Source organism: Lactuca serriola, chromosome 2 (assembly GCF_051521515.1).
Source record: "Lactuca serriola cultivar US96UC23 chromosome 2, Lser_US96UC23_V15, whole genome shotgun sequence".
Lineage (NCBI taxonomy): Eukaryota > Viridiplantae > Streptophyta > Magnoliopsida > Asterales > Asteraceae > Lactuca > Lactuca serriola.
In genome coordinates this window covers 137,813,333-137,942,500 of record NC_136409.1, presented here as the reverse complement: position 1 = coordinate 137,942,500, position 129,168 = coordinate 137,813,333, and the positions used below count along the sequence as shown (strand labels likewise).

General features: G+C 39.4%; 1 protein-coding gene across 2 annotated transcripts; it reads right to left on the bottom strand.

Annotated features, from left to right (window-relative positions):
• Positions 1–26,393: 26,393 nt before the first annotated feature.
• On the bottom strand, positions 26,394–124,858 carry LOC145086849 (uncharacterized). Of its 2 annotated transcripts, XM_079024686.1 has the most exons (8): positions 124,728–124,858; positions 124,306–124,410; positions 124,083–124,211; positions 28,742–28,846; positions 28,584–28,640; positions 27,366–27,450; positions 26,707–26,832; positions 26,394–26,621 (listed from the first exon to the last, which is right to left on the bottom strand). In XM_079024686.1, exons 1-7 carry the CDS (start codon positions 124,740–124,742, stop codon positions 26,756–26,758), a joined length of 573 nt encoding a protein of 190 aa, XP_078880812.1. In that variant the 5' UTR covers positions 124,743–124,858; the 3' UTR covers positions 26,394–26,621; positions 26,707–26,755. The 2 variants fall into 2 exon arrangements, with proteins under 2 accessions (XP_078880812.1, XP_078880813.1); XM_079024687.1 differs by lacking the exons at positions 26,394–26,621; positions 26,707–26,832; positions 27,366–27,450; positions 28,584–28,640; positions 28,742–28,846 and adding exons at positions 121,888–122,112; positions 122,199–122,316; positions 122,722–122,806.
• Positions 124,859–129,168: the final 4,310 nt, after the last annotated feature.

Sequence of the window (129,168 nt, the reverse complement as noted above, 5' to 3'; positions counted from 1 at the left end):
TAACAATTTCTCAAACCCCAAATTATCTTTCTTGTTTTGGATACAAAAAACCTTTAAGGGATTAGACCTTTGTTGAACTTTTTGCCAAAAAACAAACAAAGAAAGTTCATGAAAGTATTGATATTTAGGTCAAATACGAAAAACATGATGAAAAAGCTAACCAAATAGACATACATGAAAAAGGACTCGAGAAACATGTAAACGAGTAGGCAATAGAGGTATAACCTATTTACCCTGCATGGTGAAACCCAAAAAAACATATTTGTAGAAAAAAAATTAAAAAATCCTAATTCGGGTATACCAACATTGAAGGAAAATCTACTTATATAAGAAATGCAACAAACACTAAAAAACAAAACTGATTGAAAACATAATACATCAAAAACTAAAGATAAGAGATGAAGAACAAATTACCATGAGGAGCGTTCGAGACTTAAATGCGAGTGTAGTACAACAAAAAGCAATCCTTATAGAAGAACTTGGCGTTAACCTGATTAGAAATAAACATATAAAAATAAAACCCTATCTGTTATTACCTTGCAATCATCGATGGACAAAAGAACCCATTGATCAGATAATCGAAGAACCCATCCACATGCTGTTACAAGAATCAAAATGAATTACATGGAATATTCTTCTCCATGTAGTGTGAGAATTATGGCATAAAAAAGCATAGTTTGTCGAATTGTTTGTGATAATAAGGTGCGATACGCATATAAGAGTGAAAATAGAAAGATTGTTTTCCAGATTTTCTAAGATAAGAATCCCTCCATGATGTGAAATTGATTGCGTAAAAAAAGGAAACTGAATGGAGAAAAATCAGGGATTTGGTAATTGATTACCAAATGAATTCATTTAACACTTAATAGCATAAAATCAGATATCTTAAAGCTTAGCATTTGAGCGGGAAAATCATGATATATGTTAACCAGAAGATGCCACGTGGCAAGTAGATGTGTATAAAAGGGACATATGGCAGCTATATGAGTCTTTTATTAGGAATATATATATATATATATATATATATATATATATATATATATATGTGTGTGTGTGTGTGTGTGTGTATGTATGTGCCTATACATATGTGTGTATGTGTATTTGTGTATATATGTGTATATGTTGTGTGTATGTATATAGATGTGTATGTATATATGTGAATGTGTATGTATGTATGTGTATCAGAAATCACAAATATTAATAGACATCATGATGCTAAAACATGAAATGAGTAATAGATCCCGAAGGTATACATAGCTTTATGAATTATATTAATAGTTACAAGTTGGTGAAAACATAAATAATCATGTATAATGGAGGTGTGAAAAAAACGAAGAAAAAAGTACAATGTTCAGTGCCCGAAAAATAAAAATAAAAAACAAAAAAATTTGGAGGTAATCTGTCGGTAATCACTGACCGATTAGTGACGGAATGTGCTTTCCGTCGGTATTTACAGACTAAATATCGACGAAAAACATATTCCTTCAGAAATTACTAACGGACTACTACAAATTGTTTCGCTTTTTCAACTTTTTGGGCACCAAACGTCGTTTTTTCCGCTTCATTTTTTTCACAACTCTGTCATACATAATTATCTATACTTTCACCAACTTATAGAAATTAATATCATTCATAAGTCCTGTACACATTTGGGATTCATTACTCATATTAGGGTTTAACGTTTTAATGCTTATTAATACTTGTGATTGTTGATACTCACACATACACACATATTCACATATATACTATACATACATACAGACACATATATTCACATTCAAATATATATATATATATATATATATATATATATATATATATATATATATATATATATATATATATTTACATACACCTACATACATACACATCCATACATATACACATATACATACATACATATACATATATAAACACTCACATACACATACATATACACATATTCATATATATATATATATATATATATATATATATATATATATATATATATATATATAGAGAGAGAGAGAGAGAGAGGCTTAGGTTATTCTATTTAAACAAATTATTGTGTTATTGTATGCATCAATGTAGGCCAATCATTTTACTTATTTTAAGAAAACGATTTACCTATATTATTAAATAAAAGAAAAATAGAATAATGCCATTTAATTAAAAGAAGGGTAATATTGTACATTTGCATTGCATTAAAATTAGGAAACTAAAATTAAAAAAAAAATTATAGGTTTTAATGGATCTTTGATTATCTTAATTTTTGAATTTTGATTTTTTTAAAATTAATTTAGTTTAAATAATTCTAATATAATTTTTAATCATATCCGATTTTATTCTGACAGAATAACATTCTTTTTATAATGATATTCTATGAAAATGCAAGCCATAAACTAATAAAGAGTCTTATTTCTCGCAGAATAAACAAATTTTTAGATACAAGTTAAATTTTTTCTATTACATCCTTGAAAAAATAAAAAAACTTTATATTTTATTCCATAATAATGAAACACTCCCTAATAACAAACAAATATAATATGTAGATTATTCTATTGGAATATACTATTACATATATATTCTTATCATTCTATTATGGATTAATCTAACAGAATATGACAATGAGTAGTGCATTTTTGTGGAAGATCGGTGACCATTGAGGATTGTTCATGTCTATCCCACACACATTAGTCCAACCTTCGGGCCATTGATCATCATGTATTTCATTCATTCTATGAGAATATCTGTCATGAAATTGAATTATGTAAGAATAAAACTATGTGAGAATGCTTTTATACACCAAAAATAAAACAAATTTTAGTAATTCTAAGAGAACTCATACTACATGTTAAAATCAAGTAACACAAATAACGAACTCATAAATTATTTTCGTGTTCTTCAAGAATTTGAAAATCAAGTTCTCTTTCAGGCATTTATACAAACACCTGGTGTGCAATATTCTCATAGAATTATTTTTGTGTTCTTCCATATGTTACCTTTGCTACTGGTAGTAAGGTCAACTGCTTCAGTCTAAAATCCTAATAAGAATTTTTGGCTCACTTCCTAGAGCATAATTTCAAGCTTCTATTCTTCCCAACTATTTTTAGACCATTCAAAGACTCAAACAACATCTTCAATAGACTAATGATAACTATCATTCCTTGTAGAACAATAGCAGGGAACTAAGAACACAGTGACTTTCCAGCTCCGGATGGGAAAATCACCATACTTGATTTCCCAGAAAGCATAAATGTAATCACTTCCAAATTTCAATTGCCCATCCAAAAAAAAATCAAACACATGAGTAAGCTTGAATAACCTGATTAGATTCACATTCATCTTCCTCCAATGGAAAACCTTCTTGTTCACATAAACATTGCTCCTCTTCTAAATCTGCAAGCCATTCAAAGACTCCTAGGAAACGAAACAAAAAAAGAAAGACCAATTAGATTTTCATCAGAGTACAACCAAAAAAACAAAAACTTTGTAAAGTAAAGAACATAGTAGGCCTGGATGCGCAAGATTACGTCTAATACCTTAACCATCGCGTTAATGGGTTCCACTGGAAACCCTAAACACCAACAAATTCAAATAAAAATGAATAAATTTGAAGCAATGAATCAATACATCTGTACCAGCATACAAAGAACGATACAGGGGTGTGTAATCGATTGGTCCGATTGAACCCTAAACGACGCCCTAATCAAATTAATCGGTTCTTATTGAAAAAATGCAGAATTTGAGAGAGAGCCGGAGTTTACCTGTATAGGCGCTTGGGCATGGTACCGCTGGTCGACCGCCATCTTCTACCACCAGCGTCAATGACCGGAACGTCATAAAAAATATCAGTAGAACCGTAGGTGATGGGGGAAGAAATCGACATTCGAAGTAAGGAAGAAGGACGTGATGATTAGTAAGGAAGAAAGGGAGAAGAAGAAGAAGAAGAAACTTAGGTTTCTTGATGGGTGGACATCAGAAGTAATAATGGCGGTGGGTAGAGACCGATATGGAATCTTGTGTAACGCCCCGATTCTCAGTATTGCTTAAATAAGATTTTTTTGGGTTCAGATCTACTCGACGAGTTGGTTGACCTACTTGTTGAGTAGCAGCGGGGTGGGATCGCGTTTTAAGTGACCTACTCGACGAGTCCATGTTGGGACTCGACAAGTAGGAACTGGCAGTGGAAAACCTAAATCCCGGGGTTTGCCCCTTTATTTAAAGGAGCCTTAGCCTCCTTTGGCCTCTTTACAGTCTTTGAGAGCCCCTTTAAAACCCTAATTCGTGTGTGTGCCTTGGTGTGGTGTTGAAGCTTGGAAAAGAGGATCTTGGAGGAAGAAAGCTAAGAGTGCAAAGGAAATTGAAGCAAGGAAGGAGTGGGAAGCCGGATTTACCTTAGCTAGCATCCTTTGGAGGTATCAAAGTGCCATTTCTACTTCGTTTTTCCCTTTTGTTGAGTTTCTAGGGCTTTTTATGGATTTTCAAGTTGTTATGATGAGCTATGGGCTAGATCTGAAGTTGTAACTTCAGATCTGGACCCTCCTTGGATTCTAGAAACATAAAGTCACAGTCTTGGTTGTGATTATGGTCCCTCTTGAGCATGGAGGACCATTAAGAACTTAGAATAGACATTTAGAGCCTTTATGGTCATGCATGCATGTAAAGTTTGCAACTTTACGTGATAAGCATGCCCTAGAAGCTTGGATCTATGAGTTAGAGCCGTTGCATGGCTCAAAACAAGTATGTATGGAAAAAGGACTAAATGGACTCGGCGAGTCGCAAGGTTAACTCGGCGAGTCACATGAAGATGGTTGTGAGCTCGCCGAGTTGATGAACAACTCGGCGGGTCCAATGAAGATCGCCAAAAGACTCGACGAGTTGAAGAACAACTCGGCGAGTCGGATGAGTCTTCTCTGGGATATGTATGTGTGTGTATCCGTCGAGTTGCAAGGAGGGAACTCGACGGGTGACCTTAAGTTTGATCGAGAATCAAAGGTACTCGACGAGTCACTCCGATGACTCGGCGAGTTGGAATGTACTTCAGAGAACTCGAAGAGTAGCCAAGGGTACTCGGCGAGTTAAGGTCAACATGGACTGTTGACCTTGACTGAGGATTTTGACTTTGACCAGGGGTTGACTAGTGGGTTATGGAGCACCTTATAAGGTTAAGGACTTATGAGTATATTGTGCTATGACGATAGGTGGTGGGGCCTGTGTCAAGAGAACCGAGAGTTGGAGTTTGCCTTTCGAGTCGACATCTGCAAGGTGAGTTATCCTCACTATATCGATAGGGTCTACGGCACCAAGGTCATCCCCTTTAGTTGTTATTGTTATGGTATGTTGCATGTGGTTATGATCTGTTAGATCAGAATCGAGGTAGACAGTATGTTATGCTCTTATGATCCATAGGGATTGATGTGTTAGTGACCTGCTAGGTCGCTACTCTAGTTATAGGAGAATTCTATGATTGATGTTTGTATATGCGTGTATATGAAAGTATGCGCACATGGTTAATTGCTTGTGGCTGGGTTGAGGCGGTCATGCTTTGTGCTGAAGGCCAATATACCCTATGAGCAGTCCGGGGAGACTGTAGGCCCACATGGCGGACGAGTCATACCGAAGGCTCGGGATGGATTCAGTCAGACTGTAGGCCCGGTAGGGCGGTCTGGTCAGGTCGATGACCCAGTATGCATGTTGATTGAGTTGATTATTACTGTTGTGGTATTGTCAGTGTGGTATCGGTATTTTGGGGGTAGCTCACTAAGCCCTCGGGCTTACAGTTTTCAGTTTATTGTTTTAGGTACTTCAGGAGATCGTTGAAAGGCGAAGGCGTGACCGTATCGCTCCTCATCCTTATGTTATGACTTTTGGGACACTCTGATGGAAAATGATTTGAAAACATTTTGTAAATGTAACGCTCTAAAAATTCCAACAAATTTAAACTTTTCAAAAACAACCCAGTTTCATTAAGTTATGACAAAAAGGTTTTCAATACAATTATTATCAGAGTCTTCCCAGAACCATATCATAAAACATAAACATGAGGAGCGGTACGATCACGCCTTTGCCTTGCCACGGTCTCCTGAAGTACCTGAAACATTTAAACCACAATTGTAAGCCCGAAAGCTTAGTGAGATACCCCAAAATACCAACCACATATACCATACACATAACATGTCATATCATAACAGAACACAGAACAACCATGCACTTCGGGTCTACTGTGTGACTGGTCTGCCGTACCGTGCCTTCATTCCACCTAGTCCACCCTCCGAGTCTAGCCATATACATCGAGTCTACAATGTGATTGGTCCGCCCGCACCGGGCCTTCAATCCACCTGGTCCACTCTCTGAGTCTACAATATGACTGGTCCGCTCACACCGGGCCTTCAGTCGGCCTTGTCCACTCCCTGAGCCTCGGCACGTCAGGTCCGCCATCTTGGGGCCTACAGCCTATCCGGACCGCTCGTTGGGCCTTTGGGATAACCGGTCCGCCCTGGGTATGTTGGCCTACAGCACAAAGCGGGACCTGCCTCAACCCAACCCTAGTCCAACAACCATGTGCACATAAACATACAATCATATAACAATTCACATCCAATCAAACCGATCTAGCAGATCACATAACATAACATCATCATAACCAGGATATCGACCTAACCGGTCACTAGCATAGCATGATCCTATATACCAGGATACCGACCTTAACCAAGTCTCTAACATATACCATCCTAACTACCAGGATGCAAACATAGCAAAGCAATAACATAACAACGATACCTAGATTACAATCCCATAAAGGGCCAGCCTTGGTGCCGTAGACCCTGTTGATATAGTGAGGATAACTCACCTCGCCACTGATGACTGAAAAAATAAGATCACGCTGCTCCAACCTCCGACACGAACTCCACCACTGATCAATACCAAAAGCCTGAGCTCAATAAGTACCAATATTTACCGAAATACCCCCGGAGGTCAACTGGTCAACTCTTGGTCAAAGTCAAAGTCCTTAGTCAAAGTCAACCTTCCAGACTGACTCTACTCGCCGAGTCAACCCGCTGACTCGTCGAGTCCCTATACTCAGAACTCCCAGCCCACGACTCAACTCGTCGAGTCGCCCCAAGACTCGCCGAGTCCAACAAACTCTGAGTCCTTTCTCCCTCAACTCACCGAGTCGTCCCTCGACTCACCGATTCACAGCTCAACCAAAAAGGTTAGGACTCCGCGACCAGATTCGCCAAGTCCAAGAACAGACTCACCGAGTCCAAGGCAACATTCAACATACTCGCCGAGTTGTTCTTCCAACTCGTCGAGTTCCTGTCTATCTTCATCCAACTCGCCGTGTTCACCCATGTGACTCGCCGAGTACCTCTAGTTCTTAATCCATACAATGGCTTTCCAAGCCATGCAGGGGCTCCAAACCATAGATCCACTCCCCTACAACCCATCCATCACGTAAATTGGCAAACTTTACGTGAATCCAAAGAGATCTAAGCATAATACACTCTTGGGCTAAGGTTTTGGACAAAAGAACTTCACCTACATCTCTTGAACATAGACTTTATGGCTCCTTGGATCATTACAAGCCTAGATCTGAGGTAGCAACCTCAGATCTTACACCAAACTCGAGATGGACCTCATTTATGCCCCCAAAACCCCACAATTGATAGATCTAGATGCACAAAAGCTCAAGAACAGATCTATTACCTCCAATGCAAGATCCCACTGAAGTAGACCTCGAATCTATACCACTCCCTTGCTGCAATCCCTTAGTCTTCAGGTTCCCTTTTCAAGATTTCCTTTCCCAAAGCTCCAATTTTACTAACAATAGAGTTCCACTCGATTTCTAGGGTTTTCAGGCTCTCAAGGGTGGTAAGGAGGCTGAAAAAGGGATGATATGTTCTTTATATAGGGCACAACCCCCGGGATTAGGGTTTTCTTCTTTCAGCATCAACTCGTCGAGTCGCAGCTACTGACTCGGCGAGTTGGTCACTTAACCCGTGACCAAATCCCGCTCCGACTCGGCGAGTCGGAATACCTACTCGTCGAGTCCCTGCCTTAATTTACACTTTAGCCCTTGAACAATACTTCTGAATTTTCAAGATGTTACAACTCTCCCCCACTTAAATTAGGCTTCATCCTCGAAGCCTTCTGCTTTATACACTTCAGAACAAACTCTCGCATTGCGGACTCCGATTTCTCAATCAACTTAGGTTCTTTCAAACACTGCCATCAAACCCCTATAAAGACCAACTCTTTCTCACAGAGTCACGACAACTGCTTCAAGACGGCCACCGACTTCTTTCTCTGCTAACAACCCTTATTAGCCGATGATCACCCGATGGTACTTCCATCGTTCTAAATCACATAATCACTTGCTAAACCTGCTCTAACATCCTCGGGCTGGAAAAACCCGACACGCTGACGATACCTCCAAACATCCCCAGGATGAATTACCGCTACATACATAACCTCCTGATCACAACCATACTGAAAATCCAAGGCTCCATCCTTGCCTCCCTTCCGAACTCCTCTGGTTCTATACCACCGGAAATTCATCCGCAACCTCAACAGACACCTAATCCGGATGTGCTTCCATACCAATGGTATTATCACAGTGCCCAACAACCATAATTGAAATACTCTCAATCATCAATTCTCACTACTGCTTCTACTTCCGTGAACCAACACTCCCTCCCGGAGTTACATATCTTTCCCTTTCCTTATCCAAGGAAATCTACTTGCTAACCTTGCCACTTCAGACAAGTGCCATGGTGTACACACCCCACTCTACACTATCCCTTGTAGAGTAACCGCTACTCCGTGCATCGCACATGCTCTGAATCTGCTCGCAAGGACTCTCGAGTCCATACACTGTTTTCCACTAACTTGATCAACACTTGGGGCAGACCATATCAATCATCATTCCCTGGCAATGCATTTCCTCATTCTCCTCATACCGATCCTCTAACACGTACAGAGTCTTCAGCATGGCTGGACCGCCCCTCCAGACCTTCATCCTATCTGGACCACTCTCGGAAACTTCAGCATGTCTGGACCGCCCTCCTGGGCCTTCATCCTGTCTGGACCGTTCTCAGAACCTTCAGCATGTCTGGACCGCCTCTCTAGGCCTTCAGCCTGTCTGGACCGTTCTCCCGAGCCTTCGACCTGACTGGTACGCCTTCCGGCCTTCAGTCTTTCCAGTCTGCTGAACTATCATACATCATTCCAACTACCCTTCTAGGGAATCCTTCCCGTTCATACTGTTCTAGCCCCTTAGGGGTTCCGAACTCTTGTTCCGATCCCGGAATCCTTTCCATGGCCTAACCCAGGCCTAACATCAAACACTATCTACCCTGAATCCATGGTCTGCTCCCTGCCCTCACTAGTCTGCCACTTATTCTTACCAGCCCACACTCTTGGCTGACTGAAACACCGCTGACTTCCAAACAGCTAATCAACCTCAAATACTTGTCGATCCTCCTGAGATTTTTTTTCCAATTCTCCCCACTTAGAGCACTGACTACCAACCACTGGTGACCCAACCGGCATCACTTAAACATTCTTACTCAACAAATTCTCTTTTATTTGAACTGAATTAAAACGAGCAACCTCCACAAAATCACTCTTTCGACATCGCACATCTCGAACTCTAAAGGGAGTTCGAATCTTCGCTAAACACTTCTCAAATCGCAATTGTTATACCCGACAACAAGACCAATCAACCAAAATCTGACCATCAATCCCTTGGATGCTAACTGATTTCAACCCATAAATACCGACCCCTCCATAATACCATAAACCCGAAAGATCGAACGGATACAATACCATAAATTATGCGAACAAGACTAGCAGATATAATACTCCATAACAACCATAAGATAACAAGATAACAAGAAGGAAACATACCCGCAGCTGCATCCGACTCTACCCTGACCTCCTCTGATATAAGCTGAAAAGCACGCCCCTGAGCCCTCGGGGGATCTGCTCCACCCTGACCTCCACCCGTAATCCTCAAAGTGGCCGGTGCTGGAGCCTGCACCGGTCCTGCAGCAAGCTGTGGATAGTTGGCCCTCATGTGACCAACCTGATGACACTGATAACAAATCCTTATATCCTGAACTAGGGCTGACTGACGGCAATCCCTCGCATAATGCCCCTCTCTCCCGTACTTGCGGCACGCACCACCGGACCTATAAACTCTAGTTTGACCCTTCCCGTACTTCCCACAAGTGCGGCTGCTCTGATCTCCCAACCTAGTATCAACGGTCTTGGACCGTTTCGGCACCGACTGTGACTGTGCCGGGGCCTGCCTCTGCTCTCTCAACTATAACTTAATCTCCAACTTACGCCGCCGAGCGACCTCCTGCAACTCCAGCAAGGTCTCGCACCTCTGCGTAGACACAATCTGCCTGATATCCCTCTTGAGCATACTCAGATATCGGGACATCTGAGCCTGCTCCAAAGCAAACTCCAGGCAAAACATCTCCCTCTCAGTGAACATCCTGGTGATCTCCGTCACCGACTCTGAATCCTGCTTCAGTTCCAAGAACTCCTGAGCCAACCTCTCCCTCTTAACCCGTGGAACATAACGGGTACTGAACATCTCCCGGAACTGATCCCATGAAACCGCAACCCGCTGCGCGTCCGAATATGACCCCGTGGTCAATCTCCACCAATCCTTCACCCCGAGTCTCAACAGGTTCAGAGCACACCTAACTCTCTAATCAGCAGGGCATGAACACGTGAAGAAACACCCCTCCACGTCTGGCAACCATCTCATAGCAACAATTGGGTCCTGAACTCCATCAAAGGTAGGGGGCTTCGTATTATCGAAGTCCCGATACTGAAAACCTCTACCGGCTCCTCCCCCTGCCGCTGCTACAGCCGCTGTAGCCGCCACGACAGCCCTCTCTGTAAGAGCTGCATAGCGCTCATCAAAATACTCGACCATGGTGGTCTTGATCGACCCAAACAGTTCCGGAAACTCTGCTCGGAACAACGCAGCAACCTCATCACGCAGGATCTCACGAATCCTAGCATCCAACTCATCTGTGCTCATCTGACCAATAACCTCGGGCGGTACTGGCCCACCCTGGCCGCCCTCTCCTGCTCCCGATCCTGATCCGGATCCACTCCCAGCATGCCTCATAACCGCCATACTAAAATTACCACAAAACATCAGACGCTTCTCACTAACCTGAGAACCGACTCTCAACCCAGCCCTAGGGGTTGTGACTTCCTTGATACGCGTATGGGTCCTGTGCTTTCAGTAGTACGGGCCCATACTACCTTCCACACCTACCCATATTTATATCAAGTATCACCACAACACCCTAGTGATGAATAGGCATAACAAGCACTCAACCCTCACTCCTAGAGGAACACTGGAAATCTCATACAGAAAGAAACCCTAGGCTAGCAGGCATCATAAATCAGGAAACTCTATCATGCAATTCCTAAAGATCCCTAGCCTAGTACTAGCATGCTGTTCTATCATATCTCATAAACAAATAACTTGTATGGTATTTTGGGGTTACTTACTGGCTCCGGCTGATCGTACCTCCGCGTCCTCCTTTACTCATTTTGAAAACCATTTTAAATTCTCTTTTTGAAAACTCTCCTTGATTTGAGACTGGATTCACACGAATGTTCCTCCAATTCACTCAAACCAAGGCTCTGATACCAACTTGTAACACTCTAAATTCCAACCAATTTAAACTTTTCAAAAACAACCCAGTTTCGTTAAGTTATTACAAAAAGGTTTTCAATACAATTATTATCAGAGTCTTCCCAGAACCATATCATAAAACATAAACATGAGGAGCGGTACGATCACGCCTTTGCCTTGACACAGTCACCTGAAGTTGCTGAAACATTTAAACCACAACTGTAAGCCCGAAAGCTTAGCGAGATACCCCCAAAATACCAACCACATATACCATACACATAACATGTCATATCATAACAAAACAAGAACGGCCATGCACTTCGGGTCTACTGTGTGACTGGTCCGTCGTACCATGCCTTCAGTCCACCTGGTCCACCCTCCGAGTCTAGCCATATACATCGAGTCTACAATGTGATTGGTACGCCCCCACCGGGCCTTCAATCCACCTGGTCCACTCTCTGAGTCTACAGTATGACTGGTCCACCCACACCGGGCCTTCAGTCGGCCTGGTCCACTCCCCGAGCCTCGGCACGTCTGGTCCGCCCTCTTAGGGCCTACGGCCTATCCGGACCGCTCGCTGGGCCTTCGGGATAACCGGTCCACCCTAGGTATGTTGGCGTACAGCACAAAGCAGGACCCGCCTCAACCCAACCCTAGTCCAACAACCATGTGCACATAAACATACAATCATATAACAATTCACATCCAATCAAACCGATCTAGCAGATCACATAACATAACATCATCATAACCAGGATATCGACCTAACCGGTCACTAGCATAGCATCATCCTATATACCAGGATACCGACCTTAACCAGGTCTCTAACATATACCATCCTAACTACCAGGATGCAAACATAGCAAAGCAATAACATAACAACGATACCCGGATTACAATCCGATAAAGGGCCGGCCTTGGTGCCGTAGACCCTGTTGATATAGTGAGGATAACTCACCTCGCCACTGATGACTGAAAAAATAAGATCACGCTGCTCCAACCTCCGACACGAACTCCACCACTGATCAATACCAAAAGCCTGAGCTCAATAAGTACCAATATTTACCGAAATACCCCCGGAGGTCAACTGGTCAACTCTTGGTCAAAGTCAAAGTCCTTAGTCAAAGTCAACCTTCCAGACTGACTCTACTCGCCGAGTCAACCCGCTGACTCGTCGAGTCCCTATACTCAGAACTCCCAGCCCACGACTCAACTCGTCGAGTCGCCCCAAGACTCGCCGAGTCCAACAAACTCTGAGTCCTTTCTCCCTCAACTCACCGAGTCGTCCCTCGACTCACCGATTCACAGCTCAACCAAAAAGGTTAGGACTCCGCGACCAGAGTCGCCGAGTCCAAGAACAGAGTCGCCGAGTCCAAGGCAACATTCAACATACTCGCCGAGTTGTTCTTCCAACTCGTTGAGTTCTTGTCTATCTTCATCCAACTCGCCGAGTTCACCCATGTGACTCGCCGAGTACCTCTAGTTCTTAATCCATACAGTGGCTTTCCAAGAGATGCAGGGGCTCCAAACCATAGATCCACTCCCCTACAACCCATCCATCACGTAAAGTGGCAAACTTTACGTGAATCAAAAGAGATCTAAGCATAATACACTCTTGGGCTAAGGTTTGGGACAAAAGAACTTCACCTACATCTCTTGAACATAGACTTTATGGCTCCTTAGATCATTACAAGCCTAGATCTGAGGTAGCAACCTCAGATCTTACACCAAACTCGAGATGGACCTCATTTATGCCCCAAAAACCCCACAATTGATAGATCTAGATGCACAAAAGCTCAAGAACAGATCTATTACCTCCAATGCAAGATCCCACTGAAGTAGACCTCGAATCTATACCACTCCCTTGCTGCAATCCCATAGTCTTCAGGTTCCCTTTTCAAGATTTCCTTTCCCAAAGCTCCATTTTACTAGCAATAGAGTTCCACTCGATTTCTAGGGTTTTCAGGCTCTCAAGGGTGGTAAGGAGGCTGAAAAAGGGATGATATGTTCTTTATATAGGGCACAACCCCTAGGATTAGGGTTTTCTTCTTTCAGCATCAACTCGAGTCGCAGCTACTGACTTGGCGAGTTGGTCACTTAACCCGCGACCAAATCCCGCTCCGACTCGGCGAGTCGGAATACCTACTCGTCAAGTCCCCGCCTTAATTTACACTTTAGCCCTTGAACAATACTTCTGAATTTTCGGGATGTTACAGTAAACAATGCTATGTGGTTTTTATTAATGATTGAAAAAGTTTAAATTTGGCGTAAAATTTATGGTTGTTACAAGTTGGTATCAGAGCCTTGGTTTGAGTGAATTGGGGGAACACTCGTGTGAATCCAGTCTCAAATCAAGGAGATTTTCGGAAATAAGTTTTAAAATGGTTTTCAAAATAAAGGATGGAGGATGCAGAGGGTATGATCAGCCGAAGCCTGTAAGTAAACCCCAAAATACCATGCAGTTATTTGATATTCTGATATGTTAGAACAACATATTAGTGCTACGATAGGGATCTTCAGGAATCACATGATAGATTTTCCTGATTGCATGATGCCTATTACCCTAGGGTTTCTTGTATGTGGAATTGACATCATAATTGTAGATGTTTAGTGTATGCATCAGGACTGTGCATAATAAAGACCTTATAGCCTGAGAATGTTGATTCGGCCTTCGGGTAGGATCGGATATTCGAAAGTCTATTGGGTCCAACGTTATGTGCAGCTAGCATGCATTAGCGCTGCAGGGGATGATGGAAGTTTCATGGATGTGTGAGTCGTGATTAGAGATGGCAACGGGGGCGGGTTTTACAGGGGACCCCAATCCCCATCCCCATCCCCGAATACTCATTCCAATCCCCATCCCCATCCCCATCCCCACCGGGGAATATAAATAAACCCCCATCCCCACCCCCAACGGGGATCGGGGATCCCCAATGGGGAATCGAGGATTTCTTTTTCTCTTTTAATATGAAAAAATTTATGTAAAGAAAACATCTAAATTTCAATTTTACCAGCATAAGTTTAAAGATTTTACAAAATATAAAAAAATATATAGATTGCATAAAAAATATAAATAAATTTTCTACCATATTTAAATATATACATGAGAAATCAAGTAGAAAAAATTATCAGAGTGATATTTGAGGTAAAATAAATGAACAAAATACAAAACAAAAATCATACATGAGTTTAAACAAGATAAAAAGAAAAACAAAGTATAATTTCAACCAAAAATTACTAATGAGTTACTTGGATAAAATTCTATGTATTGTAAATTGTACTATAAATATATGTTTGTATTACTTTTATATATTAATATATATCGGGGGCGGGTCCAGGGTCGGGGATTAGGGGTGTCCCCATCCCCATCCCCTTCCCCACTTTTTTATTCGGGGATTCCCCATCCCCGGTCAACTTGGGGATTCCCCGGTCAAAACGGGTGCGGGTTTCGGGTTCCCCATCGGGTATGGGGCTTTTTGCCATCTCTGGTCGTGATAAGTGGTGAGTCTAGATGTGAGGTATTTGGTATTCCCCTAGAATGAGGGTTGAGGGCATTTCCTGTGTTGATGATATTGTTAGGGAGTTGTGGTAATACTTGAGACAAATATGGGTAGGTGTGGAAGGTAGTATGGGCCCGTACTACTGAAAGCACAGGACCCATACATGTAGAAAGGAAATCACAACCCCTAGGGTTTTTGGGTTTTGGTCTCCCGAAATTATGTTATTTATCTGATGACTTGTATATATTTCAGTATGGTGGTGACGAGACGTGTTGCTTCGGGATCCGGATCAGGATCAGGATCGGGGTCAAGAGACGGAGGGTTGGAGGTGCCGGTAGCACCTGAGCCCGTGGTTCAGATAGGGACAGAGGAGTTGGATGCCAGGATCTAGGAGATCATGCACGATGAGATTGCTGCTATGTTCCGAGCGCAACTGCCAGAGATGTTTGGGTTGATTAAGACCGCGATGGTTGAGTATTTTGATGAGCGATATGCAGCTCTAGCAGAGACAGCTGCCGCTGCAGCCACTTCGGCTGTAACTGCGGCAGGGGTTGGAGGAGGAGCCGGCAGGGCTTTCCAGTACTGGGACTTTGATAATATGAAGCCCCTGACGTTTGATGGTACACAGGATGCGATTCAGGCTATGAGGTGGTTATTTAACGTGGAGGGTTGTTTCTTCACATGCTCATGTCCTGCTAACCAAAAGGTCAGGTGTGCTCTAAACCTGCTGAGGCTTGGGGCAAAGGACTGGTGGAGGTTGACTACTGGGTCGTATACTGATGATCAGCGGGCTGCTGTTACTTGGGAGCAGTTAAGAGATATGTTCCGCACCCCCTACGTTCCACGCGTTGAGCGTGAGCGGCTTGCGCAGGAGTTTCTGACCTTGAGACAGGATGGGGAGTTTGTGATGGAGATTACCCGTATGTTCACGGAGAGGGCTATGTTTTGCCTGGAGTTGGCTTCAGAGCAGTCTCAGATGACTCGTTATCTGAGTATGCTCAAGACTGGTATTCGACAGTTCGTGTCTACACAACGATGTGATACCCTCCTGGACCTTTAGGAAGCCACGAGGCGGCGTGAGTTGGAGATAGAGTTGCAGCTGAAGAAGCAGCGTCAGGCACCGACACAGTCTTAGCTGGTGCCTAAGCGGTCTAAGACCGCTAATACACGGTCTGGGAGTCAGCAGAGCCACACTTGTGGAAAGTGTTGCAGGGTTCATTCGGGAGTTTGTAGAGCAGGAGGTGGGTGCCACAAATGTGGCAAGGAGGGGCACTATGCCAGGGACTGCCGTCAGTCCGCCCCTCCCGCAAATATGAGGATTTGTTACCATTGTCATAAGGTTGGTCATGTGAAGACCAACTATCCGCAGCTCACCGCCAAGCCAGCGCAGGGTTCTGCGCCAGCTGCTGCGAGGATTGGAGATGGGAGGCCAGTCAAGGTGGAGCCTCCGAAGGCTCAGGGTTGCGCCTTCCAGCTCATGGCTGAGGAGGCAAGTCAGCACCAGATGTGGTTGCTGGTATGTTTCTATTCTCTGTCTCAGTTATTGTATTTGTGTTATGCTTATTGATTGTACCTGTGATTAGGTACATTTTTAGTAAATTCTTTGCCCGCTTTGGTATTATTTGACGGGGGGCCGAGTCGATCGTTTGTATCTCAGTCCTTCTCTAGAGGGTTCAGTGTGCCGATAGATGATCTTGAGTGTCCGTTGCGAGTTTCGATCGCCAACGAGCATGGGGTTTCTGCTTTTTCGGTCTACCGGGGATGCGAGTTAGAGATTTTCGGGGTGTCCTTCCCGATAGATTTGATTCCTATCCCCATGGGGGATGTATGCATGATTGTAGGGATGGATTGGCTTAGCCATTTTGGCGCCATGATCGACTGTGAGGGACAACGGGTGGTGGTTCGAACCCCAAGTGGGGGAGAACTTGTAGTATATGGTGAGGGCACCAGGTTGGGATCAGGGTTTTGTTCGGCATCCAGGTCTCGACAGTATATTCAGCACGGGTGTGCCAGTTATTTGGCATACGTGGTAGATACACGGGTTAGAGAGTAGCTCTCAGTTTCTGAGGTCCCGGTGGTGAGGGAATTTGCTGATGTGTTTCTGGAGGAGTTACCCGAAGTGCCTCCGGAGAGGCAGGTTGAGTTCAGGATCGACTTAGTGCCAGGTGCGGCCCCTATCGCCAAGGCGTCGTACCGACTGACCGCCTGAGATGAAGGAGCTATCATCTCGGTTGCAGGAGTTGCTGGGCAAGCAGTTTATTCGTCCGATTAGTTCACCCTGGGGAGCACCGATCCTTCGTCAGGAAGAAGGACGGCTCGCACAAGATGTGCATTGACTATAGGGAGCTGAGCAAGTTAACGGTGAAGAACCGTTATCCACTCCCGAGGATAGATGATCTTTTTGATCAGCTGCAGGGTGCGTCTTGGTTTTCCAAGATTGATTTGAGATCAGGATATCACCAGGTCAGGGTGAGGGAGGAGGACGTGGAGAAGACCGCGTTTCGGACTCGTTATGGTCATTATGAGTTCGTGGTGATGCCATTTGGGCTCACCAACGCGCCAGCAGTGTTCATGGATCTGATGAACCGAGTCTGCAGACCGATGCTCGATCGCTCGGTCATCGTGTTCATAGATGATATCTTGGTGTATTCCAAGACTCGAGAGCAGCATGAGGAGCATCTTAGGGAGCTGCTGGGGGTTCTAAGGCGAGAACGGTTGTATGCCAAGTTCTCAAAATGCGAGTTTTGGTTACGAGGGGTCCAGTTCCTCGGACATCTCGTTAACCGGGAGGGGATTTTGGTCGATCCAGCCAAGGTGGAGGCGGTAATGCAGTGGGAGACTCTGAAATCTCCCTCAGACATCGGGAGTTTCTTGGGTTTAACAGGGTATTATCGGAGATTCATTTGTGATTTCTCCAAGATTGTCGTACCCTCACTCGTCTAACGAGGAAGGGGGTGGATTTTAGGTGGGGCCCTGAGCAGTAGAGGGGGTTTGAGACCCTCCGGCAGTGTTTATGCGAGGCGCCGGTGTTGACACTCCCCCAGGGAGTAGTGGATTTTGTGGTATTTTGTGATGCATCCATCACCGGCTTGGGGGCAGTCCACATGCAGAGAGGACGGGTGGTAGCCTACGCATCGCGGCAGCTGAAGCCGCATGAGACGAGGTACGCCATGCACGATCTTGAGTTAGGAGCAGTGTTTTTCGCTCTCAAGATTTGGAGGCACTGTCTGTACGGGGTCCGTTGCACTATATACACGGATCACAAGAGTTTGAGACACATCATGGATCAGCCAAACCTGAACATGAGGCAGCGCAGGTGGTTGGATGTGGTCAAGGACTATGATTGCGAGATCCTTTACCACCCTGGTAAAGCGAATGTGGTTGCGGATGCTCTGAGCCGCAAGTCAGTTGGGTCCTCGACCCCAGCCAGGTGTATGAGGATAACGGTGGATTCCCCACTGGTGGGTTTGATCAGGGATGCTCAGATTAGGGGCATGAGGCCAAAGAACTGGAAGTTAGAGAGGATTAAGGGCGAAAGCGCCCAGTTTGTTCAGGATAGCCGCGGATTGTTGACCCGTTACGGTCGGGTTTGGGTTCTGATGTCCGGTGGGGTCCGGCAGACAGTGATGAAGGAGGCTCATAAGTCTCGTTTTTCGATTCACCCGGGAGCCACCAAGATGTACTGTGATTTGAGTTCGAGTTATTGGTGGCCTGGTATGAAGCGAGATATCGCTTGGATTGTTGAGAGGTGCTTGACCTATAGGATGGTTAAGGCCGAGCATCAGAGGCAGCATGGTAAGTTACAGCCTCTGGAGATTCCCATGTGGAAATGGGAATGGATCGCGATGGATTTCATCACGAAATTGCCGAAGATGGCAAGGGGGTTCGATGCTATATGGGTTATCGTGGATCGATTGACCAAGAGAGCCCATTTCCTAGCCATACGGGAGAGTTCGTCGGTAGAGAAGTTGGCTGACCTGGACGTCAGAGAGGTTGTCACTCGTCATGGGGTTCCAGTTTCTATCGTTTCTGATCGAGATGTCAGGTTCACTTCCCGTTTTTGGCAGAAGTTCCATGAGGAACTGGGTACACGACTGCATTTTAGTATGGTGTTCCGTCCGCAGACTGATGGGCAGAGTGAGCGGACCATTCAGACCCTCGAGGATATGTTGAGGGCGTGCGTTATTGATTTCGGTGGGAGTTGGGATTCCCACCTACCGCTTGCAGAGTTCGTCTACAACAACAGCTACTATTCCAGTATTGGCGCCCCGCCTTTCGAGCTGTTGTATGGGCGGAAGTGTAGGACCCCAGTCTGCTGGGGTGAGGTTGGGCACAAAGTGATGGGTCGGACGGAGGTAGTTCTACAAACTACCGAGATGATACAGCAAATTAGATAGTGACTACAAACCGCTCAGAGTCGGCAGAAAAGTTATGCCGACCGACGCCCATCTGAGCTGGAATTTCAAGTGGGTGATATGGTCCTCCTGAAGGTCTCACCCTGGAAGGGTGTGATCCGCTTCAGGAAGAGGGGAAAATTGGGTCCCCGTTATATTGGACCATTCAGGATTATTGCAAGGGTTGGCAGGGTGGCTTATAGGCTAGAGCTTCCGGAGGAGCTTAGCCGGATCCACAACACATTTCATGTTTCGCAATTGCGAAAATGCATTATGGATCAGGAGGCAGTGGTATCGTTGGATGACATTCAGGTCGATGAGCGCCTGAACTATGTGGAGAGATCTGTGGCTATTTTGGAGAGGAAGAAAAAGATTCTGCGGAACAAGGAAATACCTTTAGTAAGGGTACAGTGGGAACATCGGAAAGGATCCGAGTGGACATGGCAGCTGGAGGCAGAGATGCGCGAGCATTACCATGCATTGTTTACTCTAGCGGACTTCGAGGACGAAGTCTAGTTCAAGTGGGAGAGAGTTGTAACGCCCCGATTCTCAGGTATTGCTTAAATAAAAATTTTTTGGGTTCAGATCTACTCGACGAGTTGGTTAACCTACTCGTCGAGTAGCAGCAGGGTGGGATCGCGTTTTAAGTGACCTACTCGACGAGTCCATGTTAGGACTCGACGAGTAGGAGCTGACAGTGGAAACCCTAAATCCTGGGGTTTGCCCCTCTATTTAAAGGAGCCTTAACCTCCTTTGGCCTCTTTACAGTCTTTGAGAGCCCCCTTAAAACCCTAATTCGAGTGTGTGCCTTGGTGTAGTGTTGAAGCTTGGAAAAGAGGATATTGGAGGAAGAAAGCTAAGAGTGCAAAGGAAGTTGAAGCAAGGAAGGAGTGGGAAGTCGGATTTACCTCAGCTAGCATCCTTTGGAGGTATCAAAGTGTTTCTACTTCCTTTTTCCCTTTTGTTGAGTTTCTAGGGCTTTTTATGGATTTTCAAGTTGTTATGATGAGCTATGGGCTAGATCTGAAGTTGTAACTTCAGATTTGGACCCTCCTTGGATTCTAGAAGCACAAAGTCACAGTCTTGGTTGTGATTAAGGTCCCTCTTGAGCATGAAGTTCCATTAAGAACTTAGAATAGACATTTAGAGCCTTTATGGTCACGCATGCACGTAAAGTTTGCAACTTTACGTGATAAGCATGCCCTAGAAGCTTGGATCTATGAGTTAGAGCCGTTGCATGGCTCAAAACAAGTCTGTGTGGAAAAAGGACTGAATGGACTCGGCGAGTCGCAAGGTTAACTCGGCGAGTCACATGAAGATGGACGTGAGCTCGCCGAGTTGATGAACTTGGCGGGTCCAATGAAGATCGCCAAAAGACTCGACGAGTTGAAGTACAAATCAGCGAGTCGGATGAGTCTTCTCTGGGATATGTATGAGTGTGTATCCGTCGAGTTGCGAGGAGGGAACTTGACGGGTGACCTTAAGTTTGATCGAGAATCAAAGGAACTCGACGAGTCACTCCGATGACTCAGCGAGTTGGAATGTACTTCAGAGAACTCGACGAGTAGCCAAGGGTACTCGGCAAGTTAAGGTCAACATGGACTGTTGACCTTGACTGAGGACTTTGACTTTGACCAGGGGTTGACTAGTGGGTTATGGAGCACCTTATAAGGTTAAGGACTTATGAGTATGTTGTGCTATGATGATAGGTGGTGGGGCCTGTGTCAAGAGAACCGAGAGTTGGAGTTTGCCTTTCGAGTCGACATCTGCAAGGTGAGTTATCCTCACTATATCGATAGGGTCTAAGGCACCAAGGTCGTCCCCTTTAGTTGTTATTGTTATGGTATGTTGCATGTGGTTATGATCTGTTAGATCAGAATCGAGGTAGATAGTATGTTATGCTTTATGATTCATAGGGATTAGTGTGTTAGTGACCTGCTAGGTCGGTACTCTAGTTAGAGGAAAATTCTATGATTGATGATCAGTGTGAAAGATATGTTTGATGTTTGTATATGCATGTATATGATAGTATGCACACATGGTTAATTGCTTGTGGCTGGGTTGAGGCGGTCCTGCTTTGTGCTGAAGACCAATATACCCTATGAGCAGTCCGGGGAGACTGTAGGCCCACATGGCGGACGAGTCATACCGAAGGCTCGGGATGGATTCAGTCAGACTGTAGGCCCGGTAGGGCGGTCCAGGCCGATGGCCTAGTACGCATGTTAATTGAATTGATTATTATTGTTGTGGTATTGTCAGTGTGGTATCGATATTTTGGGGGTAGCTCACTAAGCCCTCGGGCTTACAGTTTTCAGTTTATTGTTTCAGGTACTTCAGGAGATCGTGGAAAGGCGAAGGGGTGACCGTATCGCTCCTCATCCTTATGTTATGACTTTAGGGACACTCTGATGGAAAATGATTTGAAAACATTTTGTAAACAATGCTATGTGGTTTTTATTTATGATTGAAAAAATTTAAATTTGGCGTAAAATTTATGGTTGTTACATCTTGAAGAAAAAAACGATGATTATCGATGGAGGAGATTGTGGTGAAGTAATCGATGATCTAATGCCATGTACAGATGAGACGGAAGAAGTTAGGTTTTAATTAAAACTGATATTCCTAAATTAAAGGGATATATTTACCATTTTGAAATGATTGGCCTATATTGATGCATACAATAACACAATAATTACTTTGAATTCATGAACCTACATCTCTCTCTCTCTCTCTCTCTCTCTATATATATATATATATATATATATATATATATATATATATATATATATATATATATATATATATAATTCAACCATGTATTTCACATCTTCCGTTCTAACCCTCCTGCTTACCGGCACGGCAGGCCTGATATAATCAAAAACAGTGTCACCCGTTCCTTTCTCCTCCACCACCATCCCCACCACCGTCACCACCACTACCACCACCTCTGACATTAGTCTACCCCACCACAGTCACCTCCATTAGTTATACCACCACCACCTCTCTCACCAGCACCTCTTCTGCCACCAACTGTAATAATCATTTATGATTACTTAATCTATGAACAGACATATATGTATAATCATTTATGATTAGGTATATACGTATAAATATATAATCCTATATGATTATACCTCTATGCCATATAATCATTTATGATTAGGCATCTGTTTTTGTTGCCAATACGCTGGAGCATTAGAGTGCCAAATTAGAAATATGTGGCTGATGTTGAATCTCAAGATCTCTGCTTTTTTTTTTATTCTCAAGTGAACCCTCACACACACACACACACACACACACACACACACACACATATATATATATATATATATATATATATATATATATATATAACCAACGAACCAATCGTTACTGTCGAAATTTAAAGCGATCGACGACCAAGAGAATGGATGTACATTTGTACAGTGGACCCACATACACAGGATTATACTATAAAATCCACATCTTCACCAAAAAACTCATCTCTTTTTTTTTTGTTTAAATTTTCTTAAGCCACATTTTTTATCGAAAAAAAAACAAAAATATATTGTTGTTGACGATTTTTCATCCTCTTTCCATAAAGATCTATGTTAATATATAAAATAACAAACTTTTTGTTCCGAAAAAAATTCACTTCATTTTGTTGGTTTTTTCAACATTTACGTTTATTTTTATATAAAAAACCAATTATATCAAAAATCTCAATTTTGTGTCCTCTATTAATAAACATCCTCAATGAGGAAAAAAAACTTGATTAGTTTAGATTTACATTGTGAATCTAAACTGTAAATATTTTAATTTTAATATTCACAATGTGAATCTAAGCAGATTTACAATATAAATCTATACTAAAATTTCGTTTTTTTTTACACATCAATATGAATCTATGTTTAAAGAGTACAAAAAATTATGAATTTTGATATATTTATTAAATTTTTGCAGTAAAAAATAGGGCTTTAACTTTTTAAAAAACAAATAAATAAAGTAGGTAATCCCTGTAAATGAACCTAAGAAGGTGTTCGGGATAACTTTTAAAATGAGTTTTTGGACTTTTGGCTTTTTCAAAAAGTTTAAAGTTTAGAAAGTTGTTTGGCAATTATAAAAGTCCTTTTAGAATGACTTTTCGGGAAGAGGAAAAAGTTATGATTTTTAGAATTACTTTTCGGAAAGGGGAAAAATTTATGGTGTTAAAAGATTTTTGATGACTTTTGGCATTTTAGCCTTTCTTCCTTCAAAAGCTAATCCGCTCGATCTCCCCATATCGATGTAATTGCTTCACCATTGCTCTCCGCCTTGCTTGTAATCCTCATCGGTCCAACTCGCTGCTACTGCCGCCATCATTTGTGGAAGTCATCTCCATCACTACTTCACCACCGTAGGTAGGCTAGAAATCTCCATCGTTCCTAGATTTTCCACTGATTTCTCTCGATTACCGCTATCACCTTCGCTTCCTCTTCCCCGTCTCTCATGTCGCCCCTCTTTCTTCTAGCTCACGTCGCCCCTCTTTCTTCTATGACTTTCTCATCTACCACCTCCATCATCGGTTTAGCCTCCACCACAGGTAACACGTACAACGAACATTAGCAAAGCCCATAGCAAAATCCGACGACACCCATTATAGACTTCGGTGTCGCACACAGAAGACACCAGTAAGAACTCTTGAATCCGCCTCTTTTTAACATTTTTTGATTTCGTATTTTTAGTTAGGATTTATGGATTCTTCAAATTCTATTGTATATCTTCTCATGTACTATTGGATTTTGATTTATACGGTATTACCTTGTCATTCTTTTGGTAATGCTCCCTGTATCTTGATTAACCAATATAGAGCTTCAGTCACTTTAATCCACTAGTTTTGTTTGATTTTAATGCTTCTTTCTTCTCTTTCTCTTTAACCTGCATTATTTTACTTTTTTCCCTTCTTATTTTCATTTTTGTTGGTTTTTTATTTGATTTCATGTTTTTTTTCTTTATTAAGAAAAGAACAATAATGTCCATATTTTGATTCTACCATCATGTTAAAAGATCAATCTTCAACAAGAATCACAATAAGGTAATTGTGGTTGAAAAACTGTTTTTTTAAGTTTAATTCTTCAATTATGGAAGTACACCCTTCTTATTCCTCCAAGCACTAACTACACTAACTATTTCATTATGGTGGTAGGTTCTAAGTTCATCATGAACTGATCTTACTGGGGTATCTAGTTATATGGTATTTCTTAAGTGGTGAAGAGGTTGAAATCTTAAGAAAGAAGATTGAACAGGTTCTTCTTTGTTTTGATTGCTCTTCGATCCTATGCCTTAAACGTCTGCATTGTACTTTTAATTGAAAGTTTTTTATTTTTGGTAAACTGCAGAAAATAACAATACACTTTCTCTTTTTTACCAATACGCACAATGTGTTTTGATTTTAGTATCCTATAGCGGATTAAAAATAACATGCATTGCTATTATTGTCCAAATGTAAAGTACGTTGCTATTATCGTTTAAAAGTAGACTACAATTACTAATTATAAATGTTTGTCTTACCATTTTTCTAGGTGTGGGAGTTGCAAGCACAAGTTTAAAGGAATTGCAAGTAAAATGCAACGAAGATAAGCACAACTTAAAAAACAATTTGTGGCTTTTATGTGAGAATTCCTTAACTACCCGATAATCCACCAAATGATTCTCAGTTTTTATGTTTTAAAAACTTAATATTTGACACCTTGAATGTATAGATGATGTTTATTGTAGTTTTTATTTTTGGAAAATGATGTTTTTTGTAATATGTTAAACAATTAGTAATGTATTTGACATTTATAGTTTAACTTAATGAATTTTTACTTCTTTTTGGCCAGAATTAACTGATTTTTTTGTTAATTTATACCGTTTGAAAAAAATTAGTGACGGTATACCTACGGAAAATCCTATGTAGTGTGGGCCGTCCGAAATCCGTGTGTGATCAAGTCAATGTCGGTTAAAGCGAGTCTCGTCGGTAATCCGTAGGAAATCCATAGCTATTATGTCGATAATTTACGGACAGATAATCTCGTTGGTATTTCGTAGTTATTCCGTTTGAAATATATTTACATACGAATGTTTATGTTACTACCCATTTTCCATCACAATTTTGTAGGTATCACCATAGTTCTAAAAGGCGCGACATGACGCGCATCAATGCGTGGCATGGTGTAGCTGTTAAGTAAACGTCCACAGTGGGTTGTTAAGCGTGACGGCCAAATAACGTGTCAAGGCGTGCCTTATCACGTTATGGCACGGGATATTTTGTTTTATGTTTTTGTTTTTGTTTTTTTTATCGGGCCTAAAATAATTGAGTTTCTGTTAACTTTTTAATATTAAATGATAATATAACACTTCTAAAATCTTGATATATTTGATATAATTATATGATTTATTTTTTTTATTGTATGTAAAATTGTCACTCCTTAAAAAACATCATGGCTCGTCAAGGCTCGTCATGGCTGAGGCTTAACCTTGCCGCCAAGTCATGCCTCACACCATTTAGAACTTTGGATTATACCTACAACAGAATACTTACGAATTATACTGTAGGTATTATCAAATTTTCTAGTAGTGCATTCATAAACTTTCAGTGTATTATATCTACCCAGATATTTCTTTTTTAGTATTTTATTATCATTTAAATTTCTTATTGTTAAAAACTAACTATTATCACCTTTTATAAATCTAAGTTTATATCTTTCATAAACTTTCAAGATACCATCTTTACCAAAATTATTATTTTAATAAGTTAAAAACTATAAATAACTAAATAGTTAATTTCTATTGAAGCAACTTCGCACTCTTGTTGCTTCTATTTTTATTGTTAGAACTTGAAAATGGTAAAGCTCAAAATCTTTATTTAAGAAACAATCAAACCAAAGTTCTCATAATCATCGATAAGGAAAAACCATACAAAACACATTCAATTGACTTTTGTATATTTCGAAAAAAAATACTATAATGAACAAAAAACATATAAAAAGGACCAATTATTTTGCATGAGCTTTATTCACGTAACCTTATACCGCCAAGCTACCATGGGATTTTTTATTCTTTCCACGTCTCCTAAAATACATAATATTATTAGCATTGTATAAGCACACATATCTGTTTATGAAGTAAAACAAAGGAAATTAAAAAATTGGGTAACCTTTTAGAGGCGGATGTTTTACTTGGATCCGAGCCTTGTGGTGCGAGATTCATGCATGTTTTTTCATGTTGTTTGTACTTACCACATTGCCTTGAGGTGCGATACTTTGCCTTCTTCTAGACTTATCTGTTGGTTTAATTGTATTAAAGAAAGATTTTGATCTTTACCTCTTTCAAGCTTCAATTAATGATGAAAATAGAAGCGACGAGAGTGCATAATTACTTGAATAGGAATTAATTATTTAGATAACTATAGTAATCAATTGTTAAAAATAATCAATTGTAAAAGATGTTAAAAAAAGCTTCAATTACGAAAGGTATAAATTATATTTTATACCTAGATTTATAAGAGATGTATAACAATCAATTGTCAAAAATAAGAATGTAAAAAAAATTTAAAATATAAAAGAAAAACTAATTAAATCTGACATTTTAAAGTTTATAAAAAATAAATATGATATTTAAAAATTAAACGGGATAAACATCATGTTTGATCTTTAATAAACAAACATACATGAAATTCTCTCTTATTTTAATGTGGCTTCTTAAATTTGTTGGATATCGACTGGTTTCTTTTGTTAGATTAAAAAAAAGTTGTAAATCGTTTAATCAAAATGTATCATTGACAATGACAAGAAAAAAGGTGAAAAACCAACATACATCTCGCACGAGGCATCGGCATAGCAGAATCCACTTCAGTAGTGGTGTCGTTAGAAGCCAAAAGTTGTGGTTCCACATTGATTATCTGCAAGAGTCATATGTAGGGAAGTTAATCCGGATTTGAATTACAACATCATACTTTCATAAAACTATCAATTAAAATAAGAAATAGCAATATTCTATCATTTGTTTGTAATTTATGTCATCATACTTTCAAGTTTGTGAAATCAGGAAATTGGATTTAAGCAATTGGTGTAAACGTACATATCTGAGCATTTGTGGCGAAGGTGATGTTACAACTGATTTTTTTGTTGCATATTCATTTTGTTCGCTTAATACCCCTACATGGAAAAGTCAGGTTTTTGTACCCAGAAAGAAAGAAGTAAGGTATACAATATTAAACTTATTTAACAAATTCTCATCTCTCCGATCCATGTATTTTACTCTTCATTTTTTTTTTCAAAAATGTTATTGACATTCATTGACCTTATATCGGTAATACGAGAGCTTAGTGGGATGATTTTCACAAGTGGCCCCGAACTTTGCAATTTTGCTAAGTTTGGAGGACTTAAAGTCCTTTATACAAGGTATCACCTAAAATTAATACGACGTTCCCATTTTAAAGAATCTTTATTGGTTGGTTTTGGTAACATTTTATTTACTTATTAGTTATTAGATATGCCAAAAGGCAAGAAATGGCAACATATTTTTATTGGTTTGTTTATTATAGGATCATATATACTCTCAACATTTTACTATCACAACATCGTAACTTTTCATAAAACTATCAACTTCAGCAACAAATAGCAAAGTACTTTCCTTGGTTGTTAGCTATATACAACATCATACTTTCAAGTTTGCGAAATCAGATTTTTGGTTTTATGCAATTGGTGTAAATTTATAAATATGGGCATTTGTGGCATTAATGATATGTTATAATCAATTTTTTGTTACAGATTCATTATGTTCCCTTATTAAGCCTACAAGGAAAATTTTCGGGTTTTAATTAGTTTTGGTTGTTGCTGTGTAGTTCTTCTACGTTTGGTTTTTGAAGGTAATGTAGAATGATCATTTTACTACTTTTAGAGAAATTTTGTTTTTCTTTTTTGATTATGCTTTTTGAAATTAATCTGGATTTATCACGTTTGACTGCTAAGAATATGATGCCTTATTATCTAAAAAGGGAAAAATGTACTTGGTTTAACGATTTACACTTACAGGTGTCATGGGTGTGTTGTTGTAACCCTCCACAAAGTGCTGTTTCACATTGATTATCTGTAAAGATTCACAGGTTTTTAAAATGTTGTTTTCTTCTCCTAATTGTAGAAAATGAAGGAGATCAAGATTGTATTCAGATATTGTTCATTTACACTTACATTCCCCTCAGCCGTCATAATGGAAAACAAAGGTAGTAGAAAAAGTCCGACTTCCCCCTCGTGATTTCCTCCTGTCACTCTAACTTTATCGAATTTATTGAATCTCTGCAGAACCATCAGAAAGAAGTTAGCCCCAGGGAAAAGTACACTGTTATTGTGAAGGTATTCATATGTTAGCAAAGTGAAGAATATATAAAACTAAAGGTTTCAAGCTGCCATGGATACTATTTTACAAGAGGAAGAAACACAATCCGCCATGGCTGTTAATCGGGAATTTGCTCTGGCTATTTTAAAAAAGACTAAATGGAATCAAGCAGGATTAGGGTTTTAACTAAGAACTGAAAAGCAACACAGAATCAGAGAGAATAAATACAGTATACAAATCCATGGAGAGAATCTTTGATGATCTTGTGCTCTGAAATCGAGAAAGCAAGGAATGAGAGATCGCAACCCTTAGGGCCAAAACCCTAAAAACTGATATTTTATAGTTACCTTTTTTTTTCCACGAGTGAATATATGCGCTATTTCTGGCCTTTTTTTCTCAATAAAAACAAATGACAAAAGATAAAGTTTTGATGCATGTGGCCCGGTCAAATCATGGAAAAGTTGATATATTACTAGCTTATAAATTTATAATAAAATTAATTAAATGTTTATAATAAAAACTCAATTATTAAAAGATATTTTTTATTTACATAAAATTATAATCGTTAATTTAAATAAATACGTGAAATTATATCACTTTATAATCTGTATTAATTTTATTTTATTTTTTATTCTAATATTATTAATTTAATTTAATTAAATTGAAAATTTTGAAATTTAAAATTTGAAATGAAGAATTAACAGATTGACAAGTAGTATGACATTAATTAAAAGACATAATAGAGTGACACCTGATAAAATAACAATTTTTTATTAGCATAGAGAGATTAGGTTATAACACTACTAGAAAATTGAGCAATTTCTGACAGCCATATCCATCGGAAATCTGTCACTAATCCCGATTTCCGAAGGAATTCGGTCTGTCCTAAAAAGGCTCTTGGGTAAATATTATCGACGGAATTTGTGATGGATTATCGACGAAATAGCGACGACAATATTATCGACGGAATAGTAACGAAGTACCAATGGACAAATTTACTGATGGATTACCGATGGACACTTCTAGTGACGGATCCCCAACGGGCATTTTTAGTGACGAATTACCGACGTATTCACTTTACTTTTCGTGACAAATGTTTCCGTCACTATTCCGTTGGTATAATTCTTTCAGAGCTCTTACGGTGTTGTCACTGCACCTTCACTAACTGTATAACCTTGTTCCTCAAGGTTTTTGTCTTCCGATCTAGAATCGCAACGGGTCTCTCAATGTAATTCAGACGGTCGTCCACCTGAATATCCTCCAAAGGCACAACTGCGGCATCATCCACTAAACACTTCCGCAGCTGAGAGACATGAAAAGTATTGTGGATCTGACTGAGCTCAGCTGGAAGATCCAGTCGGTATGCAACCCGGTCCACCAAAGCCAAAACCCTGAACGAACCAATGTACCTAAGGCCCAACTTGCCCCGTTTCCTGAATTGGATGACACCTTTCCAAGGTGACACCTTTTGGAAAACCATAACCCCCACCTGGAACTCCAGGTTTGACCGACACTTATCGGCATAGCTTTTCTGCCGACTCTAAGCAGTCTGGCACCTGCTCCGGACCTGCTAGATCATCTCAGTGGTATTGAGCACCACCTCGGTACTCCCCATGACTCTCTGACAGACCTCGCCCCAACAAATTGGGGTCCTACATGTCCTCCCGTAGAGCATCTCGAAGGGAGGTCGATCTATGTTGGCGTGCTAACTGTTGTTATACGAAAATTCCGCTAATGGAAGATACGTATCCCAACTCCCACCGAAATCCAATACACATGCACGTAGCATATCCTCCAGAATCTGAATCGTCCTTTCACTCTGCCCATCCGTCTGAGGGTGAAAAGTTGTACTTAAGTGAAGACGATTACCCATCTCATCATGAAACCACTTTCAAAACCTAGAAGTAAAGCGAACATCTCGGTCTGACACAACCAAAACCGGCACTCCATGACTTGCCACCACCTCACGTACGTAGATCTTGGCTAGCTTCTCTGACGATATACTCTCATGGATCGGGATGAAATATGCACTCTTGGTTAACTGATCCACGATGACCCAAATCGAATATACTCCACGTGCGGTCCTGGGAAGCTTTGTAATGAAATCCATGGTGATGTCTTCCCATTTCCACACGGGAATCTCCAACGGCTGCATCTTGACGTGAGGTCGCTGGTGCTCGGCCTTAACTTTCCTGCAAGTCAAGCACCGCTCCACAAACCAAGCTATGTGTCGTTTCATGCAACAACACCAATAATCAGGGCGAAGATCTTGATATATCTTCGTCGCCCCGGGATGAATGGAAAACCTAGACTTGTGGGCCTCCTCCATCAGAACCTGGCGCACACCACCCAGTAAGGAACCCAGACCCTCCGATGCAGGGTCAACAACCCGCGGATGTCATAATCGAATGAGGCCACATGGCTTATGATCCGCTCACACTTCCGACGCTCTTCCTTCATACCCTCGACATGTGCCTCCCGAATTGGTTACTTTATAATTTCATTATACTTTTAATGAAAATTAGGAATTATTAAAGTGTAGTTACTTTATAATTTCATTATACTTTTAATGAAGATTAAAGTCCTTGTCCTACCCGTTCGGCTAACGACCCTCCACCAGTCAAGGAAGCGGTGGGTGAGAGTGGACACCCATTAAGCTGCCATTTTATAGCCAAAAACCTTATACCCCCCTTATAGACCGGCTTTGTGAATGAGGCCTACTAACGGTAAGACTGACTTATTCTTATACATATCTATATATTTAAACTTTTAATATAATAATAGTATAAGGGTTGAATTTTAAACTTTTAAAATTCTAAGGTTCAATTTGGAAAATAAAGTATTAGGATGTAAGACTTTAAAAATTCCAAAACTTGAGGGCAAGTATTGAAACTATTCAAGACCTTTGATTTCATAACTTATGAGCTTAATGGTTCCTTAAAATGAAGATTCTTCATTTTATGTAACCTCTTATTCTTTAATGACACTTTTAAAGAAGTGGCTTTTACTAATCCATAACTCGAGGACAAGTTATGAACTCCATGATTATCCATTAAGATCAAGAATCATACTTACAAGCAAGTTACAAATAATTCCTATGATCTTCTAAAACTCATAAGAACATGAACATTCATGTCAAAATTTCAAGAATCATATTAACACATATAAAACATGGAATTTTGATGTTAGCCATTGTAAATGGATTAGCATAAGCATTACAACATCTAAAACAAGTTTTATCACCAAAACAGTTTAAGGTAATGTTTCTAGTCCATTTCCAGCAACAAAAGTCGAAAATCTGCACTCTGCATGGCCAACTCGTCGAGTGCAAGAACTGACTCGCCGAGTTGGTTGAAGATATGTTTGGACTCGTTGAGTTCCTCTACGACTCGGCGAGTCACCTGTGCAGACAGCAAGAATTTCGATTTTTAAAGCTATTTTGCATCAAGTATCACACAAACAAGCCTAGCTCTGATACCACTGTTGGGTTTTGAGGATTATAACACTCCTATGGTGTACATCCAACCCTAGAAACCTTGGATCTATGTTTGACTAAGATAGATATAAAATGTTTTTTCCAAGGTTCATAATAACTTGTAATACAAAAACAAGTAGAATAACATACCTCTTAGAAGCTTGGATTCCTTGATGACTTTGTGAGCCTAGCACCCCAAATGTGATGCCACAAATGCTTCACACAACACCATAATTCTTGGAATAACCTTGAGAGAATTACACTAAAGTCAAAATTGTCTATCCCTCTAACTTGCTTGTAGTAGTACCAATTTTGCTTGACAAGGAGCCTTTATATAGTTGTTACACAATTAGGGTTACACCATGTAAACCCTAATTGTCATGGTTTTCCAAATTCCATGATCCATGGGTTTGTAACCCCCATAGACTATCCATGGAGCACCTTATGGGTTTTAACCCAATCCATACAAACCATGGATCATTAGCCCACTATACAAGAATAGATTATTTACATAATCAACCCCATATATTTAATTAGTCTCTTTTTGATCACTTAATTAATTCAAGATTAATTCTTTGATCAATACCAATTAAATAATATTATTAATATATTAGTACTTATAATATATTAATACACCTTAAGTGTCCTTTCTCTCATTTTGGTCTATCCAATTATTGCAATCCCATGCAACCCAAATGAACCATGTCGGGTCAGGTCAAGTACATACCAAATATAGTTATGGACTTAGACACTATATCCAACAAATATGACAATTATGATTTTTGAAATATAATAATGAGAATTATGTGATTTTGAAAATGAGAATTTTGTTTGAAAATTTACAATGTTACAAGTTGGTATCAGAGCCTTGGTTTGAGGGATTCAGATGTAGCCTCGGGTATGTCTGACTCAAACTGAGGATTTGTGAAAAAATTTCAAAAAGAAATGATTTTCTAAAACGAGTAAGGGTTTTTAAGAGAAAAACGAGATGGAGCGGTGTGTACAATCAGCCAGGGCCCAAATGGTGGTTTCCCAAAATACCCTTATTTGTTTATATTATGAGATACTTATGAGATATTAGGGATGCATCCTAGAGGATAGACTAGGTAATTAATAATTTAGGGCTAGAGTTGCCTGATTTGTGATGCCTTAGCCTAGGAGATGCTATTGATTGATGTTATATGTTATTTGCCCTGAGTATACACTGAGTAGGAGTACCTAGCAAGAGTCTCTTAGAAAAAGTTTTGAGCTGAGGAATAATCTAGGAGAGATACCTAGATGAGCATATGAGAAGTCTACTGAGAGACTAGTCTGATATTCATGAGAGATAGAGTAGTTGTGAATTAGGATCCTAGGAGGAGGACCTGAGGCGACTATAGGTTGGTGTGGAAGGTAGTATTGGGCCCGAACTACTAAAAGCACCGAATCTATATGCGACCCAAGTAAGAATCCTTAGGATGCTAAGGAGCATGTAAGGACGGTTAATCGAGTGTGTGTATGCTCGAGCTAGTCTCTGATAATTTTCTTGTTGTGTTTTAGAGACATTATGGCATGTACATGCCACAACCCCAGGAGCAGTGGGACCAATGATGAGGAGATCCGCAAGATCATTCATGAGGAGGTGGCCGCAACTATTAGAGAGGCCATACCAGAGATGTTCGGGTCTATTAAGACCACGTTGATTGAGACATTCGATGAGCGATACGTTGTTGTTACAGAGGTTGCTGCTGCTGCAGCCAGGCTACAGGGAGGTGACTCGTTGTTGTTCTGTGAGTTCAACAACACGAAGCCACCAGAGTTTGATGAGACACAAGTTCTGATCACTGCCATGGATCTCCGAAATTGAGGGGTGTTTCTATACGTGTCCATGTCTAGAGCATCTGCGAGTCCTGTTCGCGTTGAACCAGCTTCGCTTGGGAGCGAAGGACTGGTAGAAGTTTGTGATGACTGATTTTACCCCTGCAGATCATGCTGTAGTAACTTGGGAGAGGTTCACCAAGTTATTATGAGATGAGTATGTTCCCGAGGTGGAGAGGGAACGTTTGGGATAGTTTCTGTCTCTCACGCAGAAGACAGAGTCAGTGACAGAGATTACGAGGATGTTTCACGAGAGGGCGTTGTTCTACCCTGAGCACGTGTCCACTGAGCATGCACGTGTGAGTTGGTATTTGAGCATCTTGAGGAGAGATATTTGGGAGTTCGTGGCGAACTCGTCTTAGAGGAAATTGGCTGAGTTGTAGACCAATGCCAGGAGGAGAGAGATTGAGCTGGAGATTCAGACCAGGAAGGAAGGAGAGCGGCATAGGAGAGATAGGTGTAACATCCAAATTCCCAGGTATATTATTACTATTTTGTTTAAGGAATATTAGCCTACTCGACGAGTTGGCGCTATGACTCGCCGAGTAGAAGCGGGTAGGACACGTGAGTTTAATGATCTACTCGACGAGTCCAGAGTAGACTCGCCGAGTAGGCGCTGGAATGAGAAACCCTAAATCCCTGAGTTTGAGACCTATTTAAAGGCACTTATGGCCTCCTATTGCGGCCATACCTTCTAGAGAGCAACCCTAAAGAGCCTTGAGTGTGTAGAGACAGAGAAAGAGAGAGAGAGAGGGCTAACTTGGAGAAATTTGTGTATCTTTGCAAGGAAGGAGAAGGTTTTCAAGCAAGGAGCAAGGGAAGGGTGTTGGATATGTTAATATTCATCCTAGAGTTTTTGATAGAGGTATCAAGTTCGAACCTTTTCCCTTTTTTTGAATAGATCTCATATTTTGAAGATTAGGGCTCCTTTTATGTATATTTTGGGACTTTGAGGATTTGGGGTTCATGAGGAAGTTTGAACTACAAATTTGGACCTTAGGAGGTCTTTAGCATCTAAAGGTTCAAGCTTTATCCCGATTTGGTGAAGCCTTTGTGAGAAAAACCTTTTTTAAGGCATGCTCTTGGCTTTTCTTGCCCAAAATGCCATGCATGGACGTAAAGTCTATGACTTTATGTGATATTTGAGCCTTGAGTGTGTGGATCTGGAGTTTGAGGAAGTATTCCGCCTTAAAATCGTCTGATTGCAAGCCGAGTCTTAATAGACTTATCGAGTTAATGAGCCGACTCGGCGAGTACTTAGGGTTTGTCCTGATGAGTTGAATCATGTGATAGCTCGACGAGTAAGGGGTTAACTCGATGAGCTGGGTCTTCCTGTGTTCATTGAGAATCGATGGGACTCGACGAGTCTGGTCAATTTTGGACTGTTGACTAGAGTTTGACTTTCGTTGACTGCAAGGTATGGTCAATTAAGTAGTAAATGTCAGGGTACCCATTTAAGGGACTAAGAGTGTAAGAGAGATCAATGAATAGTGTAATTGCGTGTGAAGGGAGTATTGATTAGAAATATTATCCATGTGTTAGGCGGAGGCTAGATCAGGGATTTCGAGCACGAGATTTTACTAGCTAGCTTACGAGGTGAGTCTTCTCACTATACTTTACCTTGAGTGGTATTTATGTGTGACCATAGGGTCTTATGTGCATACTAGATTTGTGCTTGTTTATGTGCCATATATTATTATATTATGTAAGGCTGAGACCGGACCTGAGGGTCCAACGAGCCATGGGACTGGAGGATCCCAACCAGACTGGACTGGAGGGTCCAACGAACCGTGGGACTAGAGGGTCCCACTGACACATATAGACCGGAGGGTCTTACAGGGTTATAGCCTCGAGTGGCTAATATGTCGTATGTGGTATTTGGGGAAACTCACTAAGCTTTATGCTTAACGTGTTATGTGATATGTGTTTCAGGTAGTTCTGAGGATCACGGGAAGGCACCGACATGATTGTACACACTGGAGAGAGATTGTTATATGATTCTGGGATTTGATTTTTATATGTGTGGAATTGTTGACATTAAGATACTTATGATTTTGAGATTATAAAACTGAGTTTTATTGTGTTTGAAAATGAAAAATTTGGTTGAAAATTTACGTCGTTACAAGTTGGTATCAAAGCCTTGGTTTGAGGGATTCGGATGCACCTTCGGGCATATCTGAACTCAAACTGAGGATTTGAGAAAAGTTTTCAAAAAGAAGCGATTTTATAAAACGAGTAAGAGATTTCAAGAGAAAGCAGAAAAGGGCAGTGTGTACAATCAGCCAACGCCTGAACGGTGATTTCCCAAAATACCCTTACTATATGTGTTATGATATATATATATATATATATATATATATATATATCGTGCATGCTAGAGAGTATGCTAGGTATATCACGTTTTAGGACTAGAGTGGCATGATGTGTGATGCCTTAGCCTAGGAGTTACTGCTGCTGTGAGTTGCTCTGAGTGTGAGTAGGTAGCAGTGAGGAGCTTATAAGAGGCATAGAGTAGTTGTGATCTGGGATTCTAGGAGGAGGACTTGGGATGAATACGGATGCGGTGTGGAAGGTAGTATTGGGCCTGTACTACTGGAAATACTGGATTAGTAAGCAGCCCATGTAAGAATCCTTAGGATGCTAAGGGGCGAGTAGGAATGAGTGATTGAGTGTGAATAATCTCGGTCGAGTCACTAATTATTTGTGTTGTGTTTCAGAGACATCATGGTGGTTATGCGCCACAATGCTGGAGGCAGTGGTACTAGTGACGAGGAGATTCGTAGGATGATCCACGAGGAGGTTCCCACGACCATTTGAGCAGAGATATCAGATATGTTTGAGTCTATTAAGACCACCCTGATTGAGACATTTGATGAGAGATATGCTGCTCTTACCGAGGCGGATGCTGCTGCAGCCGTCACTGCTGCCAGGCCACAAGGAGGTGACTCGTTGCTGTACCGGGAGTTCAGCAACACGAAGCCACCAGAGTTTGATGGGACTTAGGATCCAATTGTTGTGATGAGATGGATTTCTGATATCGAGGGATGTTTCTACACTTGTTCCTGTCCGAAACATTTGAGGGTACGGTTCGCGTTGAACCAGCTTCGCTTGGGGGCGAAGGACTGGTGGAAGTTTGTGACAACCAGTTTCACTCCTGCAGAGCACACTGCAGTGACATGGGAGATATTTACCACAATGTTTCGAGAGGAGTATGTTCCCCCGGTAGAGAGGGAACGGTTAAACCAGGAGTTTTTGTCCCTCAAACAGAGGACAGAGTCAGTGACTGTGATTACGAGGATGTTCCATGAGAGGGAGTTGTTCTGCCCTGATCACGTGTGTACCAAGCAGGCATGTATGAGATGATATTTGAGCATATTGAGGAGGGACATTCGTGAGTTCGTGGAGAACTCGACTTATCGGTCATTTGCTGAGCTCCAAGCAAATGCCCGAAAGAGGGAGATTGAGCTGGAGACTCAGGGGAGGGATCGACGACCGACACAGTTTCAGCCGGCAGCCAAGCAGGCAAAGCCCGCTGATTCGAGATCTGGAGGCCAGAAGGGCCGCACTTGTGGGAAGTGCGGCAAGAGCCACTAGGGGGTGTGTCGATCGGGTGTTTGCTACAAGTGTGGCAAGGAGGGGCATATCGCGAGGTATTGCCCCAAGGGATTTGCAGTCTGCTTTCACTGCAACCAGACCGGCCATCGGAAGGCTGAGTGTCCCCAGCTGCTTCAGGGATCAGCGCAGGGATCTGTACCTGCTGCTCTTCGAGCTACAGAGAGTCGGCCAGCGAAGGCCGAGGAAACGAAGGCTCGCGGGAGAGCCTTTCAGCTGACAGTGGAGGAGGTGCGAGCAGCACCTGATGTCGTGCCGGTATGAATCCTTTTACTTATTTATTTTGATTTATTGCATGCTTATATGGTGTTATGCATAAATTCTTTTCTTGTGACTTCTGTACCTGCCTTGGTGTTATTTAACTCGGGTGCTAGTCGATCTTTTGTATCATTAGCATTTAGTCGTCACATCAGTATCCGACGAAAGGTGTTGAGTCGACCTCTGAGAGTTTCCATAGCCGATGAGCATGCGGTGCTTGCAACTGATGTTTTCTAAGGATGCACGATAGAAATTTTTGGAATCAAATTTCCGATAGACCTGGTACCGATCGCGATGGGGGGGTGTCTGTGTCATTGTGTGCATGGATTGGTTAAGTTGATTCGGAGCTATGATCGACTGTGAGCGTCAGCTGGTGACCATACGAGACCCTAGTGTGGAGTGCTTACAATGTATGGTGAGGGTACCCGGTCTGGGTCAGCATTTTGCTCGGCCACCAAAGCAAGACAGAGTCTGCAACAGGGTTGTAGGGGTTTTGTGTCATATGTGATGGATACGTGAATTGCTGCCAAGAGATCGAGTTCTATCGCTGAGGTTCCGATAGTGAGGGAGTTTCCAGATGCTTTCCTCGAGGAATTACCAGGAGTGCCTCCCGAGAGGCAGGTGGAGTTCCGGATTGATTTAGTTCCGGGAGAGGCACCTATTGCCAAGGCCCCTTATCGCCTTGCGCCGCCAGAGATGCAGGAGTTATCCTCGCAACTTCAGGAGCTGTTGGGGAAGGGATTTATCTGACCGAGTAGCTCGCCTTGGGGAGCGCTGATCCTTTTTGTCAAGAAAAAGGATGGTTCACATCGGATGTGCATTGATTATCGGGAGTTGAATAAGTTGACGGTCAAGAACCGTTACCCACTTCCGAGGATCGACGATCTGTGCGATCAGTTCCAGGGGGCATCTTGGTTTTCCAAGATCGATTTGAGATCCGGATATCATCAGATGAGAGTTCGGGAGGAATATATTCAGAGGACAACATTTAGGAATCGTTATGGGCATTACGAGTTCATGGTGATGCCTTTTGGGTTCACCAATGCACCAACAGCGTTCATGGATCTCATGAACCGGGTATGCAGGCCTATGTTGGACCGATCGGTAATCGTGTTCATCGATGATATCTTGGTGTATTCGAGATTCAGAGAACACCAAGAGGAGCATTTGAGAGAGATCCTTGGAGTATTGAGATCGGAGAGGCTTTACGCCAAATTCTCCAAGTGTGATTTCTGGTTATGAGAGGTCCAGTTCTTGGGACACCTCGTTAACCAGAATGGGATATTGGTCGACCCGGACAAGATTGAGGTAGTTATGAGGTGGGAGGTACCGAGATCCCCTAGCGAGATCAGGAGTTTTCTGGGTTTGGCCGACTACTATCGGAGATTTATCAGATATTTCTCCAAGATTGTTGTTCCTCTCACCAGATTGACCCGGAAGGGCGTTACTTTTACTTGGGGTCCCGAGCAGCAGACCTCATTCGAGACTCTTCGCCAGAGATTGTGCGAAGCCCCGGTGTTAGCCCTACCTGAGGGGATGGAGGACTTTGTGGTTTACTACGATGCGTCTATATCTAGGTTGGTTGCGGTGCTTATATAGAGAAGGCACGTGATAGAATACGCTTCGAGGCAGTTGAAGCCTCGTGAGACGAGGTATCCTACCCACGATCTAGAGTTGGGGGCGGTGGTGTTCACCCTCAAGATCTGGCGCCACTATTTGTACGAGGTTCGGTGTATCATATATGCAGACCACAAGAGCCTGAAGTATCTTATGGATCAGCCCAACCTGAATATGCGTCAGAGGAGGTAGCTGGATGTAGTGAAAGAATATGATTGTGAGATATTATATAACCCGGGTAAGGCTAATGTGGTAGCCGATGCCCTGAGCCGCAGATCAGAGAGTGCCCCGATCCGAGATGTGTGTATGAGGAAGATAGTGATGACTCTAGTTTTGGATACTATACGAAAGGCCCAGGCGGAGGCCGTGAGACCGGAGAACCGCAAGAGGGAGCAGGTGATTGGACAGGTATCTGAGTTTGTGATGGATAGCCGACTTATGACCTTCCGAGGGCGGATTTGGGTGCCTTATAGGGGCGGGGTCGGCGTATACTGATGGAGGAGGTGCATAGATCGAGATTCTCGATCCATCTCGGGGCCACTAAGATGTATTTGGACCTGAAGAGAGATTATCGGTGGCCTTGTATGAAGAGGAATGTTGCTTGGATAGTTGAGAGGTGCTTGACTTGCCGTCAGGTCAAGGTAGAGCACCAGCATCCGCATGGTCCATTACAGCCCCTGGAGATTCCATAGTGGAAGTGGGAACAGATTTCAATGGACTTTATCACCAAATTAACGAGGACTGTACGTGGAGTCGATACGATTTGGGTGATTGTGGACCGACTGACGAAGGTGCTCACTTCCTTGCTATTAGTGAGGGCTCTTCTGCGGAGAGATTGGCGGAGATATATGTGAGAGAGGTGGTAGCACGACATGGGGTGCCGATCTCTATCGTTTCGGATCGTGACGTGTGTTTCACTTCCAGGTTTTGGAAGAAATTTCATGAGGAGTTGGGCACGCGCTTTCATTTCAGTACCGCGTATCACCCACAGACAGACGGGCAGAGCGAACAGACGATCCAGACACTCGAGGACATGTTGTGTGCATGTGTCATGGACTTTGGATGAAGTTGGGACACCTACATACCATTACCTGAATTCTCTTACAATAATAGCCACCATTCGAGTATTGGTATGCCTCCCTTTGAGCTTTTTTATGGGAGGAGGTGTCAGACTCCCATTATCTGAGGAGAAGTGGGTCAGAGGGTGATGGGCAGCAAGGAGATAGTGTTGAAGACGACTGAGTAGATTCAGCTAGTCAGGCAGAGATTGATTACGGCCCAGAGCCGCCAAAAGAGTTATGCAGACAGACGACGATCCGAGCCAAAGTTTCAGGTCGAAGATTTTGTGCTCCTAAAGGTATCCCCATGGAAGGGGGTGATCCGATTCAGGAAGGGGGGAAAGTTGGGCCCCCGATATATCAGTCCGTTCAGAGTGACCACTAGAGTGGGTAAGGTAGCATACCAGTTGGAGCTACCCGCGGAATTGAGTCAAATTCATAACACCTTTCGCGTGTCCCAGCCGAGGAAGTGTGTGGCCGACGAGACAGCAGTGGTACTGCTAGAGGACATTCAGGTGGATGCGAGCCTGAATTATATTGAAAGGCCGATCGCGATTTTGGATCGAAAGGTGAAAGTTCTAAGGAACAAGGAAGTGCCCCTAGTTCAGGTCCAATGGCAGCATCGAAGGGGATCCGAGTTGTCTTGGGAACCGGAGTCAGAAATGCGAGAGCTGTATCCAGACTTTTTTGTGGAGCAAGACTTTGAGGGCGAAGTCTGATTCTAGTGGGGGAGAATTGTAACATCCAGATTCCCAGGTATATTATTACTATTTTGTTTAGGAATATTAAACTACTCGATGAGTTGGCACTATGACTCGCCGAGTAGAAGCTGGTAGGACACATGAGTTTAATGATCTACTCGACGAGTTCAGAGTAGACTCGCCGAGTAGGCGATGGAATGAGAAACCCTAAATCCTCGAGTTTGGGACCTATTTAAAGGAACTTATGGCCTCCTATTGCGGCCACACCTTCCAGAGAGAAACCCTAAAGAGCCTTGAGCGTGTAGAGAGAGAGAGAGAGAGAGAGAGAGAGAGAGAGGGCTAACTTGGAGAAATTTGTGTATCTTTGAAAGGAAGGAGAAGGTTTTCAAGTAAGGAGCAAGGGAAGGGTGTTGGATCTGTTAATATTCATCCTAGAGCTTCTGATAGAGGTATCAAGTTCGAACCTTTTCCTTTTTTTTTTGAATAGATCTCATATTTTGAAGATTAGGGATCCTTTTATGTATATTTTGGGACTTTGAGGATTTGGGGTTCACGAGGAAGCTTGAACTCTTGATCTGGACTTTGAGGATTTGTGAGAAAAACCTTTGTTAAGGCAGGACGTAAAGTCTATGACTTTACGTGATATTTGAGCCCTGAGTGTGTGGATCTGGAGTTTGACGAAGTATTCCGCCTAAAAATCGTCTGAATGCAAGCTGGGTCTTAATAGACTCGCCAAGTTGATGAGCCGACCCGGCGAGTAGCTTAGGGTTTGTCCCGATGAGTTGAATCACGCGATAGCTCGATGAGGTAGGGGTTAAATCGATGAGTTGGGTCTTCCTGAGTTCACTGAGAATTGATGGGACTCGACGAGTCACATGAGTGCACTCGGCGAGTCTGGTCAATTTTGGATTGTTGACTAGAGTTTGACTTCTGTTGACTGCAAGGTATGGTTAATTGAGTAGTAAAAGTCAGGGAGGGGTAAAATGGTCTTTTATCCATTTAAGGGACTAAGAGTGTAAGAGAGATCAATGAATAGTGTAATTGTGTGTGAAGGGAGTATTGATTAGAAATATTATCCATGTGTTAGGCGGAGGCTAGATCAGGGATTTCAAGCACGAGATTTTACTAGCTAGCTTACGAGGTGAGTCTTCTTACAATACTTTACCTTGAATGGTATTTATGTGTGACCAGAGGGTCTTATGTGCTTACTAGAGTTGTGCTTGTTTATGTGATATATATTATTATATTTTGGGAGGCTAAGACCGGACCAGAGGGTCCAACGAACCATGGGACTGGAGGGTCCCAACCAGACTGGAGGGTCTAACGAACCGTGGGACTGGAGGGTCCCACTGAGATACATAGATCGGAGGGTCTTATAGGGTTATAGCCTCGAGTGGATAATATGTCTTATGTGGTATTTGCTGAAACTCACTAAGCTTTATGCTTACCGTGTTATGTGATATGTGTTTCAGGTAGTTCCGAGGATCGTGGGAAGGCACCGACATGATTGTACACACTGGTGAGAGATTATTATATTATTCTGGGATTTGATTTTTATATGTGTGGAATTGTTGACATTGAGATACTTATTATTTTGAGATTATAAAACTGAGTTTTATTGTGTTTGAAAATGAAAATTTTGGTTGAAAATTTACGTCGTTACAATAGGAGACCGGTACAGTCGTAGCCGGTGACAAAGCGGGCTAAACCCGCTGATAAAAGAGTTGGAGGAAAGAAGGGCCGCACTTGTAGCAAGTGCGGCAAGATCCACGAGGGGTCTTACCAAGCAGGAATTTGCTACAAATGTGGCAAGGAGGGGCATATGGCGAGGGACTGCCCTAAGGGATTTTCGGTTTGCTTTCACTGCAACCAGACGGGCCATCGGAAGGCCGAGTGTCCCCATCTCACTCAGGGATCTACCTAGGGTTTTGCTCCTGCTACTTTACGTGCTCCTGATAGTCGGCCAACGAAGGCCGAGACCCCGAGAGCTCGTGGGAGAGCTTTTCAGCTGACAACAGAGGAGGTCCGCGCAGCACCTGATGTCGTGGCTGGTACATATTTCCTTATTCCTGTTATTTTGAGATTTGTTTATGCTTATATTGTGCTTGATATAGGTACCTTTCTTGTGAGTTATGTGCCTGCTTTGGTGTTTTTTGACTCGGGTGCGATTCGATCCTTTGTGTCTATATCTTTTAGTTGTCACATTAGTATCAGACGTGAGGCGTTGAGTCGAGCTCTGAGGGTTTCTATAGCCGACGAGCATGCGGTGTTTGCCACTGATGTATTACAGGGATGTGTATTAGAGATTTTTGGTGTTGAGTTCCCGATAGATCTGGTGTTGATAGCGATGGGTGATGTTTGTGTCATAGCGGGCATGGATTGGTTGAGTCGGTTTGGAGCTATAATCGACTGTGAGTGTCAGATGGTGACCATACGAGACCCTAGTGGGGGAGTACTTACTGTGTACGGCGAGGGTACCAGATCTGGATCAGCTTTCTGCTCTGCTTCTAGGGCGAGACAGAGTCTACAGTAGGGATGTATGGTGTTTTTAGCGTACATGATGGACGTGCGAGTCGCCACTGAGAGGCCGAGTTCTATCTCCGAGGTTCCAATAGTGTGTGAGTTCCCGGACATCTTCCCCGAGGAATTTCCGGGTGTGCCTCCCGAGAGGCAGGTGGAGTTCCAGATCGATTTGATTCCGAGTGCGGCGCCTATTGCCAAGGTATGTTATCGCCTTGCGTCGCCTGATATGTAGGAGTTATCCTCGCAGCTCCAGGAGCTGCCTAGGAAGGGATTGATTAGACCGAGTAGCTCACCGTGGGGAGCACCGATCCTTTTTGTCAAGAAAAAGGATGGTTCACACTGGATGTGCATCGACTACCGAGAGTTGACCAAGATGACGGTCAAGATCCATTATCCACTATCAAGGATCGAAGATTTATTCGATCAGTTGCAGGGGGTGTCTTGGTTCTCCAAGATTGATTTGAGATATGGATATCATGATATGAGAGTTTGCGAAGAGGATATCCAGAAGACGGCCTTTAGAAATCGTTATGGGCACTACAAGTTTGTGGTGATGCCTTTGGGACTCACCAACGCACTGGCAGTGTTCACGGATCTCATGAACCGAGTGTGCAGGCCGATGTTGGACAGGTCAGTGATCGTGTTCATCGACGACATTTTGGTACACTCGAGGTCCAGAGAGAAACACGAGGAGAATCTTCGGGAGATTTTTGGGGTGTTGAGGACGGAGAGGCTTTATGCCAAATTCTCCAAGTGTGATTTCTAGTTACGAGAGGTCCAATTCCTGGGACACCTCGTTAACTAGAATGAGATATTGGTCGACCAGGCCAAGATTGAGGCAGTTATGAGATAGGAGGTGTCGAGATCCCTATTCGAGATCAGGAGTTCTCTGGGTTTGGTCGGTTACTATCCGAGGTTTATTAGATATTTCTCCAAGATTGTTGTTCCTCTCACCAGATTGACCAGGAAGGGTGTTACTTTTGTTTGGGGGCCTAAGCAGCAGGCATCATTCGAGACTCTTCGCTAGAAATTATGCGAACCTCCAGTGTTAGCCCTTCCGGAGGGAGTGGAGGACTTCGTAGTCTACTGTGATGCATCTATATCAGGGATGGGTTCTGTATTGTTGCAGAGGGGACACGTGATAGTATATGCGTTGAGGCAGTTGAAGCCTCACGAGACAAGGTATCCCACCCATGATTTGGAGTTGGGGGCGGTGGTTTTCTCCCTCAAGATTTGGCGTCACTATCCTTATGGTTTCTGGTATACCATATACACAGACCATAAGAGCCTGAAGTACCTCATGGATCAGCCCAACATAAATATGAGACAGAGGAGGTGGTTGGATGTAGTGAAAGACTATGACTGCAAGATATTGCATCACCCGGGCAAGGCTAATGTGGTAGCTAATGCCTTGAGCCGTAGAGCAGCGAGTGCTCTGATCTGAGACATGTGTATGAGGATGACGGTGATGACTCCAGTCTTAGATACCATTCGAGAGTCCCAAGTGAAGGCCATGAGACCAGAGAACCGCAAGAGGGAGCAGGTGATCGGACATGTTTTTTGAGTTTGAGATGGATAGTTGAGGGCTTATGACTTTCCGTGGGCAGATATGGGTTCCATATATGGGTGGAGCTCAACGTATCCTAATGGAAGAGGCCCATACATCGAGGTTCTTGATCCATTCGGGGGCCACTAAGATGTATCTGGATCTAAAGATGGGTTATTGGTGGCCCTGTATGAAGAGAGATGTGGCATGGGTTGTCGAGAGATGCTTGACCTGTCGTCCAGTCAAGGCAGAGCACCAAGATCCCCATGGCTAGTTGCAGCCTTTGGAGGTTCCCCTGTGGAAGTGGGAGAAGATCACCATGGATTTTATCACCAAGTTATCGAGGACTGCACATGGGGTTGATGCGATATGGGTGATTGTTGACCGGTTGACGAAGAGTGCTCACTTCCTGGCTAGAAGTGAGAGCTCTTATACTGAGAAATTGGCCGAGATATATGTTCGAGAGGTGGTGGCACGAAACTGGGTGCCAATATCGATAGTGTTGGATCAGGACGTGGAATTTACTTCCAGGTTCTAGAAGAAATATCATGAGGAGTTGGGTACTCGGTTGCATTTCAGTACAACCTACCACCCACAGATAGACGGGCAAAGTGAACGGACGATTCAGACGCTCGAGGACATGCTGCGTGCATGTGTTATGGACTTCGGTGGAAGTTGGTACACTGATTTTCCCTTGGCTGATTTTTCATACAGCAACAACCATCATTTCAATATCGGTATGCCTCCCTTCGAGCTTTTATACGGGAGGAGATTCCGGACTCCCATTTGTTGGGGAGAGGTAGGGCAGAGAGTGATGGGGAGCACTGAGATAGTGCTTAAGATGACTGAGCAAATTCAGCAAGTCAGACAGAGGTTACTGACAACCCAGAGTTGTCAGAAGAGTTACACAGACCGACGATGATCTGAGTTAGAGTTCCAGGTCGGAGATTTTGTCCTCCTAAAGGTATCCCCATGGAAAGGGGTGATCTGATTCAGGAAGTGGGGAAAGTTGATTGCTACATATATTGGTCCTTTCAGAGTGATCGCTCGAGAGGGAAAGGTAACTTATCAGTTAGAGTTGCCTGCAGAGTTGAACCAGATTCATAACACTTTCCATGTGTCCCAGTTAAGGAAGTGTGTGGCCGATGAGATGGCAGTAGTCCCTTTGGAGGACATTCACATTGATGATTGCTTGAACTATATTGAGAGGCCGATAGAAATCTTGGATAGGAAAGTGAAGGTCATGAGGAATAAATAGGTCCCCTTTGTTCAGGTTTAGTGGCAACATCGGAAGGGATCCGAGTGGACTTGGGAGTCAAAGTCCGAGATGCGAGTGCAGTACCCCAAGTTGTTTCAGGAGATGACTTCGAGGGTGAAGTTTGAATCTAGTGGGGGAGAATTGTAACATCCCGACTCCCAAGTATGATATTTAATATATTTTATTCATTTTGACAAGGCAACTCGACGATTTGGAAGCACCAACTCGCCAAGTAAACAGTGTTATGGACGCGGGATTTTTAGAGTCTACTCGACGAGTCGGAGGACCCTGACTCGACGAGTAGGAGCTAAGTGAGAAAACCCTAATTTTATGGGTTTGTGTCCTATTTAAAGGAACTTAAGCCCTCATTTCCGCCTCCCTTTTCACCCTACTACCCTGTGAGAAACCCTAATCATGTGCATTCATTTGTGTGTGTGTGTGCGCGCACGCGCGCGCGCGAGAGAGAGAGAGAGAGAGAGAGAGAGAGAGAGAGAGAGAGAGAGAGAAGCTAACTTTAGGCATTTTAGTGCACATTTGGAAGAGGAGTGAAGAGCGTCAAGCCTTGGGACGAGAAGAGGCTTTTGGATCAAGTGTTCTACTATGCTAGCTTCAGTTTGGAGGTAAAAGGTACCACCTTGAGCATTGCATTTGATAGATCTCCTTCTAGGGAGTTTTAGGGCCTGTTTCCCCTTAATCTTGTGGTTATTGATTTGCTGGAGCTTGTCATGGAGTTGAGACTCTAGATCTGGACAAAAGGAGGCCCCATGATCCCAAAGATCCAAGCTTTATCAAGCTTTGGGCAAGTCTCCATGCATGAAACCCTTTATGGAGATTGTTTTGGCATTTTGAGCCCTAGATGCCATGCATGAATGTAAAGCTTGCAACTTTATGTGATAATTGAGCCTTAGAAGGTTAGATCCAGAGTATGATACATCATTTCTTCCTAAAATCGTCTGAATGAGAAAATGGACTGAAGGGACTCGAAGAGTTGATGAGTCAACTCGACGAGCCGGTTAGGGTTTTCCCCGATGAGTCTCGACACGTTGTAACTTGGCGAGTTGATGAGACAACTCGACGAGTTGAGTTGGACTTTCATGATATTTCTGAGAAAATGAAGGAACTCGACGAGTCGCATAAATACACTCGACGAGTTGGGTCAACTTGGACTGTTGACTCGAGTGTTGACTTCTGTTGACTTTAGGGTTTGGTCAAGACATGAATTATGGAGACCATGGAGGGGTAAATGGTCTTTAACCCATTACAAGAGTTAGAAAGAGGGGTTAGCTAAATGTATTTAGAGTTGTGGTTATAAGTGTTAATTAGAGATGATTATAACATGTAGGCGAGGACTAGACTGTTTGAGGGGTACGAGGTTTACTTATGTACTTACGAGGCGAGTCTTACCATGAGTGGTAACATTGTGTGACTGAAGGGTCTTATATGCTTATATTGAGTTATGTGATATCCTGCATTATGTCTTTATGATTTATATTATGTATTATTCTGAGCTTTACTGAGTTAGGAGCGGAGGGTCCAACCCGAGTTGTGAGACCGGAGGGTCTTCACTGACACACATGACCGGAGGGTCCACACCGAGCCGTGAGACCGGAGGGTCCTCACTGAGACGCATGACCGGAGGGTCCATGCCGAGTTATAGCCATGAGAGGCTTATTATTTGTATATGTGGTATTTTGGGGAACTTACTAAGCTTCGTGCTTACCGTGTATGTGATATATGTTTCAGGTACTTCTCAAGATCGCGGGATGGCACCGAGTTGATTGTACACATCAGATGGAGTTATGTTTTTTAGGATCTTGGATTTTTATTTAAACAATTATGGATTTGTGTTTTTAACAATGTGACAATTGTGGTTTTTGAAATGTGATAATGAGAATTATGTGATTTTGAAAATGAAAATTTTGTTTGAAAATTTGCTGTGTTACAAACCCGATCGCAGATCAATCTTGGAGAACCAAGATGCACTCTGAAGCTGGTCAAATAAATTGTAAATCCTCGGTAGGGGATAACATGTGTTTATTGTTACATTATTCAACTCCCGGTAGTTTATACACATCCGATGTGACCCGTCCTTCTTCTTCACAAACAGGATCGGGCTCCCCATGGTGAACTACTCGGCTTGATAAATCCTTTGTCTAACAGCTCTTGCAGCTGTGTAGACAACTCATGCATCTCGGGAGGAGCCAACCGATACGGTGCCTTGGCTATCGGAGCCGCACTAGGAACTAGGTCAATCCTGAACTCTACTTGCCTCTCCGAAGGTATCCCATGCAAACCCTCCGGGAACACGTCCGGATAATCCCGTACGATCGGTACATCATGCACTGTGGCCTTACCCTTATCCCGGGTATCCCTAACATAGGCGATGATGCGACTTCAGCTCCGACCACCTGCTCTGAGAAAGTGCTTCTACGCTGGAGACAGATCTACGAGGTCACAACAAACAAGGTCGTTAGAGCCGCCCCAGAGGCTATGCCCCGGGAGCGGACTCTGACGATCAAGTTAGATCATCTGATAGATCTATGATGGTCCTCCATAGCTGGAGAGAACCATCTTGGTGCTGGTGGTGGTGTACGGTGGATGACGGCGGCGGGTGGCGGCTGAGCCACCCGGCCGTATTGTAGTGTGGCGGCTGAGCCCAAAGGGAAGAGTCCTCCTCCATGGAGGAGGCACTATTCTATTTATAGTGGACAATTAGGTCATGGGGAATTAGGTCAGGCCTTTCGCCAACCCAATTTAGGCCTAGCTAGCAAGGAGTTGGGCAAGGCCGCCCGGAGGCGCCGGGCGGTGCTGGTGAGTGCACCCCAGGCAAGGCTTACGGGCACGCACCAGGAAAGACAGGCAAGGGGGTGACAGGAAAGGGAGCGCTAGGCTGGGCCGGCAGGAGAGTCCCCAGCAGAACTGGCAAGGGAACGCCAGGTAGGGCTGGCAGGAGCATGCCAAGCCAAGCTGGCGCGCTAGAGCAGTCTTGGCCATGCTAATGGACCATATATCATCAAGCCCCCCCCCCCATTCTGGATGTTATTGGTATGTGGCCAATGACATCAGACTAGACTTATTCATATAAACCATGTGTCATCAGGTTGGCAAGGCAGCGCCAAGTCGGGCCAGCAGCAGAGTCCCCAGCAAGGCTGGCAAGAGATCGCCAGGCGAGGCTAGCATGCTTGAACTATTTAGGCCATGCTAATGGACCATATATCTTCAAGTCCCCCATTCTGATGTTATTGGTACACGGCCAATGACATCGGACTGGACTTAGTTATATATATTCTATGCGTCGTCAAGTCCCCTTAGTCTGATGCGATTGGGCTGCTGACAATCGGATCATACTAGATAAAGCACCAATACATTAAATAATAGAGAACGACCGACCCTCGCCCACAAGATCCATGGGGTTGTGCGATGAGCCAGACATTGCTTATGTGGCTTGAGTTGACTTGATACTCCTTTATTGAGAGGAGTGTGATTCGGGCGATGCGATGCAGCGTAACTGCTGCTGGCAATGTTATGCAGAGCAAAGGTGCAAATAATATTATTGCGTAGCGGGGCTGTTGTATGAAATGGATGTCATGGCGTTTCTATCGTCTTGGAGGAATGTCATCCATAATTATCTTCACAGTTTGTTTTACAGGAGCATTGATAACCATTCTAAAGGAGTTTATTTCTTGAGCAATTCCTAGCTGGATTCCCCCAGTCTGATGTAGGTAGCGTAGGTAGCCAGATCAGACTATGACGAATAGGGCAAGGTTGCTATATCAATACATGACAAATTTGTTGGCATAAAAGGTAGCATAAACTCTTTGTCTGAGATGGATGTTGTCAAACTGATGATCCGTATGATTGTTGACCGAAATATAAGTAGCAAGGGTTGTAGGTAGGGGACGCGTATCGAGACTATTGCCAAGAGCGAGGCAACAGAGATGCCAAGGGATACATGGCTACGCTACAGGTAGGGGTTGCGCAGCGAGACCATTTCTGAGAGCCATGAAACAGAGATGCTGAGGGATACGTGGTGGGGACGCTGTCGGGATAACCTTCTTGCTAGAGAGTAACCTCACTATGGCAGGATGTACTGTAGAAAACGCTTCATCAGTCGTCCGGGCACAAGACAACCATGACAACTGTGAGAGAGGAAACACCGAGATCATGGTGAAAGGCGTAGAATAAGCTTGTGATGCGCGACTTATAGTGCGCAACGATGTGCGACTTATGTTGTGCGACGTAGAAGAATAGCTTGGGCTTAACAGTTAGCGACCAAAGGTACTGGACTTTGCACACAAAGCTTGCCGCTAGAATAGAGTTGGACTGAGAAGCCAAGTGACTTAAGGCAAGGGTACTGAACCTTGCAGGCGGAGCTTGCCGCTATAATGGAGTCGGGCTAAGAAGCCTGGCAACTCAAGGCAAGGGTGTTGAACCTTGCTTGCGGAGCTAGCCACTAGGATGGATTCGGGCTGAGAAGCCAGGCGACTCAAGGCAAAGGTATTGAACTTTGCCAGCGGAACTTGCCGCTATAATGGAGTCAGGCTGAGGAGCCAGGCGACTCGAGGCAAGGGTACTGAACCTTGCAGGTGGAGCTTGCCGCTATAATGGAGTCGGGTTAAGAAGCCTGACGACTCAAGGAAAGGGTGCTGAACCTTGCTTGTGGAGCTAGCCACTAGGATGGAGTCGGGCTAAGAAGCCAGACGACTCGAGGAAAAGGTACTTAACTTTGCCAGTGGAACTTGCCGCTATAATGGAGTCAGGCTGAGGTGCCAGGCGACTCGAGGCAAGGATATTGGACCTTGAAAGCGGGGCTTGGCGCTATAATGAAGTCGGGCTAAGAAACCAGGAAACTCAAGGCAAGGGTGTTGAACCATGCATGCAGAGCTTGCTGCTAGGATGGAGTCGGGATGAGAAGCCATGCGACTCAAAGCAAGGGTGCTGAACCTTGTCAGATTGGGCGCAGCAGCCGAAAATCTATCTGTCCGGCCCGAGATATCAATAGTAGCTGAAGTGTAATGGCATCTGATGTTCTACCACATTAGCCGATGAGAGTTAGGGAGCATGGATGCTGAAAGCTGAGCTGCGAGACTTCCTGGGGCCGGCCAACACGGTTGCTAATAATCAGGCAACATGGTGGATGTTTGGTGTTGGGCTGTGAACCTATCGCTAATCTCTTCTTAGAGATGCACAATCCTATATAACGTCATCTTGTTGTGTAGTTCAGCTCTTTACTCGAAAAAGAAACAACACTTTTACATAGTGTTGTGTTAACCCCTCTACTCCCCCCCCCCTTTTTGGAAACGGTAAGGAGTAAGAATGAAGGGATATACGATATTGCCCTTGAGGCTTTCTATCGCGGTCGTATTCTAAAATGCTTCATGGAGTTGTAGTAGCATACTACTCTTCTCCCTCCCTTTTTTATATATATAGAAAACACTATATATATTGAAAACTTCAAGTGATCCAGGTTACAACTCATCTTCTGAAGTCAGATTTTGTTGGACAGGATCTCAACACACGGTTACAGAACAGCTGATTAGTAAAATTTGCCTATCAAGAAATTATTATTATTATTATTATTATTATTATTATTATTATATTATTATTATTATTATTATTATTATTATTATTATTATTATTTGAAAATGTTGAGTTGGACCGGGTCACAACACATCTTCTGAAATTGGATTTTGTTGGATAAAATCGTGACCTTCTAGCATCTAGTGACTGATTTTATTTTCTGTAGCTGACTTGTTTTACTTGTTGATGTAAACCAATAATCTGAGAAGTTTAAAAAAGAGCCCAACATGTCATAGTTTCGTCGCAAGATGTTGAAGTTGCTATTGTTGGATTAGTGTCTAAGTCCATAACTATTTTGGTATGTACTTGATCCAATTATGAGCATGGTCCTTTAGGGTTGCCTTCACCATAGCAATATGTAGGATGAATTAAGGAGAGAAAGGTTTAATTATGATTTATTAATATATTATAGGAATAATATATTAAAGGAGAAATCATAATGTTTAATTGATATTAGTCAAGAATTAATTAAGAATTAATTTTGTGGCTAAAAGAGATTAATTAAATTAAGGGGACTGATATTGTAATTATAAGATAGTTACAAAGTTTGGCTTAGGATCCATTAGATGGCAATGGACGAATTCTATATGGAGGTCCACAAAGAAATCGTCCAAGGGCCTTCTGGATTGGTCCATTGGACTGCTTAAGGCCTAAGCTGTCAGATTAGGGTTTCCTAGTTGAAAACCCTAATAGCCTACATGTATATAAAGGACCCCTATGCCCCAAAAAAAGTGAACACTTCCTTTAGGGTTTCTAGCCGTTTTTGGTGCCTCCTCTCTCCTCCCTCTTCATCCAAGTTGCTTAGTGGTGTTTGTGACTTCATTAGAGGTGCAGCACTTGAGGCACTAAGCTTTCTGAAGCCAAGGATTGATTGTTATTGCTATATAACAATCAAAGGTAAGATCTAAACCCTAATTTCAGTTATAGTTTATTAGATCTAGGGTTTATGGCTTTGGATTATCAATTGCATGTTCATTAGACAAACTAGATCCAAAAGCTATTAGGGTTTGCATGTACACCATAGGAATGATGTATTGCTCGAAACCCATCAGTGGTATCAGAGCCTAGGGCTGTTTGTTAATGAATTTGATGCTTGCTTAATCGAAAATTGGCTGATTTTTTTTTGAATTTTGGGGTTGGACTCGCCGAGTCCACTAGGTACTCGACGAGTCCAGTGCTGACTCGACGAGTCAGCGAGTCTGGCAGCGTTTTTTGGCGAGTTTCCTGCTGTTTTGGCTTGGGATACTTACCATAAATGTTTTTAATTCATAAAATCCAATTTTTATTGATATTGGGTGATTATCCTTGCCAAAATAGAAGATAATTGTTAAAATTTAGATAATCTTTTGTTTTATTAGATAAAGATTGATTATTTGTAATTTAGATTTGAATTATCTTGTGAAAAAGTTTCAATTTTCCCCTTTAGGTTTTATAGTTTAAATTTGAACTTAAAAGTTTTGTTCTTTGAAATTTGAATAGTTAAACTCTAATGTTTTGAAAAGTTTCAAAACTTGTCCTCAAGTTTTGGAATTTAAATTTTTGATTAAAATTTAATTTTGAAATATTTAGATTCAAATCCCAAATGTTTTGAAAAGTTTCAAAACTTTCCCTCAAGTTTTGGAATTTAAAATTTGATTAAAAGTTTGATTTTGAAATGTTAAATTCTAAAACCCTCGCATTTTGAAAAGTTCAAATTACACCCTTATGGTTTTGTTAATTAATTAAAATGTATAATTAAAAGAGAGTTAATAAATGGGAAATCTTCAAAAAAGTCCCAAACTTTTGGGAAAAGTTACACTTTTGTCCCAACATTTTTTTTTGAAAAAAAAACCCAGGAAACCGGGTAAATTGAACATTTCGGCCCTATTTTACCGGTGACCTTCATTTAGCCGGTTAAATTGGCTTATGTGGCAAGGACTTGCTGAGGTGGTTTAATCGATCTCATTTACACACATACATACACAGTACAACTTACCTCTCTCATTTCACTTTCTCCCTCCCCTCAGTAAACTAGGGTTTTTTACCCCCGTGCAGTTGAAATCATGGATGACATCTATGCTTTTGATACAATAGATGTGGAGCTGGATGCGTACTTCAAAAAGAAACAAGCTTCCCGATGCAAAGACGAATTTCTCAATATTCTATGTGAAGAAGACGATTACGAGGTAGTAGATGATGCCCAAACTGAAAATGATGCTCAAACTGGAAACGATGCTCAAACTGGAATCACTAAAGAAGAATCAGATGAAGATTATCTGGAAGGTAGTAACGAGGAAGGTAGTGATGAGGAATTTGAGTATTCCACCCACAATCCAAAGGTGAAATGGAACAAAATGAGACCAATGCTTGGTGAAAGGTATGAATCCCCACATGAACTGAAATTGTGTTTGACCAACTATGCTGTTAGTAAGGGTTTTCAAATCCGTTTCAAAAAATGTGATAGTGTTAGACTAGTGGCAATATGTGGAAGTGATCCAGAGAAGTGTCCATTTGTGGTTAGGGCTTCTTGGATGACTACTGAAAGGTCTTTCCAAGTCAAAAAGATGATAGACATTCATAAATGTGTTAGGAATTTTAACAATTTAAGGCTTATGGATCCTACCTGGTTAGCTAGGAAATTTGTGAAGGAGTTGATTAGGAAACCTAATTTAAAATGCAAAGAGATGCAGGTAATTATATAAAGTAAATTTCATTGCAAAATTTCATGGTCAAAGTGTTATAGATCAAGGATGAGGGCACTATCATTAATTCATGGGAATTTGAGTGACCACTACGCAAGAGTTTGGGATTATGGGCATGAGCTACTGAGGTCCAATCCAGACAGCACAGTTAGGATTACAGTTACTGTAAACCCTGATAATACCACAACATTTCATAGATTCTACATTTGCTTTAAAGCAATAAGAGAGGGGTGGAAAAGGGCATGTCGTAGGGTAATAGGATTGGATGGTTCTTTTTTGAAGGGACAGTGTAAGAGTGAATTGTTAACTGCAATAGGTAAGGATGCCAATAATTAGGTGTATCCTATAGCTTGGGAAGTTGTTGATGTAGAGAATAAGAACAATTGGAAATGGTTCCTGGATTTGGTTAATGATGATCTTGGATTACAGGGTGGAAAGGGTGTGTGTGTAATCAGTGACCAACACAAGGTAAAGTAACTATCTCTTTATTTTTCATTATTTACAATAGTGTATGGTGTTTCTAATTAACTTTTTTTCATGTTATAGGATCTTGTTGAAGCTAGTAAGGAAATTCTACCATATGTTGAGCACATGCAATGTGCAAGGCATATCTATGCCAATTTCAGAAAAGTTTATAGTGGAGTGTAGTTTAGAAACATATTTTGGGCAACTGCAAAATCTACCACAGAAGGAGATTTCATGTTTAATATGGAAAGGATTAGGGCAATAAGTTCTGCTACTTATGATCATCTCATGGCAAGGGAACCAACTTCATGGTGCAGGGCTTATTTCTCTACTGGCTTGGCTTGTGAGGCTGTAGAGAATGGGATTGCTGAGTGTTTCAATGCAATCATTGTAGACGCAAGAAAGAAACCTTTGTTGACTATGCTTGAAGAGATTAGGCTTTACATGATAGAAAGGGCTTTCAATCTGAAACAAGAAGCTGAAAATTGGGTTGGTGAAGTTTGTCCTTCTACGGTAACAAAGATGGAAGAATTTGGAGAAGACATTAAGTAAGTATTCTCAATTGTTTTGTTTTTACATGTTCTATCTTATGTGTTTGCATCTTATGTTCTATCTTATATGTTTGCAGAAGTTGGCATGCAGTTCCAAGTGGAGTGAATGAATATGAAGTAAGGAATGGGTTTCAGAACTATGGAGTTAACTTGAAGGAAAAAATATGTGCTTGTAGATTATGGGAACTTTCTGGAATACCTTGTGTGCATGCACAAGTGGCAATATTGTACACCAATCAAGATCCAGTTAACTTTATAAGTAGTTGGTTCAGCAAGAATAACTACAATGATCAGAATATACACCCAATTAATGGAAGTATCTTATGGGAAGAAACAAGTTACATTAAGCCCCTTCCACCCATTGAAAGGAGGATGCCAGGAAGGCCTAGTGTTAAAAGAAGAAGACATGTTTCAGAAAATCATGACAAGTACTCTCAAGTGTCAAGCAAGGGTAGAACTGTCCAGTGTAAAAATTGTCTACAAAGGGGACACAATAAAACATCATGCAAGAATCCTACAGTGGTTCCAGAAACTCAACCAAAGAAAAAAAATGGGCAGGCCTAGGTTAGAACCTGATTTGGTTAATTGGTCAGGAACTAAAACAGGATCTAGAGGTGGTGGAAGGGCTGGTGGAGGATGGAGTAGAGGTGGTGGTAGGGGATCTAGTGGAAGAGGCAATATAGGTGGTGGTAGGGGATCTAGTGAAGGAGTCCAAACAGAATATGGGGAGGGTACTTCTGAGTTTCCTAAATGTGAGCCTGAAGTTGTTGCCATTCCAAATGTTGGGAGTGAAAATGATGCAAGTCCATATTTTCAGAATCATATAAGCTTAACAATTGACAACCTAAGGAAATCTTTATACACTACAGAATAGATCATGGACTGTCTTGGACTCAGTGAAGATGAATTACAACAAATTGAAGGTCTTGCATTAAGTGAAGCAGAAGTACAACAAATTAAAGATGTGGATGTTGCTATGTCACAAGTTTTCTTTTCTTTCTCATTATTTATTTTGTGATGTTAAATCTTGCTAACTGGTCTTTTTGTTATGCTTGTTACAGGATGTTAGAATTGCTAGCCAATTAACAGTTGAAGAACTCCCTACAAATCAAGTACTTGGAGATGAGGAAAGGATGAATGGGGAGGATGGCATAGATGAGTCAGGGATGGGTGAGGTAATGATGAATGAGGAAAGGATGGATGGAGAGAGAGAAATACCTATCACACAACAATTGAATCAAGTCAAAAGGAGGACTACAAAGAGGAGCAAAGTGAATCAAGTCAGGAGGAGGAAGCCTTCAGAAAGGATAAACAGAGATCCAGTTACAAAAGGTGGTAGTTGTCAAGAATTGAAAGGGGATGAGTTCATCCAACCCCCTTAGTCTAGATTAGGGTGTTTCTAATCCCTACTTTTGTTAAGAACATGTATAAAACTTTTGGGTTTGGGCAAATGTTGATAGCCCCTTTTGTTGATAGCCCCTTTTGTTTACATCCATATAAACTATAGGCTTTGGGCCCCCTGATCATGTTTTTGGGCATTTACACAACTTGCCATACAACTTGTTTGGCTTTGGTTAATATTACTACATGTTCTATGATTAACAATGTTTATGTTCCCTTTGGTTATATTGATTCCTTGTTTTATAGATTCCAGTCATGCATACATTACTTGTGCTTACAATGTTTGCTTATATGGATACTAGTTATGCATGATTCCGGTCATGCATGATTCCAGTCCTCTTATGTTAAACTTGTTCTGGCTTTGGTTAATATTACTACATGTTCTATTTTATTTTCCCTTTCTTTTAATTGCCTCCACAATCCTCTTATGTTAAAATTAATGTAAGGGTAAAATTGTCATTTCAGACACTAAACCTTCAAAATCTTCCCATGAATGTGGCCATCCATTCTTGAAAGCCATACCTGTCAAGGTTGAAAGCCATATCTAGTTATGCATGATTGACTCCATTATGTATTGATCCGTTTGTGTATTAAGTCCATTATTAACTTATTACAGTCATACTTTGATTCCATTCATTGATTACAATCAACACATTTAAAGTTCATACATAAACTAGATACTTCATTCATAATCATATGAGTAACAAGATACTACATTCATAGTAAACTAACAACCCTTAGTCATAACAAAAAAAAACACAACCAAAATACATTAAAACAACTTTCTATCCTACCAATCCATCAACATAACCAACAAAAACACAAAAGAAACCACAGAGACATAAAGCAATGATTTCCATCTTCCTCCTTCCACTGCTTGTTGAGCAATTGGTTGTTGTACCATTGGTTGTTCCACAACGTCTCCAAAAAAGTTCCCAGCTGGTTGTTCTTGCCCAAACTCCCCAAATATTCGATGGTTCTCCAAATTGACATTGTTGTGTAATACTAATAACAGATCTACATACCACTGGCTTGGTAGAGGAGGATCCACCCAACGAAAGTACTTGCAATCTTTGAGTCCATTCTGGTAATTTGGGCATCCTATAAACCTTCTTACTGGGTTAAATGGAGTCCATGAAGTCCATCTTCCTATAGGATCACCACAGTAGCACCTCTTTCTGAGACGATTCATTGAAGATGAAGAAGACGAAGAAGACATTTGTTTTGGTCCTCCACTACTCCTGCCTCCACTGCTCCTGCTTCAATCGTTGTCTGCTAGGGCACAAATGAAGTTAAAACAAGGCCATTAAATGACTCACCAATCACCTCAGCAAGTCCTTGCCCCATAAGCCAATTTAACCGGCTAAATGAAGGTCGCCGGTAAAATAGGGCCGAAATATTCAATTTACCCGGTTTCCTGGGTTTTTTTGTTCAAAAAAAAATGTTGGGACAAAAGTGTAACTTTTCCCAAAAGTTTGGGACTTTTTTGAAGATTTCCCATAATAAATCCATAAAGTTTTGGTTTACATTTAATTAAATTAAAAGTATAATTTATTAAATTAGACCACCTAGTATTTTAAAAGTGTAAAATACACCCTATACTATGTATATATGACATTAAAAGTCTAGTATTATATATGTATAATTAAACAGTCAGTCTTACCATTAGTAGGCCTCATTCACGAAGCTGGTCTATAAGGGGTGTTTAAGGAAATTGCCTATAAAATGGCGATTGAATGGGTATCCACTCTTACCCACCGCACTCTTGACTAGTGGAGGGTCGTTAGCCGAACGGGTAGGATAGGACGAAGCCTTCCATTATAAGTATAATGAAGTACAAAGTAACTACATGCTTTCACAAATTCCCAAATTCTAGTTACTTTAGAAAAAATGTGGAATTGTATGCTAATCCATGGAATTACACTTTGTACCCTTGTCGAAACGTTAGTGGAGCGTGTGTGGTTAACCGACACACTAATTTGGGTTTGGCATTGGCGGCGAAGGGTGGCTCGATGTTTATCATAGATCAATGGAGCGTGTGTGGCTAACCGGTACACTGATTAGGTGATAGTAGCATTGGGTGCACCATGTGATTCGCGTGATTATTCACACCTTGTTTGTGATCCTCGGCATCCCAGTCGCAAACTTGAAGGGCATAATCGAGATTAAACACGCCATTGAAAAGTTCAATGAATCTCAAAAGATCTAGGAGTTTCAATTCATTTAAAACTTAAATTGCTTTTTCGTTTTTCATGGTGGAAATTGGTAAATCGTCATTTACCTACCTTCAAATATTCTGCAACTAGATTATGGCATCCCTCTTCTCAGTTGTAGAGTATTGTGTTGGATCCTAGCCTTGATGTTTCGTTTGGGTGTTACATCAAGGATTCTAATCAACCTGACTTGAATTTCTCCCGTTTTGTAGATGTATGAATCTAACAATGGTATTCCCAAATCCATTGGAACAAGCTTTCCAAATGAAGATAACGTTCCAAGATATGATCAAGGAAATAGGAGTCATGCTTCACTTCCTCCACCTCCTCCAATTGTTCTCTCTGAACCACAAGTTCAAAGGCTTGAAAAGTTCAAGCTCACCCAATCCCTATTGGCATGTAAGCACGAAGTTGGGAAACCTGTATGTGCACATGTCTTACAGATGAAGTCAGGCATTGATAGGTTAAGGATGTTGGGTGTCGATATCTCAGAGATGTTGGCTGTTAACTGGATTCTTCAGTCACTTCCTGATTCGTATAGTGAGTTCGTAAGAGAGTACTATACGATGGTTCACGACGTGACCCTCATTGATTTGACCTATTTGCTGATAGCAGCTAAATCAGCAATGATCTGGCGTACTGATCAAGCAAATTTGTCTTGTGAATCAAACTCACAAACTTCAATGGACATTGAAAATGGTGACATTGGAAATCTAGAAAAGGTAAATTCTGAGATAGTTCCTTGTGCTATTACAAAAGAGTCCATTTGTTTCTATTGCCAAGAAAAGGGGCATTGGAGACGAAGCTGCCCTATTTACCTGAGAGATCTAAGAGATGGGATAGTCAAGACGTATGGCTCTACTTCAGGTAAAATCCACCATCTAACTCTTTTAAGTTCCTATTCTTGATTCTTAATACATGATGTGATAAGATTACATTTTGATGTTTTGCAGGATCGAAGAAAGGAAAGGAAACTTAAAGAAGAAGCATGTTGAATCTGATCACGAAGAAATGGATTTCGATCGCATGGATTCAAAGATCGGATTTTTGAGCTGCTACTTTAAAGTTAGGGTAGATTGCTAAGAAATATATAATAGCATAGTTTTTCAGTTGAATTGCATTGTAAGGACAAATTTTTTCCGCAATAAAATAAATTTTGATTTTGTCTTATTTATGTATCCTTGCGATGGCATGTATGAAAAATTGATGTTTGAATGTTTCCATTATTAGCAATGATGGATTTGACTCTTAATTAGGTTATTTATGGAAGTGTCGAGAGTTTACCAAATAAGGAGAGTTTCTCATCGCCCAAGTTTCAATTGGAAAGAATTGGAATCATGCAACATGTATTGTATGATGAATGAAAAACTTTCACATTTGGGAAATTTAGACTAATTTTTTGACAAAGTGTCAAGTGAAGGACTAGGAGATCGAGTACATTATGTTGTACGTTGATCAAATCCACCACAAAGTGATAAAGATATTCGTCATGATTTACTAAAGTTTAGTAAATATGGTTATACTTATAAGATTGAGTATAATTCTGAGTTGATTGAAAGAGTTTCAATCAATAGCAGAACGAATAAGAAGAATCTAGTAGGTATAAAGATAAAAGTTTCTCTATTCTAAGAAGAAAGGAGAGTAACTTTTATTGTGTTTTATGATAGGTCTTAATGATTAAGAACCATGTCTCAATTGATCCTCTAAGTGAGTCTTAGTGCAATTGCAAGTCTAAAAAGAAGAATCAAGAATTGTGAAAATGGTTAAATCAAGAAGTCAATCATACTTCGTTCCACAATCAAGTCTTAGAGTCATACTCTAAGATTGTGACTTGAGTGACAAGTCTTAAGAAGGTTTATGACACGCATCAAATGTGGAATTTGGAAAAGTTTTCATATTCTTGCACATTTGAAATTGGTAAGTTGTGATGTCTTGGATAACTCAAAGACCAACTAAGACCAATTGTGTGAAGTGTTAAGCTTGATAAGAAGCTACGTTAACTCTTGAATATTTGTTTGTCAAGAAATGTTTCTTGACAAGAGAACCTTATATGTCAAGGAGTCAGTGGGAGTCTTAATGGTTTTGAAAAATTTCAAGAATAAATCAAGAATAAATCTAATTGATCATCACTAGCGCACGACTTGAGGTTTGTAACCTATCGTGGATGACATAATTTTGTTTTCTGCGCCATTCCAGTTAAGTTAATTATGCATCTGACTTCTATGAGTTCTCATTTGTATTCATAAAGGCAAGCACCTTGATCAATGGAAGGTACATTGATATGTAAGGGTGAGTTGCTAAACTACTTGGAAGACATGGTGGGCACTCGTGTTACCATGAGGCAAGAAATCAAGATTGAGAAAGTTCAGTTCATATGTTTTTGGATTTGTCGCAAACTTTCGTTTTAGCAAATTCACATGGATAGGAACACATACACTATAAAATCTAAGTGACATAAGGTTTCCCTCCTTCATGAAAATGATTGTGAGGAAATGCTTTCACTAAGAGAGATTTTAAGAAGATAGCAATTGTGAAAATTGTATTCTCAAATTCGATTATGATTACGACATCCCTCTTCATAGTTCGAATTGTAAGATTTGGCAATTAGTCTGAACATTTAGGACTTAGTAACATAAGTTATGAATTTGTCTAGACACACATATGAGCTTTCTAAGGCAAAGGTGTATGAGTTTAAGAAGTTTAGATAAAGGCTAAACCTAATAATTCAATAAGCATTGTTCTCTAGAAGTTCAGTTGTTTTCTGAATACATGTCAAAGCTAGTGGGAGCATAAGTGTTATGCTGGTAAGAAAATAATCATCATGATAGTGGGAGCATGATTACTATGGTAAGTATTGCAAGTTAGCGATATTAATTGTAGAAAACAAGAGTTATACTTTGCAAAGTCACAAGGGTTAAAAAAATTGTTTTGCTATAATTAAGGGAGAGAATATTAGATTTCATTTCAATATCTAAAGCTTAGATTGATAAATTTTAATAAATTTAGTCAAAGGATACATAGTGTGTTCTCAAATTTCGATTATGATTACGGCATCCCTCTTCATAATTCGAATTGTGAGAGCGTGACACATAAAATATTATGGCAGAAGATTGATAAAGTATCATATCTTTATGTAAGACATTATGCATCATATCCCATACACTTAGGGTATAGGATCGATTGCAAATGCTATAATATTTGACCATTCTAAAATTTTCCAAATGCCTAGGGAATTAAGAGGGAAAAAGGACTAGAACTGGATTTGACTAAAATAATTGAACAACTATCAAAGGACGATCTAAGGTTCGCCAAGGATTTGTTGCTTGTGAGTAGTTGGAAGTATAGTATTGGATGAATCATATCGACATTATTATGAATAGATAAGATTCTATTTAGAATGAGTTGTCATATGGAAAATATGGAAATGTTTCCATATTGGGAGTTGAAAATTGAGAATTTATGTCTAGATTAGAAAACTTTATGCAAAAGGATGTTCAAAGGAATGTACTTTGAGTGAGAGACATCACATCTATAGAATTGTTTGTAACAATTTCTGATAGAGACCTTGTAATTTCATTAGCCAAGTCCTGGTGACTTTTGTGCTATGACTTTGCGGAAGGATCGTTGCATAAAATGTTAGAATCTAATGTATTCTAGTAGTGGCAAGAACCTTGTGTTCTTACATTAACGATGAGGATTGGGAATTGTGAAATGAGCATCATTGGAAAAGTTTTCAATTGATCTATTTCACAAAGCATGGACCATAGGAAACAAAGTGTGCATGCTTGGAGCATGGGACAATTATTGTTGTAATTCAAGTAATAAGTTGATTTTCTGAAATAGTAAGCAATGAATAATGAGTAATCAATATGGTGTTTAAATAAAAGTGTTTTATTTATGCTCAAAAGTTTAGGGGCCATATAGGATTAAGTATTATCGTTGTGTTTCATTTTGCATGTTTTGACTTCCAGAATAACTGGGTTATTCGAACCTCCGCAGTCGATCATACGTTGGAAGTCGGTATGAAGGAAGACTGTCATGAATCTGTCTGTAGATTGTCTAAGTGTTTAGACATAGCACAAGTTTGTTGCAGATTTCATGAGTGCTTTAATAAGATTAGAGTATTGGATCAAACCTACACTCACTGGAATCACTTCATGGTTTTTATCATGAGTAATTGTGAGACGATAACATTGTATATTCTTGAAACCGAGACGTGTGAGTTGTTATTTGCTGGTCGGTTGCATATTGATGATAAGTAAACGCACTAGTAACTTGGTGTTATAAAACTTATTGTTGTGTGTGATTCGATTAGTAAATATAAGCAAGCATTTGAGTCGAAGTTTATCCATTCCTTTTATCCAAAGTGGGATAAAAGCGATATCTATGGGCCTCTTGATGATTTAGTGATGACACCTAAGTGCTTGGCCAAGCCGGGACTAAGTTGATGTGTTCAATTGTAGTCTGTTGTCAGTCGTCATAAATCGGAAGTCGGGTAAGAGTATAGAGAGAATGATTAAAATTCATGTCTTATGTCTATATGATATCTTGAGAATGGAGGAATATATAATCCCTTATCTAAAGTACACACGTATAAAATAAGATCAGACTTGTCAGCGGCTTTTGAAAGCTACGATTGCTGATTAGGTTCTGAAGTCATGCAAAATAGTTATTGGACTTATCGAAGTGGGAGACTGTTGGATTAGTGTCTAAGTCCATAACTATTTTGGTATGTACTTGACCCAATTATGAGCATGGTCCTTTTGGGTTGCGTTCACCATAGCAGTATGTTGGATGAATTAATGAGAGAAAGGTTTAATTATGATTTATTAATATATTATAGGAATAATATATTAAAGGAGAAATCATAATGTTTAATTGATATTAGTCAAGAGTTAATTAAGAATTAATTTTGTGGCTAAAAGAGATTAATTAAATTAAGGGGACTGATATTGTAATTATAAGATAGTTACAAAGTTTGGCTTAGGATCCATTAGATGGCAATGGACGAATTCTATATGGAGGTCCACAAAGAAATCGTCCAAGGGCCTTCTGGAATGGTCCATTGGACTGCTTAAGGCCTAAGCTGTCAGATTAGGGTTTCCTAGTTGAAAACCCTAATAGCCTACATGTATATAAAGGACCCCTATGCCCCAAAAAAAGTGAACACTTCCTTTAGGGTTTCTAGCCATTTTTGGTGCCTCCTCTCTCCTCCCTCTTCATCCAAGTTGCTTAGTGGTGTTTGTGACTTCATTAGAGGTGCAGCACTTGAGGCACTAAGCTTTCTGAAGCCAAGGATTGATTGTTATTGCTATATAACAATCAAAGGTAAGATCTAAACCCTAATTTCAGTTATAGTTTATTAGATCTAGGGTTTATGGCTTTGGATTATCAATTGCATGTTCATTAGACAAACTAGATCCAAAAGCTATTAGGGTTTGCATGTACACCATAGGAATGATGTATTGCTCGAAACCCATCAGCTATTAGGGAGGCCTACTGTTAATAGGAGCCCAAACTTCTTATTAGGGAAGCCCAATGTAACATCCGGATTCCCAGGTATATTATTACTATTTTGTTTAAGGAATATTAACCTACTTGACGATTTGGCGCTATGACTCGCCGAGTAGAAGCGGGTAGACCACGTGAGTTTAATGATCTACTCGACGAGTCCATAGTAGACTCGCTGAGTAGGCGCTAGAATGAGAAACCCTAAATCCCCATGTTTGGGACCTATTTAAAGGCACTTATGGCCTCCTATTGCTGCCACACCTTCCAGAGAGCAACCCTAAAGAGCATTGAGCGTGTAGAGAGAGAGAGAGAGAGAGGGCTAACTTGGAGAAATTTGTGTATCTTTGCAAAGAAGGAGAAGGTTTTCAAGCAAGGAGCAAGGGAAGGGTGTTGGATCTGTTAATATTCATCCTAGAGCTTCTGATAGAGGTATCAAGTTCGAACCTTTTCCCTTTTTTGAATAGATCTCATATTTTGAAGATTAGGGATCCTTTTATGTATATTTTGGGACTTTGAGGATTTGGGGTTCATGAGGAAGCTTGAACTCCATATCTGGACCTTAGGAGGTCCTTAGCATCTAAAGGTTCAAGCTTTATCCTGATTTGGTGAAGCCTTTGTGAAGACTTTTTACCTCAGAAAGTTGCCAAAGGTAGATGAGATCCCAGATATAAGGCTTCTCTTCAAGCTTGATAGCTCCTAGCTCTTCCAAATCCTTTGCCAAGCACCAAAACACACTCAAATTCTCAAGTTTCTCTCAAAACAAAGCTCACAAACGATTTAGGGTTTTCAGGGATAGGGAGGCTGGAAAATGAGGCCCCAAGGTGAGATTAAGTGGCTTGAATAGGGTGCAAAACCCCGAAAATATGGCTTCCTCCTAATATCCCTACTCGTTGAGCCGAGGCTCTCGACTTGTCGAGTAGGTCACTTAAACCCCACGTCCATTATGGCTTCTAGTCGACGAGTTAGGGGCTTTTGAATCATCGAGTAGCTCTACGAAAATGAATAGATTTATAATTAGATACGTACCAGGACACGGGCGTTACACCCTATCTTTTTTACCATTGTCAATTTTAGTCCCTTAAAAGAGAAAGATGGCAGCTAGTACGCAAGGCGTACGCATGCGTACCCGCAGCGTACTCATGCACCATGCAAAACACGGGATCCTTTTAGTACGTTGGGTGTACCAAGAGGTACGTTGAGCATACTAGTCTCAGATTGCAAAACCCTAAACCTCTTGTGTCCCTATATAAAGAATATGATGGACCTCATTTCTGGCCACCTTTAGCCACCTCCAGTCCCTCCAAAACCCTAAATCCCAAAGTGTGTGTTCATGAGTGTGTTCTTGCTAGACTAAGTGGGTTTTTGGCCTTGTAGTAGAAGAAGGAAGGTAGAGGAAGAAGAAGAAGGTATCATCCAACTCTGATATCAAGAAAGCATTCACTTTTATGCATCATTTCCAGGTATAAAGTTTACACCTTGGTTGTTACTCTCTTAGATCTCTTTTACTGCAAGATTCATGAGTTGTAGTCCCCAAGTTTGGACCTTTTTGAGCTCATGGCCTTCCAGAGAGTTTGGGTTGTCCTTTCTTGCATTTTAGGGTGTATAGATGAATAAAAATGATTTCTTGATCACCATTTATGTTCCATGCATGAGTACTCAAGTTGGAAAGGGGTGAAATGACGTTCTAGGCCTCCTTAGCGATGCAAAGGATCAAAGTTATCGACTTTATGGCTTTAGGGACTTTATTTTAGTCAGATCTGGGGTTAGGATTAGTTACTTAACGGATTAAGACATTTAGAAAGGAAATTAGGAAACACAGGGTGTACTCCGTGCGTACTCCTGCCTACGCGCAGCGTAGCCTGGCTGAACCCCGTCGAACATTGACTAACTGTACGCCCAGCGTACCTGCTGGTGTGATTTCTGTTGACCATGTTGACTTTAACCTTTGGTCAATGTCTAGGGTTTCAAACCTAAGGAGGGGCAATATGGTCCTTTTACCCTAATGGGCTTCATTATAGACCATTGGGACTCGTGAGAAGTTTGGATATTGAATATTAACTAAGGTAAATCTTTTGATTGTATAGACAGAGTCTAGATCTGGCAGTTCGAGTGCTAGGTTTTCGAGTCATCAGTATCGGGTGAGTCTCCTCACTTTCTCTTGTCTGTGTGGTAGAGTTACTATAGTATGATGACCAGATGGGTTTTGCTGTTATGATATGTTTTGTTGTGATATGTTGTGTTATGTTATGCTATCTTATGATATGTTTTGTTATGTATGTTGGGCTGCTGTGAGCCAATCGAGAACTACGGATAACCTTCCAAGCATGCTCTTAGCTCCAGGGGACTGTTGGTAGTCTTAGGGTTGCGGATAACCCATAGTTATTTATTTTATGCTGAGTTATGTGAGATATCTTGGGGAACTCACTAAGCTTTATTCTTACAGTTGTTGTTTATATGTGGCAGGTACTTCTCAGGACCGCGGAAAGGCGAAAGTCTGATTGTACACACGCATTGGGATTTTATTTACTGGGACATGGTTTATGTACTCTGATAACATTGATACTTGTGCTTTGAAATGATTTGTAGTTTACTTGGTTTGTGGAATTATGTTTCTGAATATATATATATATATATATATATATATATATATATATATATATAGTCAAAAATTTGAGCTGTTACAATTCGGTATCAAAGCCCTGGTTTGAGGGATTTGGATGAACTCCCATGAGATTCCAAACTCAAACTGAAGGTTCAAACATTTCTAAGAAATTTTCGAGAACGAGGACTTTTGTAGAAGAAAAACCTAGAGGAGAAGTGTGTACAATCGACCGGCGCTCGAGCGACAGTTTCCCAAAATTATCATATTGTTATAGAAATATAGGGCAGAATTGTTATGTTTTGAGCAAACAGAATTTCATGCTAACTAGATGTAGGCTAAGGAATCTTACATAATTATTATGATGTGTTGTCATTCTATAATGCCTTAGCCTAGGCAATCGCTTATCATGAGATTGAATCTGGTCTTACTAAGTATTTGACGTATGCCATATAGTTATACATAAATAGGATTTTATAGCCTTAGAATGCCTGGTTTAGTCCTTCTTCTTTTTCCTTGTTTCGATGTGGATTGAGGCAGGATCATTTATTCGAACGTCTACTGAGTCTGGTACTATGTACGACTGACATACGGGAGGTAATTAGTAGGAGCAGCGAAGATCTCATGAGGCAGAGCAGTAAGGGAAGTAGTCTAGAGCTGGTGTCTAGGAAAAGGGTGAGGTTCTTAGGAGTTAGTAGAGCGGCTCAGTAGTAGCTACGTCGAGGGTTAGTTTTGGAACTTGTGGGTATGATCTGGGATAATGCGGGCTGATGTGGAAGGTAGTATTGGGCTCGTACTACTAAAAGCACCGGATCCGTTCGTGGCTTGGGAAATAACCACAGGAACTAAAGAACCTAGGTGGGTATTGTTCGAACCTGAAAGTGAACCTCTAGAAATCCTACGTACTCATTCCGAAGTGTGTATGTTCCGAAGTGGAGAGTGGACGGAATCTGTCCGGACCAGTAGAGAAGAAAAAGTCTAGCTTAAGGCATTCCAGAATGACTCTTGATGATATATGGTCCATTAGCATGGCCTAGACTACTATAACGTGCTAGCCTAGTCTGGCGCGCTCCTGCCAGCCCTGCCTAGCGTTCCCTTGCGAGCCTTGCTGGGGACTCCCTTGTCAGCCATGCTGGGGACTCTCCTGTTGACCTGGCCAGGCGCTCCCTCGCCTGGCACTCCCTTGCCATCCTCTCCTGGTGCGCGCCCACCAGCCCCTCCCGGCTCCTCCGGGCGGCCTTGCCCATCTCCTTGCTAGTTGGGTCTGAATTGGGGTGGCCCAAGGCCTGAACCAATTCCCCTTGATCTAATTGTCCACTATAAATAGAATAATGTCTCCTCCTTGAAAGAGGACTCTTTCCCAAGTGGTTCAGCCACTACTGGGATCTTTCCCCTGGACTCTTCCTCATGGCTCAGCCGCCGCTATACTCCGGCCAGGTGGCTTAGCCGCCACCCGCCACCGTCAGCCACCATACACCACCATCAGAACCAAGATGGTTCTCTCCAGCTATGGAGGACCATCTCAGATCTACTAGATGATCTTACTTGACCGTCGGAGTCCGCTCCTAGGGCACAGTCCCTGCGGCGGCTCTAACGACTTTGCACTGGGATATCCAGATCTCCGTTGCAGCAGAAGACCAGAAGACTCGTCGGAGGTCGATGTCGCATCATTTGGCGCCATCCAGGATTCGAGCAAGTAGCAAAAGCCTTGGTTGGCCTACAGCTCGATTTGACTAGATTTGTTCAGATCTGATGTGTTTTCCTCTAAGATTTATTCAGATCTGTTCATTTCTACCCACCATTTGGTTCAGATCCATTTGGGTTCTACCAAGATCTGTTCAGATCGATTTGGTTTCACCAAGATCTTTCAGATCTGTTTAGTTTTTGCTTAGATCTTTAGATCTGTTGAGTTTTTTGCTCAGATCGTTAGATCTACCTTGTTCTTGCTCAGATATCTAAATATGCCTTGTTTTAGTTTGTTTGAGCAATTCTCAAGTTAAAAGATTTTATCAGATCCATCTTTGTTGGATTATTCAGAAAGTTGGGGAGAAAAGAGATTTCTATGAGTTTTTCCCTATCTTTGTTCATATTTTCGAATTGTATTCACCAAGTTGAAGAACAAACAATATTTTACAAGTCTTTATCTCTTTTGCTTGCTCATTTTCAAGAAAATCGATTTTGGTTCCTGATTTCTCATGTACAACTTCATTCAAGTTGTTTATTTGGTGCTTCCTCTAGAAGCTTAGAGATGGAAGAAAAGATTTTCAGACTTGTTGAGCAAGTTGAAGAGTAGAGAAGGTTTACTGAGAAAAAACCTTGTTAGATCCGTTTTTGTTTAAATCTTGGGGGCTTGTTTCAGAAGAAAAAAAATTTTATGAGTTGTCACTCATATTTTTCAGTTCATAGAATCAGGAGAAAACTCGAATTTTTACACCACTTTTTATATTTTTTGTGTTCTTTCTTTAGAAGCTCAGAGAAGAGAAACGAAATTTTTTACAATTCTGCTCTTGCTCACACCTTGATAGTTTGTTAAGCAAGTTGAAGAAGGAAAGAAAGTTTATGAGAAAAAAAAAAGAGATGGAGAAAAAAGCTTTTCATGGGTTTTTACCCCAGCTTAGTACATATATTTTTAGAAAACCTAATGTAGATTATGGTTTTCTGTTCATTCAAGTTGCTTAAAAGCTTAGAGAAAAAAAAGAGAGGGTGGGTTTTCATGAGTTCCTGCCCTATTTCAATATATTTTGGTGTTTTGAGTGGAAAAGAAATTTTTATAAAATTTTACATCATCTCACTCCCATACATAACCAGAAAATCTCTACAGATTGAGTTTTTTCTGCATACAATTTCACTCCCTGAAACATTTGTTTGTACACACAGTTATGTTACTTGTACATCTCACAAAAATAGCCAATAAGAAAAAAAAGAGGGGGTGGGGGGAAAATGGTAGTCGGCCCCACCATGGCAACATACAAAAACACAAAGGGCATATTCACCGGGGACCCACTCGTTCATCCTTTCTCTGTGAAAGTAGCTCCAGTGGCATACCACCTCGCCGAACATAGGGGGAACCAAAGAATCTCCGAGCAAACCCACCAGGACCCAGGAGAGTACTCTCTAGTCGCCACCCAGTCGACCACTTCCAGCCGGCGACTGACAAAGCACACCCAGCAGCACCGCCGGATTCACCTACCGGCGTAACCCAGCTCTGCCGCCCCTCCTTTGAGCAAAACGTTTCCCAGCGGTACTCACTGACCTGTTAGAATTGCTCCAAGCATCACCATCGGCTGGAAATAGCATCTCCGGTCGCCCATAGCAATAGCACCCCCACCGCAATCCAGTTGTATCCAATCGACGATGGCAAGGCTATCCAATCGACGATATCCAGTAGCTAAACTCCAAGGCCCCACTTCCAGTCAACAAACGCAGGTCCATAAACGACCCATCAGATGAATGTTCCCAACAGCTCCATTTCACCGGACCATTCGCTATCCCATCGCCGACGGCTGCTACCAATCACCGCCATCATTATTTTATCACCCCTGGTTGCCTTTCCCTCCGACACCATCGACTAGTAGATCGATGAACAGCCAACACCCAAATCACCATCGTTCGCTTCTGATTTCGATGCGCACCACCGATGCAGGAAGCTTCGACAATCGCCACAACCACCGGTGGCTTTGACTGTTCCAATCGCCATCCCTAGACCACAAGTCGGAACCCAAAGCGCCAGCAGCTAGCAACCTTCACCAGTAGCTTCCGATTCCGACAAGCAGGACCCGAGCGCCACTAATCTCCAATTGTCGTTCCATCACCGCTGCCGATCGCCGGCCCACCCTTGCAATGAACTCCTTCACTCGCTAGCCCAACAAATCACGTCTCCAGGGGAGTCGATGCTCCGATATCCCTTACAGACGAAATTGTCCCTCGAGTTTCCAAGAGCTTCGTTCGTTTTTACTTTCCTTTTGGGCGTTTTCTCCCAGGAACATGATAATATGAATCCCTAATAAAAGAAGGGTGGGCCTAAACGTGGCACTTGGGCTTAAATGGATCCATATATATAATATAAAAAGTTAAAAGTTTGGCCTCTCTAAACAAGTTCATGATCCTAACATCAAATGGGCTTCAAGCTTCAAGATTTATCCTAGTGGGCTGCAACTATATAATCTTGGGCCTCTCCCAAGCTCATGACAACATTAGGTCGACTCATTAGGCTCATCCTATACAAACAATCAAATGCGCAATGTTCAGTAAAATGCACAGTGCTCATGTGTTGCGATCCCATAAAAAAAAAAAAAAAAAAAAAAAAAAAAAGGAGAAGAGTAGTACGCTACTACTCGTGATGCATTCCGAAATAATCCTCAACAACTGCGCTGCCCGGCTATCAGTAGTCGTGTTGACAAGCTTTAAGCAGTCTCGCTACTCAGCTATCGCCATTCACGTTGATCGGTCACGCCAATCTCGCTATTCGGCTCTCAACGGCCGCGCCGGCTGGATCTTAGCTGTCGCGCAGCCTGACCCTCAGTAGCGATGCTGCCTAGCACAATAGCGACAAAGCCCATTCATCAACAGCTGTGTCGTCTAACCAACAGTCATGCTACCTGGCTCTTATTAGCAGCTATATGACGGTCATTTCCCTTTTCCTTGCCTCCTCTAAGGAAGAAGGGGGGGGGGGGGGGGGGGATGGCACGACACTATGCAGAAGTCATTTTTATTCCGAAGGAGCAGAGTTAAAGTAGATGAAGAGTTGATGTTATACATGATAGTGCACTCCCAATGTGATATTAATATTCCAAGTTGAAAGATCAGCCCCGTCGTCCAACTCTCGGTAGTCTTGTTGCCCAACTCTCAATAGTCGTGTTACTCACCTACCGCTAGTAGCTCACGGCCCGGGCCTCAACGGCCCTGCTGACCAGTTCCTAATAGCAGTCTTGCTACGCACCTCCTAACAGCAGCTATGCTATCAAGCCCTAAGTAGCACCGCCTCATAGCTCTCTGCAAACAGCCAAGACAGTGAGGCATCAGTTATTAGTACGACTAGCGATGCAGCAAAGCATCAGGTACTATTCCGCTTTAACCCAGACTGGTCACACGAGCTAGACACATAGATTGTAGGGTGTTACGCCCAATCATGTGAGGTTCAGTACCCTCGCCCCGAGTCGCCTGGCTTCTCAGTCCGACTCCATTATAGCGGCAAGCTCCGTATGTGAGGTTAAGTACCCTCGCCTCGAGTCACCTGGCTTATCAGTCCGACTCCATTATAGTGGCAAGCTCCGCATGCGAGGTTAAGTACCCTCGCCTTGACTCGCCTGGCTTCTCAGTCCGACTCCATTATAGTGGCAAGCTCCGCATGCGAGGTTAAGTACCCTCGCCTTGACTCGCCTGGCTTCTCAGTCCGACTCCATTATAGTGGCAAGCTCCGCATGCGAGGTTAAGTACCCTCACCTCGAGTCGCCTGGCTTCTCATCCCGACTCCATTATAGCGGCAAGCTCCGCATGCGAGGTTAAGTACCTTCGCCTCGAGTCGCCTGGCTTCTCAGCCCGACTCAATTATAGCGTCAAGCTCCGCATGCGAGGTTAAATACCCTCGCCTCGAGTCGCCTGGCTTCTCAGCCCGACTCCATTATAGCGGCAAGCCCTGCATGCGAGATTCAATACCTTTGTCTCGAGTCGCCTGGCTTCTCAGCCCGACTCTATTATAGCAATATGCCCCGACCATTCCATGCGATGCTCTTCTGTGTGATTTATCTACGATCGCCGGCAGCCAAGCCCGATCCATTCCATGCAATGCTCTCCCGCATGATTTATCTACGATCGCTAGCAGCCAAGCTCGATCCATTCCACGCGATGCTCTCTCGCGTGATCCATATACGATCGTTAGCAGCCAAACCTGATCTGTCACACGCGAGGCTTTCCCGCATGACATCTCCATGTTCGCTGGCTGCTAAGCCCGAGCTATTCTCCTAAGTCGCGCAACATAAGTCGCGCGTTGTCGCACACCATAAGTCGCGCATCACAAGCTTATTTCACGTCTAACACCAGGATCTTGGTGTTTCCTCTCTCACAGTCATCATGGTTCTCTTGTGCTCGGACGATTGATGAAGTGTTATCTATATTATAACTTGCTATAGTGAGGTTACTCTCCAACAAGGAGGTCATCCCGACATCGGCCCTGCTACCTACTACCTTACGGCATCTCCGTTTCCTGTCTCTCGGAAATGGTCTTCCTGCGTAACCCTAACTGTAGCCTCGCCGCATACCCCACAGCATCTCTGTTTCCTGGCTATCAGAAATGGTCTCGCTGTGCAACCCTACCTGTAGCCTCGCCGCGTACCCCACAACATCTTTGTTTCCTGGCTCTCGGAAATGGTCTCGCTGTGCAACCCTACCTGTAGCCTCGCCGCGTACCCCACAACATCTTTGTTTCCTGGCTCTCGGAAATGGTCTCGCTGTGCAACCCTACTTGTAGCCTCGCCGCGTACCCCACAGCATCTCTATTTCCTGGCTCTCGGAAATGGTCTCGTTGTGCAACCCTACCTGTAGCCTCGCTGCATACCGCACAACATCTCTGGTTCTTGGCTCTCGGGAAATGGTCTCGCTGTGCAACCCTACCTGTAGCCTCGCCACATACCCTACATCATCCATGTTTCCTGGCTCTCGGAAACAGTCTTGCAATGCAACCCTACCTGTAGCCTCACTGTGTATCCCTCAACATCATTGTTGCCTGGCCCTCGGAAATGGTCTTGTTGTGCAACCCATACCTCTGGCCTCACCGCTTATCCCTTAGCACCTCTGCTGCCTGGCTCTCGGCAACAGTCTCACTACATGTTTCCTACCTATAGCCTCACTACCTGTTCCTCAAGAATTCTGTTGTCTGGCTATAGGCAATAGTCTTACTGTGTGACCCTCGCTAGCAATCGCCCAGCTCTCGGAATCTCTACCACTTATATTATGGTCAGCAACCTTACGGTTTATTGGTTCGACAACATAGTCTGATGCGGATATCTACGCTACCCACATCAGACTGGGGGGAATCCAGCTAGGTGTAGCCCAAGCAAGAAATACCTTCAAGGAGGTTATTAATGCAGACTATGTAGACAGATATCGATGACATTACATATGTACATGACTACCACAACAATCGTGTCGAATAACGGTCTTAGAGACTGTATGGAAAAGTTACGCTTCTTAGCTACCCTGGTCCGACATTTTATCGACATCAGTGCCGCGTAACACTCTTTAGCAGCCTCGGTGCGCATGATCGCAACAACAGTTATGTTGCATCGCACCGATCGGCTCACACTCCTCTCAAGAAAGGAGTATCAAGTCAGCTCAAGCCGCATAAACAATGTTTGGCTCATCGCGCAACCCCACGGCTTTCGTGGGCGAGATTCGGTCATTCTCTCTATTATTTAATTGTATTGGTGCTTTATCTAGTCCAATCCGATTGTCAGCAACCCAAACGCATCAGACTAGGGGGACTTGACGATGCACAGTTTATATGACTAAGTCCAGTCCGATGTCATTGGCCGCGTACCAATAACATCAGACTGGGGGGGGGGACTTGATGATATATGGTCCATTAGCATGGCCTAGACTACTATAGCGCGCCAGCTTGGCCTGGCGCGCTCCTTCCATCCCTGCCTGACATTCCCTTGCGAGCCTTGCTGGGGACTCCCTTGTTAGCCCTGTTGGGGACTCTCCTGCCGGCCCAGCCAGGCGCTCCCTCGCCTGGCACTCCCTTGCCATCGTCTCCTGGTGCGCGCCGGCCAGCCCTGCCTAGGCTGCGCCCGCCAGCCCCGCCCAGCGCCTCCGGCCGGCCTTGCCCAACTCCTTGCTAGTTAGGCCTGAATTGGGCTGCCCAAGGCCTGACCCAATTCCCCTTGACCTAATTGTCCACTATAAATAGAATAGTGCCTCCTCCTCGAAGGAGGACTCTTTCCCAAGTGGCTCAGCCACCACTAAGACCTTTCCCCTTGACTCTTCCCCATGGCTCAGCCACCACAATACTCCGGTCAGGTGGCTTAGCCGCCACCCGCCGCCGGCAGCCACCATACACCACCATCAGCATCAAGATGGTTCTCTCCAGCTATGGAGGACCATCTCAGATCTACTAGATGATCTAACTTGACCGTCGGAGTCCGCTCCCGGGGCATAGTCCCTGGGGCGGCTCTAACGACTTTGCACTGTGATATCCGGATCTCCACCGTAGCAGAAGACCAGAAGACTCGTCGGAGGTCGATGTCGCATCAACTCTCATTTCCGGAATGGATGCTGATCCGGAGCAACTTTATTTTGTCTTAGTGCATTTATTATGTTTGTCTTTGTATTGATGTAACGTTTCATAGGACTTAGTCTGTAGTTGTATTTGGACAAGAATGTTAGAATCATTTCTTTTGTCCAGTCCTATGTAAGCACTTTAGTTAATTCGTTGTAACCTTCACTCCTATTTATAGGAGCATTCAATACAAGTCAACAACGGATCTTTCACTCAACTTTTGGCACTTTATTAAGTTATTTCAAACTTCTTTCATATATTCTTCATGTTCTTCATTTATTAACTTTACCTTGATCATTTACTCTCATTCTTCATTTAATGACTTGATCATTTGTTGAATATATTATCTAAGAATTGGCTGGTCTTTCCAAGCTTGACTTGAACACTTATTAGCAAGCAGACATTGATCTTAAGCATTTACTCAAGGTTTGAGTTTTCAAATCTTGTCCCTCCACATTGATCTTGTTCTCATAATTGGTATCAGAGCTTAAGTGGTTGTCCTTTGAATCCATAAGATCAGATTATAGTTGGTTTGAAATCACCTTGGTATTTCAACCATTTATGTGATAAGGATAAAAGTTCTTCTATATACCACTTTAGCTTGAAGATATCTTAACTTCAATGTTTACTTCTAATCCTCAGCAAATGATTTCAATGCAAATCACAAATAGTGTGGGTGGTCCTACTCGTGCCCCATTACGAGTTGTGGAAGAATATGATCACTGGAAAGTTAGAATGGAAAGGTTTTTACTGGCCAAAGATAAAGGTGAAAAAATATGGAGATCCGTCAAAGAAGGTCCTCATGTTCCTGTAAGAACAGTTGTAAGAGATGCAGATGCTCAGCTCATGCAAGAAGATGAAGCTCGCTTAGCTCTTCTAACTACAGATGATATCGAGAAGATTCATGTTGATCAAGTTGCTTTCTCAGAAATGGTGTTTAGTGTTCCTCCTTCACTCTTTGAGCACATCAAGCTATGCAAATCAACCAAAAAGATTTGGGACACTCTTCAGGACCTGATTGAAGGTTCGGAAAATATGAAAGACAAGCTCCTCACATCAATTGTCAACGACTTTGATACCTTCACCACCACTCTTGGTGAATCCGTGGCCTCAGCCTCCAACTGATATTGCATAGTGGTGAACAACATGACTGCTCATGGGATTATCCGAACTCCTTTGGAGTACAATCTCAAATTCATAAACAGTCTCAACAAAGGATAGGGAAATGTAAAATCTTGTCTTCAAAGCAATGGTTCCTTGAAAAAGTTGAATCTCTATCAACTTTTTGATGAACTTCAAGGACATGAGTCAAATGTTGCTCAAACCATAAGGGAACTTTCTGGAGGTCCTCTTGCCCTTGTCAGTTCTTTCGAATCAACCATTCTGAACTCATCTACCTCGGATCCCTTCAAACCAATTGTTCCATCGGTTCAAACATCAGCACCTACCTTACCCACATAAATCTATGTTGTTGATGATTCCGAAGCCATGGACTCAGAACTCCGTTTCCAACAGGAGTTCGCTCTACTCTCAATGAAGTACAAACGTCCTTTCAATGCTTCTTACAAACCATACCAAAACCGATTCCATGCTCCTCGTAAGAACAATCCTCAACCATAATCAGCTCCAGAAACTAAACCCTCTTCGGAAAATCCTCTTGCATACAAACCGAACCTCTCTAAGCCAAACTCTTCTTCAAAACCTCCTCAGAGTTCCAAATTGGACAAACCAAAAATTATGTGTCATAAGTGTGGACCTGCAAACCATTTTGCTAAAGATTGCTTGGCTGATGCTCCACAAAAACCAAAAGTCAAGGGTTCTACCTTCTACGTCCGAAGAGCACAACAGATGGATGAAAGTGAAAAAGCCTTTATTACAACAGTTTCAAGAGATAATGAAGGATATTGGTCATCCGGGAATGATGATGACATGGTAACTGGAAGGAATATGTGTCTGATGGCAAGACAAACGGTTGAATGTGATGAAAGGTATTGGTCTTCTGGGTCAGAAGATGAAGATGATGTTACTGAACCTCACTATTGCTACATGGCCACCAACGTTCCACCAGGTCGAAGCATCGTTCAGCAGGTAAAATATATAATCTCTGATAAAAATTTTGACTTGTCTCTATGTGAACCTTATCTAACCTAAATCCAAACAGATATGAACACCATTTATAAAGCCTATGAGTCTGCCATAGAAGCCAGTGAGAAGAAGGACTGTGAACTAAATCGTCTTAGGTTACGTTTTGAGGATAAAACATTGAAAATCGAGTCTTTGGAGCATGAGCTTGTAATGTCAAACAATGAATGTATCATTTTGAAAGATAAATGTGAAATCACCTATTCTGAACGAAATGTTTTAATTGCTGATAACAAACGTCTCAATGCAAAGATAGATGCTTTGCATAACTCTGTAGACATGCTTGAAGCAGACATTCGGATGACTCATAATTTTCTTCATCCATGGTCTAAAGCACTTGGTCTTAAAAGCGAGTTTCCGAAACCAATTGTTAGTCCTTTGAAGGAATTGCAAAATTTGACATTCATGGGAGAGGTTCCGAACATCAAACATTTAGACACCCCTGTTTTTCCCTTGTCTCCACTTCCTGAGACTACAGACCATTTTGAGTCCCTAATTTCAAAGTTCAAACCAATAGTTGTCAAGTGTCCTGATTCCACCCCACTTCCGCCTCTGATAAACCAGGACCTGAATCGGACCACAAAATTTCATTATAGTCTTCCAAATTGTGTAGATTATGTTCCTAGAAGTAATCATACAAACAACTGTGTGGTGGAAGAAATTCCTTCCCTGATAACTGAAACTGATACCTCTGAGTTTGTATGGGCATCCTTAGATGATAAAGTTGAAGTCTCAAGCTATGTGTCCTCTGATTCTTGCGAATCGGATTCCTTAGTCATCTCAAAAACTAAATTGGTTCCCATTACTCCTGAGTTTAGGAATCCATTAGAAGGACAAACCTCAAAATCCTTGTCTCATCCTAAGAGAAAACCAATGCTGAATAGGAAGGACATTGTAGATCCCAAAGTAGAAGCTCGAAATGCACATAAAAAGGAAGTTAAGACTAGACAAAATTCTAGATTCATGGCAAACTCCAAACCAAGTTTATCCCGGAATTCACATGCATCTACCCTTAGTCAAAATTCCTTTGTTCCCACTAAGATCCTCAAAAGACCTTCTGAATCTCCTAGTTGTGTAGAACCCAAGAAAATAGACAGCTCTACTTAGCCTAAGTCTCATGTCAATGTCACAACTGTCCAAAACACCTGTCCTCGGACTGTTTCATCTGTTTTTATTGCAAAATCTGATGGCACAATTTTTAAACCCAAACTTTCAAAAACCAATGTGTCATCAAACAAATCCATAAATGCGAAGAAAACAACTGTTTCAAAATCTTCAAAGAAAAATCTTGTGTGGAAAGTCAAAACTCCCGTTAATAAAACACCAATTCTGGAGATGACAAATGTTACCAACACTCCGGGTGTCAAAGGTCCGAAGATGCCAGTTCGGAACCTTCAAGTCATTGAATATGACTACTGGATAGATGAAAAGACATTGGCCTTCTGTCTATTTCCAAAGAATCAAAGAATACCATCCAAAAACAAAAAGTTGTTCCAAAGTCACAATCAAAGTCCAAAGCCCGTGCCTACGTCCCAAAGTCTAATTCAGATGCCTAAAAACTCCATTACTCACTAATTTTGCAGGAACTTTGTGCTTCGTAGCAAGAAACAATATGGTATATTGATAGTGCTTGCTCCATGCACATGACAGGGCAGAAAGATTTTCTACGAGATCTAAAGCTTTCTCCAAATGTTGGTTACGTGACATATGTCAACAATTCCAACTCTCAAATACATGGTTATGGGATCCTCACCAATGGAAACTTCTCTATCTCAAATGTGGCTTATGTAGCTGATCTGAAACATAATTTGATTAGTGTTGCTCAGCTCACTGATTCAAATGGACGTGTGGAATTTTGCAAAAAGTACAACTATGTAATGACTGAAGACCGGAAAGAGTGTTTAATCAAGTCACTTCGCAACAAGAACATGTACCCGCTCGACATCAACATGATTATTGGCAAACTGCAACTCTGCCTTCTCTCCAAAGTTGTTCCTGATGTCAGTTGGTTATGGCACCGAAGGCTCGCTCATCTAAACTTTCAGTACATGAATGATGTTGTATCCGGCGAAATGGTGAGAGGTTTACCTCTTCTCAAATTTGAAAATGATCATTTGTGTGCTGCTTGTGAGTGTGGTAAGCAATCGAAGAAGGGTCATCCTGTTATCATCGAAAAGTCCATTTCGGAACCATTGGAGCTTCTACATATTGATCTTTGTGGACCATCCCCTGTAGAAAGTCTTCATCATAAGAAATACATTCTTGTGATTGTTGATGATTTTATAAAGTTCACTTGGGTCTTCTTCCTAAGGCTGAAATCTGAAACAGCCTCTGAGCTCATCAATTTTATCAAAGGAATAGAAGTTCTTATCAAACTCTTAAATAGGAGAATCCGAAGTGATAATGGATCGAAATTCGTTAATTCCACCATTGAGAAATTTCTCACAGAAAAAGGAATCGACCACAACTTCTCAGCTCCCTATACTCCACAACAAAACGGTGTAGTCGAAAGATGCAATAGAACTCTCGTTGAAGCTGCTCGATCCATGCTGAACTTCGCAAATCTACCACTCTACCTTTGGGCTGAAGCCGTGTCTACTGCCTGTTTCACTTAAAATCGAAGTATCATCAATCGACGCCTCAACATGACACCGTACAAAGCAATGAATGGTCGGAAGCCAACAATCTCGCTTTTACATGTTTTCATATGCAGATGCTTCATCAAGAACAACCGTAATTAGCTTACCAAGTTCCAACCTAAAGCTGACGAAGCCATTTTCCTTGGGTACTCCTCAAAATTGAAAGCTTACAGAGTTCTTAACCGGAGAACTTGTGTTCTGGAAGAAAGATTTGACGTTAATTTCGATGACAACTTCGTTCGAAATTCTGGCCAACTCACATTACAACTCACATTATGGAGTCCGATGCCCCTCCGCCATGATGTCCGAACCCCCAAACAATTCTTGAAGTTGACTTTGAAACTCTCTTTGGTCCTTCCGAAACAGCTCTTGATTCAGAATCTCGATCAAGACCAAATCTCATTCCAATCCCTACTTCGGAAGCTCCTGTCTCGCATAATGTCTCCGGTCTGATCCCAAGCCTCCCTCCAATTGATTCTAAACCATTTCAACCTTCTCAAGTTGAGGGGGAGAATGCTCATCCCTCTCTTAAATCAAATGTGGATGGCTTCCAAGATACAGTTGCTGATTTCGATGACTCCAATCCTCTCAACAATGATGAAAATGAAAATTTCTTTGAGTTCCCTTCTAATGAGATATCAATCTCTCTAGTTCAGAAGTTCAGGGGGAGCATCACCCTCACATTCAAACCATTCAGGGGGAGCAAATCAATTCCACTGTTGATATCGGATCGACTGCTGCACAAGAACTCCCACGATTACATGTTTGGACTAAGGATCATCCTCCGAACCAAGTAATCGGAAACTCCAATGCTGGTGTACAGACTCGTTCTGCTACTAGTATCCAAAATGAATGTCATTTCTCAGCATTCATATCCATGGTTGAACCCAAATCCATCAAGGAAGCATTAGAGCATGCTGACTGGATTACAGCCATGCTAGAAGAACTGGCAGAATTTTACCAAAATGAAGTTTGGACTCTCGTGCCTCCTCCTCAGAATTGTCCCATTGTTGGTATGAGATGGGTATTTCGCAACAAGATAGATGACGTAGGAGTTATTATTCGAAATAAAGCAGGATTGGTGGCAAAAGGATTTATGCAGATCGCAGGGCTCGACTACGATGAGACCTTTGCTCCTGTTGCACGTCTTGAAGCCATCAGAATCTTTCTTGCTTATGCTGCTCATAAAGGCTTCAAAGTTTACCAAATGGATGTTAAGAGTGCCTTTCTTAACGGTTAACTTGACACTGAAGTATACCTTCAACAGCCAGCCGGTTTTGTTAACCTCTCCTTTTCGAACTACTGTTACAAACTCCGGAAGGCTGTCTACGGACTCAGGCAAGCTCCTCGGGCATGGTACGAGACCCTCACTGATTTTCTCAAACGCTCCGGTTTTCAAAGAGGAATTCTAGATCCCACTTTATTCCGAATATCAAATGGAAAGCATCTCATGCTGGTAGAAATTTATGTGGAGGACATCATTTTTGGATCTACGGATTCATCTATGGTTGCTGACTTTGCTAAACTTATGATAAATCGATTCCAAATGAGCATGAATCGGGAGTTAAGCTTATTTCTTGGCCTCCAAGTCAAACAGACTAACAGAGGAATCTTCATTTACCAATAGAAGTACATTTTGGAACTCCTCAAGAAATACTCAATGGACACTTGTGACTCTGCTAAGGTACCAATGGGCTTCGGACACAAGATCTTTGCCGACCCTTTAGGTGTTCTTGTTGATGAAAAGAAGTACCGCAGAATGATTGGATCTCTGCTCTATCTCACATCAAGTCGTCTGAAATCATGTTTTCTACATGCCTATGTGCCAGATTTCAAGTCAACCCAAAGATGTCTCATCTTTTGGTTGTGAAACAAATTTTCCGATACCTCAAATGTACAAAGAGTCTCGGAATCTGGTATCCAACAAATGAGAGCTTCCTACTTCAAGCCTATTCAGATTCAAACTATGGTGGTCTTAAACTTGATAGAAAAATCACGTCAGGTGGCATGGCTGTCAATTCTTAGGTTGTCGGTTGGTCAGTTGTTCATCCAAGAAACAGAACTACATTGCACTCTCTACAGCCGAAGCAGAATACATTGCTGCTGCCAGCTGTACATCTCAGGTTTTGTGGATGAAATCTCAACTCTTGGATTATGGTTACTGCTTTCAACGTATTCCTATCTATTGTGATTCTCAAAGTGCCATTGCGATTTACCACAATCCAATCTAGTTCCAATCTCAAAATCTTTTCATCTCGGAACTACTTTCTCTTGGAATACATATGATCATTTTACTTGTCTTTATTTCTAACCATCACTTAATTTTTTAAGCTATACAGTTCATCCTGATTGATTCTTATTCTAAGTCCACATTGTCATTGTATTCGATTGTCATCTCGGAATATACTTCATAATGACATCCCAGAATTCCACTCCGGAAAGGTATTACATTTTACACTTCGGAATTTCAAAATTCACACACTCCGGAAAGTATCTCATTCCGGAATGTCATGGAAATCATGCTCCAGAATTTTATCTAAAAATGCACTCCGGAAGGCTTTCACAATCATGTTCCGGAAGCTTTTTCAAATTCACTTCGAAATTTCTTGAAAATCACCATTCCGGAATTTATGCTCTCGAATTACCAACTTTGTCAAAATCAAACTGAATTTCTATTTCGGAATCACACATCTTTTCCGAAATAACTCTAAATTTTTGACTCCCGAATCAAAACTCTCTTCGGATTATTTTCGCATTCCGGACCTCTTTTCAAAACAAGCATGTTCCGGAACTCAACTCTTTACCCTCCGGATCATACTCTGTCCGGAACAGCTCATCTGGAACTCCAACGGATAATAAGGTGAAACATTTTTCTCAACGGTTACTCTCTAGGAAGATCCTTATCCTATCTTCCTCGATTATCGTAACACGATTGCACGCCCCCATAAAAGTAGCCATCAAATCACCAGTTGGGTTTTCCATTCTTAGCCACAAACAACCTCACCTTTCACCTCCCAGGTCAACTCAACCCCATAAAACCTCTTTATCATCTAATGCGACCCATTTCTCCTTCGGATCCTCATTATTACATTCACCGACCCGACCCACTACCTTACCTATAAATACCTTTCAAAACCCCATTTTACCACTTTACGCACCCAATACCTCTAAACCCTTGATTTCTCTCTGTGTTCTTCGTGTTCTTCGAGCATTCATCTTCCTGCAACAATGGCGTCTCCACAGAAACCCACTCAAACTGCCTCAACCCCAAAGAAATCTATTGCAAGAAAGAAATCATCCAAAGGATCCAAGGGTTCATCATCATCTGCCGATCCAGAACCTTTTCTGAGAGACACCACTCAACTTTTTTCCCTAAATCCCATGGATTACGATGAATCCATCAGAGTAATGATCGAGTTTATTGCAAATCACCCTATCTCCGTTCCCCTCACTAAAATCCCTAAACCTCCCCTACCACTTCATCATCTTCATCGTGCTTTTACCAGTATCAAGCTCAAAGATGGCGCTCTAGAGACTACAATCATCGGTGACATAATAGTTCTCATCTACAAATCAACCTTCCTTAAGGCGATTGGTGTAAAAGCAAACCCAAGGGGTTTCAAAGTCCAAGAACCAACGACTGAAGAGTTTCAGACGTTTCTGAATTACATCGGGTACACTCAAGATTACAAGGCTAAAGATTTCAAGAAATCTGTGGTCTCCGGACTTTGGACCGTGCTCATGCACTTCATCATCAGAGGGATGTCTGGAAAGCGTGGAGGAACTGATATGCTAAGCAAAGACTGGTTCAACGTTGTCTACAGCATCTACTCCGGACGCGACAATGCAGTTGATCTTCCGGAAGTCTTATGGCAAGATTTTTTCAAGTTTGCCATCAAGAGGAAGGACACTTAAATTTTGAGCCCTAGATTCTGGGCACTGACGCTTCAACAAATCTTCAAGGAGCTTTCCGAACCACTTCCGATTAACACAATTCCTCCGGAGGTATGTGTCTCATTCAAAGTTGTTAAGCCTTATAGTATTCTGGACCAATCCTCTTTTGGTCCGGTCAGATGACTTTTGGACCACATGTTGGCCCTTATTCCTTCCGATTCTATTTATCTTAAACAACACTTAGAGACTCTGATTGTTTTTGACCCAACACAACCTGCCCCAGTCTCAGTTGAGCCCATTCGGGAACCTACTACGTCCGGAACTAAGGTTAAGAAACTAGCCAAGCGAAAGGCTTCTCCCACCAAGTCAAAACCTAAAAAGAGAACCAAAGTCAGCTCTTCCTCTCTAAAGGAAGATGTTCAGGACATTCAAGCTGACTCTAGCCGTCCGAACACTCCTCCTTCCCACTCATCTAAGGTACCCCTCGGTGTTTCAAAATCACATGCACACACTCACGGGGAGTCTCCGTATAATCCACCCTCACCTTCCCGAAAAGGTGATGCCAGTGTTGACCATAGTTCCTTGCAGCCCCCAGGAACACACCCACGAGTCACATTTGATATCTCTTTTTATTCTCACACAAGCACAAACTTCAAAACCCCTGTTCCGGACCCTAAGCTTTTCGGAGATGGAGCAGTCTCTCCAACTCCGGAGGCCTCAACTGGTCTGAGACCTAGAAGGCGTACAGGACGAACAGGTGCTAATGATCCTCAATGGTAAGATTTTGTTAACAGGGCCGCATCCAAATGTCCAGATCTCACCAGAGCTCAAGTGGAGTCAACTCTTACCTCCATGAGGAATAAGGCCATCCAAAGCAATATGCCTTATGTTCCTCCCATTGACGTCGATGCTGTCAACGAACTTACTTCCGAACTACCGCCCATTACCACTCACCAAAGCATCTTCCAAACCGATCCAGATGAAGAGGTCTCCGAAGAAGTCATGCTGGATGATGAAGCAAAAACTATTCCGCACACAAATCTCATGACTTCAATCCATTTTCAATCAAAGGCATCCGTATCCAAGTCTGCCTATGACTTCGGATCCTCCTCCTCAACCACTCCGATTGGTGGTTCAAACTCCCAATTGCATGAAGATGATGTTGCAACCAAATCGGGTCCATCCACAAATCCTTCCTCACGTCAAGCTCCTCCGCAACACTCATATTTTGATTCGGAATCATCAGCTGGTGACTATATTGACCCTTTCGCTCTCCTTGAGATTCGAACCAACATCTCAGACACTATGAAGAAAGTGTCATCTATGGAAACTTCCATTATAGATCTCAACACAAAAGTGGATCAAAAACTCTCAGGACTTGACTCCAAACTTGATGCCATTCTTTAGTCAATATCTCAGCAGTCCGGACCATCTGTTGCTAAAAGAGAAGCCCAGTTGGATCAGTTAATCTCCCTCCGGCTCAAGCACACAATGGAGGAAGTGGAAACCAAGTATGATATTTTGGTTGATCACTATCTCAACACCATCACCACCATGCTCAAGGTTCATGATGATTTGGTGTCTACTACCAACGATCTGATTAAGCAGACCCGCATTCGTGATGAGAAACAAATCCAAAGGCTGGAGAAGGAGATCTGGAAGAAGGATAAAATGAACCTGATCATTCAACAAGTCCTCATCAAACTTCTTCGCTCAACTTGGAATATTGTTGATGTTCCGAACCAAAAGTTTGATGAGATGATTGCTATTCTCAGCATGTTCAAACACCTTCCTGCTCAATCCCCCGCGTCCGAAGCCTACGATACCCTCACTCTTCAACTTACCACAGGCCTTTAGAAAGTCTTCACCAAATTATATGATCTCAAGGAGACTTTACTACTTGCACCGGTTCGAAGATCCACTGATGCAAGAGGGAGAGAAGGTCCAAGCAAACCTTGGAAACCTGCCTCAGAGTTCACACTCTGAGATGAAGACCTGAATTCCGATGATGAAGTCCAGATTGTGTCTGGACTTCTAGGAAATTCCTCTGTTGATGATGAAGAAGACAGTAACGAAGAAAAATATGTCACAAATGGAGTTCTAGGCCTTGAAGCTCCAAAGAAAATAACTCCAAAGGTGCTGACCGACGAAGATAAGAGAATATGGTCCGTAATATCTTGGTCAAAGTCAAATCTCTCCTCACAGCTCAAGCCTTTCGAGTCACTCCTTCCATGTAGCCTCCCATTTCGGACCCAAATATTGCTCCAATCGAACAGGGCTCTCCTCTCCGGATCCCATATGAAATTTCGAAAGAACCTCTTCCAAATCCCACTCCGGAATTTACGATCGATGAAAACATGAAGCTCGTTATATCTACACTTCAAAAAGACAAAAGGAAGAAACCTATGACTGCCGAACAACAAGCCTTTCACTCTGGACCTCCTCTCAAGCAAAAACATGGAAGGTCTCAGGAGGAAATCAATCAGGCATTAGAAGACATCATCCGGATCCAAGCTCTAAAGGATAATCCTAATCCGATGCGTGGCATTTCTCCTCTTTGCCGTGAAGGCATTCTTCAGTCTCAAGAAATCATTACGTGCCTCTACTACGACGTTCCCACCAATGACTCCGAACAGCTGGATCTTCCTCTCTCTCCCTACACCAAATTTGCTCCTCTTCATCCAACTGACAATCCGGAAGTGATCATCCGGACTGAGCGAGAAAGGCTTAAAACTTTCTACTCTAAGCACGCTCAACCTCTCAAGGAAGTATGGACAAGGAAGAGGATTACCAAAGTTCAGGGTTTCAGAAGAAAATTTTTGGTGAAATTTGAAGTCAACTGTCCTCTATTCCGTTTTCACCTCCTCCTGAACAAGCCAACACCCTGGAATGTTACTGATGCTGATTTTCCTTCTATGAATCCTAATGACATCCTCACTTTAGCTGCCTACTTCAGAGAAAATCAAAAGGATGACATCAGTATGGGAGCTTACAATGCAACTCTGAGCTTTCTAAAAGATTATGTTGCTGAATTTTGCCGATGTGATTATGAGCTTGCACACCTATACGGAACTGAACAATTTGTTGCCAAATCGACTTTGCTCTTTCTGAAGCTGAAATTCTTGCAAATGGTCCTATTAAAGAACCGGTTCTAGGGTTTTTCTACACAACCAGAAAGACAAACAAGAAGGATTTCTTTCGAGTCCTTGACAAACATCTAGTTCCGACCAAAGCTCTGAAGAAATTCATATCCCGGGCGTCCAAGTCTGATGCTCCGGAACAGGTCATGGAAAAGTTTGTAAGTCAATTGGCGTGGTACATTGCGGTCCGAGAGTGGTTATTCAGAGCCTACACCTTCATCAAAGAAGAAATGAACTAAGTTTTCTGGATTGCTAAGATCACTTAGGGGGAGATTGTTGGAACCTAAAAGTGAACCTCTAGAAATCCTAAGTACTCATTCCGAAGTGTGTATGTTCCGAAGTGGATAGTGGTCCGGAATTTGTCCGGACCAGTAGGGAAGAAGAAGTCAAGCTTAAGGCATTTCGGAATGACTCTTATTTCCGAAATGGATGCTGATCCGGAGCAGCTCTATTTTGTCTTAGTGCATTTATTATATTTGTCTTTGTATTGATGTAACGTTTCATAGGACTTAGTCTGTAGTTGTATTTGGAATATCATAATGTCAGAATCATTTCTTTTGTCCAGTCCTATGTAAGCACTTTAGTTAATTCGTTGTAACCTTCACTCCTATTTATAGGAGCATTCAATACAAGTCAACAACGGATCTTTCACTCAACTTTTGGCACTTTATTAAGTTATTTCAAACTTCTTTCAAACATTCTTCATGTTCTTCATTTATTAACTTTACCTTGATCATTTACTCTCATTCTTCATTTAATGACTTGATCATTTGTTGAATATATTATCTAAGACTTGACTGGTCATTCCAGGCTTGACTTGAACACTTATTAGCAAGTAGACATTGATCTTAAGCATTTACTCAAGATTTGAGTTTTCAAACCTTGTCCCTGAGCATCGATCTTGTTCTCACAGTTATGGGTATTGTTATATGGGCTGATAATTTGTTGTTGACACAATTCTTATGCATTGCAGTATGGTGCTTACCCGAGGTTCAGGCTCCAGTGACCCTGGGAGGACGAGAGCTGGCGGTGATGAGATTCACAGTATGATTGTCGTAGAGGTGGCCGCAACGATAGGTGAGGCTATTCCAGAGATGTTTGGGTCTATCAAGACCATGATGATTGAGACTTTTGATGAGCGTTATGTCGCTGTTACCGAGGCTGCTGCTGTTGTCGCAGCCACTGCAGCTCTCGCTGCCACGAGACCGCGGGGGGGGGGGGGGGGGGGGGGGGTGACTCATTGTGGTATAAGGAGTTCACCAACACGAATCCACCTGAGTTTGATGGGACTTAGGAACTGATTTCTGCTATGAGATGGATCTCGGATGTTGAGGGATGTTTCTATACTTGCTCCTGACCGGAGAAATTGAGGTCCCGGTTCGCCTTGAACCTGCTTTGCTTAGGAGCGAAGGACTAGTGGAAATTTGTGACCGTTGATTTCACGCTTGTGGAGCATGTTGCGATGACTTGGGAGAGGTTCATTGTGATGTTCAGATATGAGTTTGTGCCTGCATTTGAGAGGGAGAGGTTAGCCCTGGAGTTCCTGTCCCTTAAACAGGGGACGGAGACGGTGACCGAGATCACCAGGATGTTTCATGAGAGGGTGTTGTTTTGCCCCGAGCAGGTATTGACTGAGCATGCCGAGTGGCCTAGTATTTGAGCATTTTGAGGAGGGACATTAGGGAGTTCATGGTGAATACCACATACAGTACATTGGTTGAACTTCAGACCAATGCCAGGAGGAGGGAGATCGAGCTGGAGACTTAGGTTAGGGAGGAGAGAGACTCAGGGTAGGGATAGGAGACCAGAGTAGTTGCAGCCAGCATCTAAGCGGGCCAAGACCGCTGATCAGAGGTCTGGGGGCCAGAAGGGTCGTACTTGCGGGAAGTGTGGCAAGGCACATGAGGAACCATGTCAGTCCGGGTCAGCTTGTTATCTATGTGGCAAGGAGGGGTGCATGGTTAGGGAGTACCCCAAGGGATTTAGAGACTGTTTCAGCTGCAATCAGACGGGACATTTGAAGGCCGATTGTCCTCAGCTTGCATCTAGGGCGGTTCAGGCGCCCCCCTCAGCAGCATTACGCATCACTGATGGTCAGCAGGGAAAAGCCGAGGCACCGAGGGCTCGAGGCAGAGAATTTCAGTTGACAATGGAGGAGGCCCGTGCAGCTCTAGATGTCGTAGCTGGTATGTACTTCCTATATCCTGTTGATTTTTTATGTTACTTATATTGTTAATTGTATAGGTACTTTTCTTGTGAACTCTGTTCCTACGCTTGTGGTTTTTGACTCGGGTGCGAGTCGATGTTTTGTGTCATTATCTTTTAGCTGCGGTTTAGCATTCCACGGGAGGCCTTGAGCAGGCCTTTGAGGGTCTCGATTCCGGACAAGCACCCTGTTTCAGCTTCAGAGGTTTACCGGAACTGTTCGCTGGAGATTTTCGGTATAGGCTTTTAGATTGACCTTATCCCTATCCCAATGGGGGATGTCAGTGTTATCATCGGCATGGATAAGTTGAGCCTATTTGTGGCTCTTATCGAGTGTGAGCGTCAATTGGTTACCGTTAGAGATCCTAGTGGGGGAGTGCTGACCATCTACGCTGAGGGTACTAGATTGGGATCAACCTTTTGTTCTGCTGCTTGGGCAAGGCAGAGTTTGCAGCATGGTTGTGTGGGTTTCCTGGATTATGTGGTGTACAGTCGAGCTAAGGATAAGGGGTCGACTTCTGTTTCTGATGTTCCGGTGGTATGTGATTTCCCCGATGTTTTCATGAGGAGTTACCGGGTGTACCCCTAAGAGGCAGGTGGAGTTTCGGATTGATTTGATTCCGGGTGCAGCACCGATCGCCAAAGCACCATATCGTCTTGCACCTCCCGAGATGCAAGAATTATCCTCTCAGCTATAGGAGCTGTTAGGAAAGGGGTTTATTAGACCGAGCATCTCTCCATGGGGTGCTCCGATTCTTTTCGTCAGGAATAAGGACAGAATGCACCGTATGTGCATTGATTATAGAGAACTAAACAAGTTGACAGTGAAGAACCGTTATCCATTGTCGAGGATCGACGGCTTATTTGACCAACTGCAGGGGGCGTCTTTGTTTTCCGATATTGATTTGAGATCTGGATATCATCAGATGAGGGTCCACGAGGAGGATATTTAGAAGACGGCTTTCAGACTCGTTATAGGCATTAAGAGTTCCCGGTGATGCCTTTCGGGCTCACCAACACACCGGCAACGTTCATGGATCTCATGAATCGGGTGTGTAGGCCCATGTTGGATCAATCGGTAATCGTGTTCATTGACGATATTTAGGTATATTCGAAGTCTAGGGGACAACATGAGGAGCACCTTTGGAAGATTCTTGGGGTATTGAGGATGGAGAGGCGTTATGCAAAATTCTCCAAGTGTGATTTCTGGTTATGAGAGGTTCAGTTCTTGGGGCACCTCGTTAATCAGAACGGTATTTTGGTTGATCCAGCCAAAATCGAGGCAGTTATACGATGGGAAGTGTCGAGGTCTCCATCCGAGATTTAGAGCTTCCTTGGTCTGGCAGGTTATTATCGGAGGTTTATCAGAGATTTTTCCAAGATTGTTGTTCCTCTCACCAAGTTGACTAAGAAGGATGTTGTTTTTGTTTGGGGGCCTAAGCAACAGGAATCATTCGAGACTCTTCGCCAGAGCTTGTGTGAGGCTCCAGTACTAGCCCTCTCGGAAGGAGTAGAGGACTTCGTAGTCTATTGTGATGCATCAATATCAGGATTAGGTGTTGTGTTGATGCAGAGAGGGCACGTGATTGCATATGCGTCGAGGCAGCTAAAGCCTCACGAGACGAGATATCCCACCCATGACTTGGAGCTAGGGGCGGTAGTATTTTCCCTCAAGATATGGCATCATTATCTTTATGGTGTCCAGTGTACCATCTACACGGACCATAAGAGCTTGAGGTACCTCATGGATCAACCAAATCTGAATATGAGACAAAGGAGGTGGTTGGACGTAGTGAAGGACTACGACTGCAGGCTTTTGTATCATACAGGCAAGGCTGATGTGGTAACCGATGCCATGATTCGTAGAGCAGCGAGTGCTCCGATTCAAGATATATGTATGAGGATGAAAATGGTGACTCCAGTTTTGGATGTCATCAACGAGGCACAAGCAGAGGCTACAAAGGAAGACAACCGTAAGAGTGAATGGGTGGTTGGGCAGATCTCGACTTTTAATATTGACCATAGAGCGCTTTTGAATTTTCATGGGCGAGTGTGGGTACCATATGCAGGTGGAGCCCGACAGATTTTAATGGAGGAGGCCCATAAGTCGAGGTTCTCCATCCACCCGGGGGCCACAAAGATGTATCTTGATCTGAAGCATAACTACTGGTGGCCTTGTATGAAGAGAGATGTGGCATGGTTTGTAGAGAGGTGTCTGACATGTCGCAAGGTCAAGGCAGAGCACTAACGCCCTCATGGCAAGTTGTAGCCCCTAGAGGTTCCTCTGTGGAAGTGGGAACAAATTTCTATGGATTTTATTACTAAATTGCTAAGGAACACGAAGGGTGTGGACACGATCTGAGTGATGGTGGACCGATTGACAAAGAGTGCTCACTTTCTGGATATAAGTGAGAACTCTTCTGCGAAGAAACTGGCCGAGGTCTACATTCGAGAGGTGGTGGCTCGGCACGGAGTGCCAACATCTATAGTGTCTGTCCGAGATGTGCATTTTACTTCCAAATTCTGGAAGAAATATCATGAGGAGTTGGGTACCCGGCTGCATTTTAGCACCGCATATCATCCGCAGATAGACGGTCAGAGTGAGCGGACAATACAGACGCTTGAGGATATGTTACACACTTGTGTTATGCATTTTGGCGGGAGTTGGGACTCCTACCTCCTCTTGGCTGAATTTTCTTACAACAACAACCATCACTCCAGAATTGGGATGCCTCCCTTTAAGTTTCTCTATGGAAGGAGATGTCGGACTCCTATCTGCTGGGGAGAGGTCGGACAGATAGTGATGGGGAGCACCGAGATAGTGCTCAAGACAACCGAGCATATCCAGCAGGTCAGATAGAGGTTACTGATGGCCTAAAGCCGTCAGAAGACTTACGCAGACAAAAGGCGTTCTGAGCTAGAATTCCAAGTTGGTGACCTTGTTCTCCTGAAGGTATCCCCATGGAAACGGGTGATCCGATTCAGGAAGCAGGGCAAGTTGGACCCTAGATTCATTGGCCCTTTCAGAGTGATTGCTCGGGTGGGCAAGGTAGCTTATTGGTTAGAGCTACCAGAGGAATTGAGCCAGATTCATGACATTATACATGTATCGTAGCTGAGGAAATGTGTAGCCGACGAGACAGTAGTGGTCCCTTTAGAGGACATTCAGGTTGACGATCACTTGAACTACATTGAGAAGCCAGTGGCAATATTGGATAGGAAAGTATATACATTGAGGAACAAGGAGGTATGTTTGGTTAAGGTTTAGTGGCAGCATCATAAAGGTTTGGAATGGACTTGGGAGTCGGAGTCCAAGATGCGCGAGCAGTATCCAAAGCTGTTTCCAGTGGACGACTTCGAGGACGAAGTCTGATTCTAGTGGGGGAGAATTGTAACACCCCAAATTGAGGTATGAATATTCCATTCCCTATCTTTTCTACCATTTTCAATTTTAGTCCCTTAAAATAGAAAGATGGCAGTCAGTACGTAGGGTGTACGCATGAGTATGCGCAGCGTACTCATGCGCCATGCAAAACGCGGGATCCTTTTAGTACGTTGGGCGTACCAAGAGGTACGCGGAGCATACTAGTATCAGATTGAAAAACCCTAAACCTCTTGTGTCCCTATGTAAATAATATGATGGGCCTCATTTCTGGCCACCTTTAGCCACATCTAGTCCTTCCAAAACAATAAATCCCGAAGTGTGTGTTTGTGAGTGTGTTCTTACTAGATTAAGTGGGTTTTTGGCCTTGTAGTAGAAGAAGGAAGCTAGAGGAAGAAGAAGAAGAAGGTATCATCCATCTTTGAGATCAGGAAAGCATTCACTTTTGTGCCTCATTTCCAGGTATAAAGTTTACACCTTGGTTATTACTCTCTTAGATCTCTTTTAGTGCAAGATTCATGAGCTTTAGTCCCCAAGTTTGGACCTTTTCGAGCTCATGGCCTTCCAGAGAGTTTGGGTTGTCCTTTCTTGCATTTTAGGGTGTATAGATGAACAAAAATGGTTGCTTGATCACCATTTATGTCCCATGCATGAGTACTCAAGTTGGAAAGGGTGAAATGAAGTTCTAGTCCTCCTTAACCTAAGGCTCAAAGTTATCGACTTTATGGCTTTAGGGACTTTATTTTAGTCAACTCTGGGGTTAGGATGATTTTCTTAACGGATTAAGACATTTAGAAAGGAAATTGGGAAACAAAGGGAGTACGTCGTGCATACTCTTGGCTACACCCAGTGTAGCCTAGCTGAACCCCGTCGAAAATTGACCAGTTGTACGCCCCGTTGTGCATACTCTTTTGATTGTATAGGCGGAGTCTAGATCCGGCAGTTTGGGTGCTATGTTTTCAAGTCATTAGTATCAGGTGAGTCTCCTCACTTTCTCTTGTCTGTGTGGTAGAGTAGCTGTATTATGATGACCAGCTGGGTCTTGCTGCTGTGATATGCTTTGTTGTGATATGTTGTGTTATGTTATGCTATGTTATGATATGTTGTGTTATGTATGTTGGGATGCTGTGAGGCAATCGATAACTACGGATAACCTTCCGAGCATGCTATTAGCTCCAGGGGACTGTTGGTAGTCTCAGGGTTGCGGATAACCCATAGCTATTTATTTTATGTCGAGTTATGTGTGATATCTTGGGGAGCTCACTAAGCTTTATGCTTACAGCTGTTGTTTATATGTGGCAGGTACTTCTCAGGACCGCAGGAAGGCGAAGGTCTGATTGTATGCACGTACTGGGATTTTATTTACTGGGACATGGTTTATGTACTCTGATAACATTAATACTTGTGGATTGAAATGATTTGTACTTGACTTGGTTAGTGGAATTATGTTTTTGAATATATATATATATATATATATATATATATATATATATATATATATATATATATATATATATATATATATATATCCATTCCTAATAATTGCCTCCCCTAAATAGCACTTCCATAAGCACCATCTTTCCACGTGTCCATCTCTCAAATTTCTATAGAAAAAAAATCCCGCCCATTCCATTAAATACGAAATCCAATTACATAACTTACAATTAAATACAAATTTAAATACAAATAAATTAGATACGATTTTTTTGAATTTTCCTACAAATTAGCAACTCTGTCTTGAATTGATTGATTTATCTTATCTTATACCCAATATATATGCATTATAATAGGAATAATAGGAATCTAATTGCATTTCCGATTTTATCAGTTATAATTTACATATATATTTGAAGTCGAAAATTATTTCTTTACCTCTGCGTCTATCATACTTTCGTTCTCTGTACTTCTTCTTCTCTGGCACTCTGGTAATTCATTCTCATCTATATTGATTCTTCTGTTTACACTTCTCCTTCTCATCTATATTTATTCTGTTTACACGATTATGCCCTGTTTTGTATGTAAGCTTTTTGACAATAAACTGTTGATACCTTCACAGCCGATGTGGATGTTATTGACGATTACATTAACAAAAACCTGTTTATCAGTAAACTGTTCTTCTGTTTACACAAGGTTACATAATGTTTTGTTTATCTATTCTTTTAAATGTGTACTTCAAATTTTATGCATATACATATTTGAAATCCTAAATTCTAAGAATGACTCATCATATTGTAATATAAAATTAAACCGCGTTTAATGAATTAGGTTTTCGATTTGTAACATCTGCTTCACAAAAAAATTTCTAAACATATGTACATTTATATCTTTAATTTTACTGTAATTTTCATCTTTATAATGTGGGTGTTATTCTTATTGTTGCAAAACTGTTGTTTTTTTTTTCTCTATTAACAATCTTTATCTTTATAATGCGGGTTTTACCAGATCTTTATATAGTTATTCTTATTGTTGCAGAACTTTTATTTTTTTCTTTATTCACAATATTGTTTATCTTTCTTTAATTTCTTTAATTACACTATTTCTGTAAAAAAAATTATCTACTTTCACATACCAACTGAGTGTAAATCTTACAATATTCATATATACCTTACAAACTAATGGTAGGAAAATACATATTCATGAAATAAAGTGGGGCTCCCGTATGAAATATATTATAATGCTTTTTTCATTCCAATTTGTTTGAAAACCAAATTAATTTTATAGTAAAATTAGTTAATTTATAGATTTTTAGAATTTTATTTTGGCAAACTTTGAAGAGTATTGATTAATTAATATTTATTATTTCTACTTTTTTTTTGCAGATAAATGGTAGCACCAAATATTACCTTAATAGCTGATGTGGATGTAACTAAGGATGACTTGACTTTCAAGCTTCGTGTCATAAACCTTTGGCATCAAATGTCTTTCTACAACAAAAATGAAATTTGGTCAATTGAAATGATCTTAATGGATGAACATATATGTTACAAAAATTATTTTTATATATTTCTTACACATATTTCCTTGATTATAATTACTTTATAATTTTTTCTTATTGTATTTAATATTTTTAGGGTGAGAAAATCCAAGCAATGGTCTCCAAACGAAACCTATATCGATTCAAAAATGTAATAAAGGATGGGATGACATTTTATATCAAAGGTCCAAACTTTGCAGCACTCAAGACGGGTAGTTTTAAGTTAACTCCTCATGATCAGAAATTCACATTTGTCCAAGAAACTGTTGTTACAGAATGTAACGATTTTTTTGGATCTGAATTTGGGTTTTCATTTGTTGATTATCAAAATGTGTTATCATTGACTCATCCTCAAGATACATCTGTTGGTTAGTACATATCATTATATATTTAAAGATAATATTATGTTTTCCAATTCCTAACATAACCTTCATTTTTATTTTTTTGGTTTTGTAGATATTATGAGTTTGGTTGTTGCAATTGGTGAGATACAACAAGGTCATCCAGAGAAATCAAAACACAGGCTCAACATCCGCATCCAAGATGCAAAGTTGTTTTTTTTAATATATTTAAATCTTCGAATTTATAAATTTAAATTGTATTATCTTAATATATCATTTTTTATAAATAAACTGCTTTTCAGCGGTTTGCAACTTCACGTGGATTTGTGGGGTGAATATGCGTACAAGATGCTTGATTGTATACATAACAATCCAGAGAATCGTCGTATTGTTATTATTCTTCAGTTTGGCCAGATTAATGTTTGGAGAGGTATTCAGTTTATGTTATTAATATTTATGTTATCCTCATTAAGATTATATTTATATATTTTTGTTACAGATCGTCCAAGTGTAAACACCTACTTTACCTCTTCCAAGTTGTTCATTAACTCTGACATAGATGAAATTACTAATTTCAACAAAAGGTAACTTATGTTTTATTGTGTTTATTATACTATTATACTTTACGTGACTAATTATTTTTTGTATACATAACAGTTTGGATGGAGACGATCATCCTCATTCATCTACAAATACATTTTCACTTATTCCATCCAATCAAACTTCTGCATATGATGATTTCATGGTACAAAATAACCTGAAGGGTATTGCTGAGGTTTGGGAACCTGTCGAGGTATTTCATGTCTAATTATTATCTGTTTCAATTTAATATGTTTCTTTAAATATTTTGAGCTTTTTTATGTTTTTATTATATAATTAAATATCTTTCATTTACAGTTGTGTTATTTATGTTAATCTAAACTACATAACTTTTTTTTTGAAGAAATGTCATTTCATTATTGTGGGCACTATAAAGGGAATTTTGCAAAACTAAAAATGGTATTATCAGGCATGTACCAACTATTTTGGAAAAGCAGATGAAAGTGATGCTCATCAAACAAAGTCTTATGAATGTCATAATAAAAATTGCACAAAAACTACCACTTCAGTTGTTCCAAGGTTGTTATTCTACACTTGAATCTTAATGAAGTATCTAGTATTCCATATTTGTCACAATATTAATATTATTATCAATTTTTTCTTTTATAGGTTTATGATTCCTATACGTGTGCAAGATAATACGGGAACTATAACCTTAACCATGTTTGAGAGAGAAGGGAGGTATTTGTTGAAGCAATCATGTAAAGAGTTTGTTAAAAAATGATTGAGGTCTTCTCCTTATTTCATGATAATTATATAACTTTGTTATAAACAATCACTTTAAACAAAATCTTTTTTTAATTGTTTTTAATTGCAGCGTGGAGACGATCTTGGTTTATATCCGAGGGAAATTAATGCATTGAAAGGTTTGAAATTGGCCTTTAAATTTTCTGTTACAAAGTTCAATGTGTCCAACAAAAACAACCAATATGATATTGCTAGAATCAGTGATGATGAGACTTTAATCGAAGAACTTGAAAATAAGTTCACCGAGTCACAGGTTAATTTATTGCTTATTTTTCGTTGTATTTTATTTTAATATTTTTTTGCTTTTTATAACATTATTTTATTGTTTATTTTCTGTATTATACAGCCTTCTAATTCACAATCATTAGATTTTGATTCGGTCGATTTGCAATCTCAAGAGATCAAAAATTTAAAGGTTAATTACATTTTAAAGTTTTTACATATTCTGTAAAACAAAAATTCATTCTAGCGATAATAATATTATACGATTATATTTTTTTAGGATGCAGTTTCTGGCACGGACGATAACATAACTCCTTCTACTACCGACAAAAACGACACAACAAGTTCAATGAAGATTTTGAACACAACACCAGTCTTAAAGCAAAATCTGGAAGAAGTTTTCGATTTAGAGTTGAATGATCACTTATCTACATCAAAAGCTCCAAAAATATCTCCAGATGGTCTGGCAAAACAATTGTTGAGCGTAAAGTTGGAGACAAATGGCTGATTACTTTGTTGGGATATTTTAATAGGTGTTTCATTTTGCAATTGCATGGACAATTACTTCTTTTATTTTTCATCCTAGATTTTTCATATTTTTTTCTCATGGTTCAAACATTTGTTTCTTATGATTGTTTTTTAAATGGTTGTTTCAAGTTACATTCATAAAATTATTTTAATTCATTTTTTATATTTTTTATATTTTTATTATTTCATAATTCTTTTTCTTTTTGTTAACAAAACGTTATAAACTACCATATTATATCATCAAATACTTTGTATGTAAAATTGTTATAATATATAATATATAATTCATTTTTTGATTTTATGATATTCTTTATATCAACTACAACAACAACAATCAGGTGAATATTATATTTTTATTGTCTTATTACGTTGTTATTTCATCATACTTTTATAATTTTACTTTATGGTTATTCATATTGTTACTTTTTTGTTCATTTATTCTCTATTAAATATTAACTTTGTTACTATAATATTAATACCAAATGATGAGAAATCTAACCTTATGTCCACTACAGTATCCCACACCATCAATCCACCATCAGATCCCAAGATCCACCATTTCATATCTTATATTACCTGCAATCAAAACAATAAAATGCATATTGCTATCATATCACCAATTGTATTCCTAATAAACACCATCAATCCACCATCAGATCCCAAGATCCACCATTTCATATCTTATATTACCTACAATCAAAACAATAAAATGCATATTGCTATCATATCATCAATTGTATTCCTAATAAGTTCGACGACATTAAGTATATTATATCTTAAACAATAAAATGGGTTTTAACCAAATTAATTTCGGTTTTCACAATTTAAGTATCTTATGTTATATCTTAAATCTTAAATTACCTACAATCAACACAATAAAATGGTTTTTAACCAATTATATTCCAATTGCTATCATATAACCAATTGTATTCTAATTTCAAAAAAATATAATCAATTCCCTAAAAATGAGGATGGTTTTTATGATATTTTTGATACCTGCATTGAAAATCAATTTAAATCAATTGACATATAGAACATTATGATTATGATATTGTATAAATTAATATATGAATATGTATGGATAAAATCGAAAATTATGTCTAATCCTGCATTGAAAATCCAATCCTTCAATTAGCAGATCTGATTCCCTACAATTTAGGAGCCTATTTTGATCAGTTTCCGTTTACTCATCTCTATCTCTATTCCTGCATTCCTTAATTCCTGCATAAAATTGAAATTCAAATTGAGCTAAAAATTGAAAATCAATTTAAATAAATTGTAATATCGAACATGCTTAAATTGAAATTCAATTAATTATCCTTTTCCATATATATATATGCTGCATAATAGGAGATGAAATCGATTCTAAATTATCTTTCAATAATAGTCTCTATTTTTTACTTATAAATACCCTACATCTAATATATTTTTCAACCTTTGCCGTCTGTCTCATCTCTAAAGCATCTAAACCCTAAAATAGTTTGCAGGTAAGTGATCCTGTTTTTTTATGTGCAAATCTGATAAATTGGTGATTGTTATGTTTATGTTAATATATTCTTCTCCTTCTATTCCTTTCTTCCATGTTAACGTATTTATTATACACAATGTTAAAAACTATTGATTTTCTTTGGTAACAACTATTTATTATCTTCACAAATTTGCAGAAAAAATAAACTATGTTGTTTATTATTATTTTTTTTGAACTGTTTTTTTAACAGAATATAAAATTGATCTAATAGGGCAACCTACTTTTGCATATGCATATTTTTGTATTCTTCTACTTTTCTTTTTATGTTTTATACAATAATATGAAGTTAACAGTTTCAAAAAATTATTTAACAACATTTTTTAACAGAAATGGCGTGCTTTTGCATATGAATATGTTTATTAAAAAACTCATGCCCTTTATGTATTTATTTCTTAATCCTTTAATGTCTAACAAACAGATTTTTTGTTTTTGTAGACATTTTACACAATATGTTAAAAACTATTGAGTTTCTTCATTAAAAACTATTGATTATCTTTACTATTTTGCAGAAAACTATTGACTTATTTAATTTATAATGTTTGTATTCTTATATGTTTCTATTTATGTGATATATAATAATAAGTAATTATCTGATAATGATGTTTATTTACAATATCTTACAACAATTTGTTATGAAGTTTTTGTTATTGTAATTTTTTTTCACAGAAATGACACCAACAAATGTTACCTTCATAGCTGATGTGGATGTAACTAGGGATGACTTGACTTTCAAACTTCGTGTCATAAACTTGTGGAAGCAAATGTCTTTCTACAACAATGATGAAATTTACTCAATTGAAATGATCTTAATAGATGAACAGGTAACACAATAATATTTTTTCCTTTACACATAGAAATCTAATAAAATTTACTTATAAACGCCAATTTATATCATACTTCTTTTAGGGAAACAAGATCCAAGCTATTGTCTCAAAGAAAAACATCTCCATATTCAAAGATATTGTAAAAGATGGGCATGCATTTTACATTAAACATCCAATATTTGCATCACAAAGGATTGGTGGTTGAGGTTAACTCGGCTTCATCATAAACTTAATTTTGTCCAAAACACTGTTCTTACGGAGTATCGTGACTTTTCTAGGCCTACATTTGGTTTTGAGTTTGTTGATTATCAAAATCTTATCTCATTGGTCCATCCTCAAAACATTGCTATCGGTTAGTTGATTTTAAAATATTTTAATTATCAACAAATTTTATGTTTGAATAAAATATTATATATTAACATTCACAGTAATGTTTCATTCTTCTTTGTTATTTTTCATAGATGTAATTGGATTGGTAGTTGCTTTTGGTGGCATCTTGCGTGATAATTCTGATATGAAAAAACACAGACTCAACATCCAAATCCAAGATGCAAAGTTTGTTTATAGATTGTTATATACACTTTTTTTTAATTATAATATATAATATAATTTTTTCAATTAATTAGAATAATTTATTTTACAGTGGTTTACAAATTCGTGTCACTTTGTGGGGTCATTATGCTTACAAAATGCAAGAATTTATTGATAACAATCCACACGGTCTTCGTATCATTGTCATCCTTCAATTTGCAACCGTTACAGTTTGGAGAGGTAATTAATTTTCTTATTAACTTTTACTTTATCAAAATTTAAATAAAACTTATACGTTTTTTTTAGATCATCCCATAGTTAACACATACTTATTCGTGACAAAGCTTTTCATTAACTCCGACATTAATGAAATCAATGTTTTCAAGAAAAGGTAATTTATGTTTTGTCATCTTATTTCTAAAATTACTTAATTACCCATTATGTTACTAATATTAGTTATTTTTCTTATACAAACAGTTTTGATGGAGATGATCCCCCTGATTCCTCTTCGAATACAAATACACTTATTCCATTTAATCAAGTTTGTAAGCTTGATGATTTCATACACAAGTTTCAGTTGTCGAGTAATGCAAATGGTTTGGAACACAACAAAGAAATTGTGAAGGTTACATCAGGGAACATTGCCTGAGTTTTAATTTTATTATCAAGTTTGAAATTTTTTTTGTTTCTTTACACTTATAAACATTTTTTTCCATGCTGGTTGTTTAAGATCATGGTTTGGAAGGTTGAAACATTTGTTGAACATCATTTTTTATTTTTCTGGTTTCTTACATAAATTGTGGTTTATACATTATTTTTTTTGCATATTGTTCTTATAAAAAACCCTTTGATAAAATAAATTCCAGTTATGGCAGGGGTGTTATTATAAATAAGTAAATAAAAGAGTGAAAAATGATTGGATAAAAGAAAAAAAAAACGTAAAATTACTAAGTGACGATTATACCCCTGGAAACATAAGTAGGTTTGTTTTTTTTATTTATACTGCATTTTCTATGTTCTTCGTGTTAGAATGAAAAGACAACATCAACAATTAACAATATTGAGTACTGTTTTATTAGAAGAGAAGATACATGTTATTGTGTTTTTGTTTTATTACTTTACTATTTCCTGTTTTTTTAAATTATCTCATCAACAATATTCTCAAAAAATGTTATTCTACACTTTTATAATATCGCATTGACTTTATCAAAATCAAGGTTTTATAATAAAAACAAGGTTTTTATAATAAAACCGAATATGGGCAATATAGTAATTTGCTTAAAGCAGATAAAGTACTTTGTTATAACAATGTACTTTCTTTGTTTGATAAATATGATAAAATAAATTCCAGTTATGGCAGTGGTAATATTGAAAAAAAGTAAATAAAAGAGCGAAAAAGGAATGGATAAAAAGCAAAAACCAAAAAATTACTAAGTGGAAACATATGTAGGTTTGTTTTTTGAATTATACGGTAGTTTCTATGTTCTTCTTGTTAGAATGAAAAGATAACATAAACAATTAATCACGTATTTGGTACGACATTGGGTTGAGGTTGTCATATTACCTGTATACAAGTGGTCACCTTCAACTTTTAAGAAGGTAGCTTCAACCCTCTGTTTGTAGATTACAATGAAGATGATCGTGTAGGTATAAGTACAATATTCATAAGAACAAAATTTATGGAAAAAGTTCACCGTAAAAACAAAGTTGATGTTAATAGGGAGAATTCGTTTCTAATATCAAACAAAAAAAAACATATATCATCCCTAATCACATGAGACCTTTCTCCTTATCCACCTTAATATGTTATTACACTAGCGGGAACTTTGAAATCCGAAAATGGAATTACACTAGCGGGAACTAAAAATTCTCAGAGAGATATTCGGGATTTTTTTACACATACATAAACAACTCTTATTACCTCATGATTGAATAATGAGAAAGTATTCCACCCGATTTCAAGAAATTTGCATCTTCATAAAAAAAACCCTAATATTAAACCTGTTCAAATCGCTAACTACCAGTCTTTCGTCGGTTCAATATTAGCCAAAATTTCACCCATTTCAATCTTTAACTGCAGCAAATCGATCCTCCGTCGACCGTTTTACTTCTGATTCTGCACAAGTTCCTTCATCGTCTAAAGGTATCTTCATTCTCTGTTTACCTTTTAGACATCGTATGTTATCCAGTGTTTTTGTTGATATCAACAGAAATTTTGTATTTAGTCCCTGTACTTTAAAAAAAGCAACTGATTATTCCTAATTTCACATATAACAAAAATGGTTTGTTTTTTTTTTTTAATTGATTGTAATCCACTAACGTAATAAAAGTTGTATCGGTAAAAGGATTTAAATTTGCACATAAAACATCTAAAAAAATGATACACCTCAATCTAAACAACCATGTCCATATTTATTTAATATTTCCTCCTTTTTGTCCGGTACTTTTCTCAAATAAAAATAAAATAAAATAAATGTTGCATTAGTATGTGTCTTATGCACACTTATGTTTTACAGTTTCCATATTGAAGAAGATTAAATCAAATTTTCAAATACACAAGGCAAAGGAAACATGTGTGAGCTTAGGAATACAAGAAATGAAGTCAATTTATTGTACGTATTTTTCAATCAAAACTACGTTGTTTTGAAATGTTTTATATGAAACATTAGATTTAATATAAGTTTTAGTGAGTAATCTAAGAGGTCGTTTGATAGTTGCTGACTGAGTAAGATCTGAGTCAGAGTCTGACTGAATCTATATCTGATTGAAACCATGTTGTTCGATTATGGCCTGACTGGTTGTGCTGACTGTTGAAAATGACAATTTTACCCTTATGTTCTATTTTATCGTGGTATGACAAAAGAACCAGAAACACACAAATACTAACAGATGTCTAATATTAGGGGGGCATTTTAGAACTCCAATTGAGATTACAAAAACACACCTAAGAAGAGACACTGAGCAACCCAAAAATGATTTCAACATGCACCTCATGGGCTCATGGCTATAACTTAATTCATAGATCAAGACCTTTAAAAGAAAGAAAACTCCAGAAACCATTATTTAGCTTGTTCGCTATTTGTTTGACTTCTTCCATATACTTCATAATGGTTTTTAATGCAATTCAATTAAAACAACAAACAAATGGCCTTTTAATGCAATTCAATTAAAAGAACATACTAATAGTTTTAATAATCTATAATCCATCTTGCTGGCCAGCCTTAAGAAATCGGAAACATAATCAACAACAACCATTTTGAAACATGCTTAAATATCATATGGCAAAGGTTTAGAAGATATTTAACAATCAAGTAATTTGATATCCATACTATCCATACAACAAAATTACCACTACAAGAAAAATAGCCTTCAATGACGCGCAAACAATGACACTCGCTGATTCACATTACACATTTTTGGGCGTCCTTAAAAATAATGCCTGACTTCCAAAATTTGAAGGATAGAAGACACGCATTTTTGCATGCCCTTAAATTAGTGTCTCAAGAAAAAAAATTAACAACACGGAGGGCGCTTTATCTTAAACGTGCGTCTTCTATAGATGTCGCTTTATAATTTTAGTGAAAAGCGCCTTGAGAAGATAACGGGGGAAAACGAAACCCAAATTTTTTGAAAACCCGCCTTTCTTTTCTACCTTCGTTTCTTCATCTTCACAATCGACTCTCCCCTCTTGTTTCTCTATTGTGAGAAGTGATGGAAAGAAGGGAGACTAGGATGGATCTGCCGGTGATGATGAACATAGGTGCTTTCCGGTCAATTTCGGAGATGGTTTCGATGGTTTTTTCCCTCTTTCACTAATCACGTCGTCGCCGCGAATCACACACCGCCAGGCAGTGGAAGAAGATGATGAAGATTGTCGTTGTCGTATGCCTCCATCCCTCACTGTCTCTAACTATCTTTGCCCTTTCTCTAGGGCTTATTTCTACTCTGGGACGAATTTGATTCTTTTTCTGATTTGGGAACCAAAACATGCAAGACTAATGAATTTATTGGTGATAATTAATGGTCTAATGATTCCTTAACCTATGAACATGAAAATAAGGTAGAAATTTCTTTTATTTCGTCTCTATCTCAGCTAAGATAGAGACGAAAGAGAAGAAACATGAAAAATGCTTATTTTAATCGATTTTACTCTTTTAAAGCTGATTGTATTCATGCGATTAAATTCATTCATATTCCTCATTGACCTTCATATGTTCATTACTACCCTAATTCTGGCTTCTGACGAGTCTTTGAATCCATATGCAGGATTCTACAGGAAAAATCACCTAGGTTTTTAGGTATGGGTGGAAACCCCATCGATGGTTGAATAATCGTAGATACAAGGTAGCATTGCGCTCATAGATCCGAAGATGTGAACAATGACGGGTCCTGTGGGTCGTACAGGGACGAATGCGTCACAATCGATTTGTCGATCTAGAATCGTCGTTGCAATTGCTTCGAGAAAGTTATCAGATTGCAAGATTGGGTCACGATTTTGTTGAATTTATGTAAAGAATTTCTAGCGTTGAAGATTGATCTGATCAGAGTCTCAAAAAATGAGCACTGGCAGGCAAATGGTGACTGCTCGAGACCTTATCGATGAGGCCAAGAAACGGATTGTTTTCCTGTCCATGTGCGTTATTGGACTCTCGTATCTCATGTCTTGTAAGTTCCCTCTTTTAGATTTTTTCTCACGATTGTGCCTCTTCTCTTTACCCAATTCTTTACAAAATTGACAAATCTTCACTTTTTGATTGATACATTTAGGGCTATTAGTTGTTTGAATGCGAATTTAGATCACTATCCCCTTCTTGTTTGTCTTTCGTTAATTCAATTGAAACCTGATGTCAGTGTAGTTGAATTTTTCCTGATGAAGGATAGCTAACTGGGAAGCACGATCAAACTTCTAATTGGAAGCTCTTAGATAATTTTTGTATCTTTCTGATTAATGACATGATCATTGATCACATACATTGATTTTAAATTTATTTCAATGACAAGCGCTTCAATGTTAATAAACTTGGCAGTTGTATTATCCTTACTTATTGTTCTTCGTTACTTCACATTGGATTATGACATGAAGAGAAAAGTTGCATCATATAACAAAAACCCACGAGCAACCCATGTTTTTTCTGTCAAAAAACCACCCTTAGACCCTACATCCATCTCAGGAAAGTCAGATTGGAGAAAAAAAAGTCAACTCTCCAGTTGTTGAAGATGCAATAGATCAAGTCACAAAACACATAGTTTCAGAATGGGTCACTGATCTTTGGCATTCCTGTATTACCCCTGACAAATAAGGTCCAGATGAACTAGTGCTCATTACTTCTTGTAGGTTCTACAGCATCTTATGGATGGGTTCATATCTTTAATATTAGACATGAGGATCTGAATTGTTCTTTATTTCGTTACATAGTGAGGGAAATGCTTGCTTGTGCAGTAATACGACTAGTTATAAATTTAGCAAATCCCAGGTTTTTATAAATTCGGTTAATTTTTTACTTTTTTATTAATCATTTTTCTTGTAGTGTTCTTTATTTCTTTCTTTTATTGGATTTAGGTTTATTAGTGAAAGGATTGAAAATGTGGTTCAAAATTCAGCAAGAAAGCCTGAAAAAGTATCAGCCTATAGCAAGGTAAGGCGTTGTTTCTTTTTTATTCTACTAAAGTACCAAAATACCCCTGTTATATATATAATTAATTTTTGTTATAAGCTGATCTTAAGGATGCTTATTCATAATTTTTAATAGATCAGACCCAATTCCCTTGGTGATATTCATAATTTTTAATAGATCAAAGCACTAGTGGATCATTGTGATACATGTGTAGCCATTTTTTGATCAGGTGTATTCAATTTAAACGGTCATGTTTTCAGAATTAAAACATTTTTAAAGCCACCTAGTTACCCTTCCCATAATTTATAAACCCAATGAGAATCAGTGCAATCAAATGAGAATCCGTGCATCTTTTTTTTTTAGTTTAGATCTATTACGCCATCTCTCACCAAAAAAAGCTATAATTTGATTTCTAGTTTTCATATATTTGACTTACTCTTTGCATTTCATCCCATCAGGGAACCAAATAGAGCTTTGGTAATGGCTGCAAGTATCATATTTAAAACATAAGATTGACATTTAAGAATCTTGATCTATTACGACATCTCTCACCAATGTCGGCTGGTACTGGAAAATTAATTATAGAAGTCAATGTTGGCTGGTACTGGAAAATTGCCTGGTCGACTTTAAACAAACACATTAGGTGCTATTTCATTTGATTGGATGACAGGAAGTACAATTTGTGTGGCCATTTAGGTGGATTTTTTTATTACCTTTTTATTAGGTTTAGTAAAGTGAGTTGTATCTTCCAACTGATTTGGTTGGTATGCAGGCGTATCTTGATGTTCTCTATTAAGGGGTGTTTTGGGATCGCTAATTCAAAACAACTTTTTTAAAATAATAATAATAATAATAATAAGTGTTTATTAGCTTATGAGATACCAAACACAACTTAAGAAAAAGTGTTTGGGTTAGCTTTTGTGATGCCAATACACAATAAGCTAATAAGTTAAAATAAAACCACATATCCAAACACTCAAATTAGCTTATTAGCAGTACCTAACCACAAAGAGATGATAAATTAATGAAACAACTTCTCCAAAAGTGCTTCTTTAAGTCAATAAACAGAAGCTGTTACTAGCTTATTGGATGTAGTAAACCGCAATAAGCTAATAAGCACTAAAGCACCTTATAATTATTAGCAATCCTAAATACCCCCTAATCTTGATGTAATTAAATGTATCCACTGTAGTTCTTGAACATTCATAAATGACTGATGTGTGTGGATTTCTTTTACTTCAGTTGACTATTAGTAATATCTAATTGGGTTTAGTGCTTTAACAGTCCTGTTGCTTGGAGTGGAAAGTTGAATGCCATAGCATGTGCATCTAAGAGCTGTGCACGTATACCAAGGTAATGAAATATTATCTGTATTCCAACCATGTGACATTGGCAGACATACTTTGTGTATTGGACTATTGGTAAAGTTTCAAGTTTTATCATCTAGTTCAGTTTCAGGAGGCATATTAAGATGTGCACACAATTTCATGTTAACCTTCCACAATTTGAAAAAATTTCTTTGTGGTTAATACTTAATACATTTCATTCTAAGATTTATTTTCCTTCTTGTAGTTCTAATGAAAATCCACTATTTTGGATTCCAATACATATTGTGATCCCTGAACGACCTACCGAGTCAACCGTATTCAATGTCATAGCAGGTATTGTGTGTGAAATTCTTTTAGGTGACTTCATTTTCATGTTGGTTTTACTTCAGTTGACTATTAGTAATATCTAATTGGGTTTAGTACTTTAACCATTCTTTATGTTTGAGCTGAAGTTATCTTGCCAAGTTCTTTAGGTTGACACACTAACACACTGATATTGATATTGACATGTTTAATGATACTACAGGGAGCAACTAGTTTTGTTAAAGATGCTAGTTGTTGGCAACGTGAACATGAGTGGAGACAGGATATTGCAATCATATCAAAGTGGCTATCTGGGGGTGTCTGATGTATGATGCTTATACCCTCTGGTCTTTTGCCTTCTGTTCATACATGGTAAGATAATCAGGTTTCTCTGTCAAATTACCTTTTTGCTCCTGAGTTATGTCACACTACAAAAGAAGCATGCTACATCTTTCTATGTCACAAGCAACATGAACAAGTGTTTCAGAGGTATTTTGGCTGAATGTTTCAAGAAATTTTCATATTCATTCACCATGTTTAATGTTTTACACACACACACACACACACTCTTTGATATAACATGGTTTAATGGTAGGTGATTGGTATACTTATAGGGTCGAATACACATGGAAATGAATTATATGCTGGCCTATGGATCATTTATTGGAATAAGAATATGAATATCTTTAATTGAATGAAATGTGAATTTTACTCTGTTAAGATGCATACAACTATCCTGGAACAATGTTTTTGTATATCTTGTGGTTCTGTAGTCCTTTCTTAATTTCAAATTTCATGGTCTGTGTTTTATTTAGGTTGTGTTTTTTTATTTGATTGTTATTAGTAGATTATGAAAATCATCTTTGGCGATATTATTAGATAAATATCTTGGATTGACAGTAATTTTTATCAAATGTTTCTTTAAGTAGGAGAGAATCTTCATTACCGTGTTGTGTTTTTGTCTGTGGGATAATAAAAATATAAAAATAATGGGACAAAAATAGCACACCCCTCTTTTCTGTAGGAGCAGAATATATTTGCTTTAGCAAGTTGGTGGTTTTTTTGTTGTAGTATGGAAACAGACAAAAATAACATAAATCTCATAAGTTGATGGACCCATGTGAAAATGAACATGGTTTTATTCTAGAATCTAGGATATATAATTGTTTCCACTATCATGCGTAATCATTATATAAAACTTTTTGTGAATGGCTATGAATTTGTACATAGCAGTTTACCTTCTTTTATATGATGAAACATGATTATTTGTGCTATTGTTACTTTATTCTAGGCCACAAGTACAAAATAGTACCTTATTCTAAGACCATGATTCATGGTCAGATGAATCATTCTGTTTTCTGTGTGTATTTGACTTTTTTAGCACAAGTCGAGTACTGCATGATGTACAATATTATTTAGGAAATTCCCTAAGATTAAAAAGGGTAAATGGTTATGGTGTTTGGCTATTTATTTTTAAAGCATACAACACAAGTAGGGATTGATTGGCAACTTGGCATGTATCTTTGTTGTGTTTGACAGCTATATAGACAATGATCTTTTGAAAAGCAAATTTGGAATTTTATGTAAGCGTGGGAGCTTATCACATGTGCCCTGTTTTTATCATAATATGACCTTTTTGGAGCTTCTTTTTGGAATGAATATTGATTAGTTCTTTGATTCATTTATATTACTTTTCTTGAAGAAGAAACTCATGGTTTATATATTTTTTACTTGGAACAGTTGCTCATAGGATTTCAACTGTTATAGACAGTGACATGGTCATGGTCCTCTCCTTTGGTATGTATCTTATTCTTCACAAACCCATATATCTAATAAAATGACACAATTACCCTCTACAAAATAGTAAAATTTCATGTATAATAGGTGAAATGATGGAATATGATGCGCCCTCCAAGCTAATGGAGTCGGATTCTTATTTCTCAAAGCTTGTTGCTGAGTACTGGTCCATCTGCAGGACATGATCATGGGTAATTTCTTTTCAAGTTAAAAGTCGGATTCTTATTTCTCAAAGCTAATGGTGCCTTTTGTATGTCAATTCAGCAACTTGTCTGCAAATTCTGAAATTAGTATTTGGAATTACAGCCTCTTTATGTTTGACTAAAACCTTCTGATTTTGTTGACTTTTTAACTTTGTTTTTGGTTTCATTTAGTAATAAAGTATCAAATATCAACAGTTATGTGGTACTAATCCTTCTTAGGGGGTGTTTGTTGGGCTGCTTCTTTCAATGTCATTAACAACAGTGGTAAGTAAAATCTTACTATTATGAAACTCTTTTGCTTAAACCTATCTTATTTACCTGTAGCTGATTACACATTAATTTAATTATGCAGGTTTTGAAGTTTTTGATGGAAAAGAATAGTGTTAATGCTCTTCATAGAAAAGTATGTTGGTATTTTAGGAAATTTGGCTAATAATTTAGTTAATTATATAAAAAATGTTGAAATGTTACATTTATCTACTATTGGAAAGATTATTTGATGTATTACATTTGTCTACTATTGGAATGCTTATTTATATGAGATTAACTTTTGTGCAATGTATTGTATTTTTGGTATATGGTATTTTATTTTCTATTATGAAACATGAAATGCAAATTTAATATGAAAATCAGTAAATCTATAAATAATTTTTTAAAAAAAAGTTAAAATTACGATACGCAAAAATGTGTGTCGTCTTCATTTATGACATGGCCTTTCTTGACAGGGGCTTCCTTGATACACATTGCATGTCATAAACACGCGTGTCGTAATGTTACGACACGTAAATGCGTGTCGTTTTCCTTTATGACAGAGCCTTCCTTGATACGCATTGCGCGTCGTAAATGTGCGTCGTCTCTCTTTATGACAGGGCCTTCCTTGACGCGCATTTGCGCGTCGTCTGAGCATTTTACGACGCGCAATGAGCGTCGTAAAAGGCTGTTTTTCTAGTAGTGTACATAAATGAAACCCTCAAAACATATAAATACATCTGGAAGGAAATATCTAAACCAAAAGAATAACCAGATGAGAATGTTGTTGAAATCCTCTTGCATAGCTGCGTGGCCTTGCATACTATACATACTATGTAAATACATCATAATCAAATCTCATCTCAACCCGATTCTTGATTTCATACACACAATCTGATATAAATGCATGGTTTGATTTCATATAGATACAAATCATATCATCAACTGACTTCAGAAAAAAAAAAAAAAAAAAAACCCAAATACGTACCTGTTGTTGTGGAGGTCGACACTGCCAGAGGCTGAGAAGGCGTCAAAGTCGCCTGAGGAAGCTGCTGATTTCAGGTTGTGTGGACGAGGAGTGGTGGAAAGGAAGAAGCGATGCCGACTGTTGAGTAGAGGCGTGTGTTTTTGAGTGTTTTCTTTTAGGAAGCAAGGGCACAAAGGGAACGATGGCTTTTCTTTTTGGGTCAGCAACAATTTTCAATTGGACCGAGTCAGTAGATTGGTCAGCTATTGCTGACCGAGTCAGCCAATTTGGGGCTCTACCAAACAGCCTGACCGGACTGAGTCAGCCGAAACTTGCTGACCGGACCCAGTCAGCTCATTATCAAACAGCCCCTAACTTTTTTTTGGTTGTTTTTTTTAATTATAACTTTTGTTTTTTTTGCAAAATGACAACCTGGTTTGGAAATGCGGATTCTAACCATATTAACTATTCGTTAAACGGGTACAAAATTCTAACCTGTTAATATGGTTATGTTATAAATACTCTTTAACCTGTTCCGTACCCGGTTTATTTATTAATTCATTATTGATCAATTCATGTATTCAAGTTTATACATATTACATGACCTACAAATTATCTTTAATTTCAAATTATTAATTTTCTTTTTAACCATATTCTATTATTGTCATTACATATCAAACAAGGAGATGAATGCAACAGAGGCTAGGGAGAGAAGAAAAAACAGAAAGTTATATTTGGATACCAGGAAATCCAAAAAACAATATACCATATCATCTTCTCTTCATACACCAACTGCACATGTTATTCATCGTACTCAATCCGGTAATTTTCTTAATTTCTTTTGCATTGATTATATGTTTTATTTATTTATTCTAAATATGTTATTAATTATTACTTTAAAAATATATTAAAATATATCTAACTTTATATCAGAAAATATGTCTTTAAAATTGTTTTCTGCTATTTACAGGTTCAAATAGCATTACAGAATCTACAATAGCTAAAGAGAGGAGAAAAATCAGAAAACTATATTTGGATAATAGAAAATCCAAAATATTACATACCATATCAACCCATCAAAATTCATCTATTACACATGCTTCTTACATGTCGAATAATGGTATTTATATTTGTTTATTTTTAAATTTATTTTTTAATATAAAAATTATATAAAATTTGCACGACTTTTTAATTTACTGTTTTTTTAATTATTATTATTATTATTATTATTATTATTATTATTATTATTATTATTAACAATTTTTTCTCATTATATAACAGGTGTCTACACTCATGGCCGTAGATTAATATCTACAGATAACTATACAAATGTTTCCTTAGACAAGGAAAATATAAACTCGGTCAAATCAAGTGTATATCAACATACAATTATTAATCCACCTTCAACAAATATAAATGTTACAACGCCCTTTTCAACAATTTCAAATGGTATGTATTTCTATATACACAAATATAAAAATATATGTTTCACATTTATATAACTCATAACAACTTTTAGGATTCTAATTTGTATTTTAAAATTTTCAGCCAATTATATTCTCAATAATAACGTTCGAACACCATTATCTACTAATATAAATGTTAGAACTCCATTTTCTAACATTTCAAAGGGTACGTGATTCTAAATACACCAATTTGAAAATATATGCTTCACTTTTATATCAATCATACGAATTGCTAATGTTGTAATTTGTATTTTTTTTTTCAGGCGGCTATATATTCAATAATAACCTTCAAACACCACTATCTATTAACAAAGAAAATTTGGTGTTTGGTAATGCCTCGACATCTGACAATCGTTCAACAATAATCCATAATTCTTCGTCAATGAAGTTACCAAGAGGAAAACATCAACTAAAAAGGAAGACTCCATCTATATCCGCTATACCTATGTTTGACTTGACATTAGATGAAGAAAATATTGATGATCATATTATTGAAGATATTTTTCGCGGTATATCCAAAGGTGATCATAATTCTAAAAGTTTTAATATTATTAAATTTTATTTTATAATTTAGTTTTTTACTATTTTTTATATTTTTTGCATTCAACAGATTACTTGGATCATGGAGACCAGATCGTTATATGTCAGATTTGTCATGCAAAATCATGGAAAGCTGAATCAATTAGAGGGCAGAAAAAAGTCAATACATCTTATTCCCTATGTTGCGGTTACGGCAAAGTTGAGCTACCATCCTTAAAAGAGGCACCGGCATCATATCGAAATTTGTATAGATCGGTAGATTCAAAAAGCAAACACTTCATGAAGAACATTCAACGTTATAATTCAATGTTTTCATTTACATCGATGGGAGGCAAAGTTGATTCATCCATCAACAGAGGCAATGCACCATACATATTCAGACTTAGTGGTCAAAATTATCATAGTATGGGAAGTCTTTTACCTACTCCTGGTTCAAGTCCGAAATTCTGTCAGTTATATATATATATATATATATATATATATATATATATATATATATATATGATATGAAAAACGAGATTTCAAATAGATCAACAAGTATTTGGTATATTTTTACAATTAAATCTAATAGATCAATTCAATTCATTGATTTTTTTTACTAACATTAAATAATTGTTTATAATGCTTTCAGTGGACCAACGACCACTTCTACATCAACTTCAAGATCATATGATCTCCAGATTATAGAAAATCCTTGTGCTAATTTGAAGTTAAGATTAATTGGAAAAAGAAAACAAGATGGAAGGACGTATAACTTGCCAAGTTCTTCTGAGGTTGCCGCTTTAGTTGTCGGCGACATTTGTGATTCAATTGAAAAAAGAGATATTGTTGTTCAAACTTCATCAGGATTATTACAACGTATCAGTGAATTGCATCCTTCTTACCTTCCTCTTCAGTATCCATTACTATTTCCATATGGCAATGATGGTTACAAAGTTGACATTCTTCATAGAGATATTTCATCTTCAAGTAATAGCAAGCGCCCGACCTGTACAATGAGAGAATTTTTCGCTTATAGAATTGACAGGGATCAATCTTTCTCACTAATTCTTAATGCAAAAAGGTTGTTCCAGCAATTTTTGGTTGATGGTTATACCATGATTGAAAGTGAGAGACTATTTTTCATACGTAACCAACAAAAAGTTCTTAGATGTGAATCGTATGAGAATTTGCATAATCAACAAGCACTTGGGAGTACAGATATTTCTAACATCGGCCAACGTGTGATCTTATCTTCTTCATTTACCGGTGGTGCATGCTATATGATGCAAAACTATTTGGATGCCATGTCGCTCTGTAAATGGTTTGGATATCCTGATTTTTTCATAACATTTACGTGTAATCCAGAATGCCCAGAAGTTCAAAGGTTTCTTAAGGACACTTCAATTCATCCAAAAGATAGACCGGATATATTATGTAGGTTGTTTAAGATCAAGTTGGATGCATTTATTAAAGATTTAAAGGAAAATGAAGTTTTCGGCAAGGTTCAAGCAGGTAATTACATTTATAGTTTAATGTATAAGTTTAAATATAATAATTTATATTTTTCCTAAACATATTTCAATTTATAGTTTAACTTATAAATTTAAACAAATTTTATTTGCTAACTTGTATTTTATTTGTATATTTTCCATGCAGTGGTTTATACAATTGAATTTCAAAAAAGTGGTTTGCCTCATAGTCATATATGTCTATTTATGCATACTAGCTGCAAGCTTCCTACAGTTGAATATATTGATCCCATTATTTCTGCTGAGATTCCAAATATCGATGATGATCCAGAACTGTATTTACTTGTCAAGGAGTTCATGATTCATGGTCCATGCGGAGCTGAAAATTTGAATTGCCCATGCATGGTTAACAGAAAGTGTTCTAAAAACTTTCCAAAGCAATTTTGTAATCATACTTCAGTTGATTCAAATGGTTTTCCCTTATATAGGAGAAGAAATGATGGACATTTTGTTGAAAAATCTGGTGTTCAGTTAGATAATAGAAATGTTGTTTCATACAACAAATATTTGCTGAAAAGATATCAGGCACACATTAATGTTGAATGGTGCAATCAAGGATCTTCCATAAAGTATTTGTTTAAATATATAAACAAGGGTCCTGATAGAGCTATCGTTTCTATGGAGCGGACCAATAATGATTCCGATAACAACGATGCAGTGGATGAAATTAAAGAATACTATGATTGTAGATATATTTCTGCATGTGAAGCATCATGGCGGATTTTTAAATACGATGTTCATTATAGGTATCCTGCTGTGATTAGACTACCTTTTCATCTTCCTGATCAACAATAAGTTGTATATGAGGCAGACGATGACATTGAAGATGTTCTTGATCGCCCTTCAGTTGCTTCTTCGATGTTCACATCTTGGATGGAGTGTAATGCAATCAATAAAGAAGCACGAAAACTTACATATGTTGAATTTCCTACAAAATTTGTTTGGAAACGTAATGATCTGATTTGGAAGCCAAGGGAACTTGGATATGCGATTGGTAGAATTCACTCAGTTTCTCCTAAACTTGGAGAAGCATATTTCTTAAGAATTCTTTTAAATAAAGTGAAAGGTCCTAAATCCTTCGAAGAAATTCGCACAGTCAATGGTGAACTATGTTCTTCTTTTAAAGATGCGTGCTATAATCTTGGCCTTTTAGATGATGACAAAGAATTTATCGATGCAATTAAGAAAGCAAGTCTTTCTGGATCTGGTTTTTATCTACGGTTCTTATTTGCTACGATGCTATTGTCTAACAGTTTGTGTGATCCAGAGATTGTTTGGCAAAACACCTTGGAATACCTGTCAGATGGAATTCTTTACAATCAACAACAGAGATTAAAGTCTCCAGGTAATCTAAAATTTTCTCATTATTATTAAATGATTATCATATAAATTTTTTGTATAAATTTAATTATATTTTATGTTTTAATCAATTTGTTTTTTATATTTTCTTACTAATATATTATTTTACGTATAGGTTTATCACTAAACGAAGATCAACTTAAAAACTTGACTTTGTTTGAGATAGAACAAATTTTACTCCGTAACAATTCCAGCCTTAAACATTATGGAAATATGCCTTACACAAATGTTGATTCTGTTTCGTCTTCAAACAATCGTCTTATTACCGAGGAGCTAGATTATGACATACCAAATTTAAAGAACGAGTTTGATCAGTTGTTTGTTGCATTAACAAATAAGCAACGCGACATTTTTCTTGATATCATGGATGCAGTTAAACATAATAAGGGAGGTGTATTCTTTGTTTATGGTTATGGTGGAACAGACAAGACATTTCTTTGGAAGACAATTTCTGCAGCAATTAGAGCTCAAGGTCAGATTGTTTTAAATGTTGCTTCAAGTGGGATAGCTTCGTTATTATTGACTGGAGGCAGGACAGCACACTCTCGGTTTATAATTCCCATAAATCTTACTGAGGATTCTTTTTGTAGAATAAATCCAAAAAGTGATCTTGCCAGTTTAGTAAGAAAAACCTCATTGATCATTTGGGATGAAGCACCCATGGTACACAAACATGCATTCGAAGCTTTAGATCGAACTCTAAAGGATATATTAAAGTGTGTCAATCCTACGAATTCAATTATTCCATTTGGAGGGAAAGTGATTGTTTTTGGAGGTGATTTCAGACAAATTCTACCTGTTATTCCAGGTGGCAGTAGACAAAACATTGTTAATGCTTCTTTAAGTTCTTCTTATTTATGGCAACAATGCAAAGTTCATAAATTAACAAAAAAACATGAGGTTAACTGTTGGAAGCGATCCATCTGCTATTAAAAAAAGTAAGGGATTTTGCAACTTGGCTTTTGGACATAGGAGAAGGTAATCTTGGTGCTCAAAATGACGGTGAGGCGATTATTGATATTCCACGAGATATTCTTATTACTAATCCACATGATCCTATAGGTTCATTAATAAGTTTTGTTTATCCTTCTATATTGGAAAACTTCAACATTGCTGATTATTTTCAAGAAAGAGCAATACTAGCTCCCAAGAATGAAGTTGTCCTAAACGATCGTTTGTTGTCATTGTTTCCAGGAGAAGAAAAAGAATATTTAAGTTCAAATAGCCTATGCCAATCCGAGTTTGTTCATGATGAGTTTGATGCAAATTTATACTCACCTGATGTTTTGAATGGTCTTAAAGTTTCAGGTCTTCCAAACCATAAGCTCATTTTAAAAGTCGGTGTCCCAGTTATGTTATTAAGAAACATTGATCAGAAAAATAGCTTATGTAATGGGACTAGACTACAAGTTAAATCTTTGGGCAAACGTGTTATTGAGGCAGTTATTTTATCCGGAAGTAATCAGACTTTTATTCCAAGAATGTCTTTAACTCCTTTTGAAGACAAGATCTCGTTCAAATTCCAAAGAAGACAATTTCCATTGGCTGTGTGTTTTACAATGACAATTAATAAGAGCCAAGGACAGTCTTTATCGAAGGTTGGTTTGTTCCTTAAAGAGCCTGTTTTCACACATAGCCAATTGTATGTTGCTTTATCAAAAGTTCAAAGTAGAAAATGATTAAAATTGTTGATTTTTAGTCAGGATGGTAAACTAACAAATAAAACTTCTAATGTTGTGTATAAAGAAGTTTTTAGAAATTTGTAAAACAATTTGTACAATTCTATTATTCATATAAATTTCGTTATTTTTTTTGTTAAATTTATATTTCATTTCATAAAATTATAATTTCTTTGCATATCTAGAAATACAAAATACCAATTGCATATTCAAACCACTACCGGTTCGTATATTTAACCAATACTTATGCCGTTATCTTATTACTGCAAAACACATAACGTTTAATTACTAAAGATGTTATTATCAATTATTAATTCTAAATAAATAAGTACAATTTAATTAAAAAAATTAATTTATAATCCGTGGTGCCCACGGGTTATAACCTAGTATATATATATATATATATATATATATATATATATATATATATATATATATATATATATATATATATATATATATATATATATATATATATATATATATATAATTTGAGCTGTTACACATTGCGTATTCAAAACGTGAGAGTTGATTTTGTTTCCTTTTTATGTTATTTCCTTTTCTTGGATGAATATACAAACGAACAATCCTTACACGCTTCATGTATCTGGTTCTTACCCAAGTTGGCGGCGACATATCATCATTTTGGTTAGTTTTTCAATTCAAACTTTCTCTACATTAATTAGTTTTCTATATGTTTTTATTTCCTTATATTTTGTAGAAGTTGTGATGTTACTATTACTTGAATCAAAATTGATACTTATTTGTTCGTTTCACACATTCTAATTTGGGGATTCTAGGGAGTTTTGACTCATTTACTGATAAATAAGTCATTATTTTATAAATTTTAATAAGTAAAATAAATAAATTAATATTTATCTAAAGAGGTGCCCCATGCATCGAACATGTAAATTGGTCACAACATCACCTCAAAACATGGTTAAGTATTTATACACTATTCTGAACGTATATATTCAAATCGCTAAATCATTATTTAAATTATTTACTAAGTTGAATTTGGATGGTTTTACATGGAAACATTGATGCTAAAAAAGTTTGATATTCCATCTCCAGCAGGCACTAATCTACCTGATATTATTCTGTCGTGACCTCTATGTGTTCGATAAAATGTATCAATGAAAAAATAGTTAATAATCTTTTACATTAACCTCTCTTTGTTCCTTATTCTTTTTAGAACTATATAACTTAATTTAGATGGGTTGGACGTCCTTTTCATAAATTGGCAAAGTGGATTTTTCTTGCAAATTGCAATGGATTCTGCATATTTGTATTGTTTACTATTTTACTAGAACTAGAAAATAGTGGTACGCATTCTGTCAGAATTACTAAAGTGGTGGTTTTTTGTCATCGGAAATGAATCGTATGTATTGAAATAAAGTTAAAGAAAGGGTTTTAATTGCTCAATATTGTTGACTATTTAAAGCAAGTGGATCCCAATGGCATTCTGTCAGAATTTTCATGAAAAGGGTTAAGTTAGGATTTTTCTTCATATCAGAATGCAAACACCTGTTCACAGGAGCGGAGCTGCAACATTTGATTTGGGGGGCCGGAAGTATAATATGTATAAAAATCAGTGCTATTTTTGGGCCTAATATGTACAAAAAAATCAGGGGGGGGCCACAACCCCCCCCCCCCCCCCCCCCGCCCTTGCCCCTATAAAGCTCCGCCCCTGCCTGTTCAATCTATGAGAATATAAATATTACATAAAACATGTATTGCTAGTAATGCTGACAGAATACATTTATACATGTTTTAGAATGTTTATACATATGGAAGAAAAGACTATGATTTAAATGCATTTTGAAATGTATTCTGTTAGAATTTATTTGTATAAATGCATTCTGTTAAAATGTCTTTGAAAATGTTTGTTAACAATAAATATATTTGCTTAACTGATAATACTAACGAGTAATACATCTTATTCTTTCAGAATGACATGGAGAAGAAATTCAATATTGATCATACAAAAGAAAGATTTGGAATCGAGTTCAACAACAAGTATATTTGCAAAGAATTATATTTTTATGATAATTCATCACATTTTCGTAAAAATAGTTGGAATCAAGTGGATTAGATGGACCATTGAAGAAGATCAAGTTTATTTGTTCAAAAATTGTATATTCAAGAATGTTATTTTTTAGAATTTTATTCATTTTTTATGATATTCTGTTAGAATATGTATAACTATATTAAAATGTATATAAAACTATTAGTTTGTAAGAATATGCATGAATTTCTAGTTAATTTCGGATGTATATTATGAATAAAATCATAGACCCTCATTCTAACTTAGATGTATATGAATAATATGTAGAATCCTTAAATCAGGTTAATTATCAAAAATATATGCATTAGAAATATATTCTGCAAGAATAAATTTGAAAATATCTTTAGATGTTTATGGTTGGCATTTTGTGACAGAATAAAATCGGATTTTTAAATTTGAAATAATTTAAAATATTCAAATTTAAAAAAAAAAAAGGGAATTAATTATCCCTTAAAATCCGAAAATTTCCTTTATTAATATAGGTTAATTGACCAAAATGCTCTTATGTTGAAATTTTTATGATTATATGGTATATGTTATCCTATTGTGATATCATAGACTCTCATATCATGACCATGTATTTTATTCCTTCTGTTGGTCCAGATTTATGCTTACGAGTACACAATAGATGTTAGGAACATTTGAACCTAACCATATATATATATATATATATATATATATATATATATATATATATATATATATATATATATATATATATATATATATATAACTTTATCCAACATATTTTCTAATTTATATTTAACCTTCGTATACTTTTCAAAATATGTGCCTAAATCCTTCCTTTTTAGTATTTTATTATCATTTTAAATTCTCATTTTTAACAATTAACTATTATACCCCCATTGATAAATATAAGTTTATATCATGAACTTTCGTAATAGCATATTGACCAAAATTATTATTTTGATGAATCTTTAATAAGTTAAAAACTATAAATAACTAAATAGTTAATTTCTATTAAAACAATTTCGCACTCTCATCGCTTCTATTTTCACCCGTAAAGCTTGAAAGAGGTAAAAGTCAAAATCTTTCTTTAAGAAATAGTCAAACCAAAGTTCTCGTATTCAATGATAAAGAAAAACCACACAAAACACAATCAATGGACATTGTCTTTCAAAGAAAAATAGCATAACGAACAAAAAAAACATATAAAAGGGACCAATTATTTGCACAAACTTCTTTCACATAGAGCCTAATACTGCCCTGGTACCACGAGATTTTCTATTCTTTCGACATCCCCTGAAATACATAATATTATTAGCATTGTATAAGCATTGATATCATTTTCATGAAATAAAACAAAGGAAATGGAAAATATGAGTAACCTTTTAGAGGTGGATGTTTTACTTAGATCTGAACCTTGAGGTGCAAGATTCTTGAATATCTTTTCAAGGTGAACGTACTTACCACATCGCCCATACTTGTGCCTTCTTCTAGACTTATCTGTTGGTTTAATTATATTAAAAGAAATATTTTGATCTTTACCTCTTTCAAGATTCAATGTTGAAAATAGAAGAGACGAGAGTGCATAATTACTTGAATAGGATTTAATTATTTAGATATCTATAGTAATCAATTGTTAAAAACAATTAATTGTAAAATATGTTAAAAATGCTTCAACTACAAAAGGTATAGATTATATTTTATATTTAGATTTATAAACATGATATTTTTGATTTTTAATAAAAGCATACACAAAATTCTCTTTTATTTTAATGTGGCCTCTTAACTTTCTTTTGTAGGATATTGATTGCTTTCGTTTTTTTTAAGATTAAAATATTTGTGAAATGTTTAACCAAAACGTATCATTGACATGATAAGAAAAAAAAAAGTGAAAACCCAACATACATATCGCACGAGGTGTCGACATAGCAGGAGAAGCTTCAATAGTGGTGTTGTTACCAGCCAAAAAGTGTGATTCCACATTTACTATCTGCAAGAATCACAGGTAGGATGTAGATCAAGATTGTATTACATCATTGTACTTTCATAAAACTATCAATTTTACAAAAATAGTAGCAATGTACTTTCATTCATTTGGTTACTATAGCATCATACTTTCAAGTTTGTGAAATAAGGAATTTGAATTTATGCAATTGGTGTAAATGCTTAGATATGGGCATTTTTGGCATAACTGAGTGATATGTTATAACTACTTTTTTGTTGCTTATTTATTTTGTACTGTTAATAAGCTAACATGGAAAAGTCAAGCATTTCTAACAAGAAAGAAAGAAGTAAGGTATGCAAGATTAAACTTATTTAACAAATTCTCATTTCTCTAATCAATGTATTTCACTCTTTTTTATTTCTCTTCTTATTTTTCAAAAAACTTATTCACACTCGTTGACCTTAGGGGCAAGCACTTGGACCCCGGACCGGGAACCGGACCTTGTAAGCCTCAACATGTCCCGTCCAAGCTCCACAATTTTTTGCAAAATAGGTCTGGTCCAAGATTAGACCCGATCCGGTTCAATCCGACCCTAATGCTCACCTTTACGTCCAAGACCGGAAACCGGACTTAGACCACCTGGTAGGCCTTAATTTTCAACAGGTTCAGTCGAAGGTCCACCAATTTCTGCAAAACCAGTTCGATCCGGTCCAAATGCTCACCCTAATTAGGTAATCCAGGAACTAAGTGGGATGATTCTCACAAGTGCCCCCAAGCTTTGCAATTTGGACAAGTGTAGAGGATTTAAAGTCGTGCGTAAATGGTATCACTTAAATTAGTACCATGTTTATATTTTAAAGAATCTTTATTGGTCGTTTTTAGCGACCTTTATTTACTTACTAGATATGCCAAAAAAAAAAAGAAATAGCCAAATACTTTAATTGGTTTTTTTATTATAGTATCACAATCTTAATATTTTACTATTACAACATCATCTTTCATAAAACTATCAATTTCAGCAAGAAATAGAAATGTATTTTCATCGGTTGTTATCTATAGCATCATACTTTCAAATTTATGTAATCAGAGATTTCGATTTTTGCAATTGGTGTAAATGTAAAGATATGAGCATTTTCAGGTTTTAATTCGCTTTTCGTTTGTAGTTCTTCTTGCCTAATTTGAAGAGCTTCAGGCAAATACTACCGTGTAAGTATTTTACTTCTAATATAATTTTAATCATGAATGTTACTTTAGAGTTTTATTTACACATTTTGATGCCTTAAAAAGGAAAAATGTACTTGGTTTAATGATTTACACTTACATTTTCCCCAGTTGTGCTCATGGAAGACGCAAGAGGTGGAGACCGAGTAAGAGTGGTGGTCTCGCTTATAGGAGGTGTCATGGGTGTGTTGTCGTAACCATCCACAAAGTGCGGTTCCACAATGATTAACTGCAAAGATTCACAGGTTTTTAAAATGTTGTTTTCTTCTCCTAATTGTAGAAAATGAAGGAGATCAAGATTGTATTCTGATAGGGACACTTACTTTTCTCTCCTCTGTCCAAATTTCAAACATAGGTTTTAGAAAAATTCCTTCTGCCCCCTCATATTCTCCTCCTATCACTCTAACTTCTTCCCCATAATGGAAACTCTGCAGAATCATCAGAAAGAAGTTAGCCCTATGGAAAATAGCATACTGCTATTGTGAAACTATCAACCATTGATGTGAATGATGTGCTTAAAGCCAGTGTCATATGTTAATAAATTGAAGAATATAGAAAATAAAGGTTTGAGCAAGCTGCCATGGATACTCTTAAAAACAGAAAGAAACACAATCCGCCATGGCTGTTAATCGGGAATTTACTCTGGGTATTTTAAAAAAAAAAAGACTTAATGGAATCAAGCAGGATTAGGTTTTAACTAAGAACTGAAACAATGAAAAGCAGCACAGAATAGAGAGATAAATACATTAAAATAAGACATCGAGAGTCTTTGATGATCTTGTGCTGTGAAATCGAGAAAGCAAGCAATGAGATATCGCTACCCTTAGAGCCGAAACCCTAAAAACTAATATTTTATACCACTTTTATTTTCACGATGATTATATGTTGTATTTATTGCCCTTCTCTAGGTAAAAGAATATTAATAATAAAAAGTCAGAAAAAATACCAATAAATATTAGGAAAATGACACAAAGTTATTAGCTTTTTATTTTTTATTTTTTTTCAATTTTGACACCATATTTTTTTCTATTACATTTAAGTCATAATAATTTTAATTTCTTGCATTCTGACCGGTTAACCGGCTTTCTTCGGATCACACGTTTACCATTGCTGGAATGACATGATGATGTGTCAGACACGAAAAAGGCGTTTAAAAGGCGCTTTGCGGTTTTTCGATTTTCTGACTTTCTCTCGAATAGCAGCTTACTTTATGAACGGCCATAACTTTCTCACACAAATTATAATTTGACGAACTTTATATCCACAGAATCTTCCCAGAAGAACTACAACTTTCTTTTTATAATAATTCACCAGTAACCTTTACTTTTTATGTTAATCGTTGGCTTAAGAAGCAACAATTTCTAGTCGTTACACTTCTGTCACACCCCGAAACCGTGATGGTGGAATCGTCCCGGGGTGGAGGACGTCATGCGTAGTATCAAAACAATTGTATCATAGCAAGCATAGTAAACACAACCAGACATTGAATACATATATGAAAAGGATTTACATTGTTTAATACATAGTTTTGTTCATATCAAAAGTAAAATAGTAAGGACGTGACTCTAACGCTCCGACTTCTGCACACTCTTGATTGTACCTGTCTACTAATTTCCTGAGAATACAAGCAGTATTAAAATATCAGCATAAAGCTGGTGAGTTCATAAACATTTAATTTTAGAGAAAAATGTTATTTGATTCTTTTGAAAAGTGTTCCTCAAGAAAATCCTATATTTTCTTATGAAGGGTAGTATTGAAAGAGAGTCTATTAGTAGAAAATAAACCATCAGTTTTTGGAAACATGTTATCCGCCCTAGAGGTAGATATGCCAGTTTAGAAATCCCTGAATACTCTGTATATATATATATATATATATATATATATATATATATATATATATATATAAGTAGTTTTATTACTCAAAATAAAACAAATGAAGAGTAGAGTTTGTAAACAAAATTAGTTTATACTTATTTGCGAGTCGTATAACCATACTTGATATGACCGAGAGACCTTTATAACGTTCTTCAGGCGTTAAGCTAAATGACATTTGTTCACCACAGGCGTGCCCGCCTAACTGTAACTAGTAGTTCTGGTGTGGGATTGTCAGTCCCGAATAGATCTATTCACAAATCTCACGCTCTCCCTCCAGGAGACTCTGGTTATACTAAAAGGATTTATCACTATACGCCTAAGGGTACAGTATTGAAGTAGCGCCTCACAATTATGTATAATCTAGTTTACTAGCGAGAAATCAGTATAAAACAGTAATTATCCTTGAATAAATGTACTTTATACTTCTGAGAAAACATATAACATAAACTAAATCTGCCATAGTTTATATATATATTCATTTATGAAATCTGATTAAGTAGAGACTGCCTAGAGGGTTATCCCAAACTATACCCATTATAGTTTATTAGAGTTGATATGGAAAATGTTTTGTAAAAACCTTTCTGAAAGCTATGAAGTTGTATTTTCCAAATAGAAGTTTCCCTTATGTTCAACATATTACAAAAAGAGATAAAATATCCGAATATGTTATTAAACGTGGAAATCGTTGGACTGCATTAATAAGTTTAAAACTTTAACAAAATACTTAGCGTTTGGCTTGTATTCCCCCCCTAAAAACATTAAAAATACGGAAAATGTAGGGGTATGAAATCACCTTTGGAAGATGTTTCGAAGGTAGATTCGCGTAAGGACAAGAAGTTCCACAACTTAATTACCGAGACACAACGAGTCCTAAATGACAATTAGAGACATATATAGCCATGAATATAGTGTTTAGAAGCAACTAAATGCAAGGGAACCCCCTTAGGGACTAGGAAACACTTGAACCAAGTGTTGGGATCACATGTGATTCACCTAAGGGAAGTGTACGGTCCATATGAAGTGTGTGCGGTCGTGGGTGTGCAGCCAGGTGGCGTGTGTGATTGCACATAGGAGTGTGCGGCCGTACAGAGGGTGTGTGCGGCCGTACACAGGGTGTGTGCGACCATACACCCTTCATATGTTCCCCAAGAGTCGATTTTTCAGTGTTTTAAGGTTCAAACCAAGTCCAACTAGAAGATAGGGAATCAAACTCTCACTTTGGAGGTTCTTTGAGGTGTGTACAGCCACCTTATGAAGGTGTGCGGCCGTACACCTTCATGTGATGAAGAACATGATGAAATTTGATGGTTAAGGGCTTAGATCAATGGGTCCTTCATGTATGATAAGCTAGGTGATGGAAAACTCACGTTTTTGAGGCCTTGAGAGCGTTCTTGGATGAAGTTTTTAGAGAGAGAAAGTAGAATGCATCCAAATGAAAGGAATGAGTGAAGGGGTCACCCTATATAAATAGGGATGAGTGTGCGGCTGGAGGATGGGTGTGCGGCCACACACTCGTGTGTGCGCCCACACATTCATATGTGCGGCCATACACTCTGGTGTGTGGCCATACAATCGGGTGTGCGGCCATACACTCGGGTGTGCAGCCACACACTCATGTGTGTGGCCACACACTCCTTTTGATGGAGTGTTTGGCCTATTTGCAACCCTAAATCTTAAACCAACCCATCTCTAATTCAAAATTTGGTTGTACAAGGCTTTAGATCATCCAAACAGGCTCAAAACAATGCTAAAAGATAGCTGAAACGAGTTTAGCATTGATAGAATTGGCTATGTGTACAAGATAAAAGTTTCGGGTTGTCACATCATTCCCTCATTAAAGGGAATTCCGTCTCGAAATTCAAGAATAAAGTTGTAACTCGTGGACATGGAAAAGATGGGGTACTTTTGTTTCCTTGGATTCTCGTGCTCCCAAGTGAATTCAAGTTCTCGTTTGGTATCCCATTGAATCTTCACTATCTGGATACAACGTTCGTCTCATGCGCTGGACTTCCTGGTCCAAGAGTTCAAATGATTCCTACATGAAGTGTAGACTCTCGTTTAACTCAATATTGTCGAGGGGAATCGCAAGTGTCTCATCGGACAAACACTTATTTAGGTTTGACACGTGAAAGACGGGATGTATGTTGCTAAGTTCTCGAGGTAACCTTGCTAACTCGGTCGGAGGCAATGATTACAGGTATCCCATGAAAACAGATTACTTCTCGATGGTATACGTAGGTGAGTCTCTCCTTTTTGTACTCGGGCTCTCGCTGGATGTTTCAGCGGATCTTCACTGTCGTATCCGTTGGTTCTGATTCATACTCTTCGCATAAATACCTTCGGGTTTCGAAGAGAGATGAATTTTCGAAGTGCGCATCTAATTGTCGTTACGAGTGATGGGAGTTTTGTGATCGAACGATTTAAGACAAAAGGGTTTGGTATAACATAGACTCAGTTGAACTAAACAAGATGAAGTCGTAGAATTGTGCGTTAAGTTTGTCCAGAAAGTTCGTTTCGTTAGCACATTGATGCCTATGGGTAAATATCTCTGGTGTTTGCTGTGTTTGATTCGAAGTTAACAGGTACTACTAACACGAGGGTTCTGATGTCTTGAAACTATGACTTTCATGAAATGGTTCTTACTAGATCTCTCTATGATCGTTTAGTGTACATAAGTCGTGTATAATTACAACTGAACTTAACGTATTCACTGAGTTGTCTTAACTTACTCATCAGGGCTTTAAATCTTATAAGAATGTCGTGATTTAATTTGGACGAGGAAATAATCACTATTATGAGAAATTATATGGGTTTTCGAAAACGTACCAAAACATAGCAGGGTTCTTTGATGCTTCCTCATTCTCTAAGGTCAAACTCCTCCTGTTTCCCCATTGTTCTTCTATGTTGGGCAGTCTCTTTTGAAATGTCCTAAACTTCCACAGAGGTAATAGGTTAGACTTGTCCCAACATTGGTAGTCGGAGTGGTGAACTTGACTAGGGTTCTACAACCGCGGGAGGTGTGTCCCTTCCTGTTGCATCTGGTGCAATGCAGCACTCGGCAGTCTCCATGATGATGGTAGTTGCATTTGCTGCAGTGCGGGAGATTTCCACAGTAGGGTATGGTTGGTGTGTCCAAATCATTGCCTCTCGGTAGGTCTTTGGGTTGAACAACTTCCTTTGAACTTTTGTTTTAGAAGGTTAGGTGTGTCCTTTCTAGTAGGCACTTGTTGTTGAGATTGGTTAACACCATGATTCGGATTACCGTTAACATTTCCACCCACATTCGTGTTGTTAGCTTTAAGAATAGTTAG

Coding starts and splice junctions, on each gene's coding strand:
- LOC145086849 (XM_079024686.1), bottom strand. Junction 27,451..28,583: donor ACAACACACCCATGACACCT/GTAAGTGTAAAT, acceptor TGACTCTTGCAG/ATAATCAATGTGGAACCACA. Junction 26,833..27,365: donor GCCGATGCCTCGTGCGAGAT/GTATGTTGGTTT, acceptor TTAAACCAACAG/ATAAGTCTAGAAGAAGGCAA.